Source organism: Bombina bombina, chromosome 5 (assembly GCF_027579735.1).
Source record: "Bombina bombina isolate aBomBom1 chromosome 5, aBomBom1.pri, whole genome shotgun sequence".
In the NCBI taxonomy this organism is placed as follows: domain Eukaryota; kingdom Metazoa; phylum Chordata; class Amphibia; order Anura; family Bombinatoridae; genus Bombina; species Bombina bombina.
The window spans coordinates 1,061,403,610-1,061,516,575 of NC_069503.1; the positions used below are offsets into that span (position 1 = coordinate 1,061,403,610).

General features: G+C 42.0%; 1 protein-coding gene across 1 annotated transcript; it reads right to left on the minus strand.

Annotated features, from left to right (window-relative positions):
• Window positions 1-19,560: 19,560 nt before the first annotated feature.
• LOC128661715 (ATPase family AAA domain-containing protein 2) lies at window positions 19,561-106,767 on the minus strand (the record flags this gene model as incomplete). The annotated part of the gene is given in 5 exon segments (XM_053715938.1): window positions 19,561-19,660; window positions 19,976-20,070; window positions 56,418-56,577; window positions 82,131-82,219; window positions 106,593-106,767. Coding segments are annotated over 5 exon segments (519 nt in total).
• Window positions 106,768-112,966: the final 6,199 nt, after the last annotated feature.

The window sequence follows — 112,966 nt, forward strand, 5'->3', positions numbered from 1 at the left end:
AAAGTGCCAAACCATAGCTGAGGTGTCTTAAGAAATAAAAAAACATACTTACCAAAAGACATCCATCCACATATAGCAGATAGCCAAACCAGTACTGAAACAGTTATCAGTAGAGGTAATGGTAAATTGAGAGTATATCGTCGATCTGAAAAGGGAGGTAGGAGACGAATCTCTACAACCGATAACAGAGAACCTATGAAATAGACCCCTATTGGGGAACTCATCGTATTCAATAAGTGATACTCCCTTCCCTCTGACATTCGCTGTACTCCTGAGAGGAATCGGGCTTCAACAATGCTGAGAAGCGCATATCAACGTAGAAATCTTAGCACAAACTTACTTCACCACCTCCATAGGAGGCAAAGTTTGTAAAACTGAATTTTGGGTGTGGTGAGGGGTGTATTTATAGGCATTTTGAGGTTTGGGAAACTTTGCCCCTCCTGGTAGGATTGTATATCCCATACGTCACTAGCTCATGGACTCTTGCCAATTACATGAAAGAAACTACAGTCCCATTTTGAAGAGTAGATACTCTTCATAAGGAACTACTCCGAAACTTCTGACACTTCTCTGCCAACCTCCCGTGACGAAAGGCAAAGAATTACTGGGGTATGAGGAAAGGGAGGGGAATATTTAAGCCTTTGGCTGGGGTGTCTATGCCTCCCTCCTGGTGGCCAGGATCAGTATTTCCCAACAGTAAGGAATGATACCTTGGACTCATATTAAGAAGGAAATTTGTCTCCTATGTAAGATCCACTACACTTCAAGGAACAATAAGCCATACACTCTGCCAATAATTAGGGAATTAACCCCTTAAGTCTCATCTGTTCTCATACTATCAAGTGCCAACTATAAAACATAATTTATGTAAGAACTTACCTGATAAATTCATTTCTTTCATATTAGCAAGAGTCCATGAGCTAGTGACGTATGGGATATACATTCCTACCAGGAGGGGCAAAGTTTCCCAAACCTTAAAATGCCTATAAATACACCCCTCACCACACCCACAATTCAGTTTAACGAATAGCCAAGAAGTGGGGTGATAAGAAAAAAGTGCGAAAGCATATAAAATAAGGAATTGGAATAATTGTGCTTTATACAAAAAAATCAAAACCACCACAAAAAAGGGCGGGCCTCATGGACTCTTGCTAATATGAAAGAAATGAATTTATCAGGTAAGTTCTTACATAAATTATGTTTTCTTTCATGTAATTAGCAAGAGTCCATGAGCTAGTGACGTATGGGATAATGATTACCCAAGATGTGGATCTTTCCACACAAGAGTCACTAGAGAGGGAGGGATAAAATAAAGACAGCCAATTCCTGCTGAAAATAAGCCACACCCAGAATAAAATTTTAATGAATCTAGCACAAACTTACTTCACCACCTCCATCGGAGGCAAAGTTTGTAAAACTGAATTGTGGGTGTGGTGAGGGGTGTATTTATAGGCATTTTAAGGTTTGGGAAACTTTGCCCCTCCTGGTAGGAATGTATATCCCATACGTCACTAGCTCATGGACTCTTGCTAATTACATGAAAGAAATATATCTTAGGATCTATGACCCCCCAATAAAAAACTGCCAACACTGTACCCTAAAGACAATAGGGTAACTATGTCCCGTAATGAAATTCACTAGACGATTAACCTCTGAAGTGCTGTCCTTTCTAACCTAGAAAGGAAAAGTCACTTACCTGTGGATCTGGCTGCAGGGCTTAAAGCAGCTACATAAGTGTGACAGGTACTGCGCTCTCTGTCATGGACCTGTAGTAAGAGCAGAGTCGCCAACCCTGGCTTTCTGCTAAGGGGTAGGAAACTTGTTAAAAGTAAAGTAAGGAGTACCTCACCGCCTTCTAACTGCTAAAAGCTACCACTACTCTTACTCAAGAGATTGACATGGACACAGCTAGACCACAATCCTTGCTTGCAAGGAAAAATACACATAAAAAAAAGGGACAAAATATCTTCAGACACCAACTTCGCACAACCTCCATTGACAGAGGCAAAGAGAATGACTGAAGATTATGGGTAAATGAAGATACACTTAACAGCTTTGCTGGGGTGCTCTTTGCCGCCTCCTGCTGGCCAGGAGTTGAATATCCCACAAGTAATTGGAATGACGTTGAGGACTCCATGTCATAGGAAAGAAAACATAATTTATGTAAGAACTTACCTAATAAATTCATTTCTTTCATATTGGCAAGAGTCCATGAGCTAGTGACGTATGGGATATACAATCCTACCAGGAGGGGCAAAGTTTCCCAAACCTCAAAATGCCTATAAATACACCCCACACCACACCCACAATTCAGTTTAACGAATAGCCAAGTAGTGGGGTGAAAAAGAAAGTAGTAAAAAGAATCAACAAAGGAATTTGGAAATAATTGTGCTTTATACAAAAAATCATAACCACCACAAAAAGGGTGGGCCTCATGGACTCATACCAATATGAAAAACAGAATTTATGTTTACCTGATAAATTTCTTTCTCCAACGGTGTGTCCGGTCCACGGCGTCATCCTTACTTGTGGGATATTCTCTTCCCCAACAGGAAATGGCAAAGAGCCCAGCAAAGCTGGTCACATGATCCCTCCTAGGCTCCGCCTACCCCAGTCATTCGACCGACGTTAAGGAGGAATAATAGCATAGGAGAAACCATATGGTACCGTGGTGACTGTAGTTAAAGAAAATAAATTATCAGACCTGATTAAAAAACCAGGGCGGGCCGTGGGCCGGACACACCGTTGGAGAAAGAAATTTATCAGGTAAACATAAATTCTGTTTTCTCCAACATAGGTGTGTCCGGTCCACGGCGTCATCCTTACTTGTGGGAACCAATACCAAAGCTTTAGGACACGGATGAAGGGAGGGAGCAAATCAGGTCACCTAAATGGAAGGCACCACGGCTTGCAAAACCTTTCTCCCAAAAATAGCCTCAGAAGAAGCAAAAGTATCAAACTTGTAAAATTTGGTAAAAGTGTGCAGTGAAGACCAAGTCGCTGCCCTACATATCTGATCAACAGAAGCCTCGTTCTTGAAGGCCCATGTGGAAGCCACAGCCCTAGTGGAATGAGCTGTGATTCTTTCGGGAGGCTGCCGTCCGGCAGTCTCGTAAGCCAATCTGATGATGCTTTTAATCCAAAAAGAGAGAGAGGTAGAAGTTGCTTTTTGACCTCTCCTTTTACCTGAATAAACAACAAACAAGGAAGATGTTTGTCTAAAATCCTTTGTAGCATCTAAATAGAATTTTAGAGCGCGAACAACATCCAAATTGTGCAACAAGCGTTCCTTCTTTGAAACTGGTTTCGGACACAGAGAAGGTACGATAATCTCCTGGTTAATGTTTTTGTTAGAAACAACTTTTGGAAGAAAACCAGGTTTAGTACGTAAAACCACCTTATCTGCATGGAACACCAGATAAGGAGGAGAACACTGCAGAGCAGATAATTCTGAAACTCTTCTAGCAGAAGAAATTGCAACTAAAAACAAAACTTTCCAAGATAATAACTTAATATCAACGGAATGTAAGGGTTCAAACGGAACCCCCTGAAGAACTGAAAGAACTAAATTGAGACTCCAAGGAGGAGTCAAAGGTTTGTAAACAGCCTGATGAGAAATGTTCCCTGAATCAGTAATTTCTCCCTCAGACAAAACCTCCCTGGCCCCCTCAAATTGGATTAGGGGCCCTTCAGAGATATTAATATCAGCGTCGTCATGCTCTTCAGTAACTAAAACAGAGCAGCCACGCTTACGCTGACAAGGGTTCATTTTGGCTAAAATGTTTTTGACAGAATTATCCATTACAGCCGTTAATTGTTGCATAGTAAGGAGTATTGGCGCGCTAGATGTACTAGGGGCCTCCTGAGTGGGCAAGACTCGTGTAGACGAAGGAGGGAATGATGCAGTACCATGCTTACTCCCCTCACTTGAGGAATCATCTTGGGCATCATTGTCATTATCACATAAATCACATTTATTTAAATGAATAGGAATTCTGGCTTCCCCACATTCAGAACACAGTCTATCTGGTAGTTCAGACATGTTAAACAGGCATAAACTTGATAAGAAAGTACAAAAAACGTTTTAAAATAAAACCGTTACTGTCACTTTAAATTTTAAACTGAACACACTTTGTTACTGCAATTGCGAAAAAAACATGAAGGAATTGTTCAAAAATCACCAAATTTTCACCACAGTGTCTTAAAGCCTTAAAAATATTGCACACCAAATTTGGAAGCTTTAACCCTTAAAATAACGGAACCGGAGCCGTTATAAGCTTTAACCCCTTTACAGTCCCTGGTATCTGCTTTGCTGAGACCCAACCAAGCCCAAAGGGGAATACGATACCAAATGACGCCTTCAGAAAGTCTTTTCTAAGTATCAGAGCTCCTCTCACATGCGACTGCATGCCATGCCTCTCAAAAACAAGTGCGCCACACCGGCGCGAAAATGAGACTCTGCTTATGCTTTGGGAAAGCCCCTAAGAAATAAGGTGTCTAATACAGTGCCTGCCGATATTATTATATCAAAATACCCAGATAAAATGATTCCTCAAGGCTAAATATGTGCTAATAATGAATCGATTTAGCCCAGAAAAGTCTACAGTCTAAATAAGCCCTTGTAAAGCCCTTATTTACGATCGTAATAAATATGGCTTACCGGATCCCATAGGGAAAATGACAGCTTCCAGCATTACATCGTCTTGTTAGAATGTGTCATACCTCAAGCAGCAAGAGACTGCACACTGTTCCCCCAACTGAAGTTAATTGCTCTCAACAGTCCTGTGTGGAACAGCCATGGATTTTAGTTACGGTTGCTAAAATCATTTTCCTCATACAAACAGAAATCTTCATCTCTTTTCTGTTTCTGAGTAAATAGTACATACCAGCACTATTTCAAAATAACAAACTCTTGATTGAATAATAAAAAACTACAGTTAAACACTAAAAAACTCTAAGCCATCTCCGTGGAGATGTTGCCTGTACAACGGCAAAGAGAATGACTGGGGTAGGCGGAGCCTAGGAGGGATCATGTGACCAGCTTTGCTGGGCTCTTTGCCATTTCCTGTTGGGGAAGAGAATATCCCACAAGTAAGGATGACGCCGTGGACCGGACACACCTATGTTGGAGAAAATGAATTTATCAGGTAAGTTCTTACATAAATTATGTTTTCTTTCATGTAATTGGCAAGAGTCCATGAGCTAGTGACATATGGGATAGCAATACCCAAGATGTGGAACTCCATGCAAGAGTCACTAGAGAGAGGGGGATAAAAATAAAAACAGACATTTTTCGCTGAAAAAAATAAATAATCCACAACCCAAAATATAAGTTATTCTCATGAAATGAAAAAACTTAAAACATAAGCAGAAGAATCAAACTGAAACAGCTGCCTGAAGAACCTTTCTACCAAAAACTGCTTTTGAAGAAGCGAATACATCAAAACAGCAGAATTTAGTAAATGTATGCAAAGAAGACCAGGTTGCTGCTTTGCAAATCTGATCAACTGAAGCTTCATTCTTAAAAGCCCACGAAGCGGAGACTGATCTAGTAGAATGAGCTGTAATTCTGAGGCGGGGCTTGACCCGACTCCAAATAAGTTGAATGAATCAAAAGCTTTAACCACAAAGTCAAGGAAACAGCAGAAGCCTTCTGACCTTTCCTAGAACCAGAAAAGATAACAAATAGACTAGAAGTCTTCCTGAAATCTTTAGTAGCTTCAACATAATATTTCAAAGCTCTTACCACATCCAAAGAATGTAAGGATTTCTCCAAAGAATTCTTAGGATTAGGACACAAGGAAGGGACAACAATTTCTCTACTAATGTTGTTAGAATTCACAACCTTAGGTAAGAATTTAAATGAAGTCCGCAAAAACGCCTTATCCTGATACAAAATCAGAAAAGGAGATTTACAAGAAAGAGCAGATAATTCAGAAACTCTTCTAGCAGAAGAGATGGCCAAAAGGAACAACACTTTCCAAGAAAGTAGTTTAAAAGTCCAAAGGTTGCATAGGCTCAAATGGAGGAGCCTGTAAAGCCTTCAAAACCAAATTAAGACTCCAAGGAGGAGAGATTGATTTAATGACAGGCTTGATACGAACCAAAGCCTGTACAAAACTGTGAATATCAGGAAGCTTAGCAATCTGTGAAATAAGAAAGAGCAGAGATTTGTCCCTTCAAGGAACTTGCAGACAAACCCTTATCCAAACCATCTTGAAGAAACTAAAATTCTAGGAATTCTGAAAGAATGCCAAGCGAATTTATGAGAACACCCTGAAATATAAGTCTTCCAAACTCTATAATAAATCTTTCTAGAAACAGATTTACGAGCCTGTAACATAGTATTAATCACTGAGTCAGAAACCTCTATGTCTAAGCACTAGGTGTTCAGTTTCCATACCTTCAAATTTAATGATTTGAGATCCTGATAAAAAAACGGACCTTGAGACAGAAGGTCTGGCCTTTAAGGAAGTGGCCAAGGTTGGCAACTGGACATCCGAACAAGATCCGCATACCAAAACCTGTGAGGTCATGCTGGAGCTACCAGCAATACAGACAACTGTTCCATGATGATTTTGGAGATCACTCTTGGAAGAAGAACTAGAGGCGGGAAAATATAAGCACGTTAGTAGCACCAACGAAGTGTCAACGCATCCACTGCTTCCGTCTGAAGATCCCTGGACCGGTACCTGGGAAGTTTCTTGTTTAGATGAGAAGCCATCAGATCTATTTCTGGAAGAGCTCACATCTGAACAATCTGAGAAAACACATCTGGATGGAGGGACCACTCCCCCAGATGTAAAGTCTGACGGCTGAGATAATCCGTTTCCCAATTGTCTACACCAGGGATATGTACCGCAGAAATTAGACAAGAGCTTGATTATGCCCAAGAAAGTATTTGAGATACTTCTTTCATAGCTAGGGGACTGAGTCCCACCCTGATGATTGACATATGCCACAGCTGTGATATTGTCTGTCGGAAAGCAAATGAACAGTTCTCTCTTCAACAGAGACCAAGCCTGAAGAGCCCTGAAAATTGCACGGAGTTCACAAATATTGATTGGTAATCTCTCCTCTTGAGATTTCCAAACCCCTTGTGCTGTCAGAGATCCCAAACAGCTCCCCAACCTGAAAGACTCATCTGTTGTGATCACAATCCAGGTTGGACGAACCAAAGAGGCCCTAACCACCAAGTCAGAGATAGTCGAACATTGGGATTTAAGGATATTAATTGTGATATCCTTGTACAATCCCTGCACCAATGGTTCAGCATACAAAGCTGGAGAGGTCTCATGAAAATGAGCAAAGGGGATTGCGTCCGATGATGCAGTCATGAGACTGAAAACTTCCATGCACATAGCTACTGAAGGGAATAATTGAGACTGAAGGTTACGACAAGCTGAAACCAATTTTAATTGTCTCTTGTCAGTTAGAGACAAAGTCATGGACACAATCTTTTAACCGGGGATGGTGAGGGAAAAGAGGTGGGTTGTTATTTTTAAATTCAAGGGCTAAATCACCTTTAATAATACTTGTAGTCCCTGAATTCCAGAACCTTATGCAGTAATATACATGAAAATGTACAGGAATGTATGCAAAGAGACTTGCAACACAAGAGAAAAGACTGCAGGTTACTGGATTATGTAATACTTAGGCCCACTAATGATTGAGGTCAGACAAGTAAAGATAGATAAATATGTGGATTATATCACACAAACATACTCATTTATACTAGATAACTTTATTGGAGAAAAATATTTAAAAGTCCGACTGGACTCATACTCATGCACACACACACATACGATTAAAACTAGCTGAAACTCAGGTAATAATAATTTATTATCAAACAGCACTCAAAAAATCAATAATTGGTTACTGTCAAGGGATCTTTACTGATATAGTATTTGTAATGATTAATCCCTGGCAGTTTACAATTGGCTATAGACAGCAAGAAAAAGTGTCTACTAAATTAGTTAGTCCTCCATAGAAGCAAACCTACACAAAGAAGAATAAAAAAAATTCTGTGTAATTTAATGTGCTAGGGTGTCAGTGCATTTATTAGCCGTCCCTGCACGAACTTAAATATATTAATATTTTATTCACAAAATAAGTGAGGGTTGCGCTGTAATTGTTATTCCCAGTATTACTACTGGTAATTGTTGGGTTTTAAGTATATAGGACCCACAGATATTTTGGTATCAACCTTAAATTCAAAATGAGGTGTGGTATATGCCTTTAATTCAAATATCCAGCGTTGCAATTGCTGTGTATCACCTACTACTAGGGATGGTTATATCAAATTCAATAGCTGAATGGATACTATTTGCTACAAACTAACATTCGTTGCCGCAAATGTATCCATTATATCATGTAGTAACTAGAAATAATGGAGCCAGAGATATACAAAATCCCCCAGTATCCAGACGAGCAGATCACTGTTGATCATGTGATTTTAAGCAAGTGCAGTGTTAGTTTGCAAAATGTGCGTTTTACACATACATTACATTGGAATTTCAGATGTGTATATATGGTAAAATATCTATATTCATTAGCGTGAAGCTTATCAATTCACCAATCTTACTCTGAGTCACAAGTGTAAATTAGCAACTCGCATTATTGTGCTATGTCAACTCGTCTGAATGCTATGTAGTTTAACCACCTGGATATCGTTTGCTAAAAAAAAAATAGAAGTGTCCTCCCTACTAATAGCAGGAGAAGTGCCACAGAAATGCTCTAACTCAATTACAACAAGTCACTGGTCTCATTTGATCTATCGATAGCATATAAAGGTAGTTCAAAGATCACCATTATAATGGTCCTATTTAAAACACCAAACTATTATAGATTTAAAAATGAGGAAGGGCTGAGCTACAAAAAGGTCTCTTCTATAGCGGAGACCTGATTACTTTTAACTGTCTATTAGTATGATGCATATAATTAGAGTGCTAAAGCTGAGTCAGCAAATTAAAAATTGGAGGTTCAATAACCCTGTGTTAGTGTTCGAACAATTACAGCGCAACCCTCACTTATTTTGTGAATAAAATATTAATATATTTAAGTTCGTGCAGGGACGGCTAATAAATGCACTGACACCCTAGCACATTAAATTACACAGAATTTTATTTATTCTTCTTTGTGTAGGTTTGCTCCTATGGAGGACTAACTAATTTAGTAGACACTTTTTCTTGCTGTCTATAGCCAATTGTAAACTGCCAGGGATTAATCATTACAAATACTATATCAATAAAGATCCCTTGACAGTAACCAATTATTGATTTTTTGAGTGCTGTTTGATAATAAATTATTATTACCTGAGTTTCAGCTAGTTTTAATCGTATGTGTGTGTGTGCATGAGTATGAGTCCAGTCGGACTTTTAAATATTTTTCTCCAATAAAGTTATCTAGTATAAATGAGTATGTTTGTGTGATATAATCCACATATTTATCTATCTTTACTTGTCTGACCTCAATCATTAGTGGGCCTAAGTATTACATAATCCAGTAACCTGCAGTCTTTTCTCTTGTGTTGCAAGTCTCTTTGCATACATTCCTGTACATTTTCATGGACACAATCTATCTGGAAACCTAAAAAGGTGACCCTTGTCTGAGGAATCAAGGAACTTTTTGGTAAATTAATCCTCCAACCATGTCTTTGAAGAAACAACACTAGTTGATTTGTGTGAGATTCTGCTGAATGTAAAGACTGAGCTAGTACCAAGATATCGTCCAAATAACGAAACACAGCAATATCCCGTTCTCTGACTACAGAGAGTAGGGCACTGAGAACTTTTGAAAAGATTCTTGGAGCTGTCGTTATGCCAAAAGGAAGAGCGACAAATTGGTAATGCTTGTTTAGAAAAGAGAATATCAGAAACTGATAATGATCTGGATGAATCGGAATATGAAGATATGCATCCTGTAAGTCTATTGTGGACATATAATGCCCTTGCTGAACAAAAGGCAGAATAGTCCTTATAGTCACCATTTTGAAAGTTGGTACTCTTACATAACAATTAAAAATTTTCAGATCCAGAACTGGTCTGAATGAATTTTCTTTCTTTGGGACAATGAATAGATTTGAATAAAACCCCAAACCCTGTTCCTGAAAAGGAACTAGCATGATTACCCCAGGTCTGAAACACACTTCAGGAAAGCCTGAGCCTTTACTGGGTTTGCTGTAATTCATGAGAAAAAAAAAAATCTTCTCACAGGCGGTTTTACTCTGAATCCTATTCTGTACCCCTGAGAGACAATACTCTGAATCCATTGATTTTGAACCGAATTGGTCCAAACATCTTTGAAAAATCTTAATCTGCCCCCTACTCGCTGAGCTGGAATGAGGGCCGCACCTTCATGCCGACTTGGGGGCTGGCTTTGATCTCTTAAATGGCTTGGATTTATTTCAATTTTAGGAATGCTTCCAATTGGAAACAGATTCCTTGGGGGAAGGATTAGGTTTCTGTTCCTTATTTTGTCGAAAGGAAAAAAACGGTTAGAAGCTTTAGACTTAACCTTAGGTCTATTATCCTGAGGCAAAAAAACGCCCTTCCCCCAGTGACAGTTGAAATTATTGAATCCAACTGAGAACCAAATAAATTACCTTGGAAAGAAAGAGATAGCAATCTGGACTTAGAAGTCATGTCAGCATTCCAACGTTTAAGCCACAAAGCTCTTCTAGCTAAAGACAGATTTTAACATCAATTTTGACTATAACAAAAAACATAATTTATGCTTAACTGATAAATTTATTTCTCTTGTGGTGTATCCAGTCCACAGATCATCCATTACTTGTGGGATATTCTCATTCCCAACAGGAAGTTGCAAGAGGATCACCCACAGCAGAGCTGTCTATATAGCTCCTCCCCTAACTGCCACCTCCAGTCATTCGACCGAAGACAAGCAAGAGAAAGGAGAAACCATAGGGTGCAGTGGTGACTGTAGTTCAAAGTTAAAAAAAATACCTGCCTTAAAATGACAGGGCGGGCCGTGGACTGGATACACCACAAGAGAAATAAATTTATCAGGTAAGCATAAATTATGTTTTCTCTTGTAAGGTGTATCCAGTCCACGGATCATCCATTACTTGTGGGATACCAATACCAAAGCTAAAGTACACGGATGAAGGGAGGGACAAGGCAGGTACTTAAACGGAAGGTACCACTGCCTGTAAAACCTTTCTCCCAAAAATAGCCTCCGAAGAAGCAAAAGTATCAAGTTTATAGAATTTTGAAAAAGTATGAAGCGAAGACCAAGTCGCCGCCTTGCAAATCTGTTCAACAGAAGCCTCATTTTTAAAGGCCCACGTGGAAGCCACAGCTCTAGTAGAATGAACTGTAATCCTTTCAGGAGGCTGCTGGCCAGCAGTTTCATAAGCTAAGCGTATTATACTTCTTAGCCAAAGCGAAAGAGAAGTTGCCAAAGCCTTTTGGCCTTTCCTCTGTCCAGAGTAGACAACAAACAAAGATGTTTGACGAAAATCTTTAGTAGCTTGTAAATAATACTTTAAAGCACGAACCACGTCAAGATTGTGTAATAGACGTTCCTTCTTTGAAGAAGGATTAGGACACAATGACGGAACAACAATCTCCTGATTGATATTCTTATTAGATACCACCTTAGGTAAAAACCCAGGTTTGGTACGCAAAACTACCTTATCTGCATGGAAGATCAGATAAGGGGAATCACATTGTAAGGCAGATAACTCGGAAACTCTACGAGCCGAGGAAATAGCTACCAAAAATAGAACTTTCCAAGATAAAAGTTTGATATCTATGGAATGAAGAGGTTCAAATGGAACTCCTTGAAGAACTTTAAGAACCAAATTTAAACTCCATGGCGGAGCAACAGGTTTAAACACAGGCTTGATTTTAACTAAAGCCTGACAAAATGCCTGAACGTCTGGAACATCCGCCAGACGCTTGTGCAAAAGGACAGAGCAGAAATCTGTCCCTTTAAGGAACTAGCTGACAATCCTTTTTCCAATCCTTCTTGGAGAAAGGATAATATCCTGGGAATCCTGACTTTACTCCATGAGTAACCCTTGGATTCACACCAATAAAGATATTTACGCCATATCTTATGATAGATTTTCCTGGTGACAGGCTTTCGTGCCTGAATTAAGGTATCAATAACCGACTCGGAGAAGCCACGCTTTGATAAAATCAAGCGTTCAATCTCCAGGCAGTCAGCCTCAGAGAAATTAGATTTTGATGGTTGAAAGGACCCTGAAGTAGAAGGTCCTGTCTCAGAGGCAGAGTCCATGGTGGAAAGGATGACATGTCCACTAGATCTGCATACCAAGTCCTGCGTGGCCACGCAGGCGCTATCAAGATCACCGATGCTCTCTCCTGCTTGATTTTGGCAATCAGACGAGGGAGCAGAGGAAACAGTGGAAACACATAAGCCAGGTTGAAGGACCAAGGCGCTGCTAGAGCATCTATCAGCGTCGCCTTGGGATCCCTGGACCTGGATCCGTAACAAGGAAGTTTGGCATTCTGGCGAGACGCCATGAGATCCAGTTCTGGTTTGCCCTAACGATGAATCAATTGTGCAAACACCTCCGGATGGAGTTCCCACTCCCCCAGATGGAAAGTCTGTCGACTTAGAAAATCCGCCTCCCAGTTCTCTACTCCTGGGATATGGATAGCTGATAGGTGGCAAGAGTGAATCTCTGCCCAACGAATTATTTTTGAAACTTCCAACATCGCTAGGGAACTCCTTGTTCCCCCTTGATGGTTGATGTAAGCCACAGTCATGATGTTGTCCGACTGAAATCTGATGAAACTCATTGTCTCTAGCTGAGGCCAAGCCTGAAGAGCATTGAATATAGCTCTTAGTTCCAGAATGTTTATCGGAAGGAGTGTCTCCTCCTGAGTCCACGATCCCCGAGTCTTCAGGGAGTTCCAGACTGCCCCCCAGCCTAGAAGGCTGGCATCTGTTGTTACAATTGTCCAATCTGGCCTGCGAAAGGTCATACCTTTGGACAGATGGACCCGAGATAGCCACCAGAGAAGAGAATCCCTGGTCTCTTGATCCAGATTTAGTAGAGGGGACAAATCTGTGTAATCCCCATTCCACTGACTGAGCATGCAGAATTGCAGCGGTCTGAGATGCAGACGGGCAAACGGCACTATGTCCATTGCCGCTACCATTAAGCCACCGAAGGGCGAGAAGTGGAATAAAGAACACGGCAGGAATTTAGAAGTTTTGATAACCTGGTCTCTGTCAGGTAAAACCTCATTTCTACAGAATCTATTAGAGTTCCCAGAAAGAAAACTCTTGTGAGAGGGGATAGAGAACTCTTTTCTTCGTTCACTTTCCCCCCATGCGACCTCAGAAATGCCAACACTATGTCCGTATGAGACTTGGCAATTTGGAAATTTGACGCCTGTATCAGAATGTCGTCTAAATAAGGGGCCACTGCTATGCCCCGCGGCCTTAGGACCGCCAGAAGTGACCCCAGAACCTTCGTAAAGATTCTTGGGGCTGTAGCTAACCCAAAGGGAAGAGCTACGAACTGGTAATGCCTGTCTAGGAAGGCAAACCTGAGAAACCGATGATCTTTGTGTATCGGAATGTGAAGATAAGCATCCTTTAAATCCACTGTAGTCATGTATTGACCCTCCTGGATCATAGGTAGGATGGTTCGAATAGTCTCCATCTTGAATGATGGGACCCTGAGAAATTTGTTTAAGATCTTGAGATCTAAGATTGGTCTGAAGGTTCCCTCTTTTTTGGGAACCACAAACAGATTTGAATAGAATCCTTGTCCCTGTTCCTCCCTTGGAACTGGGTGGATCACTCCCATAACTAGGAGGTCTTGAACACAGTGTAAGAATGCCTCTCTCTTTATCTGGTTTGTAGATAATTGTGAAATGTGAAATCTCCCTTTTGGAGGAGAAGCTCTGAAGTCCAGAAGATATCACTGGAATACAATTTCCAACGCCCAGGGATCCTGGACATCTCTTGCCCAAGCCTGGGCGAAGAGCGAAAGTCTGCCCCCTACTAGATCCATTACCGGATCGGGGGCCAATCCTTCATGCTGTCTTAGAGGCAGCAGCAGGCTTTTTGGCCTGCTTACCTTTGTTCCAAGTCTGGTTAGGTCTCCAGACCGACTTGGACTGAGCAAAAGTTCCCTCTTGTTTTGTATTAGAGGAAGTTGATGCCGCACTCGCCTTGAAGTTTCGAAAGGCACGAAAATTAGACTGTTTGGCCCTAGATTTGGACTTATCCTGAGGAAGGGCATGACCTTTTCCTCCAGTGATATCAGAAATGATCTCCTTCAAACCAGGCCCGAATAGGGTCTGCCCCTTGAAGGGAATATTAAGCAGCTTAGACTTTGAAGTAACGTCAGCTGACCATGATTTAAGCCATAGCGCCCTACGCGCCTGAATAGCAAAACCAGAATTCTTAGCCGTTAGTTTAGTCAAATGAACAATGGCATCAGAAACAAAAGAATTGGCTAGCTTAAGTGCTCTAAGCTTGTCAAGTATATCATCCAATGGGGTCTCTACCTTTAAGGCCTCTTCCAGAGACTCAAACCAGAAGGCCGCAGCAGCAGTGACTGGGGCAATGCATGCAAGGGGCTGTAGAATAAAACCTTGTTGAATAAACGTTTTCTTAAGGTTACCCTCTAACTTTTTATCCATTGGATCTAAGAAAGCACAACTGTCCTCGACAGGGATAGTAGTACGCTTAGCTAGTGTAGAAACTGCTCCCTCCACCTTAGGGACCGTTTGCCATAAGTCCCGTGTGGCGGCATCTATTGGAAACTTTCTTAAAAATAGGAGGGGGAGAGAACGGCTCACCTGGTCTATCCCATTCCTTAGTAATAATTTCTGTAAACCTTTTAGGTATTGGATAAACATCAGTGTAAACAGGCACTGCATAGTATTTATCCAATCTACACAATTTCTCTGGCACTGCAATTGGATCACAGTCATTCAGAGCAGCTAAAACCTCCCTGAGCAACACTCGGAGGAGTTCAAGCTTAAATTTAAATGTTGATATTTCAGAATCAGGTTGAATCCTCTTCCCTGAGTCAGAAAAATCACCCACAGAAAGAAGCTCTCCTTCCTCAGCTTCTGCATATTTTGAGGGGGTATCAGACATAGCTACTAAAGCGTCAGTATGCTCTGTATTTCTTCTAACACCAGAGCTGTCTCGCTTTCCTCATAACCCAGGTAGTCTGGATAATACCGCTGACAGTGTATTATCCATGACTGCCGCCATCTCTTGTAAAGTAAACGCCATGGGCGCGCTAGATGTACTTGGCGCCTCTTGAGCGTGAGTCCCTTGAGCGGGATTTAAAGGTTCTGACACGTGGGGTGAGTTAGTCGGCATAACTTCCCCCTCGTCAGATTCCTCTAGTGATAAATTTTTTAAAGACAGAATATGGTCTTTATTACTTAAAGTGAAATCAGTACATTTGGTATACATTCTAAGAGGGGGTTCCACCATGGCTTCTAAACATAATGAACAAGGAGTTTCCTCTATGTCAGACATGTTTAAACAGACTAGCAATGAGACCAGCAAGCTTGGAAAACACTTTAAAGCAAGTTAACAAGCAAAAAATAAAAACGGTACTGTGCCTTTAAGAAAAATAAAAAAGGTCAGAATTTGAAAAACAGTGAAAAAAAGCAGTAAATCAAACAACATGTTTACAGTGTGTATAATAGGCTAACAGAGTATTGCACCCACTTGCAAATGGATGATTAACCCCTTAGTTTAAAAAACGGATCAAAAAAACGATAGACGTTTTTTAACAGTTACAATAAACTGCCACAGCTCTGCTGTGGCCCTACCTTGCCATACAAACGACTTTGGAAAGCCTAAAAACCCTTTAGAGAGGTCCTATAGCATTCAGGGGACTCCTGCAGGGAAACTGGATGTCTCAGTCTGTAAAAGTTACTGCGCACTTAGGCGCGAAATTAGGCCTCTCCCCCTCATGTCTACACAGTGAGAGGCCTAAGGGAACTATTTCTAGGCAATTTTAAGCCAGCCATGTGGAAAAACTAGGCCCCAATAAAGTTTTATCACCAAAAAATATATAAAAACGTTTAAGAACTCCCAGCAAACGTTTTATATGACAGGAATTGAAAAATAATAAGAGTATTACCTCTAACAGTAAGCATGATACTAGTCGCTATTAAATCACTGTAATCAGGCTTACCTTAAATAAATCTGGTATCAGCAGCATTTAAACTGCACATACCTCATAGCAGGATAACCTGCACGCCATTCCCCAGCTGAAGTTACCTCTCTCTTCAGTTATGTGTGAGAACAGCAATGGATCTTAGTTACAACCTGCTAAGATCATTAGAGACCACAGGCAGATTCTTCTTCTATTTTCTGCCTGGGACTAAAATAGTACAACTCCGGTACCATTTAAAAATAAACTTTTGAATTGAAGAAAAAACAACTACATTTCACCACATCTCTCTTACTGCTTCCATGCTTGTCGAGAGTTGCAAGAGAATGACTGGAGGTGGCAGTTAGGGGAGGAGCTATATAGACAGCTCTGCTGTGGGTGATCCTCTTGCAACTTCCTGTTGGGAATGAGAATATACCACAAGTAATGGATGATCCGTGGACTGGATACACCTTACAAGAGAAATGGCATCACAAATAAAAATTAATAGCATGTTGAATCAAGTTAACAATGCTAGACAATTCAGGATCCAATACTTGTTGTGCTAAAGTCTCCAACCAAAAAGTTGAAGCAGCTGCAACATCAGCCACAGAAATTGCAGGCCTGAGAAGATGACCTGAATATAAATAGGCTTTCCTTAAATAAGATTCAAGTTTCCTATCTAAAGGATCTTTAAAAGAAGTACTATCTTCCGTAGGAATAGTAGTACGTTTAGCAAGAATAGAGATAGCCCTATCAACTTTGGGGATCTTTTCCCAAAACTCTAAAGTAACTGCTGGCAAAGGATACAATTTTTTAAACCTTGAAGAAGGAATAAAAGTACCACCAGGCCTATTCCATTCCTTAGAAATCATATCAGAAATAGCATCAGGAATTGGAAAAACCTCTGGAGTAACCACAGTAGATTTATAAACAGAATTTAAACGTTTACTAGTTTTAATATCAAGAGGACTAGTTTCCTCCATATCCAATGTAATCAACACTTCTTTTAAAAAAGAACGAATATACTCCATTTGAAATAAATAAGAAGATTTGTCAGTGTCAATATCTGAGGTAGGATCTTCTGAAGCAGATAGATCCTCATCAGAGCAGGATAATTCAGCATGTTGCCGGTCATTTGAAATTTAATCAACTTTTCATAAAGTTTTAAAAGACCTTTTACGTTTATTAGAAGGCGGGATGGCAGACAAAGCCTTCTGAACAGAATCAGAAATAAATTCTTTTAAATTTACAGGTATATCTTGTGCATTAGATGTTGAGGGAACAGCAACAGGTAATGAACTACTACTGATGGATACATTCTCTGCATGTAAAAGTTTATCATGACAACTATTACAAACCACAGCTGGAGAAATAACCTCCACAATTTTACAACAAATGCACTTAGCTTTGGTAGAACTGTTATCAGGCAGCAGGGTTCCAACAGTGGTTTCTGAGACAGGATCAGATTGAGACATTATGCAAATGTAAGAGAAAAAAAACAACATATAAAGCAAAATTATCAATTTCCTTATATGGCAGTTTCAGGAATGGGAAAAAATGCAAATAGCATAGCCTTCTGATAGAGAAAAAGGCAAGAGGCATATAGGAATAGGGTCTTAAGGCATGAAAATATTTGGCGCCAAGTATGACGCACACAAACAGAAAAATATTGTTTGGCGCCAATAACGTCCGGAAATGACACACTCGCGTCACAGATGACGCAACCTTGTGAAAGACTCAGCGTCAACTAAGACGCCAGAAATGACAAATTTGCGTCAACGAACGTAACTTCACGCCAAAAAAACCTTGCACCAAGTATGACGCAATAAACTTTGGCATTTTGCGCCCTCGCGAGCCTAATTCTGCCCGCGAATTTAAAAGACAGTCAATTTGAAAAAAAGAGACTAAACCCTAGGTAAGAAATACATTTTCCTAAAAAATGCATTTCCCAGATATGAAACTGACTATCTGTAAAAGGAAATATACTGAAAACCTAAATCATGGCCAATATAAGTACAATACATATATTTAGAACTTTATATAAATACATAAAGTGCCAAACCATAGCTGAGAGTGTCTTAAGTAATGGAAACATACTTAACAAAAGACACCCATCCACATATAGCAGGTAGCCAAACCAGTACTGAAACGGTTATCAGTAGAGGTAATGAAATATGAGAGTATATCGTCGATCTGAAAAGGGAGGTAGGAGATGAAACTCTACGACCGATAACAGAGAACCTATGAAATAGATCCCCGTGAGGAAAACCATTGCATTCAATAGGTGAAACTCACTTCACATCCTTCTGACATTCCCTTCACATCCCTCTGAGAGGAATCTGGCTTCAAAATGCTGAGAAGCGCATATCAACGTAGAAATCTTAGCACAAACTTACTTCACCACCTCCATAGGAGGCAAAGTTTGTAAAACTGAATTGTGGGTGTGGTGAGGGGTGTATTTATAGGCATTTTGAGGTTTGGGAAACTTTGCCCCTCCTGGTAGGATTGTATATCCCATACGTCACTAGCTCATGGACTCTTGCCAATTACATGAAAGAAATGAATTTTCCATTGTTCTCTCTAGGTATAGATCTTTAGTTTTTCAGACAAATATAAGATAAGGAAGCTAGTGTATGTACATAAATGTATAACATAATGAGATATTACCTGAAACTCAACCCATTGTAATAGGCTGTGGTTAAAAGCACAAAACCAGCTACTTCATATACACAAACCTGAAAATGCAATTTCTCATACATTTTATACTCTGCAGCTGGTATAACAAGTAATTGTAAATACATTAATATAAAAACAATTTTACAGTGTATTGTCCCTTTAAGTAAATCTATGTTGAAATGGGGAAGCGAACACCACCTGTCAATTTTCTTTTTTTTAATCCATGATTAAGATCTCTAATCATTTGTAGGAAAGAAATGATAGTGTATATTGTATGCATCCCACAACAGTAGTCTCTTTAAAGGGACACTGAACCCAAATTATTTCCTTTGTGATTCAGATAGAGCATGCAATTTTAAGCAACTTTCTAAATAACTCCTATTATCAAATTTTCTTCATTCTCTTGGTATGTTTATTTGAAAAGCAAGAATGTAAGTTTAAATGCCAGCCCATTTTTGGTGAACAAACTGGGTTGTCCTTGCTGATTGGACAACACCAATAAACAAGTGCTGTCCATGGTTCTAAACCAACAATTTGCTGGCTCCTTAGCATAGATGCCTTCTTTTTTAAATAAAGATAGCAAGAGAACGAAGAAAATTTGATAATAGAAGTAAATTAGAAAGTAACTTAAAATTGCATGCTCTATCTGAATCATGAAAGAAAAAATGTGGGTTCAGTGTCCCTTTAAGGAGCGTTTAAAACTTAGGGGAGAGTTGTGGAGCGAGGCAGAGAGTTCCACAAGAATGGGGTCAATCTGGTGAAGTCCTGAAGACGGGAATGAGAAGCGGTAACAAGAGAGGAGAAGAGAAGGAGGTCATGAGCAGACTTAATGGTGATGGGAGACGAGAACTAAAGAAAAAATGGGGGGAAGCATTGTTATTGAGGGCCTTGAATGTCAAAGTCAGGATTTTGTATTTTATTCTGGAGGTTAGAGAATGCCAGCAAAGGGATTGGAAGAGAGGTGCAGCAGATGAGGAGCGATGTGTAAGGAAGATGCATTCATTATGAATTGTAAAGGAGATAGGAAGACCAGAAAGGATAAAGTGTCGCACCCTGGAGTGTTCATATTTTAAAACAATTTGCATATTTATTGTGCAAATATCGTGAGTCTCTAGTTTCTTCTTTAATCTATTAGGCTTTAAAGTTAAATAATAATAGACTTACTTACCAACACACTTTTCAGCAAGTTCTTCTAAAAATAAATCAGATGGTTGAGGACTCCAGTCTTGTGTGTGAATCTTGAGAATCTCTTTTCTTGCCTTGCAACAAAGAACTTAATTAGAGAACACATTTAGTGCAACTCAAACTTGAAGGTTAAGTGTTAGAATGTTCTGATGTTTTGGAAGATTTTTAAACCGGACTAAATTTTATAATTAAGGACCAATAAAGAGTAGAAATTAAATAATCAGAGAATGTAATTTTAACACTAGCAGCATTGTAATGCGGTGTGATTAACTTCGCAAAGGGGTTACTCACATAGTTAAAGTCATGCCTGAGATGAGAATGTTACTTAAGCTATCCAAAGCAAAAATTTATTATTTACATAATATAACAAAGTGATTAAATAAAAATGTATGCAACAAACCTTGAAAAAAGTTTGTAACTAATTTTAACTTAAGTGACATGAAACCCAATTTTTTTCTCTTTCATGATTCAGATAGAGCATGTGATTTTAAGCAACTTTCCCAATTTAAGTTTGTCTAATTTGTTTTGTTCCCTTGGTATCATTTGTTGAAAAGGATACCTTGGTACACTCAGGAGCTGCTGATTGCTGGATGCACATATATGCCTCATGTTATTGGCTCACCCAATGCAGTCAACTAGAACCGAGTAGTGCACTGCTGCACCTTCAAAGGATTCCAAGTGAATGAAGCAAATTAGATAAAAATAAATTGATAAGTGGTTTAAAAACTATTTTCTATCTGAATCATGAAAGAAAAATGATGCGTTTCATGCACCTTTAAAGGGACACTCAGGTCAAATTAAATTTTCATGATTCAGACACAGCATGTAATTTTAAACAACTTTTCAATTTACTTCCATTAAAAAAATGTGCACGGTCTTTTATATTTATACTTTTCGAGTCACCAGCTCCTACTGAGCATGTGCAAGAATTCAGACTATATGTATATGCATTTGTGATTGGCTGATTTCTATTGCATGGTACAGGGGGAGCGGAAATATACATAACTTTGAAATTTGTTAGAAAAACAAAAATCTACAACTCATTTGTAATTCAGAGTAAATGCTATTGTATTGTCTTGCTATCTTGCATTTGTTGATTATACAAATCTACTGTGTTTACTGGTCCTTTAATATTGGCTTAAAGGGACAGTCTACACCAGAACGGTTATTGTTTAAAAATATAGATCACACCTTTACTATCCATTCCCCAGCTTTGCACAACCAACATTGTTATATTAATATTCTTTATAGCCTTTAACCCTCTAAATGTCTGCCTGTTTCTAAGCCAGGGGAGGGCTAGAGCGAGCCATATAGATACATTGTGCTAAACTCCCGCGGGTTGTGGCAGACACTGCACCAATTTGATCAAATACAAGTCAATAGATAATAAATTAAAAGTCATGTGATCAGGGGGCTGTCAGAAAAGGCTTAGATACAAGGTAATCACAGAGGTTAAAAAAAAGTGTATTAATACAACCATGTTGGTTATGCAAAACTGGGGAATGAGTAATAAAAGGCATTATCTAACTTTTTAAACAATAACTAAATTTATGCTTACCTGATAAATGTCTTTTTCCGGACATGGAGTCCATGACGTCATTCCAATTACTAGTTGGATATTCAACTCCTGGCCAGCAAGAGGAGGCAAAGAGCACCCCAGCAAAGCTGTTAAGTGTAACTGCCTTACCCATAACCCCCAGTAATTCAGCCAAAGGAAATGAAGAAACGCAAGGGTGAAAACGTGCCTGAGGTTTACTAAAAAAAAAACTGCCAAGGGAACAAGGAAAAGTAGCAGAAATATCATGGTATAAATGGTGCCAGAAGAATATTATTAAACTTAGGTCCGCCCCCCAGAGAAACGGGCGGGAGCCGTGGACTCTCCTCCCACAGATAGAAATTAAATTATTAGGTAAACATAATTTATGTTTTCCATCTTAATGGGAGGAGAGTCCACTGCTTAATTCATTACTTGTGGGAACAAATACCCAAGCTCTAGAGGACACTAAATGAAAAAAATGGGAGGGTAAAAGGAGGCTGACCCTATACTGAGGGCACCACAGCCTGCAGAACCTTTCCCCTAAAGGCTGCTTCCACTGAAGCAAAAACATAAAAATTTGTAAAATGTTGCAAAAAGTATGTAAAGAGGACCAAGTAGCCGCCTTACAAATCTGCTCCATAGAAGCCTCGTTCTTAAAAGCCCAAGAAGAGGCCACAGCTCTAGTTGAATGAGCCGTAATCCTCAGAGGAGGCTTATGTCCCGGAGGACACTCCTCAGCCAAAAAGATAAGGAAGTCGAAGAGGCCCTCTGACTCCCACGCTTCCCGGAAAGAGAACAAACAGAGAAAGAAGTTTGTCTAAATTCCTTCGTGGCCTGAAGATAGAACTTCAAGGAACAAACCACATCCAGAATTACGTTGAAAACATTCCTTCGACGAATAAGAAGTAGGAGATAAAAAAGGAACCACAATCTCTTGATTGATGTTGCAAATTGAAACACCTTAGGAAGAAAACCTAACGGTTCGTAGAACAACCTTATCAGCATGGAAAGCCAGATAAGGAGGAACGTATTGCAAGGCAGTAATCACAGATACTCTGCGCGCAGATGTAATAGCCCGTGGAAAAGAAACCTTCCAAAACAATAATTTAATGTCTACTTCATGCATACGCTCCAACGGAGCCCATGCAAAACCTAAAGAACAAAATTTAAACTCCAAGGAGGAGCAATAGATCTAAACACAGATCTGATCCTAGCAGAGCCTTAACAAGTGACTGCACCTCAGGGAGCTCAGCGAACCTCTTGTGCAGAACACAGACAGGGGACTTGCAGAAAATCCCTTCTCCAGTTCATCCTGGAGAACAGAATAAGAAGGTCCTCCACACCTTATGATGGATACAACGAGCAACCAGCTACGAGCTTGAATGAGAGTAAAAATAAAAAACTCTCAGAAACCGTCTTGGCTAGGACTAAGCGTTCAATCTCCACGCAGTCAGCCTCAGAGATCTAGACATAGATGAACAAAAAGACCTTGGTCAGCAGATCCCTGCGACAAGGTTACTTCCACAGAGGAGACAAAGACATCCCCACTAGTCCGCAAACTATATCCTTCACGGCCAAGACAGAGCAATCCGCATCACTGACGCCTGCTTCATTCGAGCCACTACACTAGGAAGTAGTGGTAACGGCCGTAAAAGATAGATTGAACCTCCAGGATGGAGAGACCATTCCCCAAGATGAAAGGATTGTCTGCTGAGGAAATCCGCTTCCCAGTTATCCACACCCGGAATGTGGATCGCTGAAAGCAAAGAATCCGAGATACTTCCCCCATAACTAGGGAGCTTCTCGTTCCTCCCTGATAGTTGATGTAAGCATTTGAGGATATATTGTCTGATTGGGATCTGATAAACTGGGACAAACCCAGCAGAGGCCAAGCCTTCAGAGCATTGTATATTGCCAAAGATCCAAAATGCGATCAGGTCCATAGGCCTTGTGCCTTCCTGGCACCCCAAACCGCTCCACAATACTGACAGACTCGCAACCATAGTCACAATCAGCCACGATGGTCTTGATACGGACATCCCTTGGGACAAGGGATCCAGACAAAAACACAAAGAGAGCGATTCCCTTGATCGGTTGGCCAGAGAAATCTGTTGAGACATCCGAATGATCGCCGTTCCAATGCTTCAGCATGCGCAGTTGCAACAGTCTGAGGTGAAACCTAGCAAAGGGAATTATGTCCATGCTGGACACCATGAGACCAATCGCCTCCATAAACCAAGCCACAGATGGCCTTAAGGAGGTCTGGGGGGCAAGACATGTTGAAGCTAGCCTACGTTGTCTCTGGTTTGTTAGAAATATTCTCATGTCTATGGAGACTATTATAGTACCCGAGAATTCTACCCTGGTACTTGATACAAGAGAACTCTCTCTAGATTCATCTTCCATCCATGGGATCGATGAAAAAAGGGAGAATTCCGAAAAATTTCTTGGAGAATGCTGCGTTGGCCGGGAATCAAACCTGGGTCAATTACTTGGAAGGCAGCTATGCTCACACCACTATACCAGCTAGACCAAACAGAAGATCAATAAACTGGAAGTGCTGGTCCAGGAACGCAAACCTTGGGAACTGGAAGTGGTCATTGAGGATTTGTACGTGAAGGGAGCATCCTTCAGATCTATTGTGGTCAAGAATGGACCTATTGTCTCCCTCTTGAACGAGGGGACATTAAAAAACTTGTTTAAGCACTTTAGGTCCAAATCGGACGGAAGTCCCCCCCCTCCTTTGGGACCATGAAAAGGTTTGAATAGTATTCCAAACCTTTCACTGCGATAGGCACCATATCTCCTAAGAGGACAGATCCCGTACACACCCCAGAAAGGCTTCCCTCCTTCTGGTCAGGAAGACAGGAGAGAGAGGAGGAAACTGCCCTTGGGTGACGAGACTTGAAACCTATCCTGTTAACCCTGAGCTATGACCTCAAGGACCCATGGATCCTGCATGTCTCTGAACCAAGCGACTGAAAAGAGCGACAGTGCCTCTTACACGATCCAGAAAAGTACCAGAGACCGCCCGTTCATGCCAACTTAGACTCGGCGGGCTTCTTGCTCTGCTTGGATTTATTCCAGGACTGAGCCGGCTTCCAAGAGCTCTTGGTTTGCTCAGGCTTAGTGGAGGACTGCGGACATGGGCTTTATCAAACGAAAATTGTCCCTTAGACTCGTTCATATTCTCTTGCGGTAGAAGGGCACCCTTGCCCCCTGTGACCATGGAGATAATTGAGTCCAGGCCTGGACCAACCAAAATCATTCCCTTAAAGGGTAGGGAAAGAAGTCTAGACCTAGAAGTCATATCCGCAGACCATGACTTCAGTCAGAGCCAGGCAGGCCTGAACAGAAAAGGCTGAAGCCTTAGCATTTAGGCGAATAATCTGCCTAATAATCATAGATTAAAGAATTAGCAACCCTTAAGGCCTCTTCACCCCGATCAAATCCTATAAGGAGTCACACCAGAAGGTAGTTTCTCCAGAAACCACGGCAACAGCCGCCTACGGTTGAAACAAATATCCCGAATGTTGAAACAAACTTTCTCAACAATGTTTCCATCCTTTATCCATGGGCTCTTAAAACAAATAGCTATACTCAAACGGGATAGTAATACGTTTAGCAAGGATGAAGATAGCGCCATCCCTTTTATGGACGGAACCTCAACTCCACTGAGAGTCCAGGAAAGGGAACGATTTGTTAAAGGGAGAAGAGAGGAACAATCCAGTCTTATTCATTCTTAATATGTTCGCCATCTAACAGGAGTAGGGAAGGATAAGGTCCTCAAACTATTCAATTTAGGAATTAAAAGGTTCCTCAGGCAATTTGGCCTCTGGAACTACTGAATTCGCTAAAAAAAAAAAAAAAAAAAAAACTTCCTTTAGAAGAAAGCGCAAATTCCTAAAACTGAAGTCTGGATCCTACGCAGCTGCAGGTTTAAAGGTAGCAGACTCTGACCCAGAATGTTCATACTCTGTAGTCTTAGAAAGAAATTCATCCTCGGATAACCCTATCATTTAAATCCAATAAATTATCTGATGTACTCTGGGAAGGAGTGCAATATGTAACCTTTTGCTTGCGCTTAGCAGGGCGAGGTAAAGCATTAAGGGCCGCAGACACCACCCTCTGAGCTGCGCAGTAACGTCTGGAGAAAAAAAAATCATTTATGTAAGAACTTACCTGATAAATTCATTTCTTTCATATTAGCAAGAGTCCATGAGCTAGTGACGTATGGGATATACATTCCTACCAGGAGGGGCAAAGTTTCCCAAACCTCAAAATGCCTATAAATACACCCCTCACCACACCCACAAATCAGTTTAACGCATAGCCAAGAAGTGGGGTGATAAGAAAAAAGTGCGAAAGCATAAAAAATAAGGAATTGGAATAATTGTGCTTTATACAAAAAAATCATAACCACCACAAAAAAGGGTGGGCCTCATGGACTCTTGCTAATATGAAAAATGAATTTATCAGGTAAGTTCTTACATAAATTATGTTTTCTTTCATGTAATTAGCAAGAGTCCATGAGCTAGTGACGTATGGGATAATGAATACCCAAGATGTGGATCTTCCACGCAAGAGTCACTAGAGAGGGAGGGATAAAATAAAGACAGCCAATTCCGCTGAAAATAATCCACACCCAAAACAAAGTTTAAATCTTATAATGAAAAAAACTGAAATTATAAGCAGAAGATTCAAACTGAAACAGCTGCCTGAAGTACTTTTCTACCAAAAACTGCTTCAGAAGAAGAAAACACATCAAAATGGTAGAATTTAGTAAAAGTATGCAAAGAAGACCAAGTTGCTGCTTTGCAAATCTGATCAACCGAAGCTTCATTCCTAAACGCCCAGGAAGTAGAAACTGACCTAGTAGAATGAGCTGTAATCCTTTGAGGCGGAGTTTTACCCGACTCGACATAAGCATGATGAATCAAAGACTTTAACCAAGACGCCAAAGAAATGGCAGAGGCCTTCTGACCTTTCCTAGAACCAGAAAAGATAACAAATAGACTAGAAGTCTTTCAGAATTTTTTAGTAGCTTCAACATAATATTTCAAAGCTCTAACTACATCCAAAGAATGCAACGATCTTTCCTTAGAATTCTTAGGATTAGGACACAATGAAGGAACCACAATTTCTCTACTAATGTTGTTAGAATTCACAACCTTAGGTAAAAATTTAAAAGAAGTTCGCAACACTGCCTTATCCTGATGAAAAATCAGAAAAGGAGACTCACAAGAAAGAGCAGATAATTCAGAAACTCTTCTAGCAGAAGAGATGGCCAAAAGAAACAAAACTTTCCAAGAAAGTAATTTAATGTCCAGCGAATGCATAGGTTCAAACGGAGGAGCTTGAAGAGCCCCCAGAACCAAATTCAAACTCCAAGGAGGAGAAATTGACTTAATAACAGGTTTTATACGAACCAAAGCTTGTACAAAACAATAAATATCAGGAAAACTAGCTATTTTTCTGTGAAAAAGAACAGAAAGAGCAGAGATTTGTCCTTTCAAGGAACTTGCAGACAAACCTTTATCCAAACCATCCTGAAGAAACTGTAAAATTCTAGGAATTCTAAAAGAATGCCAAGAAAAATGATGAGAAAAACACCAAGAAATGTAAATCTTCCAGACTCGATAATATATCTTCCTAGATACAGATTTACGAGCCTGTAACATAGTATTAATCACAGAGTCAGAGAAACCTCTATGACTGAGAATCAAGCGTTCAATCTCCATACCTTCAAATTTAAGGATTTGAGATCCTGATGGAAAAAAGGACCTTGCGATAAAAGGTCTGGTCTTAACGGAAGAGTCCACGGTTGGCAAGTGGCCATCCGGACAAGATCTGCATACCAAAACCTGTGAGGCCATGCTGGAGCCACCAGCAGAACAAACGAGCACTCCTTTAGAATCTTGGAAATCACTCTTGGAAGAAGAACTAGAGGCGGAAAGATATAGGCAGGATGATACTTCCAAGGAAGTGACAATGCATCCACTGCCTACGCCTGAGGATCCCTGGATCTGGACAGATACCTGGAAAGCTTCTTGTTTAGATGAGAAGCCATCAGATCTATTTCTGGAAGTCCCCACATTCGAACTATCTGAAGAAATACCTCTGGGTGAAGAGACCATTCGCCCGGATGTAACGTTTGGCGACTGAGATAATCCGCTTCCCAATTGTCTATACCTGGGATATGAACCGCAGAAATTAGACAGGAGCTGGATTCCGCCCATACCAGTATTTGAGATACTTCTTTCATAGCCAGAGGACTGTGAGTCCCTCCTTGATGATTGACATATGCCACGGTTGTGACATTGTCCATCTGAAAACAAATGAACGACTCTCTCTTTAGAAGAGGCCATGACTGAAGAGCTCTGAAAATTGCACGGAGTTCCAAAATGTTGATCGGTAATCTCACCTCCTGAGATTCCCAAACCCCTTGTGCTGTCAGAGACCCCCAAACAGCTCCCCAACCTGTCAGACTTGCATCTGTTGAAATCACAGTCCAGGTCGGAAGAACAAAAGAAGCCCCCTGAACTAAACGATGGTGGTCTGTCCACCACGTCAGAGAGTGTTGTACAATCGGTTTTACAGATATTAATTGAGATATCTTTGTATAATCTCTGCACCACTGGTTCAGCATACAGAGCTGAAGAGGTCGCATGTGAAAACGAGCAAAGGGGATCGCGTTTGATGCAGCAGTCATAAGACCTAGAATTTCCATGCATAAGGCTACCGAAGGGAATGATTGAGACTGAAGGTTTCGACAAGCTGAAACCAATTTTAGACGTCTCTTGTCTGTCAGAGACAGAGTCATGGACAATTAATCTATCTGGAAACCTAAAAAGGTTACCCTTGTCTGAGGAATCAAATGAACTTTTTGGTAAATTGATCCTCCAACCATGTTCTCGAAGAAACAATACAAGTCGATTCGTATGAGATTCTGCTAAATGTGAAGACTGAGCAAGTACCAAGATATCATCCAAATAAGGAAATACCACAATACCCTGTTCTCTGATTACAGACAGAAGGGCACCGAGAACCTTTGTAAAAATCCTTGGAGCTGTTGCTAGGCCAAACGGCAGAGCCACAAACTGGTAATGCTTGTCTAGGAAAGAGAATCTCAGAAACTGATAGTGATCTGGATGAATCGGAATATGCAGATATGCATCCTGTAAATCTATTGTGGACATATAATGCCCTAGCTGAACAAAAGGCAGAATAGTCCTTATAGTTACCATTTTGAATGTTGGTATCCTTACATAATGATTCAATATTTTTAAATCCAGAACTGGTCTGAAGGAATTCTCCTTCTTTGGTACAATGAAAAAGTAAAACCCCAGCCCCTGTTCCAGAACTGGAACTGGCATAATTACTCCAGCCAACTCTAGATCTGAAACACATTTCAGAAATGCTTGAGCCTTCACTGGATTTACTGGGACACAGGAAAGAAAAAATCTTCTTGCAGGAGGCCTTAACTTGAAGCCTATTCTGTACCATTGTGAAACAATGTTCTGAATCCAAAGATTGTGAATCGAATTGATCCAAATTTCTTTGAAAAAACAGAATTTATGTTTACCTGATAAATTATTTTCTCCAACGGTGTGTCCGGTCCACGGCGTCATCCTTACTTGTGGGATATTCTCTTCCCCAACAGGAAATGGCAAAGAGCCCAGCAAAGCTGGTCACATGATCCCTCCTAGGCTCCGCCTACCCCAGTCATTCAACCGACGTTAAGGAGGAATATTTGCATAGGAGAAACCATATGATACCGTGGTGACTGTAGTTAAAGAAAATAAATTATCAGACCTGATTAAAAAACCAGGGCGGGCCGTGGACCGGACACACCGTTGGAGAAAATAATTTATCAGGTAAACATAAATTCTGTTTTCTCCAACATAGGTGTGTCCGGTCCACGGCGTCATCCTTACTTGTGGGAACCAATACCAAAGCTTTAGGACACGGATGATGGGAGGGAGCAAATCAGGTCACCTAGATGGAAGGCACCACGGTTTGCAAAACCTTTCTCCCAAAAATAGCCTCAGAAGAAGCAAAAGTATCAAACTTGTAAAATTTGGTAAAAGTGTGCAGTGAAGACCAAGTCGCTGCCCTACATATCTGATCAACAGAAGCCTCGTTCTTGAAGGCCCATGTGGAAGCCACAGCCCTAGTGGAATGAGCTGTGATTCTTTCAGGAGGCTGCCGTCCGGCAGTCACATAAGCCAATCTGATGATGCTTTTAATCCAAAAAGAGAGAGAGGTAGAAGTTGCTTTTTCACCTCTCCTTTTACCAGAATAAACAACAAACAAGGAAGATGTTTGTCTAAAATCCTTTGTAGCATCTAAATAGAATTTTAGAGCGCGAACAACATCCAAATTGTGCAACAAACGTTCCTTCTTCGAAACTGGTTTCGGACACAAAGAAGGCACGACTATCTCCTGGTTAATGTTTTTGTTAGAAACAACTTTTGGAAGAAAACCAGGTTTAGTACGTAAAACCACCTTATCTGCATGGAACACCAGATAAGGAGGAGAACACTGCAGAGCAGATAATTCTGAAACTCTTCTAGCAGAAGAAATTGCAACCAAAAACAAAACTTTCCAAGATAATAACTTAATATCAACGGAATGTAAGGGTTCAAACGGAACCCCCTGAAGAACTGAAAGAACTAAGTTGAGACTCCAAGGAGGAGTCAAAGGTTTGTAAACAGGCTTGATTCTAACCAGAGCCTGAACAAAGGCTTGAACATCTGGCACAGCTGCCAGCTTTTTGTGAAGTAACACAGACAAGGCAGAAATCTGTCCCTTCAAGGAACTTGCAGATAATCCTTTCTCCAATCCTTCTTGAAGAAAGGATAGAATCTTAGGAATCTTTACCTTGTCCCAAGGGAATCCTTTAGATTCACACCAACAGATATATTTTTTCCATATTTTGTGGTAAATTTTTCTAGTTACAGGCTTTCTGGCCTGAACAAGAGTATCAATAACAGAATCTGAGAACCCTCGTTTCGATAAGATCAAGCGTTCAATCTCCAAGCAGTCAGCTGGAGTGAGACCAGATTCGGATGTTCGAACGGACCTTGAACAAGAAGGTCTCGTCTCAAAGGTAGCTTCCATGGTGGAGCCGATGACATATTCACCAGATCTGCATACCAAGTCCTGCGTGGCCACGCAGGAGCTATCAAGATCACCGACGCCCTCTCCTGATTGATCCTGGCTACCAGCCTGGGGATGAGAGGAAACGGCGGGAATACATAAGCTAGTTTGAAGGTCCAAGGTGCTACTAGTGCATCTACTAGAGTCGCCTTGGGATCCCTGGATCTGGACCCGTAGCAAGGAACCTTGAAGTTCTAACGAGAGGCCATCAGATCCATGTCTGGAATGCCCCACAGTTGAGTAAATTGGGCAAAGATTTCCGGATGGAGTTCCCACTCCCCCGGATGTAATGTCTGACGACTCAGAAAATCCGCTTCCCAATTTTCCACTCCTGGGATGTGGATTGCAGACAGGTGGCAGGAGTGAGTCTCCGCCCATTGAATGATTTTGGTCACTTCTTCCATCGCCAGGGAACTCCTTGTTCAAGCCTTGAGAGCATTGAATATCGCTCTCAGTTCCAGAATATTTATCGGTAGAAGAGATTCTTCCCGAGACCAAAGACCCTGAGCTTTCAGGGGTCCCCAGACCGCGCCCCAGCCCATCAGACTGGCGACGGTCGTGACAATGACCCACTCTGGTCTGCGGAAGGTCATCCCTTGTGACAGGTTGTCCAGGGACAGCCACCAACGGAGTGAGTCTCTGGTCCTCTGATTTACTTGTATCTTCGGAGACAAGTCTGTATAGTCCCCATTCCACTGACTGAGCATGCACAGTTGTAATGGTCTTAGATGAATGCGCGCAAAAGGAACTATGTCCATTGCCGCTACCATCAAACCTATTACTTCCATGCACTGCGCTATGGAAGGAAGAGGAACGGAATGAAGTGTTTGACAAGAGTTTAGAAGTTTTGTTTTTCTGGCCTCTGTCAGAAAAATCCTCATTTCTAAGGAGTCTATTATTGTTCCCAAGAAGGGAACCCTTGTCGACGGAGATAGAGAACTCTTTTCCACGTTCACTTTCCATCCGTGAGATCTGAGAAAGGCCAGGACTATGTCCGTGTGAGCCTTTGCTTGAGGAAGGGACGACGCTTGAATCAGAATGTCGTCCAAGTAAGGAACTACTGCAATGCCCCTTGGTCTTAGTACCGCTAGAAGGGACCCTAGTACCTTTGTGAAAATCCTTGGAGCAGTGGCTAATCCGAAAGGAAGCGCCACGAACTGGTAATGCTTGTCCAGGAATGCGAACCTTAGGAACCGATGATGTTCCTTGTGGATAGGAATATGTAGATACGCATCCTTTAAATCCACCGTGGTCATGAATTGACCTTCCTGGATGGAAGGAAGAATTGTTCGAATGGTTTCCATTTTGAACGATGGAACCTTGAGAAACTTGTTTAAGATCTTGAGATCTAAGATTGGTCTGAACGTTCCCTCTTTTTTGGGAACTATGAACAGATTGGAGTAGAACCCCATCCCTTGTTCTCCTAATGGAACAGGATGAATCACTCCCATTTTTAACAGGTCTTCTACACAATGTAAGAATGCCTGTCTCTTTATGTGGTCTGAAGACAATTGAGACCTGTGGAACCTCCCCCTTGGGGGAAGCCCCTTGAATTCCAGAAGATAACCTTGGGAGACTATTTCTAGTGCCCAAGGATCCAGAACATCTCTTGCCCAAGCCTGAGCGAAGAGAGAGAGAGTCTGCCCCCCACCAGATCCGGTCCCGGATCGGGGGCCAACATTTCATGCTGTCTTGGTAGCAGTGGCAGGTTTCTTGGCCTGCTTTCCCTTGTTCCAGCCTTGCATTGGTCTCCAGGCTGGCTTGGCTTGAGAAGTATTACCCTCTTGCTTAGAGGACGTAGCACTTGGGGCTGGTCCGTTTCTACGAAAGGGACGAAAATTAGGTTTATTTTTGGCCTTGAAAGACCTATCCTGAGGAAGGGCGTGGCCCTTACCCCCAGTGATATCAGAGATAATCTCTTTCAAGTCAGGGCCAAACAGCGTTTTCCCCTTGAAAGGAATGTTAAGTAGTTTGTTCTTGGAAGACGCATCCGCTGACCAAGATTTCAACCAAAGCGCTCTGCGCGCCACAATAGCAAACCCAGAATTTTTCGCCGCTAACCTAGCCAATTGCAAAGTGGCGTCTAGGGTGAAAGAATTAGCCAATTTGAGAGCACGGATTCTGTCCATAATCTCCTCATAAGGAGGAGAATCACTATCGATCGCCTTTACTAGCTCATCGAACCAGAAACACGCGGCTGTAGTGACAGGGACAATGCATGAAATTGGTTGTAGAAGGTAACCTTGCTGAACAAACATCTTTTTAAGCAAACCTAATTTTTTATCCATAGGATCTTTGAAAGCACAACTATCTTCTATGGGTATAGTGGTGCGTTTGTTTAAAGTAGAAACCGCTCCCTCGACCTTGGGGACTGTCTGCCATAAGTCCTTTCTGGGGTCGACCATAGGAAACAATTTTTTAAATATGGGGGGAGGGACGAAAGGTATACCGGGCCTTTCCCATTCTTTATTTACAATGTCCGCCACCCGCTTGGGTATAGGAAAAGCTTCTGGGAGCCCCGGGACCTCTAGGAACTTGTCCATTTTACATAGTTTCTCTGGGATGATCAAATTCTCACAATCATCCAGAGTGGATAATACCTCCTTAAGCAGAGCGCGGAGATGTTCCAACTTAAATTTAAATGTAATCACATCGGGTTCAGCTTGTTGAGAAATTTTCCCTGAATCTGAAATTTCTCCCTCAGACAAAACCTCCCTGGCCCCCTCAGACTGGTGTAGGGGCATTTCAGAACCATTATCAGCGTCCTCATGCTCTTCAGTATCTAAAACAGAGCAGTCGCGCTTACGCTGATAAGTGGGCATTTTGGCTAAAATGTTTTTGATAGAATTATCCATTACAGCCGTTAATTGTTGCATAGTAAGGAGTATTGGCGCGCTAGATGTACTAGGGGCCTCCTGAGTGGGCAAGACTGGTGTAGACGAAGGAGGGAATGATGCAGTACCATGCTTACTCCCCTCACTTGAGGAATCATCTTGGGCATCATTTTCAGTGTCACATAAATCACATCTATTTAAATGAGAAGGAACCTTGGCTTCCCCACATTCAGAACACAGTCTATCTGGTAGTTCAGACATGTTAAACAGGCATAAACTTGATAACAAAGTACAAAAAACGTTTTAAAATAAAACCGTTACTGTCACTTTAAATTTTAAACTGAACACACTTTATTACTGCAATTGCGAAAAAGTATGAAGGAATTGTTCAAAATTCACCAAAATTTCACCACAGTGTCTTAAAGCCTTAAAAGTATTGCTTTAACCCTTAAAATAACGGAACCGGAGCCGTTTTTATCTTTAACCCCTTTACAGTCCCTGGTATCTGCTTTGCTGAGACCCAACCAAGCCCAAAGGGGAATACGATACCAAATGACGCCTTCAGAAAGTCTTTTCTATGTATCAGAGCTCCTCACACATGCGACTGCATGTCATGCTTCTCAAAAACAAGTGCGCAATACCGGCGCGAAAATGAGGCTCTGCCTATGATTAGGGAAAGCCCCTAGAGAATAAGGTGTCTAAAACAGTGCCTGCCGATATTAGTTTACAAAAATACCCAGATTAAATGATTCCTCAAGGCTAAATATGTGTATATATGAATCGATTTAGCCCAGAAAATGTCTACAGTCTTAATAAGCCCTTGTGAAGCCCTTATTTACTGTCTGAATAAAAATGGCTTACCGGATCCCATAGGGAAAATGACAGCTTCCAGCATTACATCGTCTTGTTAGAATGTGTCATACCTCAAGCAGCAAAAGACTGCTCACTGTTCCCCCAACTGAAGTTAATTCCTCTCAACAGTCCTGTGTGGAACAGCCATGGATTTTAGTAACGGTTGCTAAAATCATTTTCCTCTTACAAACAGAAATCTTCATCTCTTTTCTGTTTCAGAGTAAATAGTACATACCAGCACTATTTTAAAATAACAAACTCTTGATTGAATAATAAAAACTACAGTTAAACACTAAAAAACTCTAAGCCATCTCCGTGGAGATGTTGCCTGTACAACGGCAAAGAGAATGACTGGGGTAGGCGGAGCCTAGGAGGGATCATGTGACCAGCTTTGCTGGGCTCTTTGCCATTTCCTGTTGGGGAAGAGAATATCCCACAAGTAAGGATGACGCCGTGGACCGGACACACCTATGTTGGAGAAATCGTAATCTGCCCCCTACCAGCTGAGCTGGAATGAGGGCCGCACCTTCATGTTGACTTGGGAGCTGGCTTTGGCTTTCTAAAAGGCTTGGATTTATTCCAGACTGGAGATGGTTTCCAAACTGATACTGCTCCTGTAGGGGAAGGATCAGGCTTTTGTTCCTTATTGTGACGAAAGGAACAAAAACGATTAGTAGACCTAAATTTACCTTTAGATTTTTTATCCTGTGGTAAAAAAGTTCCTTTCCCCCCAGTAACAGTTGAAATAATAGAATCCAACTGTGAAGCAAATAATTTATTATCCTGGAAAGAAAGGGAAAGCAAAGTTGACTTAGAAGACATATCAGCATTCCAAGTTTTAAGCCATAAAGCTCTTCTAGCTAAAATAGCTAGAGACATATACCTGACATCAACCCTAATGATATCAAAGATGGCATCACAAATAAAATTATTAGCATGTTGAAGAAGATTAACAATGCTATGAGAATTATGATCTGTTACTTGTTGCGCTAAAGCTTCCAACCAAAAAGTTGAAGCTGCAGCAACATCCGCTAAAGATATAGCGGGTCTAAGAAGATTACCTGAACATAAGTAAGCTTTTCTTAGAAAGGATTCAATTTTCCTATCTAAAGGATCCTTAAAGGAAGTACTATCTGCCGTAGGAATAGTAGTACGTTTAGCAAGAGTAGAGATAGCCCCATCAACCTTAGGGATTTTGTCCCAAAACTCTAATCTGTCAGATGGCACAGGATATAATTGCTTAAAACGTTTAGAAGGAGTAAATTAATTACCTAAATTATTCCATTCCCTGGAAATTACTTCAGAAATAGCATCAGGGACGGGAAAAACTTCTGGAATAACTACAGGAGATTTAAAAACCTTATTTAAACGTTTAGATTTAGTATCAAGAGGACCAGATTCCTCTATTTCTAATGCAATTAAGACTTCTTTAAGTAAAGAACGAATAAATTCCATTTTGAATAAATATGAAGATTTATCAGCATCAACCTCTGAAACAGAATCCTCTGAACCAGAGGAATCATTATCAGAATCAGAATGATGATGTTCATTTAAAAATTCATCTGAAAAATGAGAAGTTTTAAAAGACCTTTTACGCTTACTAGGAGGAGGAATAACAGACATAGCCTTCTTAATGGATTTAGAAACAAAATCTCTTATGTTAACAGGAACACTCTGAGTATTAGATGTTGATGGAACAGCAACAGGTAATGTAACATTACTAAAGGAAATATAATCTGCATTAACAAGTTTGTCAGGACATTCATTACAAACAACAGCTGGAGGAACAGATACCACAAGTTTACAGCAAATACACTTAACTTTGGTAGATCCAACATCAGGCAGCAATTTTCCAGAAGTATCTTCTGATTTAGGGTCAATCTGAGACATCTTGCAATATGTAATAGAAAAAACAACATATAAAGCAAAATTTATCAAATTCCTTAAATGACAGTTTCAGGAATGGGAAAAAATGCCAGTGAACAAGCTTCTAGCAACCAGAAGCAAATAAATAATGAGACTTAAATAATGTGGAGACAATAATGATGCCCATATTTTTTAGCGCCAAAAAAGACGCCCACATTATTTGGCGCCTAAATGCTTTTAGCGCCAAAAATGACGCCACATCCGGTAACGCCGACACAGGGAAAAAATTTTAAGGTAAGAAAAAAATTGATTATTCAAATGCATTATCCCAAATAATGAAACTGACTGTCTGAAATGAGGAATATTGAACATCCTGAACCAAGGCAAATAAATGTTTAAACACAAATATTTAGAACTTTTATATAAAGTGCCCAACCATAGCTTAGAGTGTCACAAAAATAAGACTTACTTACCCCAGGACACTCATCTACATGTAGTAGAAAGCCAAACCAGTACTGAAACGAGAATCAGTAGAGGTAATGCTATATATAAGAGTATATCGTCGATCTGAAAAGGGAGGTAAGAGATGAATCTCTACGACCGATAACAGAGAACCTATGAAATAGACCCCGTAGAAGGAGATCATTGAATTCAAATAGGCAATACTCTCTTCACATCCCTCTGACATTCACTGCACACTGAGAGGAAAACCGGGCTCCAACCTGCTGCGGAGCGCATATCAACGTAGAATCTAGCACAAACTTACTTCACCACCCCCACAGGAGGCAAAGTTTGTAAAACTGATTTGTGGGTGTGGTGAGGGGTGTATTTATAGGCATTTTGAGGTTTGGGAAACTTTGCCCCTCCTGGTAGGAATGTATATCCCATACGTCACTAGCTCATGGACTCTTGCTAATTACATGAAAGAAAAACAGAATTTATGCTTACCTGATAAATTACTTTCTCCAACGGTGTGTCCGGTCCACGGCGTCATCCTTACTTGTGGGAACCAATACCAAAGCTTTAGGACACGGATGAAGGGAGGGAGCAAATCAGGTCACCTAAACGAAAGGAACCACAGCTTGCAAAACCTCTCTCCCAAAAATAGCCTCTCAAGAAGCAAAAGTATCAAATTTGTAAAATTTGGCAAAAGTGTGCAGTGAAGACCAAGTCGCTGCCTTACATATCTGGTCAACAGAAGCCTCGTTCTTGAAGGCCCATGTGGAAGCCACAGCCCTAGTGGAGTGAGCTGTGATTCTTTCAGGAGGCTGCCGTCCGGCAGTCTCATAAGCCAATCGGATGATTCTTTTAAGCCAAAAGGAAAGAGAGGTAGAAGTCGCTTTTTGACCTCTCCTTTTACCAGAATAAACAACAAACAAGGAAGATGTTTGTCTGAAATCTTTAGTAGCCTCTAAATAGAACTTTAGAGCACGGACAACGTCCAAATTGTGTAACAAACGTTCCTTCTTTGAAACTGGATTCGGACACAAAGAAGGTACAACTATCTCCTGGTTAATATTTTTGTTAGAAACAACTTTAGGAAGAAAACCAGGCTTAGTACGCAAAACCACCTTATCTGCATGGAACACCAGATAAGGAGGAGAACACTGCAGAGCAGATAACTCTGAAACTCTTCTAGCAGAAGAAATTGCAACCAAAAACAAAACTTTCCAAGATAGTAACTTAATATCTATGGAATGTAAGGGTTCAAACGGAACCCCTTGAAGAACTGAAAGAACTAGATTTAGACTCCAGGGAGGAGTCAAAGGTCTGTAAACAGGCTTGATCCTAACCAGAGCCTGAACAAATGCTTGAACATCTGGCACAGCTGCCAGTCTTTTGTGTAGAAAGACAGATAAAGCAGAGATCTGTCCCTTTAGAGAACTTGCAGATAATCCTTTCTCCAAACCTTCTTGAAGAAAGGAGAGAATCTTAGGAATTTTTATCTTATTCCATGGGAATCCTTTGGATTCACACCAACAGATATATTTTTTCCATATTTTATGGTAAATTTTTCTAGTTACAGGTTTTCTGGCCTGAACCAGAGTATCTATCACCGAATCTGAAAACCCACGCTTTGATAGAATCAAGAGTTCAATCTCCAAGCCGTCAGTTGGAGGGAGACCAGATTTGGGTGTTCGAATGGACCTTGAACAAGAAGGTCCTGTCTCAAAGGTAGCTTCCATGGTGGAGCCGATGACATATTCACCAGGTCTGCATACCAAGTCCTGCGTGGCCACGCAGGAGCTATCAAGATCACTGAGGCCCTCTCCTGATTGATCCTGGCTACCAGCCTGGGAATGAGAGGAAACGCTGGGAATACGTAAGCTAGGTTGAAAGTCCAAGGTGCTACTAGTGCATCTACTAGAGTCGCCTTGGGATCCCTGGATCTGGACCCGTAGCAAGGAACCTTGAAGTTCTGACGAGACGCCATCAGATCCATGTCTGGAATGCCCCATAATTGAGTTATTTGGGCAAAGATTTCCGGATGGAGTTCCCACTCCCCCGGATGAAATGTCTGACGACTCAGAAAATCCGCTTCCCAATTTTCCACTCCTGGGATGTGGATCGCAGACAAGTGGCAGGAGTGATCCTCCGCCCATTGAATTATTTTTGTCACTTCTTTCATCGCCAGAGAACTCTTTGATCCCCCTTGATGATTGATATAAGCAACAGTCGTCATGTTGTCTGATTGGAACCTTATGAATTTGGCCTTTGCTAGTTGAGGCCAAGCTCTGAGAGCATTGAATATCGCTCTCAGTTCCAGAATGTTTATCGGGAGAAGAGACTCTTCCCGAGACCATAGACCCTGAGCTTTCAGGGATTCCCAGACCGCACCCCAGCCCACTAGACTGGCGTCGATCATGACAATGACCCACTCTGGCCTGCGGAAGCTCATTCCCTGGGACAGATGGTCCAGGGTCAGCCACCAATGGAGTGAATCTCTGGTCTTTTGATCTACTTGAATCATTGGAGACAAGTCTGTATAATCCCCATTCCACTGTTTGAGCATGCACAGTTGTAATGGTCTTAGATGAATTCGTGCAAAAGGAACTATGTCCATTGTTGCAACCATCAATCCTATTACTTCCATGCACTGCGCTATGGAAGGACGAGGAACAGAATGAAGCACTTGACAAGAGCTTAGAAGTTTTGATTTTCTGACCTCTGTCAGAAAAATCCTCATTTCTAAGGAATCTATTATTGTTCCCAAGAAGGGAACTCTAGTTGACGGGGACAGAGAACTCTTTTCTTTGTTCACCTTCCATCCGTGAGATGTGAGAAAGGCTAGAACGATGTCCGTATGAGCCTTTGCCTTTGACAGGGACGACGCTTGTATTAGAATGTCGTCCAAGTAAGGCACTACTGCAATGCCCCTTGGTCTTAGAACCGCTAGAAGGGACCCTAGCACCTTTGTGAAAATCCTTGGAGCAGTGGCTAATCCGAATGGAAGAGCCACAAACTGGTAATGTTTGTCCAGAAAAGCGAACCTTAGGAACTGATGATGTTCCTTGTGGATAGGGATATGTAGGTACGCATCCTTTAGATCCACGGTAGTCATAAATTGACTTTCCTGGATGGTGGGTAGAATCGTTCGAATAGTTTCCATTTTGAACGATGGTACCCTGAGAAATTTGTTTAGGATCTTCAAATCCAAAATTGGTCTGAACGTTCCCTCTTTTTTGGGAACTACGAACAGATTGGAATAAAATCCCATTCCTTGTTCCTTTATTGGAACTGGGTGTATCACTCCCATCTTTAACAGGTCTTCTACACAATGTAAGAATGCCTGTCTCTTTATTTGGTTTGAGGATAAGTGAGACTTGTGGAACCTTCCCCTTGGGGGTAGTTCCTTGAATTCCAGGAGATAACCTTGAGAAACTATTTCTAGCGCCCAAGGATCCTGAACATCTCTTGCCCAAGCCTGAGCAAAGAGAGAGAGTCTGCCCCCCACCAGATCCGGTCCCGGATCGGGGGCTACTCCTTCATGCTGTTTTGTTAGCAGTGGCAGGCTTCTTGGCCTGCTTACCCTTGTTCCAGCCTTGCATTGGTTTCCAGGCTGGTTTGGGTTGTGAGGCATTACCCTCTTGCTTAGAGGATGCAGAATTAGAGGCTGGTCCATTTCTGCGAAAGGGACGAAAATTAGGCTTATTTTTAGCCTTAAAAGACCTATCCTGTGGAAGGGCGTGGCCCTTTCCCCCAGTGATGTCTGAAATAATCTCTTTCAAATCAGGTCCAAATAAAGTTTTACCTTTGAAAGGAATGTTAAGCAATTTTGTCTTGGATGACACATCCGCTGACCAAGACTTTAGCCAAAGCGCTCTGCGCGCCACGATAGCAAACCCTGAATTTTTCGCAGCTAATTTTGCTAATTGCAAAGCGGCATCTAAAATAAAAGAGTTAGCCAATTTAAGTGCGTGAACTCTGTCCATAACCTCCTCATATGGAGTTTCTCTACTGAGCGACTTTTCTAGTTCCTCGAACCAGAACCACGCTGCCGTAGTGACAGGAACAATGCATGAAATTGGTTGTAGAAGGTAGCCTTGCTGTACAAAAATCTTTTTAAGCAAACCTTCCAATTTTTTATCCATAGGATCTTTGAAAGCACAACTATCTTCAATAGGAATAGTAGTGCGTTTGTTTAGAGTAGAAACTGCCCCCTCGACCTTGGGGACTGTCTGCCATAAGTCCTTTCTGGGGTCGACCATAGGAAATAATTTCTTAAATATAGGGGGAGGAACAAAAGGTATGCCGGGCTTTTCCCACTCTTTATTTACTATGTCCGCCACCCGCTTGGGTATAGGAAAAGCGTCGGGGGGCACCGGAACCCCTAGGAACCTGTCCATCTTGCATAATTTCTCTGGAATGACCAAATTGTCACAATCATCCAGAGTAGATAACACCTCCTTAAGCAGTGCGCGGAGATGTTCTAATTTAAATTTAAATGTCACAACATCAGGTTCAGCTTGATGAGAAATTTTTCCTGAATCTGAAATTTCTCCCTCAGACAAAACCTCCCTCATGGCCCCTTCAGATTGGTGTGAGGGTATGACAGAACAATTATCATCAGCGTCCTCTTGCTCTTCAGTGTTTAAAACAGAGCAATCGCGCTTTCTCTGATAAGTAGGCATTTTGGATAAAAGATTTGCTATGGAGTTATCCATTACAGCATTGTTGTATCCATTGTTGCATGGTAATAAGTATTGGCGCACTAGATGTACTAGGGGCCTCCTGCATGGGCAAAACTGGTGTAGACACAGTAGGAGATGATGTAGTATGTTTACTCCCCTCATTTGAGGAATCATCTTGGGCAATATCATTATTTGTGGCAGTACTGTCCTTACTTTGTTTGGACGCTATGGCACAATTATCACATAAATTTAAATGGGGAGACACATTGGCTTTCATACATATAGAACATAGCTTATCTGAAGGTACAGACATGTTAAACAGGCTTAAACTTGTCAACAAAGCACAAAAAACGTTTTAAAATAAAACCGTTACTGTCACTTTAAATTTCAAAAAGGAAAACACTTTATTACTGAATATGTGAAAAAGTATGAAGGAATTGTTCAAAAATTACCAAAATTTCACCACAGTGTCTTAAAGCCTTAAAAGTATTGTACACCAAATTTCAGAGCTTTAACCCTTAAAATAACGGAACCGGAGCCGTTTTTCAATTTAACCCCTATACAGTCCCAGATATAGTCTTTGCTAAGACCCAACCAAGCCCTGAGGGGAATACGATACCAAATGACGCCTTCTAAAAGCTTTTTCAGAGATTCTTAGATCCTCACACATGCATCAGCATGCCCTGCTCTCAAAAAACAACTGCGCATTAATGGCGCGAAAATGAGGCTCAGTCTATGACTAGAAAGGCCCCCTGACTGAAAAAGGTGTCCAATACAGTGCCTGCCGTTTTATAAACATTCCCCAAGATTATAAATGTCAATTATTAGCCTAAATCTGAATAATATGCACAAATAAAGCAATCGATTTAGCCCATAAAAATGTCTACCAGTTTTTTAGCCCATAATAAGCCCTTTATTCTGTTTGTTTTTGACTAAGAAAATGGCTTACCGGTCCCCATGAGGGGAAATGACAGCCTTCCAGCATTACACAGTCTTGTTAGAAATATGGCTAGTCATACCTTAAGCAGAAAAAGTCTGCTAACTGTTTCCCCCAACTGAAGTTACTTCATCTCAACAGTCCTATGTGGAAACAGCAACCGATTTTAGTTACTGTCGGCTAAAATCATCTTCCTCTTACAAACAGAAATCTTCATCCTTTTCTGTTTCAGAGTAAATAGTACATACCAGCACTATTTTAAAATAACAAACACTTGATAGAATAAAAAACTACATTTAAACACCAAAAAAACTCTTAACCATCTCTGTGGAGATGTTGCCTGTGCAACGGCAAAGAGAATGACTGGGGTGGGCGGAGCCTAGGAGGGATCATGTGACCAGCTTTGCTGGGACTCTTTGCCATTTCCTGTTGTGGAAGAGAATATCCCACAAGTAAGGATGACGCCGTGGACCGGACACACCAATGTTGGAGAAACCCAGGTTTGGTTTCCACCTTTTCTGCATGGAAAACAAGCTAAGGGGAATCACATTGTAAAGCAGATAGCTCAGAAAATCTTCGAGCCGAAGAGATAGCTACTAAAAACAAAAAACTTTCCAAGATAGAAGCTTAATATCTATGGAATGCATAGGTTCAAATGGAACCCCTTGAAGAACTCTAAGGACTAAGTTTAGGCTCCATGACCAAAGCCTGACTAAATGCTTGAACGTCTGGGACATCTGCCAGACGTTTGTGTAGTAGAATAGACAAAGCAGATATTTGCCCTTTTAGGGAACTAGCTGATAATCCCTTCTACAAACCTTCTTGGAGAAAAGACAATATTCTAGGAATCCTAATCTTACTCCATGAGTAACCCTTGGATTCACACTAATAAAGATATTTGCGCCAAATCTTATGATAGATCTTCCTGGTGACAGGCTTTCTAGCCTGAATCAGGGTATCAATGACCAACTCAGAGAAACCACGCTTTGATAGAATCAGGCTTTCAATCTCCAAGCAGTCAGACGCAGAGAAATTAGATTTGGATGCGTGAACGGACCTTGGATTAGAAGGTCCCGCCTCATTAACAGAGTCCACGGTGGAACCGAGGACATGTCCACTCTGTCTGCATACTAAGTCCTGCGTGGCCAGGCAGGTGCTATCAGAATCACCGAAGCTCTCTCCTGCTTGATTCTGGCAACCAGACGTGGGAGGAGAGGAAATAGTGGAAATACATAGGCCAGATTGAAGGACCAAGGCACTGCTAGAGCATCAGTACCGCCTTGGGATCCCGGGACCTGGACCCGTAACGAGGAAGTTTGGCATTCTGACGGGACGCCATCAGATCCAATTCTGGTGTGCCCCATAGCTGAGTCAGCTGGGCAAATACCTCCGGATGGAGTTCCCACTCCCCCGGATGAAAAGTCTGACGACTTAGGAAATCCGCCTCCCAGTTCTCTACTCCTGGGATGTGGATTGCTGAGAGATGGCAAGAGTGATCCTCTGCCCATCGGATTATTTTGGTTACCTCCATCATCGCTAGAGAACTCCTTGTTCCTCCTTGATGATTGATATAAGCTACAGTCGTGATGTTGTCTGACTGAAACCTGATGAATTTGGCCGCAGCAAGCTGAGGCCACGCCTGAAGCGCATTGAATATCGCTCTCAGTTCTAGAATGTTTATCGGAAGAAGAGATTCCTCCCGAGACCATAAGCCCTGTGCTTTCAGTGAGTTCCAGACTGCACCCCAGCCTAGCAGGCTGGCATCTGTCATTACTATGAGCCACTCTGGCCTGCGGAAGAACATTCCCTGAGACAGGTGGTCCTGAGACAACCACCAGAGAAGAGAATCTCTGGTCTCCTGGTCCAGATGCAGTTGAGGAGATAAATCTGCATAATCCCCATTCCACTGTTTGAGCATGCATAGTTGCAGTGGTCTGAGGTGTAGGCGGGCAAAAGGAACTATGTCCATTGCCGCTACCATGAGTCAGATTACCTCCATACACTGAGCCACTGATGGCCGAGGAATGGAATGAAGAGCTCGGCAAGTGGTTAAGAGTTTTGATTTTCTGACCTCCGTCAAATATTTTCATTTCTACCGAATCTATCAGAGTCCCTAGAAAGGAAACTCTTGTAAGAGGGAAGAGAGAACTCTTATGTTCACCTTCCACCCGTGAGATCTCAGAAAAGCCAACACGATGTCCGTGTGAGACTTGGCTAGCTGGAAAGTCGACGCCTGAATTAAGATGTCGTCTAGATAAGGCGCCACTGCTATGCCCTGTGGTCGTAGAACCGCCAGAAGGGACCCTAGCACCTTTGTGAAAATTCTGGGAGCCGTGGCAAACCCGAAGGGAAGGGCCACAAACTAGTAATGCCTGTTTGGAATGGCGAATCTGAGAAATTGATGATGATTTCTGTGAATGGGGATGTGTAGATACGCATCCTTTAAGTCCACGGTAGTCATATATTGACCCTCCTGGATCAGAGGTAGAATAGTCCGAATAGTCTCCATCTTGAATGATGGAACTTTGAGGAACTTGTTTAGAATTTTGAGATCCAAGATTGGTCTGAAATTTCCCTCTTTTTTGGGAACCACAAACAGAGTAAAACCCTAGCCCCTGTTCCTCTTTTGGGACTGGGCGGATCACCCCCATGGTATGTAGGTCTTCTACACAGCGTAAGAACGCCTCTCTCTTTGTCTGGTTTACAGACAATTGAGAAATGTGAAATCTCCCCCTTGGAAGGGAGTCTTTGAATTCCAGAAGATATCCCTGGGACACAATTTCTAAAGCCCAGGGATCGTGAACATCTCTTGCCCAAGCCTGAGCGAAGAGAGTCTGCCCCCTACTAGATCCGGTCCCGGATGGGGGGCTACCCCTTCATGCTGTCTTGGAGGCAGCTGCAGGCTTCTTGGCCTGTTTACCCTTGTTCCAAGCCTGGTTAGGTCTCCAGACTGACTTGGATTGGGCAAAATTCCCCTCTTGCTTTGCAGCAGAGGAAGCTGAAGCGGGACCACTCTTGAAATTCCAAAAGGAATGAAAATTATTTTGTTTGGTCCTCATCTTATTTGATCTATCCTGAGGGAGGGCATGACCTTTCCCTCCAGTGATGTCTGAAATAATCTCTTTCAGTTCAGGCCCGAATAGGGTCTTTCCTTTGAAAGGGATGTTCAAAAGTTTCGATTTAGATGACACATCAGCAGACCAGGATTTAAGCCATAACGCCCTGCGTGCTAAAATGGCAAAACCTGAATTCTTTGCCGCTAATTTAGCCAGTTGAAATGCGGCATCTGTAATAAAAGAATTAGCAAACTTAAGGGCCTTAATTCTGTCCATAATCTCCTCTAATGGAGTCTCCATCTGAAGAGCCTCTTCTAGAGCCTCAAACCAGAAAGCAGCTGCAATAGTTACAGGAACAATGCACGCAATAGGTTGGAGAAGAAAACCCTGATGAACAAAAATTTTCTTCAGGAGACCCTCTAATTTTTTTAATCCATAGGATCTTTGAAAGCACAACTGTCTTCGATAGGTATAGTTGTACGCTTAGAGTAGAAATAGCTCCCTCCACCTTAGGAGCTGTCTGCCACGAGTCCCGCATGGTGCTACAAGTCCTTAGTAATAATATTCACAATCCTCTTAGGGACAGGAAAAACATCAGCGTAAACAGGAACCTCTAAGTATTTATCCATTTTACACAATTTCTCTGGGACCACTATAGGGTCACAATCATCTAGAGCCGCTAATACCTCCCTGAGCAATAAGCGGAGGTGTTCAAGCTTAAATTTAAAGGCCGTCATATCAGAATCTGTCTGAGGAAGCGTCTTTCCTGAATCAGAAATTTCTCCCTTAGATAACAAATCCCTCACCCCTACTTCAGAGCATTGTGAGGGCATATCAGATACGGCTACTAAAGCGTCAGACAGCTGAGCATTTTTCCTAAACCCAGAGCTGTCCCGCTTTCCTTGTAAACCAGGCAGTTTAGATAAAACCTCTGTGAGGGTTGTATTCATAACTTTGGCCATGTCTTGTAAAAGAATTTGACGCACTAGAGGTACTTGGCGTCACTTGTGCGGGCATTACTGGTTGTGACACTTGGTGAAAGCTAGATGGCGAACCCTCATTTACTTCTGACTGAGAATCATCTATTGCTCTATTTTTAAGTGCTAATATATGTTCTTTATAGTTTATAGACATATCAGTACAATTGGGACACATTCTAAGAGGGGGTTCCAAAATGGCTTCCAAACATATTGAACAAGGATTTTCCTTGGTGTTAGACATGTTAAACAGGCTAGTAATGTAACAAGCAAGCACTGTAATCAAAGTAAATAACACTTGGAATTAAAACGGTACTGTGCCTTTAAGAGAAAAAAAGCTGCACAAATTCTGCAAAACAGAGTAAAAAAGCAGTAAACTTAACGAAATTTTTACAGTAGCATCATAAAGCCTTAATAACTTTGCACAGCTATGCAAATAAACAATTAACGGCAAAACCGGATTGAAAAAACGTCAAAACCAGTAAAAAGGACTTTCAGCACCTTGCCACAGCTCTGCTGTGGCGCCTACCTGCCCTTCAGAACGATTTGTGGGGGGAAAAATATAATTTATGCTTACCTGATAAATTCATTTCTCTTGTAGTGTAGTCAGTCCACGGGTCATCCATTACTTATGGGATTATATCTCTTCCCTAACAGGAAGTTGCAAGAGGATCACCCAAGCAGAGCTGCTATATAGCTCCTCCCCTCACATGTCATATCCAGTCATTCGACCGAAACCAGACGAGAAAGGAGAAACTATAGGGTGCAGTGGTGACTGGAGTTTAATTAAAATTTAGACCTGCCGTAAAAAACAGGGCGGGCCGTGGACTGACTACACTACAAGAGAAATGAATTTATCAGGTAAGCATAAATTATATTTTCTCTTGTTAAGTGTAGTCAGTCCACGGGTCATCCATTACTTATGGGATACCAATACCAAAGCTAAAAGTACACGGATGACGGGAGGGACAAGGCAGGAACTTTACACGTTAGGAACCACTGCCTGTAGAACCTTTCTCCCAAAAACAGCCTCCGAAGAAGCAAAAGTGTCAAATTTGTAAAATTTTGAAAAGGTGTGAAGTGAAGAGCAAGTTGCAGCCTTGCAAATCTGTTCAACAGAGGCCTCATTCTTAAAGGCCCAGGTGGAAGCCACAGCTCTAGTAGAATGAGCTGTAATCCTTTCAGGAGGCTGCTGTCCAGCAGTCTCATAGGCTAAACGTATTATGCTACGAAGCCAAAAAGAGAGAGAGGTAGCCGAAGCCTTTTGACCTCTCCTCTGTCCAGAGTAAACGACAAACAGGGAAGAAGTTTGACGAAAATCTTTAGTTGCCTGCAAATAAAACTTTAGGGCACGGACTACGTCCAGATTATGCAAAAGTCGTTCCTTCTTTGAAGAAGGGTTAGGGCACAATGATGGAACAACAATCTCTTGATTGATATTCCTGTTAGAGACTACCTTAGGTAAGAACCCAGGTTTAGTACGCAGAACTACCTTGTCTGAATGAAAAATCAGATAAGGAAAATCACAATGTAAGGCAGATAACTCAGAGACTCTTCGAGCCGAGGAAATAGCCATCAAAAACAGAACTTTCCAAGATAACAGCTTGATATCAACGGAATGAAGGGGTTCAAACGGAACGCCTTGCAGAACGTTAAGAACTAAGTTTAAGCTCCACGGCGGAGCAACAGTATATAATATAAAACAATATAAAAAACGCTACTGTGCCTTTAAGAAGCACAAAAAACTGTCACAGTTGAAATAACAATGAACCAAATTAGTTATAGCAACCAATTTTTCACAGTAAATGTATTAAGTTAGCAAAGGATTGCACCCACCAGCAAATGGATGATTAACCCCTTAATACCCAAAAACGGATAACAATTTAATAATTAACGTTTTTATCACAGTCAAAACACACTGTCACAGGTCTGCTGTGACTGATTACCTCCCTCAAAACGAACTTTGAAGACCCCTGAGCTCTGTAGAGACGTCCTGGATCATGGAGGATGAAATAGGAAGACTGTGACTGAATTTTTACTGCGCAAAAAAGCGCTAAAACAGGCCCCTCCCACTCATATTACAACAGTGGGGAAGCTCAGTAAACTGTTTCTATGCAGAAAAAACGATAGCCATGTGGTAAAAATCATGCCCAATAAGTTTTATCACCAAGTACCTCACAAAAAACGATTAACATGCTAGTAAACGTTTTGATTATGTATTTTAAAGTTATGAAGTGTTATTAATAAGCCTGCTACCAGTCGCTTTTACTGCAGTGAAGGCTCATACATTACTTCAGTATTAACAGTATTTTCTGAGTAAAATTCCATTCCCTAGAAAAATACTTCAGTGTACACACACACACTCATCAGCCTGATACCAGTCGCTACCACTGCATTTAAGGCTGAACTTACGTTACATCGGTATTAGCAGTATTTTCTCAGTCAATTCCATTCCTTAGAAAAATAATTTACTGCACATACCTCCTTGCAGGGGGGCCCTGCATGCTATTCCCCTGTTCTGAAGTTACCTCACTCCTCAGAATGTATGAGAACAGCCAGTGGATCTTAGTTACGTCCGCTAAGATCATAGAAAACGCAGGCAGATTCTTCTTCTAATGCTGCCTGAGAACAAACAGCACACTCCGGTGCCGTTTAAAATAAACTTTTGATTGAAGAAATAAAACTAAGTTTAAAACACCACAGCCCTCTCACAACGACCTATCTTTAGTTAGGTTGCAAGAGAATGACTGGATATGACATGTGAGGGGAGGAGCTATATAGCAGCTCTGCTTGGGTGATCCTCTTGCAACTTCCTGTTAGGGAAGAGATATAATCCCATAAGTAATGGATGACCCGTAGACTGACTACACTTAACAAGAGAAAACTTCTTTTACAGCGCTCAAACACAGCAGGAACCTCTGGAGAAGCAGTTAGATGTCTCTGAGGAAAAGAAACTGCGCAACTGAGGTGCGAAAATAGGTCCCTCCCACCTCACTCGATGTTTTGAGGCCTATCAGAAAAACACCAGAGTGTCTTAATTAACCATGTGGGTTAAAAAAAAAACAAAACAAGCCACAATGACTCCTTTAGTCCCTTCAAAAAAGACGTTATAATTGCATCATTTACTGAATAAAGGAAAACTTTTTTTGTCACCAGTAACTAATGAGCCCTTCATCCAAGCTGAAATTCCTATTCAAGTGTCTGAATACAGCTTACCCTTCACTCATGGGGACATTGCCAGCCTTTTCTAGAAATAACAGAGTCTGTCTAGAAAAATATAGACATACCTCATATGCAGCTTAGCATGCAAACCGTTCCCCCAACTGAAGTTTTCCTGTACTCTTCAGCCCTTGTGAGAACAGCAGTGGATCTTAGTTACAAAGTGCTAAGATCATCATCCTACTTGCAGAAATTTTCATCCCTTTTCTGCCAGAGAGTAAATAGTACACATCGGTACCATTTAAAATAACAAACTTTTGCCTGAGAAATAAAAAACTAACATTTTTGTCACCACACTCGCTCTGCCCTTCCTAGTACTTAGAGTAGGCAAAGAGAATGACTGGGGGGTGGAGCTAAGGGAGGAGCTCTCTTTGCCACTTCCTGTAGGGAAGGAGAATATCCCACAAGTAAGGATGAATCTGTGGCCTCGATACATCTTACAAGAGAAAAAACTGCACCTTTATATCCCAATGGCTGGAGCACTCACCACCTCCCATGACCCAGACAGTACAGAGAGTTAGGACTCCTCTCTGATAGACACCCGGTCAGGAAAGAGGGAAAGAATCACATGGTGCACAATGCAGGACCATCCCTGCTATGAGAAAAAGCACGTCAAAGTGAAACCTGTATATTCCATAACAGCCTATGAGCCCATAACATCTCAAACATAAAAGCCGCATAAAATCAAACATATAAGATTATTCCCCACTGTTCAATAATCCCCCTCAGGAGATATTAACCCTCAATTCTAGACAGATAAAAGGAGTCACACGGTGACCTTGTCTTCTAGCGTTATCATACATGTATAAAAAATGAAACAATCTTACCAGAATCTATGCCGTGGAACAGGTGAACGGCCTTTCAAGTGTGACAGGTTAGTAGCATCGCTCCTGACATGGACTTGAGAGCAGAAAGCAGGCAGCAAAACTCCTCAACGCTGATTGCTTATGGAGCCGTCAATCTCAGTCGGGATAGTTTGGCAGAAAAACTCTCCCTGCATCTCCGGACTCTTCTAACTTTCACCTATGCTCTCACTGAGAGGCTGACAGGACAACTTAAAAGTCCCATTGCGAAGAGTACTACCCTCCATAAGAGACTACTCTGAATCTTCCGACACTTCTCTGCCAACCTCCTGTGACGAAAGGCAAAGAATGACTGGGGGATGAGGGGAGTGAGGGAGGTATTTAAGCCTTTGGCTGGGGTGTCTTTGCCTCCTCCTGGTGGCCAGGTTCTGTATTCCCACAAGTAATGAATGAATTTCCATTAAGAAGGAAATATATGTGTTGGGTACCCTTAAGCTGCCATGCTCTATGGGTTATACTTGATACCACTAAGTATGGTGATTGCAATGGAAATGGATGAAAGAGAGGGAGCGCTCTTGGGACCAAACTAATAAATGAAATTCAATTGGAATTAAAAGCCGCTGAATATAATATGGTAAAAAAATATGGAAGAATACACAATTAAATTTGCTATCTATTGAGACCCCAAAAAAAGAGGATGCTGAAACAGTGACTACAGCAAGTGTATAGTGAGTCCTACACTTGTCATCTATCAAACAGATTGTTAAAAACAGCACTGTGTTTTGAGTTCCAATGATTAAAAGTAGGGTTGCACCGATAACAATACTAGAATCGGTATCAGTGCCGATAACAAGTATTTGCATGAGTTCTTGAACTCACGCAAATGCACCAATCCTTCTTGGAGAAAGGACAATATCCTGGGAATCCTAATCTTACTCCATGAGTAACCCTTGGATTCGCAGCAACAAAGATATTTTCGCCAAATCTTATGGTGGATTTTCCTGGTGACAGGCTTTCTAGCCTGAATCAGGGTATCGATAACCGACTCAGAGAAACCACGCTTAGATAGAATTAGGCGTTCAATCTCCAAGCAGTCAGACGCAGAGAAATTAGATTTGGATGTTTGAAAGGACCTTGAAGTAGAAGGTCCTGCCTCATTGGCAGAGTCCATGGTGGAACGGATGACATGTCCACTAGGTCTGCATACCAAGTCCTGCGTGGCCACGCAGGCGCTATTAGAATCACCAACGCCCTCTCCTGCTTGATTCTGGCAACCAGACGAGGAAGGAGAGGAAACGGTGGAAACAAATAGGCCAGACTGAAGGACCAAGGTGCTGCTAGAGCATCTATCAACACCGCCTGGGGATCCCGGGACCTGGACCCGTAAAGAGAAGGTTTGGCATTCTGACGGGACGCCATCAGATCCAATTCTGGAGTGCCCCATAGCTGAGTCAGCTGGGCAAATACCTCCGGGTGGAGTTCCCACTCCCCCGGGTGAAAAGCCTGACGACTTAAAAAATCCGCTACCCAGTTGTCTACTCCTGGGATGTGAATTACTGAGAGGTGGCAACAGTGATCCTCCACCCACCTGATTATTTTGGTTACTTCCATCATTGCTAGGGAACTCATTGTTCCCCCTTGATGGTTGATGTAAGCTACAGTTGTGATGTTGTCCGACTGAAATCTGATGAATTTGGCTGCAGCTAGCGGAGGCCATGCCTGAAGAGCGTTGAATATCGCCCTCAGTTCCAAAATGTTTATCGGGAGAAGAGCTTCTTCCCGAGACCATAAGCCCTGAGCTTTCAGGGAGTCCAAGACAGCACCCCAGCCCAACAGACTGGCATCGGTCGTTACGATGATCCACTCTGGTCTGTGGAAACACATTCAATGAGCCAGGTGATCCTGAGACAAGCACCAGAGAAGAGAATCTCTGGTCCAACTGTATTTGAGGAGACAAATCTGCATAATCCCCATTCCACTGTTTGAGCATGCATAGTTGCAGTGGTCTGAGGTGTATCCGTGCAAAAGGGACTATGTCCATTGCCGCTACCATTAATCCGATTGTCTCCATGCACTAAGCTACAGATGGCCGAGGAATGGAATGAAGAGCTCGGCAAGTAGTTAAGAGTTTTAACTTTCTGAGCTCCGTCAGAAATATTTTCATTTCTACTGAGTCGATTAGTGTTCCTAGGAAGGTAACTCTTGTGAGGGGGGGAGAGAGAACTATTTTTGATGTTCACCTTCCACCCGTGAGACCTCAGAAAGGACACTACAATTTCTGTGTGAGACTTGGCTCTTTGGAAAGTTGACGCCTGAATTAAGATGTCGTCTAGATAAGGCGCCACTGCTATGCCCCGCGGCCTTAGCACCGCCAGGAGGGACCCTAGCACCTTTGTGAAAATTCTGGGAGCAGTGGCCAACCCGAAAGGGAGAGCCACAAACTGATAATGCTTGTCCAGAAAAGCAAACCTGAGAAACTGGTGATGATCTTTGTGGATAGGAATGTGTAACTACGCATCCTTTAGATCCACGGTAGTCATATATTGACCCTCCTGGATCATTGGTAAGATTGTCCGAATGGTCTCCATCTTGAATGATGGGACTCTGAGGAATTTGTTTAGAATTTTGAGATCCAGGATTAGTCTGAAAGTTCCTTCTTTTTTTGGAAACCACAAACAGGTTTGAGTAAAACCCCAGCCCTTGTTCCGCAATTGGAACTGGGTGGATCACTCCCATTGTATGTAGGTCTTCTACACAGCGTACGAACACCTCTTTCTTTGTCATGTCTGTAGACAGACGAGAAATATGGAACCTTCCACTTGGAGGGGAGTCCTTGAATTCTAGAAGATATCCCTGGGATACAATCTCTAAGGCCCAGGGATCGTGTACATCTCTTGCCCAGGCCTGAGCGAAGAGAGAGAGTCTGCCCCCTACTAGATCCGGTCCCGGATCGGGGGCTACCCCTTCATGCTGTCTTGGGGGCAGCTGCAGGCTTCTTGGCCTGTTTACCCTTGTTCCAGCCCTGGTAAGGTTTCCAGGCTGCCCTGGGTTGTGAAGTGTTACCCTCTTGCTTCGCAGCAGGGGAGGATGAAGCGAGACCGCTCCTGAAATTTCTTAAGGAACGAAAAATATTTTGTTTGTTCTTTGTCTTGAAGGATTTGTCCTGAGGGAGAGCATGACCTTTTCCCCCAGTGATTTCTGAGATAATCTCTTTCAATTCAGGCCCGAAAAGGGCCTTTCCTTTGAAAGGGATGTTCAGCAGTTTGCATTTTGACGCCACATCGGCCGACCAAGACTTGAGCCATAGCGCCCTGCGCGCCAGAATGGCAAAACCTGAATTCTTTGCCGCTAACTTAGCTAGTTGGAAAGCGGCATCTGTGATAAAAGAATTAGCCAGCTTAAGAGCCTTAATTCTGTCCATAATATCCTCATATGAGGTCTCCGTCTGGAGCGCATCTTCCAGCGCCTCGAACCAGATACAGGAACAATGCACGCTATAGGTTGGAGAAGAAAACCTTGACGAACAAAAATTTTCTTAAGTAGACCCTCTAATTTTTTATCCATAGGGTCTTTAAAAGCACAACTGTCCTCAATTGGTATGGTTGTGCGTTTAGCAAGTGAAGAAACAGCCCCCTCTACCTTAGGGACCGTCTGCCACGAGTCCCACGTGGTGTCAGATATGGGGAACATTTTCTTAAAAACAGGAGGAGGAACAAACGGAATACCTGGTTTATCCCACTCCCTAGTTACTATATCCGCAATCCTCTTAGGGACCGGGAACACATCAGTGTAAACAGGAACTTCTAGGTACATGTCCATTTTACACAATTTCTCTGGGACCACCAAAGGGTCACAGTCATCCAGAGTAACTAATACCTCCCCGAGTAATAAGCGGAGGTGTTCTAGTTTAAATTTAAATGCCAACCTATCTGAGTCTGTCTGAGGAGCAACCTTTCCCAAATCGGAAACTTCTCCCTCAGACAGCACATCCCTTGCCCCCATTTCAGAGCGTTGTGAGTGTATATCGGATACGGCTACTAAAGCGTCAGAATGCTCATAATCTGTTCTTAAAACAGAGCTATCACGCTTTGCAGGTAACACGGGCAGCTTAGATAAAAATACTGAGAGGGTATTATCCATAACTGCCGCCAAATCTTGTAAGGTAAAAAAGTTAGACGCGCTAGAGGTGCTAGGCGTCGCTTGAGCGGGCGTAACTGGTTGTGACACTTGGGGAGAGGTCAACTGGCTAACCTCATTACCTTCTGTCTGAGAATCATCTTGGGCCACATTTTTAAGTGCAACAATATGGTCTTTAAAATGTATAGACATATCAGTACACGTGGGACACATTTTGAGAGGGGGTTCCACCATGGCTTCTAAACACATTGAACAAGGATTTTCCTTGGTGACAGACATGTTTAACAGACTAATAGTAAGACAAACAGGCTTAGAAATCACATTAATCAAGCAAAAACACACTTTGCAAAAAAAAAAAAAAAAAAACGTTACTGTGCCTTTAAGAAATAAAAAAAGGCACACAATTTTCCAAAACAGTGAAAAATGCACCAAACTTTCTGAAATTTTCACAGTATGTACCTAAAGCATTGGTAAGATTGCACAGGTAGCAAAAAAATCGATTAACCCCATAATGCCCAAATCGGATCAATAGTAAGCTAACAGACCGGTTAAAACAAATTTAGCACCTTGCCACAGCTCTGCTGTGGCCCTACCTTCCCTTAGGAGTCGGATTTATGGGGAAAAATCTTATGGGTCCTTAAATTGTAGCAGGAGCCACCATGTGAACACAGCCTGAAGATCTAGTCCATCTAACTGCGCATCTGAGGTGCGAAATTAGGCCCCTCCCACCTTACTCCGGTGCTGTGAGGCCTAAAGAAACACTCCTAGGAGTTATAATACTAGCCATGTGGGTAACAACCCCTGAAAGAAACCCCAAAAGGACCTTCTAAGTGTCTCAAAAACTATGTTTATAAGTAAAAACCGTTTGCCATAAAAAAGTGTCAACCAGCATAAATTAGACCTGTAATGTAAGCTTGTAATTCCATACTTAGTCTCTGAATAAAGCTTACCCTTCCCTCATGGGGATCTTATCAGTCCTTTTCTAGCATTATCACAGTCTTGTCTAGAAATAAATGACTGAACATACCTTATTGCAGCTTAATCTGCAAACCGTTCCCCCAACTGAAGATTTCTTGTACTCCTCAGTCCTGTGTGGGAACAGCAGTGGATTTTAGCTACAACATGCTAAAATCATTTTCCTCTCTGCAGAAATCTTCATCCCTTTTCTGCTGGAGAGTAAATAGTACAAACCGGTACCATTTAAAAATAAACTTTTGCTTGTAGAACAAAATCTACAAATCTAACACCACATTCACTTTACCCTTTCCGAGAGAGACCCTATTGCTTAGAGCCGGCAAAGAGAATGACTGAGGGGTGGAGCTAGAGTGGGAGCTATATGGACAGCTCTGCTGTGTGCTCTCTTTGCCACTTCCTGTTAGGAAGGAGAATATCCCACAAGTAAAGAATGAATCCGTGGACTGGATACACCTTACAAGAGAAACAAGCACAAACTTACTTCACCACCTCCATAGGAGGCAAAGTTTGTAAAACTGAATTGTGAGTGTGGTGAGGGGTGTATTTATAGGCATTATGAGGTTTGGGAAACTTTGCCCCCTCCTGGTAGGAATGTACATCCCATACGTCACTAGCTCATGTACTCTTGCCAATTACATGAAAGAAACATTTACAATATAAATGCATTGGCAAAAATGCGTCTAGTAAAAGTTATCCCTGTTTTAGTGTTACCATTTTTCTCTCCAAGTGCATGTGAAGCATAGTTAGATATTGTCACTGCACCCACATTTTAAATACTGCAGCTGCTCAGAGCATCAGTGGGGCTTGTATCATGCCAGCAATTAAATTGATATATGAAATTGAAATATGAAAATAAACGTACTGAAAACAAAGTTTGCATTCAAAAAATTATTATTTTTTTTGGGGGGGTGGGAACAAAGAAAAAAATACCTACAATTCTGTCTGGTAAGCAGAAAAGGAATTCTCGATCAAACCTTCCAGGTCTTCTTAAAGCAGGATCAATTGAATCAAGTCGGTTTGTGGCTCCAATCACTACAATCTCCCCTCTACTGTCCAAACCATCCATGAGCGCAAGCAATGTGGAAACTATAGAGCTAATACAAAAAAATTAAAAAAAAGGTTCCATAAATGTAACCATTTAACTGCCTGCTGGGCCATTTCCAACCCTCTGCTGAGCTGTTTTGTAGTTAGATGCTGCTCATATTTAGGCCCCACTGTAGGTAATTTTTCGTTCAGAAAGCCAAACCTTTTTCTTTTGTAAAATGATGATGGTCCACAGTCCTTCATAACATATGGGAAATATTTCCTGCCACTAGGAGGTCAAGAATCCATACAAGAGCTTGAAAACCCTCCCACTTCTCTACGTTTTGTTCTTAGCATCTTAGGAGATGGTTGAGAATAAAGGTTGTTCCAGATGCTTATTTATGGATTACAAATTGGGAGTTCAGACCTATGTGAGACACAGAGTCTAGTCTATGAGGAGTACACATTTACAAAGAAGAAATGAAAGAATTTCATCTAGCATACCGGTTTCCTTTGTTTTCATTCAAAGAGTAATTCCTTGGATTAAACGGGAGTCAACACCAGTAATATAGTTGCTCTAGCCTGGCGCCGCAGGACTTGATACGTGGACATAGTGCAGAAGTAATTTTGCTTTCCATGGCTTTTCTCCTCTGAGACAGAATCTGTTGTCTCTATGTCCCATTTTCTATCAAGATCTAAAATCTCTATTTTAAGGGCGTAAAGTTAGACCGCCTAGTTTGGGAACAGAGATTTATTTGATTCGGTCATTGAATCTTTGATGCAGGCCAGAAAGCCTGTAACACAAGAGATTTAACACTAGGTTGGAAGACACATTTTAATTGGTTTTCTTATAGAGGGTTTTCATGGTATCCGTTTTAATTCCTAGAATCCATCAGTTTTTTTCAAGGATAACATTGACAAGAGTTTGTCCACTATTTTCTGCCTTATCTCTTTAAATTGGAAAATGGCTAAACTTCCTGAGGTTTAGACTTTTGTTCAGGAGTTAGATTTACATACTATTCACAAGGTGAAGGCTAGATTTTGTACTAAATATGATTTTCTTCCTAATGAAATCCAAATCAAGAGATGGTTGTTCCTTCATGTGTTCAGATCCTGCTAACTAAGTAGCGGATACTACATAATCTGATTGTAGTAAATGCTTTAAAGTTCTATCTCCAAGCAACTAAAAGATTTCCGACAAACTTGTTTTTTCACTACTAAATCTGATAAGAAGCAGAAAAATACTAAGGTAACCAGAAAAAAAATAATTCAAGATTGACGGTGGGAAGGTCACCTTACTAAAAGTATTCATCAAGAGCAGATTATGCTTCTTTGGAAAAGATTTGCAAAGCTGCAAGATGTCTGCGTACTTTTTTTTCAGAGTTTATCGCAAGCAACTTTTGGCAGGAAAGTCCTGTAGGCCACAGTGTCGGCTAAATAAGAACTGTCAGAAAAGTTGTCCCACCCTATCTGTAAAGTAGACCATTGGCTTGGGTATTAATCCCATGTTATGGAGGACTGTGGACCATCATTTTACGAAAGAAAACAAAGAATGTATGCTTACCTGATAAATTCTTTACTTTCAGAATAATGGTCCACAGACCCCACCCACTTCATGGGCAACAGTTCTAATGACACTTTGGCAAACAATTGGGATTGAGAATCCCTGAAAGAAAAATGCTCTAATAGCACTCTATGCCCAGACTGAAGTAGAGGCAAAAGGAATTAAAATTTAACTTTTATTGTTTTGGTTAAAACATGGGTAAACACGAACATTTAAAATTTGTTCCTCTAACGTTTGAAGCTATATTATATGTGAGATCTGTTGTTTGTCAATTAGGCCTTTTTACCATTAATTCCTTATCAGGTCTCACTATATAAATGGTACCATTAATCTAGGTTGTTCTGTACCGTGGTAAGTGTTATTGTATTGTAATAATAATTTATTGTCACATTAATCGCACTTTACCTTGGAGAGTCAAATGGAATTATCTAAATATCATTACCTCAGAGGCACTAATACTACTGGGTGGATATATGTTCTCTTGTCATAATAATTATGACCAACGCCTCTTAGTACCAAACACTGTGTGGCATACTCGCACTCATTAGCATCAACTTGCTGAAAAGATATGGTTGAACAATTTGGGTTGCGTTAAGGTTCAAATAATTGTCCAAATAAGGCTTGGACTGCTGAATATGCTTCCTACTGTGAATGTATCCGTCATGTATAAAACAGAATTTATGCTTACCTGATAAATTACTTTCTCCAACGGTGTGTCCGGTCCACGGCGTCATCCTTACTTGTGGGATATTCTCTTCCCCAACAGGAAATGGCAAAGAGTCCCAGCAAAGCTGGACACATGATCCCTCCTAGGCTCCGCCCACCCCAGTCATTCGACCGACGGACAGGAGGAAATATATATAGGAGAAACCATATGGTACCGTGGTGACTGTAGTTAGAGAAAATAATTCAACAGACCTGATTAAAAAACCAGGGCGGGCCGTGGACCGGACACACCGTTGGAGAAAGTAATTTATCAGGTAAGCATAAATTCTGTTTTCTCCAACATTGGTGTGTCCGGTCCACGGCGTCATCCTTACTTGTGGGAACCAATACCAAAGCTTTAGGACACGGATGAAGGGAGGGAGCAAATCAGGTCACCTAAACGGAAGGCACCACAGCTTGCAAAACCTCTCTCCCAAAAATAGCCTCCGAAGAAGCAAAAGTATCAAATTTGTAAAATTTGGCAAAAGCGTGCAGTGAAGACCAAGTCGCTGCCTTACATATCTGGTCAACAGAAGCCTCGTTCTTGAAGGCCCATGTGGAAGCCACAGCCCTAGTGGAGTGAGCTGTGATTCTTTCAGGAGGCTGCCGTCCGGCAGTCTCATAAGCCAATCGGATAATGCTTTTAAGCCAAAAGGAAAGAGGTAGAAGTCGCTTTTAGACCTCTCCTTTTACCAGAATAAACAACAAACAAGGAAGATGTTTGTCTGAAATTTTTAGTAGCCTCTAAATAGAACTTTAGAGCACGGACAACGTCCAAATTGTGTAACAAACGTTGCTTCTTTGAAACTGGATTCGGACACAAAGAAGGTACAACTATCTCCTGGTTAATATTTTTGTTAGAAACAACAACTTTAGGAAGAAAACCAGGCTTAGTACGCAAAACCACCTTATCTGCATGGAACAGCAGATAAGTAGGAGAACACTGCAGAGCAGATAACTCTGAAACTCTTCTAGCAGAAGAAATTGCAACCAAAAACAAAACTTTCCAAGATAGTAACTTAATATCTATGGAATGTAAGGGTTCAAACGGAACCCCTTGAAGAACTGAAAGAACTAGATTTAGACTCCAGGGAGGAGTCAAAGGTCTGTAAACAGGCTTGATCCTAACCAGAGCCTGAACAAATGCTTGAACATCTGGCACAGCTGCCAGTCTTTTGTGTAGTAAGACAGATAAAGTAGAGATCTGTCCCTTTAGAGAACTTGCAGATAATCCTTTCTCCAAACCTTCTTGAAGAAAGGAGAGAATCTTAGGAATTTTTATCTTATTCCATGGGAATACTTTGGATTCACACCAACAGATATATTTTTTCCATATTTTATGGTAAATTTTTCTAGTTACAGGTTTTCTGGCCTGAACCAGAGTATCTATCACCGAATCTGAAAACCCACGCTTTGATAGAATCAAGCGTTCAATCTCCAAGCCGTCAGTTGGAGGGAGACCAGATTTGGGTGTTCGAATGGACCTTGAACAAGAAGGTCCTGTCTCAAAGGTAGCTTCCATGGTGGAGCCGATGACATATTCACCAGGTCTGCATACCAAGTCCTGCGTGGCCACGCAGGAGCTATCAAGATCACCGAGGCCCTCTCCTGATTGATCCTGGCTACCAGCCTGGGAATGAGAGGAAACGCTGGGAATACGTAAGCTAGGTTGAAAGTCCAAGGTGCTACTAGTTCTGAATAATATGCACAAATAAAGCAATCGATTTAGCCCATAAAAATGTCTACCAGTTGTTTAGCCCATAATAAGCCCTTTATTCTGTTTGTTTTTGACTAAGAAAATGGCTTACCGGTCCCCATGAGGGGAAATGACAGCCTTCCAGCATTACACAGTCTTGTTAGAAATATGGCTAGTCATACCTTAAGCAGAAAAGTCTGCTAACAGTTTCCCCCAACTGAAGTTACTTCATCTCAACAGTCTTGTGTGGAAACAGCAATCGATTTTAGTTACTGTCTGCTAAAATCATCTTCCTCTTACAAACAGAAATCTTCATCCTTTTCTGTTTCAGAGTAAATAGTACATACCAGCACTATTTTAAAATAACAAACACTTGATAGAAGAATAAAAACTACATTTAAACACCAAAAAAACAAAATTTATGCTTACCTGATAAATTCCTTTCTCCTGTAGTGTGGTCAGTCCACGGGTCATCATTACTTCTGGGATATTAACTCCTCCCCAACAGGAAGTGCAAGAGGATTCACCCAGCAGAGCTGCTATATAGCTCCTCCCCTCTACGTCACCTCCAGTCATTCGACCAAGGACCAACGAGAAAGGAGAAGCCAAAGGGTGTAGTGGTGACTGGAGTATAATTCAAAAAATTTTTACCTGCCATAAAAAAACAGGGCGGGCCGTGGACTGACCACACTACAGGAGAAAGGAATTTATCAGGTAAGCATAAATTTTGTTTTCTCCTGTTAAGTGTGGTCAGTCCACGGGTCATCATTACTTCTGGGATACCAATACCAAAGCTAAAGTACACGGATGACGGGAGGGACAGGCAGGCTCTTTATACGGAAGGAACCACTGCCTGAAGAACCTTTCTCCCAAAAACAGCCTCCGAAGAAGCAAAAGTGTCAAATTTGTAAAATTTGGAAAAAGTATGAAGAGAAGACCAAGTTGCAGCCTTGCAAATCTGTTCAACAGAAGCCTCATTCTTAAAGGCCCAAGTGGAAGCCACAGCTCTAGTAGAATGTGCTGTAATTCTTTCAGGAGGCTGCTGTCCAGCAGTCTCATAGGCTAACCGTATTATGCTACGAAGCCAAAAGGAAAGAGGTAGCCGAAGCTTTTTGACCTCTCCTCTGACCAGAATAAACGACAAACAGGGAAGAAGTTTGGCGAAAATCTTTAGTTGCCTGCAAGTAGAACTTGAGGGCACGAACTACATCCAGATTGTGTAGAAGACGTTCCTTCTTTGAAGAAGGATTTGGACACAAGGATGGAACAACAATCTCTTGATTGATATTCCTGTTAGAAACAACCTTAGGTAAGAACCCAGGTTTAGTACGCAGAACTACCTTGTCTGAGTGAAAGATCAGATAAGGAGAATCACAATGTAGGGCTGATAACTCAGAGACTCTTCGAGCCGAGGAAATAGCCATTAAAAATAGAACTTTCCAAGATAACAATTTTATATCAATGGAATGAAGGGGTTCAAACGGAACACCCTGTAAAACGTTAAGAACTAAGTTTAAACTCCATGGCGGAGCAACAGTTTTAAACACAGGCTTGATCCTAGCTAAAGCCTGACAAAAGGCCTGGATGTCTGAATTTTCTGACAGACGCCTGTGTAACAAGATGGACAGAGCTGAGATCTGTCCCTTTAATGAGCTAGCCGATAAACCCTTTTCTAAACCTTCTTGTAGAAAAGACAATATCCTAGGAATCCTAACCTTACTCCAGGAGTAATCTTTGGATTCACACCAGTATAGGTATTTACGCCATATTTTATGGTAAATCTTTCTGGTAACAGGCTTCCTAGCCTGTATCAGGGTATCAATAACCGACTCAGAAAAACCACGTTTTGATAAAATCAAGCGTTCAATTTCCAAGCAGTCAGCTTCAGAGAATTTAGACTTTGATGTTTGAATGGACCCTGAATCAGAAGGTCCTGTCTTAGAGGTAGAGACCAAGGCGGACAGGATGACATGTCCACTAGATCTGCATACCAGGTCCTGCGCGGCCATGCAGGCGCTATTAGAATCACTGATGCTCTCTCCTGTTTGATTTTGGCAATCAATCGAGGAAGCAGCGGGAAGGGTGGAAACACATAAGCCATCCTGAAGTTCCAAGGTGCTGTCAAAGCATCTATCAGAACCGCTCCCGGATCCCTGGATCTGGATCCGTAGCGAGGAAGTTTGGCGTTCTGACGAGACGCCATGAGATCTATCTCTGGTTTGCCCCAACGTCGAAGTATTTGGGCAAAGACCTCCGGATGAAGTTCCCACTCCCCCGGATGAAGAGTCTGGCGACTCAAGAAATCCGCCTCCCAGTTCTCCACTCCCGGGATGTGGATTGCTGACAGGTGGCAAGAGTGAGACTCTGCCCAGCGAATTATCTTTGATACTTCTATCATTGCTAGGGAGCTTCTTGTCCCTCCCTGATGGTTGATGTAAGCTACAGTCGTGATGTTGTCCGACTGAAACCTGATGAACCCCCGAGTCTTTAACTGGGGCCAAGCTAGAAGGGCATTGAGAACTGCTCTCAATTCCAGAATGTTTATTGGCAGGAGACTTTCCTCCTGACTCCATTGTCCCTGAGCCTTCAGAGAATTCCAGACAGCGCCCCAACCTAGAAGGCTGGCGTCTGTTGTTACGATTGTCCAGTCCGGCCTGCTGAACGGCATCCCCCTGGACAGATGTGGCCGAGAAAGCCACCATAGAAGAGAGTTTCTGGTCTCTTGATCCAGATTCAGAGTGGGGGACAAATCTGAGTAATCCCCATTCCACTGACTCAGCATGCACAATTGCAGCGGTCTGAGATGTAGGCGTGCAAAGGGTACTATGTCCATTGCTGCTACCATTAAGCCGATCACCTCCATGCATTGAGCTACTGACGGGAGTTGAATGGAATGAAGGACACGGCATACATTTAGAAGCTTTGTTAATCTGTCTTCTGTCAGATAAATCTTCATTTCTACAGAATCTATAAGAGTCCCCAAGAATGGAACTCTTGTGAGAGGCAAGAGAGAACTCTTCTTTTCGTTCACTTTCCATCCATGCGACCTTAGAAATGCCAGAACTAACTCTGTATGAGACTTGGCAGTTTGAAAGCTTGAAGCTTGTATCAGAATGTCGTCTAGGTACGGAGCTACCGAAATTCCTCGCGGTCTCAGAACCGCTAGAAGGGCACCCAGAACCTTTGTGAAGATTCTTGGAGCCGTAGCCAATCCGAATGGAAGGGCTACAAACTGGTAATGCCTGTCTAAAAAGGCAAACCTTAGATACCGGTAATGATCTTTGTGAATCGGTATGTGAAGGTAAGCATCCTTTAAATCCACTGTGGTCATGTATTGACCCTTTTGGATCATGGGTAAGATTGTCCGAATAGTTTCCATTTTGAACGATGGAACTCTTAGGAATTTGTTTAGGATCTTTAAATCCAAGATTGGCCTGAAAGTTCCCTCTTTTTTGGGAACCACAAACAGGTTTGAGTAAAACCCTTGTCCTTGTTCCGACCGCGGAACCGGAAGGATCACTCCCATTAATAATAGATCTTGTACACAGCGTAGAAACGCGTCTTTCTTTATTTGGTTTGTTGACAACCTTGACAGATGAAATCTCCCTCTTGGGGGAGATAATTTGAAGTCTAGAAGGTATCCCTGAGATATGATCTCTAGCGCCCAGGGATCCTGGACATCTCCTGCCCAAGCCTGGGCGAAGAGAGAGAGTCTGCCCCCCACTAGATCCGGTCCCGGATCGGGGGCCCTCGGTTCATGCTGTCTTAGGGGCAGCAGCAGGTTTTCTGGCCTGCTTGCCCTTATTCCAGGACTGGTTAGGTTTCCAGCCTTGTCTGTAACGAGCAACAGCTCCTTCCTGTTTTGGTGCAGTGGAAGTTGATGCTGCACCTGCTTTGAAATTCCGAAAGGGACGAAAATTAGACTGTCTAGCCTTAGCTTTGGCTTTGTCTTGAGGTAGAGCGTGGCCCTTACCTCCTGTAATGTCAGCGATAATTTCTTTCAAACCGGGCCCAAATAAAGTTTGCCCCTTGAAAGGTATATTAAGTAATTTGGACTTAGAAGTTACATCAGCCGACCAGGATTTTAGCCACAGCGCCCTACGTGCCTGAATGGCGAATCCTGAATTCTTAGCCGTAAGTTTGGTTAAATGTACTACGGCCTCCGAAATGAATGAATTAGCTAGTTTAAGGACTCTAAGCCTGTCCGTAATGTCGTCCAGCGTAGCGGAACTAAGGTTCTCTTCCAGAGACTCAATCCAAAATGCTGCCGCAGCCGTAATCGGCGCGATGCATGCAAGGGGTTGCAATATAAAACCTTGTTGAACAAACATTTTCTTAAGGTAACCCTCTAATTTTTTATCCATAGGATCTGAAAAAGCACAGCTATCCTCCACCGGGATAGTGGTGCGCTTAGCTAAAGTAGAAACTGCTCCCTCCACCTTAGGGACCGTTTGCCATAAGTCCCGTGTGGTGGCGTCTATTGGAAACATCTTTCTAAATATTGGAGGGGGTGAGAACGGCACACCGGGTCTATCCCACTCCTTAGTAACAATTTCAGTTAATCTCTTAGGTATAGGAAAAACGTCAGTACTCGCCGGGTACCGCAAAGTATTTATCCAACCTACACATTTTCTCTGGTATTGCAACAGTGTTACAATCGTTAAGAGCCGCTAAGACCTCCCCTAGTAATACACGGAGGTTTTCCAATTTAAATTTAAAATTTGAAATATCTGAATCCAATCTGCTTGGATCAGAACCGTCACCTACAGAATGAAGCTCTCCGTCCTCATGCTCTGCAAGCTGTGACGCAGTATCAGACATGGCCCTAGAATTATCAGCGCACTCTGTTCTCACCCCAGAGTGATCACGCTTGCCTCTTAGTTCTGGTAACTTAGCCAAAACTTCAGTCATAACAGTAGCCATATCTTGTAATGTTATTTGTAATGGCTGCCCAGATGTACCAGGCGCCATAATATCACGCACCTCCCGGGCGGGAGACGCAGGTACTGACACGTGAGGCGAGTTAGACGGCATAACTCTCCCCTCGCTGTTTGGTGAAATTTGTTCAATTTGTATAGATTGGCTTTTATTTAAAGTAGCATCAATACAGTTAGTACATAAATTTCTATTGGGCTCCACCTTGGCATTGGAACAAATGACACAGGTATCTTCCTCTGAATCAGACATGTTTAACACACTAGCAATAAACATGCAACTTGGTTACAATCTTATTTAACAAAAAACGTACTGTGCCTCAAAGAAGCACTAAACGATTAAATGACAGTTGAAATAATGAACTGAAAAAACAGTTATAGCATCACTCTTTAAAAACAACACAACTTGTTAGCAAAGGTTTGTTCCCATTAGTAAAGTAACACTAATTAAATTTTAAACATAAAATCACAGAGCACCGTTTTAAAACACAGTCACTACATAAGTCTCACAGCTCTGCTGAGAGAATCTACCTCCCTTCAAAGAAGTTTGAAGACCCCTGAGTTCTGTTAGAGATGAACCGGATCATGCAGAAAATACAAGAGTAACTGACTGGAAATTTTTGATGCGTAGCAAAGAGCGCCAAAAACGGCCCCTCCCCCCACACACAGCAGTGAGAGAGAAACGAAACTGTCATAATCAAAACAAGCAAACTGCCAAGTGGAAAAATAATGCCCAAATATTTATTCACTCAGTACCTCAGAAATGCAAACGATTCTACATTCCAGCAAAAACGTTTAACATGGATTAAATACCTATTAAAAGGTTTAATGTACTTTTACAGAGTAATTCCGGTGAAATACCATCCCCAGAATACTGAAGTGTAGAGTATACATACATGTCATTATAACGGTATGGCAGGATTTTCTCATCAATTCCATTCAGAAAATAAAAACTGCTACATACCTCAATGCAGATTCAACTGCCCGCTGTCCCCTGATCTGAAGCTTTTACCTCCCTCAGATGGCCGAGAAACAGCAATATGATCTTAACTACTCCGGTTAAAATCATAAGAAAAACTCTGGTAGATTCTTCTTCAAACTCTGCCAGAGAAGTAATAACACGCTCCGGTGCTATTGTAAAATAACAAACTTTTGATTGAAGTTATAAAAACTAAGTATAATCACCATAGTCCTCTCACACCTCCTATCTAGTCTTTGGGTGCAAGAGAATGACTGGGGGTGACGTAGAGGGGAGGAGCTATATAGCAACTCTGCTGGGTGAATCCTCTTGCACTTCCTGTAGGGGAGCAGATAATATCCCAGAAGTAATGATGACCCGTGGACTGATCACACATAACAGAAGAAACCTTAGTTGCCTGTAGATAAAATTTCAGGGCACGGACTACATCTAGATTGTGTAGCAGACGTTCCTTCTTCGAAGAAGGATTAGGACACAAAGATGGAACCACAATCTCTTGATTGATATTCCTGTTAGTGACCACCTTAGGTAGGAACCCAGGTTTAGTACGCAGAACTACCTTGTCTGAATGAAAAATTAGATAAGGAGAATCACAATGTAAGGCAGATAACTCAGAGACTCTTCGAGCCGAGGAAATCGCCATTAAAAACAGAACTTTCCAAGATAACAGCTTGATATCAATGGAATGAAGGGGTTCAAACGGAACACCCTGTAAAACATTAAGAACTAAGTTCAAACTCCATGGTGGAGCAACAGTTTTAAACACAGGCTTGATCCTAGCTAAAGCCTGACAAAAAGCTTGAACGTCCGGAACTTCTGACAGACGTTTGTGTAAAAGAATGGACAGAGCTGAAATCTGTCCCTTTAAGGAACTAGCGGATAAACCCTTTTCTAAACCTTCTTGTAGAAAGGACAATATCCTCGGAATCCTAACCTTACTCCATGAGTAACTCTTGGATTCGCACCAATATAAGTATTTGCGCCATATCTTATGGTAAATCTTTCTGGTAACAGGCTTCCTAGCCTGTATTAAGGTATCAATAACTGACTCAGAAAAACCACGTTTTGATAAAATCAAGCGTTCAATTTCCAAGCAGTCAGCTTCAGAGAAATTAGATTTTGATGTTTGAAGGGACCCTGGATCAGAAGGTCCTGTTTCAGAGGTAGAGACCAAGGTGGACAGGATGACATGTCCACTAGATCTGCATACCAAGTCCTGCGTGGCCATGCAGGCGCTATTAGAATCACTGATGCTCTCTCCTGTTTGATTCTGGCAATCAATCGAGGAAGCATCGGGAAGGGTGGAAACACATAAGCCATCCCGAAGGTCCAAGGTGCTGTCAAAGCATCTATCAGAACCGCTCCCGGATCCCTGGATCTGGACCCGTAACGAGGAAGCTTGGCGTTCTGTCGAGACGCCATGAGATCTATCTCTGGTTTGCCCCAACGTCGAAGTATTTGGGCAAAGACCTCCGGATGAAGTTCCCACTCCCCCGGATGAAAAGTCTGACGACTTAAGAAATCCGCCTCCCAGTTCTCCACTCCCGGGATGTGGATTGCTGACAGGTGGCAAGAGTGAGACTCTGCCCAGCGAATTATCTTTGATACTTCCATCATTGCTAGGGAGCTTCTTGTCCCTCCCTGATGGTTGATGTAAGCTACAGTCGTGATGTTGTCCGACTGAAACCTGATGAACCCCTGAGTTGTTAACTGGGGCCAAGCCAGAAGGGCATTGAGAACTGCTCTCAATTCCAGAATGTTTATTGGTAGGAGACTCTCCTCCTGATTCCATTGTCCCTGAGCCTTCAGAGAATTCCAGACAGCGCCCCAACCTAGTAGGCTGGCGTCTGTTGTTACAACTGTCCAGTCCGGCCTGCTGAATGGCATCCCCCTGGACAGATGTGGCCGAGAAAGCCACCATAGAAGAGAATTTCTGGTCTCTTGATCCAGATTCAGAGTAGGGGACAAGTCTGAGTAATCCCCATTCCACTGACTTAGCATGCACAATTGCAGCGGTCTGAGATGTAGGCGTGCAAAGGGTACTATGTCCATTGCCGCTACCATTAAGCCGATCACCTCCATGCATTGAGCTACTGACGGGTGTTGAATGGAATGAAGGACACGGCATGTATCTTGAAGCTTTGTTAACCTGTCTTCTGTCAGGTAAATCTTCATTTCTACAGAATCTATAAGAGTCCCCAAGAAGGGAACTCTTGTGAGTGGAAAGAGAGAACTCTTCTTTTCGTTCACCTTCCATCCATGCGACCTTAGAAATGCCAGTACTAACTCTGTATGAGACTTGGCAGTTTGAAAGCTTGAAGCTTGTATCAGAATGTCGTCTAGGTACGGAGCTACCGCAATTCCTTGCGGTCTTAGTACCGCCAGAAGAGCACCCAGAACCTTTGTGAAGATTCTCGGAGCCGTAGCCAATCCGAATGGAAGAGCTACAAACTGGTAATGCCTGTCTAGAAAGGCAAACCTTAGATACCGGTAATGATCTTTGTGAATCGGTATGTGAAGGTAAGCATCCTTTAAATCCACTGTGGTCATGTACTGACCCTTTTGGATCATGGGTAAAATTGTCCGAATAGTTTCCATTTTGAACGATGGAACTCTTAGGAATTTGTTTAGGATCTTTAAATCCAAGATTGGCCTGAAAGTTCCCTCTTTTTTGGGAACCACAAACAGATTTGAGTAAAACCCTTGTCCTTGTTCCGACCGCGGAACCGGATGGATCACTCCCATTAATAAAAGATCTTGTACGCAGCGTAGAAACGCCTCTTTCTTTATTTGGTTTGTTGACAACCTTGACAGATGAAATCTCCCTCTTGGGGGAGAGAATTTGAAGTCCAGAAGGTATCCCTGAGATATGATCTCTAACGCCCAGGGATCCTGGACATCTCTTGCCCAAGCCTGGGCGAAGAGAGAAAGTCTGCCCCCCACTAGATCCGTTCCCGGATCGGGGGCCCTCGATTCATGCTGTCTTAGGGGCAGCAGCAGGTTTCCTGGCCTGCTTGCCCTTGTTCCAGGACTGGTTAGGTCTCCAGCCTTGTCTGTAGCGAGCAACAGCTCCTTCCTGTTTTGGTGCAGAGGAAGTTGATGCTGCTCCTGCTTTGAAATTACAAAAGGAACGAAAATTAGACTGTCTAGCCTTAGGTTTAGCTCTGTCTTGAGGCAGGGCATGGCCTTTACCTCCTGTAATGTCAGCGATAATTTCTTTCAACCCGGTCCCGAATAAGGTCTGCCCTTTGAAAGGTATATTAAGCAATTTAGATTTAGAAGTAACGTCAGCTGACCAGGATTTTAGCCACAGTGCTCTGCGCGCCTGAATGGCGAATCCGGAATTCTTAGCCGTAAGTTTAGTTAAATGTACTACGGCATCTGAAATAAATGAGTTAGCTAACTTAAGGGCTTTAAGTTTGTGTGTAATCTCATCTAATGGAGCTGATTCAAGTGTCTCTTCCAGAGACTCAAACCAAAATGCTGCTGCAGCCGTGACAGGCGCAATGCATGCAAGAGGTTGCAATATAAAACCTTGTTGAACAAACATTTTCTTAAGGTAACCCTCTAATTTTTTATCCATTGGATCTGAAAAGGCACAGCTATCCTCCACCGGGATAGTGGTACGCTTAGCTAAAGTAGAAACTGCTCCCTCCACCTTAGGGACCGTTTGCCATAAGTCCCGTGTGGTGGCGTCTATTGGAAACATCTTTCTAAATATCGGAGGGGGTGAGAACGGCACACCGGGTCTATCCTACTCCTTAGTAACAATTTCAGTAAGTCTCTTAGGTATAGGAAAAACGTCAGTACTCGCCGGGTACCGCAAAATATTTATCCAACCTACACATTTTCTCTGGTATTGCAACTGTGTTACAATCATTCAGAGCCGCTAACACCTCCCCTAGTAATACACGGAGGTTTTCCAGCTTAAATTTAAAATTTGAAATATCTGAATCCAGTTTGTTTGGATCAGAACCGTCACCCGCAGAATGAAGCTCTCCGTCCTCATGTTCTGCAAATTGTGACGCAGTGTCTGACATGGCCCTAATATTATCAGCGCACTCTGTTCTCACCCCAGAGTGATCACGCTTACCTCTTAGTTCTGGTAATTTAGCCAAAACTTCAGTCATAACAGTAGCCATATCCTGTAATGTGATTTGTAATGGCCGCCCAGATGTACTCGGCGCTACAATATCACGCACCTCCCGAGCGGGAGATGCAGGTACTGACACGTGAGGCGAGTTAGTCGGCATAACTCTCCCCTCGTTGTTTGGTGAAATCTGTTCAATTTGTACAGATTGACTTTTATTTAAAGTAGCATCAATGCAGTTAGTACATAAATTTCTATTGGGCTCCACTTTGGCTTTAGCACATATAGCACAGATATCTTCCTCTGAATCAGACATGTTTAACACACTAGCAAATAAACTAGCAACTTGGAAATACTTTTCAAGTAATTTACTATAATATGAAAACGTACTGTGCCTATAAGAAGCACAGAAAAAGTTATGACAGTTGAAAATTAATAAACTGAAAAGTTATAGCATCAAATCTTTGAAAAAAACACAATTTTAGCAAAGGATTGCTCCCATTAGCAAAGGATAACTAACCCTGATAGCAGAAAAAAAATACAGAAATAAACGTTTTTTATCACAGTCAACTACAATCTCACAGCTCTGCTGTGAGTGATTACCTCCCTCAAAACAAGTTTTGAAGACCCCTGAGTTCTGTAGAGATGAACCGGATCATGCAGGGAAGACAAACTTCTGACTGAATTTTTTGATGCGTAGCAAAAGCGCCAAAAAAGGCCCCTCCCCCTCACACATAACAGTGAGAGAGATCAGTAAACTGTCATAAATTAAATAAAACGACTGCCAAGTGGAAAAAAATAGTGCCCAAAACATTTTTTCACCCAGTACCTCAGAAAATTAAACGATTTTACATGCCAGCAAAAAACGTTTAACATTAATAAATTAAGTGTTATTAAAAAGCCTGTTGCTAGTCCCTGCAAATTAGGCTAAAGTTTTATGCATACAGTAAATTCCAGTGAAGTGCCATTCCCCAGAATACTGAAGTGTAAAATATACATACATGACAGCCTGATACCAGTTGCTGCTACTGCATTTAAGGCTGAGTTTACATTATATCGGTATGGCAGAATTTTCTCATCAATTCCATTGTCAGAAAATAATAAGCTGCTACATACCTCTTTGCAGATTAATCTGCCCGCTGTCCCCTGATCTGAAGTTTACCTCTCCTCAGATGGCCGAGAAACAGCAATATGATCTTAACTATGCCGGCTAAAATCATAGAAAAAACTCAGGTAGATTCTTCTTCAAATTCTACCAGAGAAGAAATAACACACTCCGGTGCTATTATAAAATAACAAACTTTTGATTGAAGGTATGAAACTAAGTAAAATCACCACAGTCCTCTCACACATCCTATCTATTCGTTGGGTGCAAGAGAATGACTGGAGGTGACGTAGAGGGGAGGAGCTATATAGCAGCTCTGCTGGGTGAATCCTCTTGCACTTCCTGTTGGGGAAGTAATGATGACCCGTGGACTGACCACACTTAACAGGAGAAAACTCTTAACCATCTCCGTGGAGATGTTGCCTGTGCAACGGCAAAGAGAATGACTGGGGTGGGCGGAGCCTAGGAGGGATCATGTGACCAGCTTTGCTGGGACTCTTTGCCATTTCCTGTTGGGGAAGAGAATATCCCACAAGTAAGGATGACGCCATGGACCGGACACACCAATGTTGGAGAAATAAAGCTTATATCCAACCAAGTGTCATTATTTGTTTCATTGCATATATACACCTATTGCTAGTATTGTTTAGTAACATTCAGTCCCACAACAAGTGTCACAATTATCGTTTGTTATCATGAGCTACTATATATTTTTTCTTTTTTAGCATGTAATTGCTTATAGTTTATATTTGCTCATGCCTACGGTATTTATTACCATTGCTCTGATATTATGGCACTTGTAACATATGCGGTTGAATTTGCTATGCACTCATTTTATATGCGCACCGTTCACTTTTCTTACCACCTAAGGTGAAAGATGTATATGGGTAATATACTGCAGTAATTTGTTATAACTGGGTGCTTGGCTATATTGTTCCCACTTAAGATTTACAATTTGTAACTTGTTATCAGGCTGATTTATTCCATAAGTGCACGCTATGTTAGTTTGAGTGCTAGATCAGGGCTATGAAATATGTAAATATTCAGGTAATATCAATAGCTAGCCTCACTGTGCACAAATCTTACTATACAATATCATTAAATCTGAGCGTTTGGTTTGCCAAGTATATTGCTTAAGGCTTGGCCTTATATGTCCACAACTTACTCTCTGCTATCAAGCAGTGTAAATATATGTACTCCAATAATAGGTAGCACCTGTGTGCTTTAGCTATATTGTTCCCACTTCGGATTTATAATTATAACTCATTATTAGACCAGTGTATTCCCTAGGTGCACACTGTATCAGTTTAGGTACTGAATCCGAGCTGTAAAATATATAATTGTTCAAGTAATATCGATAGCTAGCTCCACTGTGCACAAACCCTATTATGCAATATCATCAACTCTGAGCGTTGGGTTTGACAGGCAATGTATATTGCTTAATGCTTTGCTCTTGTATCCACAAGTTACTCTCTACTATCGTGCGATATGAACACTATTCATTACTGTATAACACAGCCGTTAGCCGGTGATTTATTATTATTGTACTTGCGATACAGTTTATTACATTTGCCATACACTCAATTCATGCACGCATCATTCACTTTTCTTTCATCCTCGAGTAAAAAATGTATATACATATATATGTATTTCAGTAAGTGATCGTGATTGAGTGCTTTGGACTATGTTAATTCCACTGTTTGGGTTGTAAATGATAACTTCAATTGGATTTATCTATTTCTTTAATGCACACTTTATCGGTTTGAATAGTAGTTTAGGGCTAAAAAATATATATATAATATGTGATTCTTAAGTCAAATCCTTAGCTCGCCCCAATTATACATAAACATTACTGTCAAAGCTTTGATAAAGCCTAAACAGGCGAAACGCGTCAGGGGGGTTGTGTGGGATAATGGGGTCCCGCAATTGTTGTGTATTTAAAAAAAACTCTAACGTAGCTAATGTGTATCTGACAGTAGCATTGTACTAGCGGTTGACGGCTGTGCCAAATAGTAGTGGATAGTGTCTATACCGCACGATAGTGGAGAGTTAATTGTGGATATGGGGGCTAGGTACCAACAATACTCACAAACTTCAAAAAACTCCAGCCACCATATCAATTTAAAAGACCTTTATTTTCTTATCCTGGGTCCAAACATACAACGTTTCAAGCCAATGTGGCTCTTAGTCATGTACATGACTAAGAGCCACATTGGCTTGAAACGTTGTATGTTTGGACCCAGGATAAGAAAATAAAGGTCTTTTAAATTGATATGGTGGCTGGTGTTTTTTGAAGTTTGTGATTGTGCTGTGGACCTGGCAAGTCTGCTGCTCCGTGCCCCATAAGAGAAAGATTCAGGTGTGCTGTTTTCCACTTATTGGATTTTACCAACAATACTCAGCCTGCCAAACCAGCGTTTAGATTTAGCGATCATGCACAGTAATGTTTATGTATAATTGGGGCGAGCTAAGGATTTGACTTAAGAATCACATATTATATATATATTTTTTAGCCCTAAACTACTATTCAAACCGATAAAGTGTACATTAAAGAAATAGATAAATCCAATTGAAGTTATCATTTACAACCCAAACAGTGGAATTAACATAGTCCAAAGCACTCAATCACGATCACTTACTGAAATACATATATATGTATATAAATTTTTTACTCGAGGATGAAAGAAAAGTAAATGATGCGTGCATGAATTGAGTGTATGGCAAATGTAATAAACTATATCGCAAGTACAATAATAATAAATCACCGGCTAACGGCTGTGTTATACAGTAATGAATAGTGTTCATATCGCACGATCTTACAGCTCGGATTCAGTACCTAAACTGATACAGTGTGCACCTAGGGAATACACTGGTCTAATAATGAGTTATAATTATAAATCCGAAGTGGGAACAATATAGCTAAAGCACACAGGTGCTACCTATTATTGGAGTACATATATTTACACTGCTTGATAGCAGAGAGTACGTTGTGGACATATAAGGCCAAGCCTTAAGCAATATACTTGTCAAACCAAACGCTCAGATTTAATGATATTGTATAGTAAGATTTGTGCACAGTGAGGCTAGCTATTGATATTACCTGAATATTTACATATTTCATAGCCCTGATCTAGCACGCAAACTAACATAGCGTGCACTTATGGAATAAATCAGCCTGATAACAAGTTACAAATTGTAAATCTTAAGTGGGAACAATATAGCCAAGCACCCAGCTATAACAAATTACTGCAGTATATACCCATATACATCTTTCACCTTAGGTGGTAAGAAAAGTGAACGGTGCGCATATAAAATGAGTGCATAGCAAATTCAACCGCATATGTTACAAGTGCCATAATATCAGAGCAATGGTAATAAATACCGTAGGCATGAGCGAAAATTAACTATAAGCAATTACATGCTAAAAAAGAAAAAATATATAGTAGCTCATGATAACAAACGATAATTGTGACACTTGGTGTGGGACTGAATGTTACTAAACAATACTAGCAATAGGTGTATATATGCAATGAAACAAATAATGATGACACTTGGTTGGATATAAGCTTTATTTATACATGACGGATACATTCACAGTAGGAAGCATATTCAGCAGTCCAAGCCTTATTTGGACAATTATTTGAACCTTAACGCAACCCAAGTTGTTCAACCACATCTTTTCAGCAAGATAATGCTAATGAGTGCGAGTATGCCACACAGTGTTTGTTACTAAGAGGCGTTGATCAGAATTATTATGACGAGAACATATATCCACCCAGTAGTATTAGTGCCTCTGAGGTAATGATATTTAGATAATTCCATTTGACTCTCCAAGGTAAAGTGCGATTAATGTGACAATAAATTATTAATATTACAATACAATAACACTTACCACGGTACAGAACAACCTAGATTAATGGTACCATTTATATAGTGAGACCTGATAAGGAATTAATGGTAAAAAGGCCTAATTGACAAACAACAGATCTCACATAATACAGCTTCAAACGTTAGAGGAACAAATTTTAAAGGTTTGTGTTTACCCGTTTTAACCAAAACAATAAAAGTTAAATTTTAATTCCTTTTGCCTCTACTTCAGTCTGGGCATAGAGTGCTATTAGAGCATTTTTCTTTCAGGGATTCTCAATCCCAATTGTTTGCCAAAGTTTACGTAATAAATGCTAGCACCACTTCTCACAACATAAATGTGCAGAGATACTGACATAAGTATCCATAAAAATTTAAATAAGTGAGAAGTTTGCCTTAATAGTGCCCTTGTTATCTCGTGTGGGTAGTATACAGTTCTAATGACACCTCTATAGACCTTGCTTTGCCTTTCCTATTCTCTACTCGGCTATACGTAAAACTAAGAGAGAGAGAGATGAGTGTTTTAAAGCTCTTATGGGTTCTTGATCACCTCCTAGTGGCAGGAAATATATCCCATCTGTTATGGAGGACTGTGAACCATCATCATTCCAAAAGAAAATAATTTCAGGTAAGCCATTACACCATATAGTTATGTATATATCATGACATGTAAGAAACTTGCAACAACGAGAAAAAAAAATATAGGGGGGAAGCATTTTTTTTTATTAAAATTTTGATAAACAATAGTTTGTGTGTTTTCCCCCCAAAACTTTATAATAAAAAGGAGTTATACACATGTAAATGAGGGGCTTTTGATATAATTATGCAACTTTGATCTGCACAGAGGGGTTCCCATGAGCCCATATGCAAATAAGTACACTTTTGTTCACACCAGGGGCTTTAAAAAATCAAAAGTCTTCAGGGTCTCAAGGCCTTTATGATGGGCTATTTTTTTTTTTAAATAGTGCTCATTCTTAAACTCCCAAGACACATATGCATGAGGATTACATCTTAAACAGTGGGTCTTGGAGGTTTCTAGGGATTAAGGAGGCAGATCAAAGGGGCTTTAATACCAACCCCTTTATCCAGGTCCCTTAAAGGGATATAAAACATTTTTTCTTTCATGATTCAGATAGAGCATGCAATTTTAAGTACCTTTCAAACTTAGTGCCATTATCAATTTCTCTTTGTTCTCTTGGTATTTTTATTTGATGCAAGTTTAGGAGTATGCACATTTTTTATTCAGAACCTGGGTAGCTAAATGTAAATTTTTGCATATGAAACCTAAAGTGTTCTTTTGTGATTGAGACAGGGCATTACATTTAAAAAAACTAAAAAAAAATTATGCTTACCTAATAAATTTATTTCTTGACACAGTGAGTCCACGGATCATCCAATTACTATTGGGAATATCACTCCTGCCCAGCAGGAGGCGGCAAAGAGCACCACAGCAAAGCTGTTAAATATCACCTCCCTTCCATCCAACCCCAGTCATTTGACCGAAGCAAAGGAGAGAAAGGAAGCAACAAGGTGCAGAGGTGTCTGAAGTTTATAACAAAAAACCCTGTCCTTAAGAAAACAGGGCGGGCCGTGGACTCACCGTGTCAAGAAAGAAAGAAATTTATCATCAGGTAAGCATAAATTTTGTTTTCTTTTTAATGACACGGTGAGTCCACGGATCATCAAATTACTATTGGGAAACAATAGCCAAGCTAGAGTACAGAGATAAGGGAGGGACAAGACAGAGAACCTAAACGGAAGGCACCACTGCTTGAAGAACCTTTCTCCCAAAAGAAGCCTCAGCCGAGGCAAAAGTGTCAAATTTATAGAATTTGGAAAAAGTGTGAAGAGAGGACCAAGTTGCAGCCTTGCAAATCTGTTCCACAGAAGCGTCATTTTGGAATGCCCAGGAAGAGGAAACAGCCCTCGTAGAATGAGCTGTAAATCTCTCAGGAGACTGCTGTTCAGCAATTTTATAGGCCAACTGAATGATACTCTTCAGCCACAAAGAAAAAGAAGTAGCCGTAGCTTTCTGCCCCTTATGTTTTCCAGAGAAAACCACAAACAGAGCAGAAGACTGACGAAAATCCTTAGTCGCCTGTAAATAGAATTTCAATGCACGCACCACGTCCAGATTGTGCAACAGAAGTTCCTTCTGAGAAGGAGGGTTAGGACACAAGGAAGAAACACCAATCTCCTGATTAATGTTCCGATCTGAAACCACTTAGGGAGAAACCCTAACTTGGTATGCAAAACTACCATATCCAAATGAAAAATAAGGTAAGGAGACTCATACTGTAATGCAGAGAGCTCTGAAACTCTACGAGCAGATGAAATAGCAACAAGAAACAAAACCTTCCAAGATAACAATTTAATATCTAAGGAATGCATAGGCTCAAACGGAGCCTATTGAAGAACTTTAAGAACAAGATTAAGACTCCAGGGAGGAGTAACCGGCTTAAACACAGGCCTGATTCTGACCAAGGCCTGACAGAACGATTGCATGTCTGGTACATCCCCCAGATGTTTATGTAACAAAATAGACAAGGTAGACATTTGACCCTTTAGGGAGCTTGCCGATAATCCCTTCTCCAAACCCTCTTGGAGAAAAGACAAACTTCCAGGAAACCGAACTCTGCTCCAAAAGTAGCCTTTGGATTCACACCAATGCAGATATCTACAACATATCTTATGGTAAATCTTTCTAGTCACAGGCTTACGAGCCTGAATCATGGTCTCAATGACAGACTCTGAAAATCCATGCTTAGGTAAAATTAAGCGTTCAATCTCCAAGCAGTCAGCTTCAGAGAAACTAGATTTGGATGAAGGAAGAGCCCTTGAAGTAGAAGGTCCTTTCTCAATGGAAGTCTCCAAGGTGGAAGAGATGACATCTCCACCAGGTCTGCATACCAGATCCTGCGAAGCCACACCGGTGCTATGAGGATCATAGACACCCTCTCTTGTTTGATTCGAGCAATGACTCGAGGGAGGAGAGCGAACAGGGGAAATAAGTATGCAAGACTGAAATTACAAGGTACCGCCAGAGCATCTATCAGTGCCGCCTGAGGATCCCTTGACCTCGACCCGTACCTCGGAAGCTTGGCATTCTGCCGAGATGCCATGAGATACAGGTCCGGCTGTCCCCATTTGAGAATCAAGCTGGAAAACACTTCCGGATGGAGTTCCCACTCCCCCGGGTGAAAGGTCTGTCTGCTCATAAAATCTGCCTCCCAGTTGTCCACTCCTGGGATGTGGATCGCCGACAGGCAGCAGTTGTGGGACTCCACCCACTGAATTATCTTGGTTAACTCAGAGTTCCCCCCTGATGGTTGATGTAAGCCACTGAAGTTATGTTGTCAGACTGGAACCTGCTAAACCGGGCCGAAGCTAACCGAGGCCAGGCCAGAAGAGCATTGAAAATTGCTCTCAGCTCCAGAATGTTTATGGATTTCCCCTGAGCCTTTAGAGAGACCCAGCTGAGGTGTTCTAGCTTAAACCTGAAGGATGCAACTAAAGTATCAGCAGTAGGAATTACACTGTCTGAGATTTCACCCTCAGATGCTACCGAAGTATCTTCCTCCTCAGATTTCTGGGAGGGGGCATTCGGAATACCCACAAATGTGTCAGCAACCTTACCAACTGATTGTTTACATTTCCTCTTGCGCTTTCCCTGCAGCATGGGAAAAGCAGACAACGCATCAGAAACCGCAGAGGACATGAGGGAAGCGATGTCTTGCAATGTAACTCCAGGTGGAGTAAGAGAGGAAGAGCAGGGCACTGGACGTGTGGACGATAAATTTTGGGACATTTGAGGAGTAAGCTGCGGCATATCTTGTACATTGTTAGAAGACTCCTGAACAGCATACGCCCTAGACAATGTTGGCTCAGAAAAAAAAGTCTATCCCTGAACTGTAAAGTTCTCTCAATACATGAGGAATAGAAAGGGATTGGTGGTTCCACATTAGCATCAAAACAAAGAACATGTAACATCTTGCAGGGCCTCTTGGTCCATCTTTATTCCCCAAAAAACAGAATAGATAAACTGATATTTTATTTAGAAAATACCCAACAAAACAAATGTTACTGTTTCTTTAAATTTTAAAATGAAACTGCTTTATTTTTCTGCAACAAAATAAGGTATTACAAAAAAAAAACATTCTGGACAACCTCTACGCCTCAGCTTAGCTTTGCTGAGGTGCTTACCGGCCTGACTGAAACCGGAGTGAATATTATGCTAGATGAACCGGACTCAACTTCTATTTTCTGTCAATTGAAGTCCGGTAACCGCAACACTATTACTATATGTGACAAAGCTTCTCTGCTCCAGAACACAGGAAGTGTATGGAAAAGAAAGGCACGCATCAAAATTTGCTGCCTCAGCTAACCCCTCCCATCGTGGGCGTTACAAGATTAACCTCCCGTTCGGCCAAATGTATTGCAAAGCCGTCGGATATTAAAAAAAGTAAAAACACCATGTCTGAGCCTGATCTCCTCGTCCCCAGTGCCTGCCATTACTGCCCATAATAAAATGACTTCCTAAGTCATAGGAAGATGTACAGGTAGCCATCAGTTTATGCCGGGGTTAGGTTCCAGGAGGAATGGTCGTAAATCGAAACTGTTGTAAATTGAAACCTAGTTTATAATGTAAGTCAATGGGAATTGAGGGAGTTAGGTTCCAGGTACCTCTCAAAATTGTCATAAGTAACACCTACTACATTATTTTTAAAGCTTTGAAATGAAAACTTTAAAAGCTAAACAGCATTATAAACCTAATAATATAGATTGTATCATCATCAAACTAAGTTTAATGAACAAAAACATTTGCTAACAGCACCTATTTATATAATCACACAACAGACTGCATCATCATCAAACTAAGTTTAATGAACAAAAACGTTTTTTACTTGCATTTTTCTGCAATCAGTTCTCTGCATTGTTAGCATGTTAGATAATATTGGGTCTGCACCTATTCTATGCATTTCAATCTGCAGTGATTAATAAGCAGTTAGGTACCCTCACCTCAAGCAGCTGGACAGGAAGATAATAGGGAAGTGGCAGGTAAATCTTGTCGCTCGATAGATAATGTCTGCTGTGTACACAGATCAATTTAAGGCTGTTAAGTTGCATAACCTTGCTGCAAAACAAGCGGACAGCTTCACCTATTGGCTATTTTAATTAGTGCACTTTGCTTTCCAAAGCTTTTCAATAGCAGTCACATGACTGGAAAAAAAAGGTTGTTATTCTGAAACGGCGCAAATTGAACCGGCGTAAACAGAAGGCCACCTGTATTTTGTCCCAGTAGTACTTTTAAAGTGACATCTTTTATTATTTATACGTTCCCATAAAAATAAAAAGTTAGCACTTACCTTTAGAAATCTGCCCGGCAGCAGAGCAACTCACTAGGTTTGAGAGGCATGTTCCCTCACATGGACCTGTGGAAAAAACGTAAAGAATGAGTAATCTTATTCAGGCTTTTGAAGTTAGGGCAGCATTAAATATATAGGAGGCGCAGCGACGATTATATACAAGTGCCCATTGCTTGAAAGCCACCACTGCTCTATTGAACAGACTGATATGGACTACGGCTACACCCTAGGACAAACCAGTACAATCTTGTACTACTTAAAAATAATAAAATCTTGCTTGAAGAATCTTCTTTCTAACACCTAAACTTTACCACTTCCTTGCTCTAACGTAGGCAAAGAGAATGACTGGGGTTGGAGGGAAGGGAGGTGATATTTAACAGCTTTGTTGTGGCGCTCTTTGCCGCATCCTGCTGGGCAGGAGTGATATTCCCAATAGTAAATAGATGATCCGTGGACTCACCATGTCATTAGAAAGAAAAATGGTTTCCAACTTTCTCCTTTGATGAAAAGATACATCTGGAGCACTAAATGGCAGGAAATAGTGCTGCCATTTAGTGCCCTTGCTAATGAATAACATGCTTATAAAATTGCTGCCATATAGAGCTCCAGACATGTGCACTCTCCTGAGCTTTCCCTGCTTTCAAACAAAATATTTAATAGAAGTAAATAAGAAAGTTGTTTAAAATGGCATGCTCCATCTGAATCATGAAAGAAAAGGTTTGTGTTTCATATGTTCCTTTAAGCCCTTTTCTCATTAACTGCACTTTTGGGGCTTGGCCCCTGATGAGCTCTGGAAACCCTTTTGCAAACTGTTAAAGTGAAAGCCAATACTAGCGTTTGTGAAACGCTAGGATTGACCAATGAAACAAATAAAAAGGGGACTTGCATTCATGAAGCATAACATACTTCATGTCGAAAGCTTGTTTCAAGCGTTCGCCGTTCTGAGTAGCTAAGGCAGCCCACGGTAGAATGCTGTTTTGCTAAGAGGCGACGTTTTCACCTCTTAGCAAATAGCGTTCTGGAAATCAGGCGCCACAGGGAGAGACAAGACGGATTTACTGCACAGCTATTGGCTAAGAGGTGAAACGCTTGAAACAAAGGAGCTTTCGGCATGAAGTAAGTTATATTTCATGAATGAAAGTCCCCTTTATTTGTTTCAATGGTCAATCCTAGTGTTTCATAAACGTAAGGATTGACTTTCACTTTAATCAAAAATGGTTGTTACACAATTCATACATGAATATCTATGAGGCAGGCTAGTAACCCTTTCTCTCCTGTTTCCATGTATGTAAATATGTATATAAAACAAAGAGCTCACCTGTGAATTTGATCTTGTCTGCTGGATCTTACAGGAGCCAAGCCATCAATTTCATCGAAGAAAATAATTGATGGTCGCATCTGATAGGCCTAAAACCAAAAAAAAAAAAAAAAAAATGTATGCTTACCTGATAAATTTCTTTCCGGATATGGAGAGTCCACAACATCATTCAACTACTAGTGGGGAATATCACTCCTGGCCAGCAGGAGGCGGCAAAGAGCACAACAGTAAATCACAGCAAAGGTGCAGAGGTGCCTGAGGTTTAGTCAATAACAAAACGGTCTGAAATAAGGGAGGGGTCGTGGACTCTGCATATCTGGAAAGAAAGAAATGCATCAGGTAAGCATAAATTTTATTTTCTTTCCTAAGATATGGAAAATCCATGACGTCATTCAATTACTAGTGGGAACCAAAACCCAAGCTAGAAGACACAGAATGAATAGGGAGGGAGAACAAGACAGGCAGAACTAAACAAAAGGTACTACCGCTTGAAGAACTTTTCTCCCAAAAGCAGCCTCAGCCGAGGCGAAAGTATCAAATTTGGAAAAAGTATGCAAAGAAGACCAAGTTGCAGCCTTGCAAATCTGTTCCCCAGAAGCTTAAATTTTTGAAAGGCCAAGAAGAGGAGACAGCCCTAGTGGAATGAGCTTTAATTCTCTCAGGAGGCTGCTGATAAGCAGTCTCATAAGCCAAACGAATCATACTTCTCAACCAGAAGGAAAGAGAAGCAACAGAATCCTTCTGACCCTTGCGCTTACCATAAAAACAAACAGGGCAGAAGATTGGCGAAAATCCTTAGTCACCTGTAGATAAAATTTTAGAGCACCCACAACATCCAAGTTGTGCAACAAACGTTCCTTATGAGGAGGAGGATTGGGACAAAGAGAAAAACATAATTTATGCTTACCTGATAAATTCCTTTCTTCTGTTGTGTGATCAGTCCACGGGTCATCATTACTTCTGGGATATTATCTGCTCCCCTACAGGAAGTGCAAGAGGATTCACCCAGCAGAGTTGCTATATAGCTCCTCCCCTCTACGTCACCTCCAGTCATTCGACCAAAGACCAACGAGAAAGGAGAAACCAAGGGTGTAGTGGTGACTGAATTATAATTTAAAAAATATGTACCTGCCTTAAAAAACAGGGCGGGCCGTGGACTGATCACACAACAGAAGAAAGGAATTTATAAGGTAAGCATAAATTATGTTTTCTTCTGTTATGTGTGATCAGTCCACGGGTCATCATTACTTCTGGGATACCAATACCAAAGCAAAAGTACACGGATGACGGGAGGGATAGGCAGGCTCATTATACAGAAGGAACCACTGCCTGAAGAACCTTTCTCCCAAAAATAGCCTCCGAAGAAGCAAAAGTGTCAAATTTGTAAAATTTGGAAAAAGTATGAAGCGAAGACCAAGTTGCAGCCTTGCAAATCTGTTCAACAGAGGCCTCATTCTTAAAGGCCCAAGTGGAAGCCACAGCTCTAGTGGAATGAGCTGTAATTCTTTCAGGAGGCTGCTGTCCAGCAGTCTCATAGGCTAAACGTATTATGCTACGAAGCCAAAAAGAGAGAGAGGTAGCAGAAGCTTTTTGACCTCTCCTCTGTCCAGAATAAACGACAAACAGGGAAGAAGTTTGGCGAAAATCTTTAGTCGCCTGCAAGTAGAACTTGAGGGCACGAACTACATCCAGATTGTGTAGAAGACGTTCCTTCTTTGAAGAAGGATTTGGACACAAGGATGGAACAACAATCTCTTGATTGATATTTCTGTTAGTGACTACCTTAGGTAAGAACCCAGGTTTAGTACGCAGAACTACCTTGTCTGAGTGAAAGATCAGATAAGGAGAATCACAATGTAGGGCTGATAACTCAGAGACTCTTCGAGCCGAGGAAATAGCCATTAAAAATAGAACTTTCCAAGATAACAATTTTATATCAATGGAATGAAGGGGTTCAAACGGAACACCCTGTAAAACGTTAAGAACTAAGTTTAAACTCCATGGCGGAGCAACAGTTTTAAACACAGGCTTGATCCTAGCTAAAGCCTGACAAAAGGCCTGGATGTCTGAATTTTCTGACAGACGCCTGTGTAACAAGATGGACAGAGCTGAAATCTGTCCCTTTAATGAACTAGCTGATAAACCCTTTTCTAAACCTTCTTGTAGAAAAGACAATATCCTAGGAATCCTAACCTTACTCCAGGAGTAATCTTTGGATTCACACCAGTATAGGTATTTACGCCATATTTTATGGTAAATCTTTCTGGTAACAGGCTTCCTAGCCTGTATCAGGGTATCAATAACCGACTCAGAAAAACCACGTTTTGATAAAATCAAGCGTTCAATTTCCAAGCAGTCAGCTTCAGAGAAGTTAGACTTTGATGATTGAATGGACCCTAAAAAACGGCCCCTCCCCCTCACACACAGCAGTGAGAGAGAAACGAAACTGTCATAATCAAAACAAGCAAAACTGCCAAGTGGAAAAATAATGCCCAAATATTTATTCACTCAGTACCTCAGAAATGCAAACGATTCTACATTCCAGCAAAAACGTTTAACATGAATTAAATACCTATTAAAAGGTTTAATGTACATTTACAGAGTAATTCCGGTGAAAACAGAATTTATGTTTACCTGATAAATTACTTTCTCCAACGGTGTGTCCGGTCCACGGCGTCATCCTTACTTGTGGGATATTCTCCTCCCCAACAGGAAATGGCAAAGAGCCCAGCAAAGCTGGTCACATGATCCCTCCTAGGCTCCGCCTACCCCAGTCATTCGACCGACGTTAAGGAGGAATATTTGCATAGGAGAAACCATATGTTACCGTGGTGACTGTAGTTAAAGAAAATAAATTATCAGACCTGATTAAAAAAACCAGGGCGGGCCGTGGACCGGACACACCGTTGGAGAAAGTAATTTATCAGGTAAACATAAATTCTGTTTTCTCCAACATAGGTGTGTCCGGTCCACGGCGTCATCCTTACTTGTGGGAACCAATACCAAAGCTTTAGGACACGGATGAAGGGAGGGAGCAAATCAGGTCACCTAAATGGAAGGCACCACGGCTTGCAAAACCTTTCTCCCAAAAATAGCCTCAGAAGAAGCAAAAGTATCAAATTTGTAAAATTTAGAAAAAGTGTGCAGTGAAGACCAAGTCGCTGCCTTACATATCTGATCAACAGAAGCCTCGTTCTTGAAGGCCCATGTGGAAGCCACAGCCCTAGTGGAGTGAGCTGTGATTCTTTCAGGAGGCTGCCGTCCGGCAGTCTCATAAGCCAATCGGATAATGCTTTTAATCCAGAAGGAGAGAGAGGTAGAAGTTGCTTTTTGACCTCTCCGTTTACCAGAATAAACAACAAACAAAGACAAAGTTTGTCTGAAATCCTTAGTAGCTGCTAAGTAAAATTTGAGAGCACGAACTACATCCAAGTTGTGCAACAAACGTTCCTTCTTTGAAACTGGATTAGGACACAAAGAAGGCACAACTATCTCCTGGTTAATGTCTTTGTTAGAAACAACTTTTGGAAGAAAACCAGGTTTAGTACGCAAAACCACCTTATCTGCATGGAACACCAGATAAGGAGAAGAACACTGCAGAGCAGATAATTCTGAAACTCTTCTAGCAGAAGAAATTGCAACCAAAAACAAAACTTTCCAAGATAATAACTTAATATCAACGGAATGTAAGGGTTCAAACGGAACCCCCTAAAGAACTGAAAGAACTAGGTTGAGACTCCAAGGAGGAGTCAAAATTTTGTAAACAGGCTTGATTCTAACCAGAGCCTGAACAAAGGCTAGAACATCTGGCACAGCTGCCAGCTTTTTGTGAAGTAACACAGACAAGGCAGAAATCTGTCCCATCAAGGAACTTGCAGATAATCCTTTTTCCAATCCTTCTCGAAGGAAGGATAGACTCTTAGGAATCTTAACCTTGTCCCAAGGGAATCCTGCAGATTCACACCAACAGATATACCAAATTATGTGGTAATTTTTCTGGTTACAGGCTTTCAGGCCTGAACAAGAGTATTAATAACAGAATCTGAGAACCCTCGCTTTGATAAGATCAAGCGTTCAATCTCCAAGCAGTCAGCTGGAGTGGGTCGAACGGACCTAGAACAAGAAGGTCTCATCTCAAAGGTAGTTTCCATGGTGGAGCCGATGACATATTCACCAGATCTGCATACCAAGTCCTGCGTGGCCACGCAGGAGCTATCAAAATCACTGACGCCCTCTCCTGATTGATCCTGGCTACCAGCCTGGGGATGAGAGGAAACGGCGGGAACACATAAGCTAGTTTGAAGGTCCAAGGTGCTACTAGTGCATCCACTAGAGCCGCCTTGGGATCCCTGGATCTGTACCCGTAGTAAGGAACTCTGAAGTTCTGACGAGAGGCCATCAGATCCATGTCTGGAATGCCCCACGGTTGAGTGACTTGGGCAAAGATTTCCGGATGGAGTTCCCACTCCCCCGGATGCAATGTCTGACGACTCAGAAAATCCGCTTCCCAATTTTCCACTCCTGGGATGTGGATAGCAGACAGGTGGCAGGAGTGAGACTCCGCCCATAGAATGATTTTGGTCACTTCTTCCATCGCTAGGGAACTCCTTGTTCCCCCCTGATGGTTGATGTATGAACTTGGCCCTCGCTAGCTGAGGCCAAGCTTTGAGAGCATTGAATATCGCTCTCAGTTCCAGAATATTTATCGGTAGAAGAGATTCTACCCGAGACCAAAGACCCTGAGCTTTCAGGGATCCCCAGACCGCGCCCCAGCCCATCAGACTGGCGTCGGTCGTGACAATGACCCACTCTGGTCTGCGGAAGGTCATCCCTTGTGACAGGTTGTCCAGGGACAGCCACCAACGGAATGAGTCTCTGGTCCTCTGATTTACTTGTATCTTCGGAGACAAGTCTGAATAGTCCCCATTCCACTGACTGAGCATGAACAGTTGTAATGGTCTTAGATGAATGCGCACAAAAGGAACTATGTCCATTGCCGCTACCATCAAACCTATCACTTCCATGCACTGCGCTATGGAAGGAAGAGGAACGGAATGAAGTATCCGACAAGAGTCTAGAAGTTTTGTTTTTCTGGCTTCTGTCAGAAAAATCCTCATTTCTAAGGAGTCTATTATAGTTCCCAAGAAGGGAACCCTCGTTGACGGAGATAGAGAACTCTTTTCCACGTTCACTTTCCATCCGTGAGATCTGAGAAAGGCCAGGACAATGTCCGTGTGAGCCTTTACTTGAGGAAGGGACGACGCTCGAATCAGAATGTCGTCCAAGTAAGGTACTACAGCAATGCCCCTTGGTCTTAGCACCGCCAGAAGGGACCCTAGTACCTATGAGAAAATCCTAGGAGCAGTGGCTAATCCGAAAGAAAACGCCACGAACTGGAAATGCTTGTCCAGGAATTCAAACCTTAGGAACCGATGATGTTCCTTGTGGATAGGAATATGTAGATACGCATCCTTGAAATCCACCTTGGTCATGAATTGACCTTCCTGGATGGAAGGAAGGAGTGTTCGAATGGTTTCCATCTTGAACGATGGAACCTTGAGAAACTTGTTCAAGATCTTGAGATCTAAGATTGGTCTGAACGTTCCCTCTTTTTTGGGAACTATGAACAGATTGGAGTAGAACCCCATCCCTTGGTCTCCTAATGGAGCAGGATGAATCACTCCCATTTTTAGCAGGTCTTCTACCCAATGTAAGAATGCCTGTCTTCTTATGTGGTCTGAAGACAACTGAGACCTGTGGAACCTCCCCCTTGGAGGAAGCCCCTTGAACTCCAGAGAATAACCTTGGGAGACTATTTCTAGCGCCCAAGGATCCAGAACATCTCTTGCCCCAGCCTGAGCGAAGAGAGAGAGTCTGCCCCCCACCAGATCCGGTCCCGGATCGGGGGCCCGCATTTCATGCTGTCTTGGTAGCAGTGGCAGGTTTCCTGGCCTGCTTTCCTTTGTTCCAGCCTTGCATAGGTCTCCAGGCTGGATTGGCTTGAGAAGTATTACCTTCCTGCTTAGAGGACGTAGCCCTTGGGGCTGATCCGTTTCTGCGAAAGGGACGAAACTTAGGTTTATTTTTGGTCTTGAAAAGACCTATCCTGAGGAAGGGCGTGGCCCTTGCCCCCAGTGATATCAGAGATAATCTCTTTCAAGTCAGGGCCAAAGAGTGTTTTCCCCTTGAAAGGAATGTCAAGCAATTTGTTCTTGGAAGACGCATCCGCTGCCCAAGATTTTAACCAAAGCGCTCTGCGCCACAATAGCAAACCCAGAATTTTTTCGCCGCTAACCTAGCCAATTGCAAGGTGGCGTTTAGGGTGAAAGAATTAGCCAATTTAAGAGCACGAATTCTGTCCATAATCTCCTCATAAGAAGAAGAATTACTAATAATCGCCTTTCCTAGCTCATCAAACTAGAAACACGCGGCTGCAGTGACAGGGACAATGCATGCAATTGGTTGTAGAAGGGAACCTTGCTGAACAAACATCTTTAGCAGACCTTCTAATTTTTTATCCATAGGATCTTGGAAAGCACAACTATCTTCTATGGGTATAGTGGCGCGCTTGTGTAGAGTAGAAACCGCCCCCTCGACCTTGGGGACTGTCTGCCATCAGTCCTTTCTGGGGTCGACTATAGGAAAACAATTTTATAAATATGGGGGGAGGTACTAAAGGTATACCGGGCCTGTCCCATTCTTTACTAACAATGTACGCCACCCGCTTGGATATAGGAAAAGCTTCGGGGGGCCCCGGGGCCTCTAAGAACTTTTCCATTTTACATAGTGGTTCTGGAATGACCAGATAATCACAATCATCCAAATTGGATAACACCTCCTTAAGCAGAGCGCGGAGATGTTCCAACTTAAATTTAAAAGTAATCACATCAGGTTCAGCTTGTTGAGAAATGTTTCCTGAATCTGAAATTTCTCCCTCAGACAAAACCTCCCTGGCCCCCTCAGACTGGTGTAGGGGCCCTTCAGAAACCATATCATCAGCGTTCTCATGCTCTACAGAATTTTCTAAAACAGAGCAGTCGCGCTTTCACTGATAAGTGGGCATATTGGCTAAAATGTTTTTGATAGAATTATCCATTACAGCCGTTAAATGTTGCATAGTAAGGAGTATTGGCGCACTAGATGTACTAGGGGCCTCCTGTATGGGCAAGACTGGTGTAGACGAAGGAGGGGATGATGCAGTACCATGCTTACTCCCCTCACTTGAGGAATCATCTTGGGCATCATTTTTACTAAAATTTTTTTATGACATAAAATACATATAGTTAAATGAGAAGGAACCTTGGTTTCCCCACAGTCAGAACACAATCTATCTGGTAGTTCAGACATGATAAACAGGCATAAACTTGATAACAAAGCACAAAAAACGTTTTAAAATAAAACCGTTACTGTCACTTTAAATTTTAAACTAAACACACTTTATTACTGCAATTGCGAAAAAGTATGAAGGAATTGTTCAAAATTCACCAAAATTTCACCACAGTGTCTTAAAGCCTTAAAAGTATTGCACACCAAATTTGGAAGCTTTAACCCTTAAAATAACGGAACCGGAGCCGTTTTTATATTTAACCCCTTTACAGTCCCTGGAATCTGCTTTGCTGAGACCCAACCAAGCCCAAAGGGGAATACGATACCAAATGATGCCTTCAGAAAGACTTTTCTATGTATCAGAGCTCCACACACATGCAGCTGCATGCCATGCTGTCCTCAAAAACAAGTGCGCCATACCGGCGCGAAAATGAGGCTCTGACTATGATTAGGGAAAGCCCCTAAAGAATAAGGTGTCAAAAACAGTGCCTGCCGATATAATCATATCAAAATACCCAGAATAAATGATTCCTCAAGGCTAAATATGTGTTAATAATGAATCGATTTAGCCCAGAAAAAGTCTACAGTCTTAATAAGCCCTTGTGAAGCCTTATTTACTATCTTAATAAACATGGCTTACCGGATCCCATAGGGAAAATGACAGCTTCCAGCATTACATCGTCTTGTTAGAATGTGTCATACCTCAAGCAGTAAGAGACTGCACACTGTTCCCCCAACTGAAGTTAATTGCTCTCAACAGTCCTGTGTGGAACAGCCATGGATTTTAGTTACGGTGCTAAAATCATTTTCCTCATACAAACAGAAATCTTCATCTCTTTTCTGTTTCTGAGTAAATAGTACATACCAGCACTATTTTAAAATAACAAACTCTTGATTGAATAATAAAAACTACAGTTAAACACTAAAAAACTCTAAGCCATCTCCGTGGAGATGTTGCCTGTACAACGGCAAAGAGAATGACTGGGGTAGGCGGAGCCTAGGAGGGATCATGTGACCAGCTTTGCTGGGCTCTTTGCCATTTCCTGTTGGGGAGGAGAATATCCCACAAGTAAGGATGACGCCGTGGACCGGACACACCTATGTTGGAGAAATACCATCCCCAGAATACTGAAGTGTAGAGTATACATACATGTCATTATAACGGTATAGCAGGATTTTCTCATCAATTCCATTCAGAAAATAAAAACTGCTACATACCTCAATGCAGATTCAACTGCCCGCTGTCCCCTGATCTGAAGCTTTTACCTCCCTCAGATGGCCGAGAAACAGCAATATGATCTTAACTACTCCGGTTAAAATCATAAGAAAAACTCTGGTAGATTCTTCTTCAAACTCTGCCAGAGAAGTAATAACACGCTCCGGTGCTATTGTAAAATAACAAACTTTTGATTGAAGTTATAAAAACTAAGTATAATCACCATAGTCCTCTCACACCTCCTATCTAGTCTTTGGGTGCAAGAGAATGACTGGAGGTGACGTAGAGGGGAGGAGCTATATAGCAACTCTGCTGGGTGAATCCTCTTGCACTTCCTGTAGGGGAGCAGATAATATCCCAGAAGTAATGATGACCCGTGGACTGATCACACATAACAGAAGAAAAACAATCTCCTGATCAATATTCCTAACCGAAACCACCTTTGGGAGAAAACCCAATTTAGTATGAAGAACTGCCTTATCCGCATGAAAAATAAGGTAAGGTGAATCGCACTGCAAAGCCGAGAGTTCAGAAACTCTGAGCAGAAGAGATAGCTACAAGAAACAAAAACTTCCAAAATAACTAATAATTCTATGGAATGCATTGGCTCAAACAGAGCCTGCTGCAAAACTTTAAGAACAAGGATAAGGCTCCAAGGAGGAGAAACAGGTCTTAAACACAGGCCTGATTCTAACCAAGGCCTGCCAAATGGAACAAACATCTGGCACATCACTTATGAAGCAGAAATTTGACCTTTCAAAGAACTGACTGACAAACGTTTCTCTAGACCATCCTGGTGAAAAGACAAAATTCTAGGAATCCTGACCCTACTCCAAGAGAAGCCTTTTAAAATCAGACCAATAAAAAGGTATTTACGCCATACCTTATGGTAAATCTTACGAGTTACAGGATTGCAAGCCTGCAACATAGTTATAAAGACCAACTCAGAAAACCCACGCATAGCCAGAACTAAGCGTTCAATCTCCAAGCAGTCAGCTTCAGAGAAACTAGATTTGAATGGAGGAAAGGACCCTGAACTAGAAGCTCTTTCCAAGGTGGCAGAGATGACTTTTTCACTAGGTCTGCATACCAGATCCTGCGAGGCCATGCAGGAGCTATTAGAATTACCAACGCTCTCTCCTGTTTAATACAAACAATGACTCGTGGAAGGAGCGCAAACGGAGGAAACGTATGCTAGACCGAAAACCCAAGGAACCGCCAGAACATCTATCAGAGCGGCTTGCAGATAGCTTGACCTTGAACCGTATCTTGGAAGTTTGGCGTTCTGCCGAGATGACATCACATCCAACTCTGGCACCCCCCATCTGAGGTTTAACCTGGAGAACACCTCCGGATGGAGAGCCCACTCTCCAGGATGAAATGTCTGTCTACTCAGAAAATCTGCCTTCCAATTGTCCATTCCTAAAATGTGGATAGCAGATAGGCAAGAATTGTGAACTTCCGCCCACTGAATAAGCTGAGCCACCTCCTTCATGGCTAAGGAACTCAGGGTTCCCCTCTGGTGGTTGATGTAAGCCACTGAGGTGATGTTGTCCGACTGGAATCTGATAAACTGGGCTAAAAAGACAACTGAGGTCAAGTCATCAGAAAGGAATCCAAAATGTGCCTAAGGGAAATAGCAGTGAAGTGGGACAAAGAAATAGATATACACATAAGGGAAGATATGGTCCTCAATTGTATTAAAACTGTTAAATATTCGACTTTGGATATGGGAATAAGAGAATCAAATATAAGACTTCTTCATTTTGACTATATAACGCCTACAAGGAGGGCAAAATGGGACAATAGCATTGACCCAATATGCATAAAATGTAATAAAATAACACCTGATTTAATACACTATATTTGGTTATGTCCAAAAATTCGGCAATTTTGGTGCCAAGTCTCTATTTCTATCTAAGATTATTAAGATAAAACTAAAGTTTGAGCTAAGTAACATTATGATCTTTAACCTACCGAAAGAAATCAAAAAGAAAGAAAAAAGATTTGTGACAATTATTATTTTGCTGGCAAGAAAGCTAATATTTACATTATGGCTAGAAAAAAGAAAACCTACGATTAGAACATTGAAGGGAAATATACTGCACCAGATATACAGGACACAAAGGTGTTCAAGCTTAAATCTGAAGTTAACTTCTTCAGTATCAGGCAAAGGAGTTGCTGTTTGAATCGGAGATCAACCTCAGAAGCTATCAAGGTATCCTCCCCATCAGATTTATGAGGAGGGACAACCTGCGTATTAGCAGACACCTTAGCATCTGATAAATGTTAAGTCTCCCTCTTGCGTTTCCCTAAAACAGGAAAAGCAGATAATGCCGCAGAAGTTATCCGAGTAGCAAAAGCTGCAGGCAAATATACTCCTTTCAGGAGGATGAGAGGAACCACCACCATGTAACACCATTGAAGCTTGGGACGTTTGAGGAGAAAGCTGTGGCATTGCCTGAACAGCATTATCCTGAGAGACTGAGCTCAGAAGGCAACAATTTAACTTTAAATTCAAGAGTTCTAGCTAAGCATGTAGCACATAATTGCATAGGCAAAACAATTTGTTCTTTAAGGCATAACAGACAATTATAAAAAGACAAGAGTCTTGATCCATGTCCATAATAATAATAAAACATTTAAAAAATTAATTATAAATTAAAGTTGATACAGTCACTTTAATTAACAGAGTGAGAAAATAAGCAAACAGAGCAAGCTGTGACCCTCACGCTTAAAAAAACAAACAAAAAACTTTCAGCTAAAAAATTCCTAAGACAGGACCTCTGCACCTCAACCGAACTGAGGTGTCTTACCTGACCTCGCAACAAACACTCTGCATAAGCAAATAAAGCAGAAAATACCCCAGCCGATCCAAACACTCTCCATCTGCCCTTGCGACCGACACTAAGCCCGGAATGAAGGAAACAGAAAAGTCTATCAGTGAATCTGCTAAGCTTACTAAATGCGGAAGAGTGGAAGTCACATGACATATCCTACCAGAAACAGCGTAGCAGAGTAAAAGCGCCCATTTCTGTGCAGGAGAAAAAAAAGGAACCCCCATAGAGTGATACCCGGGAAGATTAAAATAAGCCCACACAATCAAGGTTGTCAACATCGTAATCCACAACACATAAGCTACAAAATAAATGGATACACTTTATTCCCAATAAAAAGCTTTTAACCCCTTAGTCTCCCTGTCTCATGTATACAATGTCTGCCCTCTGCCAGAAAATACCCTAAATAAAGGATATATATGTCCCATAAAAAGATGCAGCTAAAATAATAGAAAGTGCCAATCTCCATCACCTAGTGACAAATACATAATTTATGTAAGACTTTACCTGATAAATGCATTTCTTTCATATTGGCAAGAGTCCATGAGCTAGTGACGTATGGGATATACAATCCTACCAGGAGGGGCAAAGTTTCCCAAACCTCAAAATGCCTATAAATACACCCCTCACCACACCCACAATTCAGTTTAACAAATAGCCAAGAAGTGGGGTGATAAAGCAAGGAGTAAAAAGCATACACAAAGGAATTTGGAAATAATTGTGCTTTATACAAAAAAATCATAACCACCATAAAAAGGGTGGGCCTCATGGACTCTTGCTAATATGAAAGAAATTAATCAGGTAAATTCTTACATAAATTATGTTTTCTTTCATGTAATTGGCAAGAGTCCATGAGCTAGTGACATATGGGATATCAATACCCAAGATGTGTAACTCCACGCAAGAGTCACTAGAGAGGGAGGGATAAAAATAAACAGCCATTCTCTCTTGAAAAATAATCCACAACCCAAAATATAAGTTATTCTCATAATGAAAAGAAAAACTTAAAACATCAGCAGAAGGATCAAACTGAAACAGCCGCCTGAAGAACTTTTCTACCAAAAACTGCTTCTGAAGAAGCAAATACATCAAAATGGTAGAATTTAGTAAATGTATGCAAAGAGGACCAAGTTGCTGCTTTGCAAATCTGATCAACTGAGGCTTCATTCTTAAAAGCCCACGAAGTGGAGACTGATCTAGTAGAATGAGCAGTAATTCTCTGAGGCGGGGCTTGACCCGACTCCAAATAAGATTGATGAATCAAAAGCTTTAACCAAGAAGCCAAGGAAATAGCAGAGGCCCTCTGACCTTTCCTAGGACCAGAAAATATAACAAATAGACTAGAAGTCTTCCTGAAATCTTTAGTAGCTTTAACATAATATTTCAAAGCTCTCACCACATCCAAAGAATGTAAGGATCTTTCCAAAAAATTCTTAGGATTAAGACACAAGGAAGGGACAACAATTTCTCTACTAATGTTGTTAGAATTCACAACTTTAGGCAAAAATTTAAATGAAGTCCGCAAAACCGCCTTATCCTGATGAAAAATCAGAAAAGGAGATTCACAACAAAGAGCAGATAGCTCAGAAACTCTTCTAGCAGAAGAGATGGCCAAAAGGAACAACACTTTCCAAGAAATGCATAGGCTCAAACGGAGGGGCTTGTAACACCTTCAAAACCAAATTAAGACTACAAGGAGGAGAAATTGATTTAATGACGGGCCTAATACGAACTAAAGCCTGTACAAAACAGTGAATATCAGGAATTTTAGCAATCTTTCTGTGAAATAAAACAGAAAGAGCAGAGATTTGTCCCTTCAAGGAACTTGCAGACAAACCCTTATCCGAACCATCCTGAAGAAACTGTAGAATTCTAGGAATTCTAAAAGTATGACAAGAGAATTTATGAGAAGAACACCAGGAAATGTAGGTCTTCCAAACTCGATAATAAATCTTCCTAGAGACAGATTTACGAGCTTGTAACATAGTATTAATCACTGAGAAACCTCTATGACTTAGTACTAAGCGTTCAATTTCCATACCTTCAAATTTAATGATAGAAAAACGGACCTTGAGACAAAAGGTCCGGCCTTAACGGAAGTGGCCAAGGTTGGCAACTGGACATCCGAACAAGATCTGCATACCAAAAACCTGTGTGGCCATGCTGGAGCCACCAGCAACACAAACAATTGTTCCAGGATGATTTTGGATATCACTCTTGGAAGAAGAACTAGAGGCGGGAAAATGTAAGCAGGATGATGAAACCAAGGAAATGTCAGCGCATCCACTGCTTCCGCCTGAACATCCCTGGACCTGGACAGGTATATGGGAAGTTTCTTGTTTAGATGAGAGGCCATGAGATCCATGTCTGGAAGACCCCACAGCTGAACAATCTGAGAAAAGGAAATTTGTGCTTACATGATAAATGTATTTCTTTTACGATATGACGAGTCCAAGGATATCATCCTTACTTATGGGATTACGCCTCCTGGTCAGCAGGAGGCGGCAAAGAGCACCACAGGAGAACTGTATATATAGCTCCTCCCTTCCCTCCCACTCCAGTCATTCGACCGAAGTTAGGAAGAGAAAGGAAAAGCCAAGGTGCAGAGGTGACTATAGTTTAACAAAAATAAAAACCTGTCTTAGAAAATGACAGGGCGGGCCATGGACTCGTCATATCGTAAAAGAATTAAATTTATCAGGTAAGCATAAATTTCCTTTTCTTTTACAAGATATGACGAGTCCACGGATTTCATCCTTTCTTATGGGATACAATACCAAAGCTATAGGACACGGATGAAAGGGAGGGACAAGATAGGAATCTAAACGGAAGGCACCACTGCTTGAAGAACCTTTCTCCCAAAAACAGCCTCAGACGAGGCAAAAGTATCAAATTTGGAAAAAGTGTGAAGTGACGACCAAGTTGCAGCCTTGCAAATCTGTTCAACAGAAGCATCATTTTTAAATGCCCATGAGTAAGCCACAGCCCTAGTGGAATTAGCCGTAGTTCTTTCAGGAGGCTGCTGTCCAGCAGTCTCATATGCAAAACGGATGATACTCTTCAGCCAAAAAGAAAGAGGTAACCGTGGCTTTCTGGCCCTTATGCTTTCCAGAAAAATAACAAATAATGAAGATGATTGACGAAATTCTTTAGTCGCCTGCAAGTAAAACTTCAGGGCACGGACCACGTCCAAGTTATGTTGCAGACGCTCCTTAGAAGAAGGATTAGGACACAAGGAAGAAACAACAATTTCCTGATTAATATTCTAATTAGAAACAACCTTAGGAAGGAAACCAGGTTTGGTACGTAACACCACCTTATCAGAATGGAAAATAAGATAAGGAGAATCACATTGTAAATCTGAAAGCTCAGAAACTCTGCGAGCAGAAGAAATAGCATTCAAAAATAAAACTTTCCAAGATAACAACTTAATATCTATGGAATGCATGGGTTCAAACGGAACCCCTTGAAGAACATTATGAACTAAATTCAAACTCCACGGAGGAGCAATTGGTCTAAACACAGGCCTGATTCTAGTCAGAGCCTGACAAAAAGATTGAACATCTGGAACATCTGCCAGATGTTTGTGTAACAGAATAGACAAAGCAGAAATCTGTCCCTTTAAGGAACTTGCTGATAACCCTTTCTCCAATCCTTCTTGGAGAAAAGATAAAATCCTGGGAATCCTAACCCTACTCCATGAGTAGCCCTTGGATTCGCACCATTAAAGATATTTACGCCATATCTTATTGTGAATCTTTCTAGTAACAGGCTTACGTGCCTGAATCAAGGTATCAATGACCGAATCAGAGAACCCTCGCTTAGATAAAAACATAATTTATGCTTACCTGATAAATTCCTTTCTTCTGTTGTGTGATCAGTCCACGGGTCATCATTACTTCTGGGATATAACTCCTCCCCAACAGGAAATGCAAGAGGATTCACCCAGCAGAGCTGCATATAGCTCCTCCCCTCTACGTCACTCCCAGTCATTCGACCAAGAATCAACGAGAAAGGAGAAACCAAGGGTGAAGTGGTGACTGGAGTATAATTTAAAAGATATTTACCTGCCTTAAAACAGGGCGGGCCGTGGACTGATCACACAACAGAAGAAAGGAATTTATCAGGTAAGCATAAATTATGTTTTCTTCTGTTATGTGTGATCAGTCCACGGGTCATCATTACTTCTGGGATACCAATACCAAAGCAAAAGTACACGGATGACGGGAGGGATAGGCAGGCTCATTATACAGAAGGAACCACTGCCTGAAGAACCTTTCTCCCAAAAATAGCCTCCGAAGAAGCAAAAGTGTCAAATTTGTAAAATTTGGAAAAATTATGAAGCGAAGACCAAGTTGCAGCCTTGCAAATCTGTTCAACAGAGGCCTCATTCTTAAAGGCCCAAGTGGAAGCCACAGCTCTAGTAGAATGAGCTGTAATTCTTTCAGGAGGCTGCTGTCCAGCAGTCTCATAGGCTAAACGAATTATGCTACGAAGCCAGAAGGAGAGAGAGGTAGCCGAAGCCTTATGACCTCTCCTCTGACCAGAGTACACGACAAACAGGGAAGACGTTTGTCGAAAATCCTTAGTTGCCTGCAAGTAGAACTTGAGGGCACGAACTACATCCAGTTTGTGTAGAAGACGTTCCTTCTTTGAAGAAGGATTTGGACACAAGGATGGAACAACAATCTCTTGATTGATATTCCTGTTAGTGACTACCTTAGGTAAGAACCCAGGTTTAGTACGCAGAACTACCTTGTCTGAGTGAAAAATCAGATAAGGAGAATCACAATGTAAGGCTGATAACTCAGAGACTCTTCGAGCCGAGGAAATAGCCATTAAAAACAGAACTTTCCAAGATAACAATTTTATATCAATGGAATGAAGGGGTTCAAACGGAACACCCTGTAAAACGTTAAGAACTAAGTTTAAACTCCATGGCGGAGCAACAGTTTTAAACACAGGCTTGATCCTAGCTAAAGCCTGACAAAAGGCCTGGACGTCTGGATTTTCTGACAGACGCCTGTGTAACAAGATGGACAGAGCTGAGATCTGTCCCTTTAATGAGCTAGCCGATAAACCCTTTTCTAAACCCTCTTGTAGAAAGGACAATATCCTAGGAATCCTAACCTTACTCCAGGAGTAACCTTTGGATTCGCACCAGTATAGGTATTTACGCCATATCTTATGGTAAATCCTTCTGGTAACAGGCTTCCTAGCCTGTATCAGGGTATCAATAACCGACTCAGAAAAACCACGTTTTGATAAAATCAAGCGTTCAATTTCCAAGCAGTCAGCTTCAGAGAAGTTAGATTTTGATGTTTGAATGGACCCTGTATCAGAAGGTCCTGTCTTAGAGGTAGAGACCAAGGCGGACAGGATGACATGTCCACTAGATCTGTATACCAAGTCCTGCGTGGCCATGCAGGCGCTATTAGAATCACTGATGCTCTCTCCTGTTTGATTTTGGCAATCAATCGAGGAAGCAGCGGGAAGGGTGGAAACACATAAGCCATCCCGAAGTTCCAAGGTGCTGTCAAGGCATCTATCAGAACCGCTCCCGGATCCCTGGATCTGGACCCGTAGCGAGGAAGTTTGGCGTTCTGGCGAGACGCCATGAGATCTATCTCTGGTTTGCCCCAACGTCGAAGTATTTGGGCAAAGACCTCCGGATGAAGTTCCCACTCCCCCGGATGAAAAGTCTGGCGACTCAAGAAATCCGCCTCCCAGTTCTCCACTCCCGGGATGTGGATTGCTGACAGGTGGCAAGAGTGAGACTCTGCCCAGCGAATTATCTTTGATACTTCCATCATTGCTAGGGAGCTTCTTGTCCCTCCTTGATGGTTGATGTAAGCTACAGTCGTGATGTTGTCCGACTGAAACCTGATGAACCCCCGAGTTTTTAACTGGGGCCAAGCCAGAAGGGCATGGAGAACTGCTCTTAATTCCAGAATGTTTATTGGCAGGAGACTTTCCTCCTGATTCCATTGTCCCTGAGCCTTCAGAGAATTCCAGACAGCGCCCCAACCTAGTAGGCTGGCGTCTGTTGTTACAATTGTCCAGTCCGGCCTGCTGAATGGCATCCCCCTGGACAGATGTGGCCGAGAAAGCCACCATAGAAGAGAGTTTCTGGTCTCTTGATCCAGATTCAGAGTAGGGGACAAGTCTGAGTAATCCCCATTCCACTGACTCAGCATGCACAATTGCAGCGGTCTGAGATGTAGACGTGCAAAGGGTACTATGTCCATTGCTGCTACCATTAAGCCGATCACCTCCATGCATTGAGCTACTGACGGGAGTTGAATGGAATGAAGGACACGGCATGCATTTAGAAGCTTTGTTAATCTGTCTTCTGTCAGATAAATCTTCATTTCTACAGAATCTATAAGAGTCCCCAAGAATGGAACTCTTGTGAGAGGAAAAAGAGAACTCTTCTTTTCGTTCACTTTCCATCCATGCGACCTTAGAAATGCCAGAACTAACTCTGTATGAGACTTGGCAGTTTGAAAGCTTGAAGCTTGTATCAGAATGTCGTCTAGGTACGGAGCTACCGAAATTCCTCGCGGTCTTAGTACCGCCAGAAGGGCACCCAGAACCTTTGTGAAGATTCTTGGAGCCGTAGCCAATCCGAATGGAAGAGCTACAAACTGGTAATGCCTGTCTAAGAAGGCAAACCTTAGATACCGGTAATGATCTTTGTGAATCGGTATGTGAAGGTAAGCATCCTTTAAATCCACTGTGGTCATGTACTGACCCTTTTGGATCATGGGTAAGATTGTCCGAATAGTTTCCATTTTGAACGATGGAACTCTTAGGAATTTGTTTAGGATCTTTAAACCCAAGATTGGCCTGAAAGTTCCCTCTTTTTTGGGAACCACAAACAGGTTTGAGTAAAACCCTTGTCCTTGTTCCGACCGCGGAACCGGATGGATCACTCCCATTAATAACAGATCTTGTACACAGCGTAGAAACGCTTCTTTCTTTATCTGGTTTGTTGACAACCTTGACAGATGAAATCTCCCTCTTGGGGGAGAGAATTTGAAGTCTAGAAGGTATCCCTGAGATATGATCTCTAGCGCCCAGGGATCCTGAACATCTCTTGCCCAAGCCTGGGCGAAGAGAGAGAGTCTGCCCCCCACTAGATCCGGTCCCGGATCGGGGGCCCTCGGTTCATGCTGTCTTTGGGGCAGCAGCAGGTTTCCTGGCCTGCTTGCCCTTGTTCCAGGACTGGTTAGGTTTCCAGCCTTGTCTGTAACGAGCAACAGCTCCTTCCTGTTTTGGTGCAGTGGAAGTTGATGCTGCTCCTGCTTTGAAATTCCGAAAGGGACGAAAATTAGACTGTCTAGCCTTAGCTTTGGCTTTGTCTTGAGGCAGGGCGTGGCCCTTACCTCCTGTAATGTCAGCGATAATTTCTTTCAAACCGGGCCCAAATAAAGTTTGCCCCTTGAAAGGTATATTAAGTAATTTGGACTTAGAAGTTACATCAGCTGACCAGGATTTTAGCCACAGCGCCCTACGTGCCTGAATGGCGAATCCTGAATTCTTAGCCGTAAGTTTGGTTAAATGTACTACGGCCTCCGAAATGAATGAATTAGCTAGTTTAAGGACTCTAAGCCTGTCCGTAATGTCGTCCAGGGTAGCTGAACTAAGGTTCTCTTCCAGAGACTCAATCCAAAATGCTGCCGCAGCCGTAATCGGCGCGATGCATGCAAGGGGTTGCAATATAAAACCTTGTTGAACAAACATTTTCTTAAGGTAACCCTCTAATTTTTTATCCATTGGATCTGAAAAAGCACAGCTATCCTCCACCGGGATAGTGGTACGCTTAGCTAAAGTAGAAACTGCTCCCTCCACCTTAGGGACCGTTTGCCATAAGTCCCGTGTGGTGGCGTCTATTGGAAACATCTTTCTAAATATTGGAGGGGGTGAGAACGGCACACCGGGTCTATCCCACTCCTTAGTAACAATTTCAGTTAGTCTCTTAGGTATAGGAAAAACGTCAGTACTCGCCGGTACCGCAAAGTATTTATCCAACCTACACAATTTCTCTGGTATTGCAACAGTGTTACAATCATTGAGAGCCGCTAAAACCTCCCCTAGTAATACACGGAGGTTCTCCAATTTAAATTTAAAATTTGAAATATCTGAATCCAATCTGTTTGGATCAGAACCATCACCCACAGAATGAAGCTCTCCGTCCTCATGCTCTGCAAGCTGTGACGCAGTATCAGACATGGCCCTAGTATTATCAGCGCACTCTGTTCTCACCCCAGAGTGATCACGCTTGCCTCTTAGTTCTGGTAATTTAGCCAAAACTTCAGTCATAACAGTAGCCATATCTTGTAATGTTATCTGTAATGGCCGCCCAGATGTACTAGGCGCCATAATATCACGCACCTCCCGGGCGGGAGATGCAGGTACTGACACGTGAGGCGAGTTAGTCGGCATAACTCTCCCCTCGCTGTTTGGTGAAATTTGTTCAATTTGTACAGATTGGCTTTTATTTAAAGTAGCATCAATACAGTTAGTACATAAATTTCTATTGGGCTCCACCTTGGCATTGGAACAAATGACACAGATATCTTCCTCTGAATCAGACATGTTTAACACACTAGCAATAAACTTGCAACTTGGTTACAATCTTATTTAACAAAAACGTACTGTGCCTCAAAGAAGCACTAAACGATTAAATGACAGTTGAAATAATGAACTGAAAGACAGTTATAGCATCAATCCTTAAAAACAACACAACTTTTAGCAAAGGTTTGTTCCCATTAGTAAAGTAACAATAATTAAATTTGAAACATAAAAATTACAGAGCAACGTTTTTTAATCACAGTCAATATATAAGTCTCACAGCTCTGCTGAGAGAATCTACCTCCCTCCAAAGAAGTTTGAAGACCCCTGAGATCTGTTAGAGATGAACCGGATCATGCAGGAAATACAAGAGTAACTGACTGGAATTTTTTGATGCGTAGCAAAGAGCGCCAAAAAACGGCCCCTCCCCCTCACACACAGCAGTGAGAGAGAAACGAAACTGTCACAATTAAAACAAGCAACTGCCAAGTGGAAAAATAATGCCCAAATATTTATTCACTCAGTACCTCAGAAAATGCAAACGATTCTACATTCCAGCAAAAACGTTTAACATAATAAATACCTATTAAAAGGTTTAATGTACTTTTAACAGAGTAATTCCGGTGAAATACCATCCCCAGAATACTGAAGTGTAGAGTATACATACATGTCATTATAACGGTATGGCAGGATTTTCTCATCAATTCCATTCAGAAAATAAAAACTGCTACATACCTCAATGCAGATTCATCTGCCCGCTGTCCCCTGATCTGAAGCTTTTACCTCCCTCAGATGGCCGAGAAACAGCAATATGATCTTAACTACTCCGGTTAAAATCATAGTAAAAACTCTGGTAGATTCTTCTTCAAACTCTGCCAGAGAGGCAATAACACGCTCCGGTGCTATTGTAAAATAACAAACTTTTGATTGAAGTTATAAAAACTAAGTATAATCACCATAGTCCTCTCACACATCCTATCTAGTTGCTGGGTGCAAGAGAATGACTGGGAGTGACGTAGAGGGGAGGAGCTATATGCAGCTCTGCTGGGTGAATCCTCTTGCATTTCCTGTTGGGGAGGAGTTATATCCCAGAAGTAATGATGACCCGTGGACTGATCACACATAACAGAAGAAATCAAGCGTTCAATCTCCAAGCAGTCGGCTGCAGAGAAACTAGATTAGGGTGATGGAAGGGTCCCTGAATGAGAAGGTCCTGTCTCAATGGAAGCTTCCACGGTGGCAGAGAGGACATGTCCACCAAGTCAGCATACCAAGTCCTGCGAGGCCACGCAGGAGCAATGAGAATCACCGAAGCCCTCTCCTGCTTGATCCGAGCGATCACCTGGGGAAGGAGAGCAAACGGTGGAAACACATAAGCTAGGTTGAACGACCAAGGCACTGCCAAGGCATCTATCAGTTCGGCCTGAGGATCCCTGGACCCGTATCTCGGAAGCTTGGCATTCTGACGAGATGCCATAAGATCCAACTCTGGTCTGCCCCACCTGAGAATCAGGGTGGCAAAGACCTCCGGATGGAGTTCCCATTCCCCCGGATCAAACGTCTGTCTGCTCAAAAAATCCGCTTCCCAGTTGTCCACTCCTGGGATGTAGATTGCTGAAAGATAAGAGTGAGCCTCCGCCCACCGAATTATCTTGGATACTTCAGTCATCGCTAAGGAACTCATTGTTCCTCCCTGATGATTGATGTAAGCCACAGTCGTGATGTTGTCCGACTGAAATCGGATGAATTTGGCCGAAGCCAAATTAGGCCAAGCCTGAAGTTCATTGAATATTGATTGGAAGTAGAGACTCCGACCGAGTCCACATACCCTGAGCCTTCAGGGAATTCCAGGATGCACCCCATCCTAGTAAACTGGCGTCCGTTGTCACTATCACCCATAAGGGTCTGCGGAAGCATGTCCCTTGGGACAGATGATCCTGCGACAACCACCAAAGAAGAGAGAGAGTCTCTTGTCTCCTGATCCAGATCTATCTGAGGAGACAAATTCGCATAATCTCCATTCCACTGTCTGAGCATACTCAGTTGTAGAGGTCTGAGATGAAAACGAGCAAACGGGATGATGTCCATTGCCGCCACCATCAATCCAATTACCTCCATGCACTGAGCCACTGATGGCCGAGGATTGGACTGAAGGGATCGACATGTATTCAGAATCTAACTTTCTGACTTCCGTCAAGAAGATTTTCATGGATATAGAGTCTATTAGAGTTCCCAGGAAGGTAACCCTTGTCTGTGGAACTAGAGAACTCTTTTCTAGATTCACCTTCCACCCGTGAATCCTTCAATCAGAATATCGTCCAGAAAAGGCGCCACTGCAATGCCCCACGGTCTGAGAACTGCCAGCAGAGACCCTAGAACCTTCGTGAAGATCCTGGGTGCCGTGGCCAGTCCGAAAGGAAGGGTCACGAACTGAAAATGTTTGTCCAGAAAGGCAAACTTCAGGAACTGGTGATGATCTCTGTGGATAGGAATATGAAGATATGCATCCTTTAAGTCCACGGTAGTCATATATTGACTCTCCTGGATCAATGGAAGAATTGTCCGAATAGTCTCCATCTTTAAGGATGGAACTCTGAGAAACTTGTTTAGACTCTTGAGATCTAAAATGGGTCGGAACGTTCCCTCTTTTTTGGGAACTACAAAGATTTGAGTAAAACCCTTGCCCCTGTTCCTGTATTGGAACGGGACAAATTACTCCCATAGTGGAGAGGTCTTTTACATAACTTAAGAACGCCTCTTTTTATCTGGTCTACAGACAATCGTCAAAGAAGAAACCTTCCCCTTGGGAAGGAATTTTTTAACTCCAACTGATACCCTTGAGACACGATCTCTAGTGTCCATGGGTCTTGAACGTCTCGTATCCATGCGTGGACAAAGAGAGAAAGTCTGCCCCCTACTAGATCCGGTACCGGATCGGGGGCCGCCACTTCATGCTGTTTGGGAGCAGCAGCGGGCTTCTTGGGTTATTTACCCTTGTTCCAAGCCTGGTTGGGTCTCCAGATGGACATACTTACCAAACATACTTACCAAAAAGACACCCATCCACATATAGCAGATAGCCAAACCAGTACTGAAACAGTTATCAGTAGAGGTAATGGTATATGAGAGTATATCGTTGATCTGAAAAGGGAGGTAGGAGATGAATCTCTATGACAGATAACAGAGAATCTATGAAATAGACCCCCGTAAGGAAAATCATTGCATTCAATAGGTGATACTCCCTTAACATCCCTCTGACATTCGCTGTACTCTGAGCGGAATCAGGCTTCAAAATGCTGAGAAGCGCATGTCAACGTAGAAATCTTAGCACAAACTTACTTCACCACCTCCATAGGAGGCAAAGTTTGTAAAACTGAATTGTGGGTGTGGTGAGGGGTGTATTTATAAGCATTTTGAGGTTTGGGAAACTTTGCCCCTCCTGGTAGGATTGTATATCCCATACGTCACTAGCTCATGGACTCTTGCCAATTACATGAAAGAAAGGCACATACCTGCAATCCAGCTGTTTGGCAGGGAGACAGCTCATCTGGTGTCTAAGGACACAAACTCCTTACAGAGACCTGTGGAAAAAAGAAAGAACAGAGTAACTCTGGCTTTCTATACCTATTGCAGCAATATGTTAGGAAGTTGTGAGGTTGTGCTTACTTTGTTTCCTAACTGCTTTTAAAGCCACCACTACTCTACTGAAGAGATTAACGTGGATTACATCTTAACCCCAAATATTGCTTGAAGCGAAAAGCAAAAAGAAATTGAGTTTTTCTTCAGACACCAAAACCTCACCTCCTCCAATGACAGAGGCAAAGAGAATGACTGGGAATTATTGGTAGAGTAGTGACATTTAACAGCTTTGCTGTGGTGCTCTTTGCCGCCTCCTGCTGGCCAGGAGTGACATTCCCCACTAATAAATTGAATGATGTTGTGGACTCTCCATATCTTAGGAAAGAAAGGAAGAAATAATGTTGCATTCAAACCATTTAATTCAGTATTTAAATTTAATTCAGTATTTATACTAATCAAAATGTTATCCACAGTCCTATTCGAATATTAGATTTGCTTCCTGTCTACTTTCAATAGGCAGCAGTTTCCATGTGTTGCCCGTCTTTACGTCCTCTACATATACTACTCCCCTTGCCACCAATGTGAGAAAAAGAAAAATGCCATGAGGGATATTCTCATGAATGAAGACCTGACATCCACAAGCAGCACTTCTTTAAGTCAGAGGGGTATCTGGGCCCTTATAATAGAATGTGTGAACTGGAATTACAATCTTTATTCTACTACTTAGGAGGGAAATAAAAAAAAAACAAAAAAAACATTAGGATGGAGAAGAAGTATAGGTCCTACTACTATACTCTACAAAGTCCGAAAAACAGGCACATATTGGTGAAAATGCCCACTGATAACTTACCTTCTCAACATAGGTAGGAGACACATTATAATTTTAAATGACACTTTCAAAATGAGAATACACAAATTACAACTAACCTGATCAAAAAGCAGTCGCAGCTGACGCTCAGACTCTCCAACCCATTTACTTAAGCAGTCAGCACCCTTCCTCATGAAGAAAGCCACTCTTCTGTCACCAACACTGCATTCGTTGGCTAAGGCCCTGGCCACCAAAGTCTTACCTGTACCAGGTGGCCCATAGAACAAGCAGCCTCTGCAAATATAGCACAAAAATAAAAAAATATCAAACCACTGAATAGTTAGCTAAAGGGCTATAAATAACAATTTACATAAATAAGTAATTTTACTAGTTAATCTAGAAACATAAATTATGCTTACCTGATAATTTCATTTCTATCGAGGGGAGGAGAGACCACGGCTTCATTCATTACTGTTGGGAATTAAGAACCTGGCCACCAGGAGGAGGCAAAGACACCCCAGCCAAAGGCTTAAATACCACCCCCACTTCCCTCAGTCATTCTGCCGAGGGAACAAGGAACAGTAGGAGAAACATCAGGGAATAAATGGTGCCAGAAGATTAATTAAATTTAGGTCCACCCATCGGAGATACGGGCGGGAGACGTGGATGGAAATCGATGGAAATTAAATTATCAGGTAAGCATAATTTATGTTTTCCATCTAAAGGGGAGGAGAGTCCATGGCTTCATTCATTACTGTTGGGAACATATACCCAAGCTCTAGATGACACTGAATGAAACCAGGAGGGTAAAAAGGCAGACCCTAATCTGAGGGCACCACAGCCTGTAAAACCTCTACCCCAAAAACAGCTTCCGCAGAAGCAAAAGCGTCAAATTTGTAAAACTTTGTAAAAAGTGTGCAAGGAGGACCAGGTAGCCGCTTTACAAATTTTCTCCATAGAGGCCTCATTTTTGAAGGCCCAAGACAAAGCCACAGCTCTAGTTTAATGAGCCGTGATCCTTTGAGGAGGCTTATGTCCCGCTGTCTCATAGGCCAAGCGAATCAAGCTCCTCAACCAAAAGGACAAAGAAGTAGAAGAGGCTTTCTGCCTCTTGCGCTTCCCTGAATACACCACAAGAGATGTAGACTGTCTGAAATCCTTTGTAGCCTGAAGATAGAACTTCAGGGCACAAACCAAATCAAGATTATGAAGCAACCTCTCCTTAGAAGAAGGGTTAGGACACAAAAAAGAAAGACCATTTCCTGATTGATGTGACAGTTGGACACCACCTTGGGAAGAAACCCCAAACTAGTGCGAAGCACAGCCTTATCCGAATGAAAAACCAGATAAGGGGGCTGACATTGCAAGGCAGACAGTTCAGATACTCTGTGCCATCATGCAATGGCCAACAGGAAAAAGGAAATTTATGCTTACCCGATAAATTTATTTAATTTTACGATATGACGAGTCCACGGATTTCATCCTTACTTATGGGATATCGCCTCCTGGTCAGCAGGAGGAGACAAAGAGCACCACAGCAGAGCTGTATATATAGCTCCTACCTTCCCTCCCACTCCAGTCATTCGACCGAAGTTAGGAAGAGAAAGGAAAAGCCAAAGGTGCAGAGGTGACTGAAGTTTAATATAAAAACCTGTCTGAAATTGACATGGCGGGCCGTGGACTCGTATCGTAAAAGAAATAAATTTATCAGGTAAGCATAAATTTCCTTTTCTTTAACAAGATATGACGAGTCCACGGATTTCAACCTTACTTATGGGATACAATACCAAAGCTATAGGACACGGATGAAAGGGAGAGACAAGACAGGAACCTAAACTGAAGGCACCACTGCTTGAAGAACCTTTCTCCCAAAAACAGCCTTGTACGAGGCAAAAGTGTCAAATTTGTAAAATTTGGAAAAAGTGTGAAGAGACGATCAAGTTGCAGCCTTGCAAATCTGCTCAACATAAGCATAATTTTTAAATGCCCATGAGGAAGCCACAGCCCTAGTGGAATGAGCAGTAGCTCTCTCAGGAGGCTGCTGTCCAGCAGTCTAATAAGCAAGACGGATGATACTCTTCAGCCAAAAAGAAAGAGGCAACCGTAGCTTTCTGGCCCCTACGTTTTCCATAAAAAACAAAAATAATGAAGATGATTGACGAAAATCCTTAGTCGCCTGCAAGTAAAACTTGAGGGCACGAACCACGTCTAAGTTATGTAACAGACGCTCCTCCTTAGAAGAAGGATTAGGACACAAGGAAGGAACAACAATTTCCTGATTAATATTCTTATTAGAAACAACCTTAGGAAGGAAACCAGGTTTGGTACGCAAGACCACCTTATCAGAATGGAAAATAAGATAAGGAGAATCACATTGTAAATCTGAAAGCTCAGAAACTCTGCGAGCAGAAGAAATAGCAACCAAAAATAAAACTTTCCAAGATAACAACTTAATATCTATGGAATGCATAGGTTCAAACGGAACCCCTTGAAGAACATTAAGAACTAAATTCAAACTCCACGGAGGAGCAATTGGTCTAAACACAGGCCTGATTCTAGTCAGAGCCTGACAAAAAGATTGAACATCTGCCAGACGTTTGTGTAACAGAATAGACAAAGCAGAAATCTGTCCCTTTAAGGAACTTTCTGATATCCCTTTCTCCAATCCTTCTTGGAGAAAAGATAAAATCCTGGGAATCCTAATCCTACTCCATGAGTAGCCCTTGGATTCGCACCATTAAAGATATTTACGCCATATCTTATGGTAAATCTTTCTAGTAACAGGCTTACGTGCCTGAATCAAGGTATCAATGACCGAATCAGAGAACCCTCGCTTAGATAAAATAAAGCGTTCAATCTCCAAGCAGTCAGCTGCAGACAAACTAGATTTGGGTGATGGAAGGGTCCCTGAATGAGAAGGTCCTGCCTCAATGGAAGCTTTCACGGTGGCAGAGAGGACATGTCCACCAGATCCGCATACCAAGTCCTGCGCGGCCACGCAGGAGCGATTAGAATTACCGAAGCCCTCTCCTGTTTGATCCGTGCAATCACCCGGGGAAGGAGAGCAAACTGTGGTTGAACGACCAAGGCACTGCCAAGGCATCTATCAGTTCGGCCTGAGGATCCCTGGACCTGGATCCGTATCTTGCGAGCTTGGCATTCTGACGAGACACCATCAGATCCAACTCCGGTCTGCCCCACCTGAGAATCAGAGTGGCAAAGACCTCTGGATGGAGTTCCCATTCCCCCGGATGAAACGTCTGTCTGCTCAGAAAGTCTGCTTCCCAGTTGGCCACTCCTGGGATGTATTTTGCTGACAGATAACAAGAGTGAGCCTCCGCCCACCGAATTATCTTGGATACTTCTGTCATCGCTAAGGAACTCCTTGTTCCTCCCTGATGATTGATGTAAGCCACAGTTGTGATGTTGTCCGACTAAAACCAGATGAATTTGGCCGAAGCCAACTGAGGCCAAGCCTGAAGCGCATTGAATATCGCTCTTAACTCCAGAATATTGATTGGGAGTAGAGACTCCAACCGACTCCACACACCCTGAGCCTTCAGGGAATTCCAGACTGCACCCCAACCTAGTAGACTGGCATCCGTTGTCACCATCACCCATGAGGGTCTGCGGAAGCACGTCCCTTGGGACAGATGAACCTGCGACAACCACCAAAGAAGAGAGTCTCTTGTCTCCTGATCCAGATCTATCTGAGGAGACAAATTTGCATAATCTCCATTACACTGTCTGAGCATGCTCAGTTGTATTAGTCTGAGATGAAAACAAGCAAACTGAATGATGTCCATTGCCGCCACAATCAGTCCAATTACCTCTATGCACTGAGCCACTGAAGGCCGAGGATTGGACTGAAGGGCTCTGCATGTATTCAGAATCTTTAACTTTCTGACCTCCGTCAAGAAGATTTTCATGGATACAGAATCTATTAGCGTTAACAGGAAAGGAACCCTTGTCTGTGGAATTAGTGAACTTTTTCTAGATTCACCTTCCACCCGTGAGTCCTTAGAAAGGACAGAACCATGTCGGTATGAGACTTTGTCAGCTGATAAGACGACGCCTGGATCAGAATATCGTCCAGATAAGGCGCCACTGCAATGCCCGCGGTCTGAGAACCACCAGTAGAGACCCTAGAACCTTAATGAAGATCCTGGGTGCCGTGGCCGCGCCGAAGGGTAGAGCCACGAACTGAAAATGTTTGTCCAGAAAGGAAAATCTTAGGAACTGGTGATCTTTGTGGATAGGAATGTGAAGGTATGCATCCTTTAAATCCACGGTAGTCATATATTGACCCTCCTGGATCAATGGAAGAATTGTCAGAATAGTCTGAGAAACTTGTTTAGACTCTTGAGATCTAAAATGGGTCGGAACGTTCCCTCTTTTTTGGGAACCACGAAAAGATTTGAGTAAAACCCCTGTTCCAGAAGTGGAACGGGACAAATTACTCCCATAGTGGAGAGGTCTTTTACACAACGTAAGAAAGCCTCTTTTTAACAGGTCTACAGACAATCGTGAAAGGAGGAACCTTCCCCTTGGGAAGGAATTTTTGAACTCCAACTGATACCCTTGAGACACGATTTCCAGTGTCCAAGGATCCTGAACGTCTCTTATCCATGCGTGGACAAAGAGAGAAAGTCTGCCCCCTACTAGATCCGGTCCCGGATCGGGAGCCGTCCCTTAATGCTGTCTTGGGAGCAGCAGCGGGCTTCTTGGGTTGTTTACCCTTGTTCCAAGCCTGGTTGGGTCTCCAGACGGACTTGGCTTGTGCAAAATTCCCTTCCTAGCGGAAGAGGCAGAGGGGACTCCCTCGAAATTTCGAAAGGAACGAAAATTACTGTCTACCCCTCTGCTTAGAAGTCTTATCCTGAGGTAGGATATGACCCTTACCTCCCTTTATGTCAGAAATGATCTCTTTCAAGTCAGGCCCGAATAGGGTCTTACCTTTGAAAGGAATAGCCAAAAGCTTGGATTTAGAAGACACATCCGCAGACCAAGATTTTAACCATAAGGCTCTGCGTGCTAAAATGGAAAAACCTGCATTCTTAGCCGCCAATTTGACGATTTGGAAAGCGGCATCTGTAACAAAAGAATTCGCCAGCTTAAGGGCCTTAATTCTATCCATTATTTCCTCTAAAGAAGTCTCAGTCTTAAGAGACTCTTCTAAGGCATCAAACCAAAATGCGGCCGCAGTTGTAACTGGGACAATGCAGGCCGTCGGTTGTAATAGAAACCCTTGATGAATAAATAGCTTTTTTAGAAGACCCTCCAACTTTTTCTCCATATGGTCTTTGAAAGCACAACTGTCCTCAATAGGGATAGTCGTACGCTTAGCCAGGGTAGATATAGCTCCCTCCACCTGAGGGACCGTCTGCCAAGAATCCTGAACGGTGTAAGCTATAGGGTACATTTTCTTAAAGGTAGGGGAAGGTGAAAACGGAATACCCGGTCTTTCCCATTCCCAAGTAATAATCTTACACAATTTCTCTGGTGGTACCACAATAGAGTCACAATCATCCAGAGTCAGCAAAACCTCCCGCAACAACAGACGGAGGTGTTCAAGCTTAAATCTGAAGGACATTACGTCCGAATCTGTCTGGGGTAATGCACTTCCTGAATCAGACAATTCCCCTTCAGATAGTCTCCCTACCTCCCAATTCAGAGCCCTGGGAGTGTACATCAGAGATCGCCATCAAAGAGTCAGAAGTCGCCTGGACCACCTGGTCCGCTCTTCTACTAAGTTTGCCTTGCAACACTGGCAACTTAAACAAAACTTCTGTAAGAATAAATGACATAACTGCCGCCATATCCTGCAGAGTAAATGAGGTGGCCGCAGTTGATGGCGCCTGAGCGGGTGTTAAAGGCTGTGACGCTTGGGGAGAAAGTAGCGGCATACCCTGAGTCATCAAGCTGAGAAACATCCATAGAGCTATTTGCATTAAAGAAAATTTGTTCTTTAAAAACTGTAGAGCCCTCTCAGTACAGGAGAGACAAAATGTAAGAGGGGGTTCCACATTGGCAGCTAAGCACATAGAACAAGTCTGTTCCAGTAGGTCAGCCATAAAAAGAAAAACAAGAGCAATATTGGTCGTGTCAGATATATGAAATAACAAAAAAAAAAAAAAAAAAGTACTGTGCCTTTAAATTTTAAAACGACACATTTTCAATACAATGTGAAACAATAAGTTTTTTTACTGTAAAAGTGTAACAAACAAGCAATATGCAGTTGCTATACCAAATATATTTACATCTTAGGTTATTATAGTCCCCTTTGTATTGCGACTAAAAACAGAATTTATGCTTACCTGATAAATTACTTTCTCCAACGGTGTGTCCGGTCCACGGCGTCATCCATTACTTGTGGGAAATATTCTCCCCCACAGGGAAAGGCAAGGAGAGCACACAGCAAGAGCTGTCCATATAGCTCCGCCCCCCAGTCATTCGACCGACGGTTAGGAGAAAAAGGAGAAACTATAGGGTG